Source organism: Parambassis ranga, chromosome 17, assembly GCF_900634625.1.
Source record: "Parambassis ranga chromosome 17, fParRan2.1, whole genome shotgun sequence".
NCBI classification, from domain to species: domain Eukaryota; kingdom Metazoa; phylum Chordata; class Actinopteri; family Ambassidae; genus Parambassis; species Parambassis ranga.
Window position 1 is genome coordinate 1,650,030 of NC_041037.1, and position 144,179 is coordinate 1,794,208.

The 144,179-nt window shown below is 43.2% G+C and overlaps 5 protein-coding genes and 1 non-coding gene across 8 annotated transcripts in view; all 6 read left to right on the plus strand.

Moving 5' to 3' along the window:
* The first annotated feature begins 4,633 nt into the window (after nt 1-4,633).
* Nucleotides 4,634-52,454, plus strand: lig1 (ligase I, DNA, ATP-dependent). The gene is given in 29 exon segments (XM_028426990.1): nt 4,634-4,803; nt 5,419-5,493; nt 6,317-6,497; nt 9,619-9,778; nt 11,206-11,343; nt 13,034-13,432; nt 13,586-13,694; nt 16,309-16,389; nt 18,857-18,913; nt 19,461-19,519; nt 19,994-20,107; nt 20,250-20,416; nt 20,802-20,878; nt 21,098-21,189; nt 22,911-23,010; nt 23,231-23,316; nt 24,229-24,344; nt 26,329-26,424; nt 30,887-30,997; nt 33,710-33,781; nt 36,099-36,243; nt 36,731-36,813; nt 37,072-37,138; nt 37,141-37,223; nt 42,043-42,096; nt 47,375-47,518; nt 48,645-48,737; nt 52,272-52,313; nt 52,315-52,454. Coding segments are annotated over 29 exon segments (3,051 nt in total). The 5' UTR covers nt 4,634-4,786; the 3' UTR covers nt 52,348-52,454.
* Nucleotides 52,455-60,694: 8,240 nt separating this feature from the next.
* On the plus strand, nt 60,695-74,675 carry mpz (myelin protein zero). Its single transcript, XM_028427430.1, is given in 14 exon segments — nt 60,695-60,725; nt 60,967-61,020; nt 62,114-62,159; nt 62,161-62,278; nt 64,666-64,702; nt 64,705-64,745; nt 64,747-64,830; nt 64,833-64,881; nt 65,630-65,661; nt 65,663-65,738; nt 65,741-65,759; nt 66,239-66,281; nt 71,697-71,742; nt 71,745-74,675. Coding segments are annotated over 14 exon segments (714 nt in total). The 3' UTR covers nt 71,783-74,675.
* A 3,075-nt stretch (nt 74,676-77,750) lies between these two features.
* Nucleotides 77,751-114,979, plus strand: atp1a2a (ATPase Na+/K+ transporting subunit alpha 2a). Its single transcript, XM_028426991.1, has 24 exons — nt 77,751-77,762; nt 78,721-78,795; nt 81,406-81,465; nt 82,264-82,467; nt 86,362-86,475; nt 86,925-87,059; nt 88,187-88,304; nt 89,241-89,509; nt 90,527-90,725; nt 91,631-91,740; nt 95,192-95,326; nt 96,910-96,989; nt 98,254-98,363; nt 100,795-100,970; nt 103,955-104,091; nt 105,684-105,834; nt 106,479-106,647; nt 107,380-107,534; nt 109,950-110,073; nt 111,711-111,856; nt 111,953-112,083; nt 112,787-112,888; nt 113,131-113,222; nt 114,604-114,979. The coding sequence occupies exons 1-24, from the start codon at nt 77,751-77,753 to the stop codon at nt 114,630-114,632; spliced, it is 3,033 nt and encodes a 1,010-aa protein (XP_028282792.1). The 3' UTR covers nt 114,633-114,979.
* Nucleotides 114,980-117,295: 2,316 nt separating this feature from the next.
* Nucleotides 117,296-120,814, plus strand: sdhc (succinate dehydrogenase complex, subunit C, integral membrane protein). The gene is made up of 6 exons (XM_028426992.1): nt 117,296-117,312; nt 118,165-118,224; nt 118,360-118,461; nt 119,077-119,138; nt 120,167-120,330; nt 120,559-120,814. Exons 1-6 carry the CDS (start codon nt 117,296-117,298, stop codon nt 120,661-120,663), a joined length of 510 nt encoding a protein of 169 aa, XP_028282793.1. The 3' UTR covers nt 120,664-120,814.
* A 1,564-nt stretch (nt 120,815-122,378) lies between these two features.
* Nucleotides 122,379-122,452, plus strand: trnar-ucu (transfer RNA arginine (anticodon UCU)). The gene has a single exon. It is a non-coding gene; the product is annotated as a tRNA-Arg (tRNA).
* Nucleotides 122,453-124,232: 1,780 nt separating this feature from the next.
* cadm3 (cell adhesion molecule 3) overlaps nt 124,233-144,179 on the plus strand; it is an 80,440-nt gene continuing 60,493 nt past the window's right edge. For all 3 annotated transcript variants that reach the window (XM_028428118.1, XM_028428119.1, XM_028428120.1), the window contains exons 1-2: nt 124,233-124,496; nt 125,946-126,104. In XM_028428118.1, the coding sequence (XP_028283919.1) occupies nt 126,014-126,104 (91 nt within the window). In that variant the 5' untranslated portion in view covers nt 124,233-124,496; nt 125,946-126,013. The remainder of the gene's footprint in view (nt 124,497-125,945; nt 126,105-144,179) is intronic.

Below are 144,179 nucleotides of genomic sequence, written 5' to 3' on the forward strand. Positions count from 1 at the left end.
GTCTGAGAGCTCTTCTGTTTATGTAAGAGTTATTATTATGCATTCATTCTGGTTGCAGCAGCCTGAACTGATAAAAATCACAGGGAGAATAAAAAACAATAAATTGATCAATCAGTGGTTCACTCTGATTTTAGCACTCTCCAATGTGTCAACATTCACTTTAACTTTACAGACTGCTGTCTGTAGTGTCTTGTTGCCTGTATCTAAGGCCCCGTTCACACTGGAGAAAGTGAATCCAGCTAGAGTAGGATTGTATCTGGATAGTCATGGACATTCACACACACGTGTCTGCACTCAATCCGGCTTAATCCGGCTTGTTTGCGGTCCTCCAAACCACTAGGTGGCGCCTTGTAATATATAGAGTCCCTTCAGGCCGCGGTAGGACCGTGTGTGCGCATGCGTTGTGTTCCTTCCTTTTTTTTTGGTTTAAAACACGACCCGCACACTGTCCCTGTGTACCGGAAGTATCATGTCACTAACTGGAAGTATCACGTCGCTAGCCGGATTCGCTAGCTGCATTTGCGTTCAGACCATTTTCAGACACATTTGAGCCAATCTGGCTAGATCCACCTCCGAGAGGTGGATTGAAATCAAGCTGGATATAGCCGGATTCGCGGTGTTCACACTCAGAAAAAAAAGGATCAGGATATATCCAGATACGGCCCGAATCCTGCACCAGCCAGATTGATTTCCCCAGTGTGAATGAAATATTTTTAACACACTGTTTCTCTCCACACCAGCAGGGGGCGATGGTCTGTTTCAAAAAGTGGAAATCAAGCTGACTATAATCTCACTTTTTGATGCTACATTACAAATAATCTGAGAAAAGATGTTAACAAGTCCAACACTGTGATAACAGCAGCGTCAGACAAACCCGATTCTGTTGTTATGGTGGTTGATGTCATTTGTTGCCTTCTTCTTGTCACCACTGAGATGATAGATTAGTAACTAAAAGGGATCCCTGCATGTCCTGGTCATTCTATGTATGTTGTGATACCGCTCAGCCAGACCTCACTGACTCTCCTCCCCTTTCCCCTCTTTCTTCTCCAGCTGTGCTGTTTCCTGACTGGGCCTACAAACCGGCCTGGTCGCCGGGCTCCAGACAGGTCCAGCTTTGGCACTTCCTGCTGGAGCTGTTGGGCCGCGGAGAGGGCGGTGCCATCGGCTGGGGTGGAGAGTGGGGCGAGTTCGTCATCAGGGATCCAGAGAGGCTGGCCAGGCTGTGGGGGGAGAGGAAGGGCAAACCTCACATGAACTACGACAAGCTCAGCCGGGCGCTCAGGTAACGCAGACGGCACAGAGCTGACGTATCCAGGGTGACACGGCTGGTTAGGTCAGCAGGTTACAGTAACAGCACGTGTGAGCAGCGCCTCTCCCTCTGGCTGATGCTTTAAATAAAATGCACTCCTGCGCAGCATGTGTTGTCAGAATTAAAATTTAAAGTGTGAAATGGCCACAGCTGACACACAGCAAGAGGCCGGGGGGAAGATGAGCGCAGCTCCACACGGTGTAGTCTGACACAGCAAACATGTCACTTCCAGATACTACTACAACAAACGCATCCTGCACAAGACCAAGGGGAAAAGGTTCACCTACAAGTTCAACTTCAGCAAACTCATCCTCGTCAACTACCCAGGATACCCACCACCTCTTCCTCCACCACCACCACCAGCACCACCAGCAGCCAGCCATCAGGTCACCACCATGTCCTCACCTCACCTTAAAGGACTACAGCACGTGGAAAACTACATTTATCCAGTTTTCCACGAGTCCTTTAAGAAGAGTTTGATTCCACAACACTTTAGCAGTGCGTTATTTAATATATTTAATATTTAAATTTATCATTTAATAGGCTGCTGAATACGGACACCTTATAGTTTGAATATAACGGACAGACAGATGCTGTATTGTAGCAGCTGAAGTTATTTCACAGGCAGAGTGAGGCTTAGGTTACCCTCCATTCTTTAAAAGGCACCAGACTTTGTTTAATTATGTGATAAATTCTGTAAAAGAAAAGAAATTCTGATGTGGAATGAAACTCTTAATATCACGTGTGTTCATCTGCAGAACCTCCGGAGGAGCAGCGCTGCTTCTCTCATGTTTAACATCAGTCGCCTGCTCTTCCTGAGGTTCTGCATGCACAGTGTCAGATTTTTAATCTTCTCATTGTTGTCATTTCAACCCAATCACACCATCTCCATTCCTCCCATGGTGCAGCTGGTCCAGAGGGGCCCCCTTTCCTTACCCCTCCTCCCCGCTGAGAGCAGCCTTCCTCTGTGTGGAGGGGCGGGGTCGGTGATAGACAGAGGTAAGAACGCAGCATCGTGCAGCATCAGCAGTGTCCAGAGAACAGCGTTCAGACCCAGAGTCTGGTTCAGAGGGGATAAGCAGGTGATCTTAGTGCTGGGCGAACATAGAGCAGCCTCAGAGGAACAACAACATGAAACTTTTATCACTGTGCTTTTATTTATTTAACAAAAATCCAGCCAAAAAGAAAGACAACATGTGGTCAGCAGTACGTGGGCCCTCGCCGCTAAGCCTGCCAAAAAGTTTGCTGATTATGCAACATCAAAGCAGCAAACGGACTTATTTAGCTCTAGAAATATGGATGAATCATTTAAAGATAATAATTTATACACTACACTTGCAGGAAATCTGATGTTTAAATGGTTTTACACAGAAATCAGTCTGCAGGTTGTAATTAGCATCTAATACAGCAGAGAAAGGGCTCTGTTTATTATTTATGTCACAATCTGTTCAGCCATTACTTCAACACTGTACATATGTTAAACCTTTAATACAATTACAAACGCACATTTTATACATCAGTCATTTCCTGTCAGCAGGGCGGCTTTTCATAAACGTGTGAGACCATATAGCTGCAGATGAATAAACATGCAGTGCTATAAGTATAAAAAGCCATTTGTATAAGAGGCTTTGGAGACACAGACATCTTATTATAGAGATGATTTCATTCTTAGTTTCATGGGATTTATTAGGAATTCTTCCTGTGGTTTAGTAATCAATAAAGGCTGTAATTGCTGTATTTAGCTGGACTGACTGGAAATCAGTAGCAAAACCACCACAAACTCACTCACTCTGTCGTCACATCAGTCACTCTTCACTGCAGATCTCTGAACTGCCTGAAGCTGCTTTTATTCAAGTTACAGGGAAACTGCATTTTGATGGTGTCCCGCTTCTATAATTTAATGTATTTCAAGGTGAAACTAGGGAGCTCTGATGGGAAATAATGCAAGGATGGAGGATCCGGCTTGACCTTGAAGAGAGTGAATATGTTTAAGCATCTTTTCTCAGGGACATGGAGTAAATGCTAAAAATACTCGACTGCCATGCAGCTGGAAATGGCTTCATTTCTATCAGATCTATCAGCTGGAATTACTTCAGTTGAGCAGCACAAGTAGGATGTTTTAAAAAATCAATTGAATCCATTGGATTGATTTCACTCTCACTCTGCTTCCTCACAGCACTCCAACCTCTTCCTCATCCGTTCTTACTCCCGTGCTGCTTCCCCAAACCAGTTCCGACTCCTCGGGCTCTCCACGCTGCCTTCCCCTTCCTCGCCGCCCCTGCAGCTGCCGGGGTCAACCGGAGGGAGCTGGGCGTGAGCGCTAACGGCTGGTCGCACAAGAGCCCCGCAGGATGGGATCTGAACCAACACATCAGTCGAAGCCTGTTTGGTGGAGTGAAGCTGACAGAAAGTCAAGGAGAGCAGAAGAGGGGCGGGAGAGAGGAGGACTAAGAACAGATGGACTGTGTTTTTAGCCCTTTGTACAGTAGTTAATTATTCACTCTTTGTGATTTAAAATACACAGCGTGCATATTTATTGACCATGTTGTCCTTTTTTTTTGGAATAGAAAGTGCTTTTGTTCTGTCAGCACCTCACTCTACAGTAGTGGAACTGCACTTGTAAACAATTAATAACATGGCACTTGTGTTTGAGTAAATAAAGCAGTGCACTCAGCTTACATTATTCAGCTGCTCCGCTTGCATTTCACCCCTCTTACTACGGGCTTCATGAAAATAATAACAGCTGCATAAATGATATATTTAAACAGACGCTGTGAAATTTACATGAAAGAGAGCCCTTCATGTTTTCCTCTGCAGCATCAGGACCAGCGGGCAGTGCCTGCGGTTACCACTCCGACACAGCAGGGGGCAGTAGCGACTTTTGGAAAACTACGCAGTTTTCACAGCAGCCTAGTTAGAGCCAGGATATAAAATAAAAAGAAGAGGGAGCACTCCTCGGGTATTTTGGTGCCCATCGTTTAAAAAGATATTTCCCTCCGATATCTATGTGTATAACCACATTGATTCGTGCGTTATACTTCTGTTCTTGTTTAACATAAGTGAAAATACAGTAAACAATGAAACATATTCGTTGTTATACAAAATATTTACAATCTTGCGTTATTTGAAACGTTTTCTCGGTGATAATTTGTGTAGGATTTCGAGTATTAGGCTTTTATTTAGACTTTTTATTTATACTTAGTTAAGGTATAATAAAAACCGGTAATACAGTACGCCATTATGCATTTTAACAATGAAAATGTCAGACCGGAAATGGTTACTTTAGCTTCCAAGTGACTCCTCTTCGTTTTTTACCATCTTTGGCTTAGATGTCATTTTGGCGCCGAATATTCCAAGTTATTTTGTGCTCTGCGCAGCGCGGGAGTTGTTGTCTCACTGTGTGAGTGTTGGAACAGATCTGTAACATAAATATTCACCTTAAAACAGCAGCAGTAGAAGGAAGAGTCTGAAGACAACATGCAGCGGAGCATCGCGTAAGTACGAAACTGGGGGAAGTTAGCTTGCTATAAGCTAGCGTTAGCTAGGAGCTGTGTTGCTTTAGTGCAGCATTACCTCACCAACCTGGTGGGTTAGATAAGTCACGTTTAAAGGGGTTAAAGCGTCTAAAAGAAGGTTCACTCTGCAAAGTGTGGCAGACTTTTGGCGTCAGACGTACAGCATGTAAACTAGCGTTAGCATAAATTAGTCTACGGCGCGTGTTTGGATTGTTTACAGACGCTAAACTCTTCCGGTCAAAAGTTGAGCAAGACAAACGGGCTTTAAAACTTAAAGGAGATTTGTTTTGATGCGATAAGTGATCTTTGAGAACAGCTGTATGACCCGAGCGGCCATACGAAGGGATAAAACTGTAACACAAGCTACACGAGGATCTGGAAGTTAGCAAGATGGTTATCATTATGACTCAGTTACCGTAAACGCTTCTGTACTTTATTAATCAGTAACCTACAGAATAAGCCTACAGTTACCTCGAAATACGCTACATTGGCATAAGAAGTACAGCTTTGTGGACATCATTACATGTTTATACAATGAATTCACACTGGACAAACACATCAGACCTTTAAATGCTGCTTCTGCTCCTCCATCAGATCCTTTTTTCAGCCAAAGAGCAAAGACAAGGACAAGGACGTCCCAAAGAAAGTTACTGATGAGCCAGTAAAAAAGTAAGTAGTCCTTTCATTTTGACAGAATAATATGTTCTTACCTCACCAATCTGAGGTGCTGTGCTAAACTATAACTACAGAAGTGTCTTCAGTTCTTTTTCCTCTTGCATTTGTCTAAAAGTCTGATCCACAGGTCAGCTTTTGTTTCTGCCTTGTGTTCATTTGTTTCCTCTTGGAGAGGAAAGTGTTCATTTGTTTCCTCTTAGACATGTTGTATTGTCTGAGGAACAATTTTAAAGAAACACACCTCAAATTACAGCTGTTACAAGCAGAAGAAGCAAGATGTCGTTGTCTATAAATGATTCAAAATGACTTAAAACAGTAGAACAAACTGAGATTGTTCAATATTATTCTGAAATGGTTTGAAACACCACTCGGTCATATCAGTGCATCAGCCACCGACATGTGGAGTATGTGTGCGGTTATCTTTGAATCTCTGATGTGTGTCTCAGTGAAACTTCTCGTGTCCAGTCGTCGTTATCAAAAGCGATGATAAGTTGTGTTTTTAATCTCTGAGCTGCTTTGATGATAAAGTGTTCATTATCTCCAGACTGAATCATCTTTAAAGTATGTCTTAAAACTCACTTTAATTGACTTGCCTTTCTGTAATGATCTCCTCATCTCTTTGACCTCCTTTTTTTAATCACTCTTGCTTTCATTTTATAGGTTTTCATTTTTTTTATCACATTGTCTGTTGACTTTATTCCTTTTTAAATACCTAATATAGCACCTTGTGGCTATGACTTTTAAACAGTGCCACATAAATTGACCTTATTGCCGGATTTATTTGAGTGTGTGTGTGTGTGTGCTCGCTCTTCTCCAGGCCCATCAAGAGCCCACTGAAGGTGCAGAATGGCGTCCGGGAAGCCGATTCCCCCGTTAAGAAAGTTGTGAAACGCAGCCGTCAAATCCTGGACAGCGATGATGAAGAGGCACCGGCTGTGAAGGAGCAAGCTGCCACTAAGGGCCAAGCAGACAAAGATGTTCCCAGTAAAACAGAAAAGGTAATGGAGACATTTTACTTCCTAACTACAACATCATCAGTCCGTCAGCTGCTGCTTGTCTTTTGTGTAAAAACAGACGGTTTGATGGGCGAGACAGCGAAGCAGTCCTACTCTGTATAATGAACATCTGATGTTATTATTGTTAGAGACACGTTGCCAGTACAGCTTCCGTTTGCCTGCATTCTTAAAAAGTCTCATCCAATGTTCTAAACTTGCATGAACAAGCAGTGTCTAATTAAGACTTGTAGAGCTCCTGTAGGCGTATCAGAGCCTATTGTTTATTTGGTGACGAGAAAAACCCCGTTACACAAAGGCACCTTAATTGTACGGTGAATCACATTGTTGAATGCATTTGTCAATAAGCTACATAATGAAAAGACCTGATTATCGGCTTTGGCTGTTGTTCAACCACCTGTTGTTTGATAAACACTCCTCTTAACCGCTCTGTTTATTTTGTTTGTAATATGTCAGTAATTATGCATCATTTGTTCATTATGATGGATAAATGATGTTTGTCTCCGACTGACACCCCCCCCCCAATATGATTATTATTATTATTAGAAAGTAATGCAGTCTTTGTATCGCTGGCAACAGGGATAAAGGTATGCCAGTATAATCTTTATTAAAGTCCATAGTAATATGTTTGTTTGTTTAATTATTGGTCTGTAAAAAGCCAAACCACATGTTCAAGCACCCCTTATATTTTCAATTATTATGAGACGTAGGGGACCAGATAAAAAGAATCACCGGTTTACAATCTGCTGTCAGTATTATTTTGTTTTTTGCCACCCTGTTGAATTTTCTACATTAACTTGTCTTAACATTTAAAAACAATTAAACAAAAACATTAAAAAAACAACAAGACCTCTTTACCTCCAGAACCTGCTGCTGGCTTTACTGTCTGAAACTATGCCAAAATAACATTGTTCATCATTGCCAGAAACCATCAAAATTAGAGAATTATTGTCAGATTTTCTACCTTTGGATAGTCTTTGAATGCATGCATGTGTGTGCATGTGTGACACAGCTAATATTATTAAATTCCAGCTTGAAATCACTTTGTTCTATATGTCTAAATTAAAAAAAAAAAATAGCAAAAATAAACGATCATTATTCTGTATAAAAACTTTAAAAAACTACTCACAGGGCTCTAGAGTGCTACCTAATTTCTCAATGATGCAACCAAAAAATATCAGAGGTCGCACAGGAGCAACCAGCCGTTACAGGGAGATACATTCTCTGCGACTGTTAAAAGTCTCCCTGTGGTCCAACAACAGACACATATCATATCGTGGTCTGAACCAATCAGAAGGGCGGGACCCCCCTGTGTGTGTACATTTGTGCTCGTAGCATTATAACAGACTGAACAGCAGGTCTGATGGACAGTGTTATCTGACCTGTGTGGTTCCATCCATGAAGGCTGAGTCACTCTGACTGACAGCAGTCAGCTGGTTTTAAGGAGTTATAGAACATGGTTACATGATGAACGCCCATTTAAATGGTTTTTATCCTGCTATAGTGGACCATTGTCTGCCAGTATGATGTCTGCATACAGCTAAAACTGTAACAGACAGAATGAAGAGTCTGTCAGCTGGAGCTCAGCTTTGGAAAGAGAGGAGACGGTGAGGAAGAGAGGTGAGGAAGATGAGAGAAGAGATACTGTAGCTGCATTAAAAACTTGTTGAAGAAAACAAATGTATATCTCAATCACAACTATCAAATAAATAATGGTGTATATGATCATTTTTTAATTTTAATTCACATTGGCAGATAAGTGAGGAGCGACAGAAAATACAGAGAGAAAGCAAACAGGGAACTGAAGAGTGCTGTATGAACTTTGAATTTTCATTATGAATTTCTGACAAGCAACAACTTGTTTGTCCATAATATGAATGAGTACTATCAGTATTAAAATCTTTTTTTATATAGCTGTTCATTATACAAGGTCCAAATTCATTTTAGGATGATATGTGATTATTAAGCCTGTTCATATAAAAATGTAGCCTACTGATGTGTACAGAATTATTTGAACAGTGATTATGAACAAACTGCGGCGTTAAGTGTGCGGGTGGGCGTTAAGATGCGGTGCACCTAAGAAAAAAAGTTAGGCGCACCAGTGCAAAAGGTTAGTCTAGAGCCCTGACTCCATGAAACTAGGAAGCCATGATTGATCCCTGTGAAAAAGGCTTCATCATGTTCTTGAATTTTCTGACACCTTCTTGCGATGTTTTTTCTCAGTGCTAATTGGGGGTTGAGGTCACGTGACTGTGGAAGAAAGTCCATAACAGTCAGCACTGCTTGCTCTTCTCTACATTTTGGAGCTTTGAGTTGCTCATTATCCTGCTGCCGTATGAATCCTTCACCACAAGGATGCAAAACAAAGGGTGCAGCAGGAAGAATGCGGAGTGCCGCTTCTCTTTTGTCAGGATGGCGTTGATTCAAGTGCCAGGTGTCCAACTCTAGAGTAACAAACCCCTACAGACTGGAATATTCCCAACAGTGTGTGTGACTGAGGAGTGTTGTTTTTAATGAATATGTGAGTGACCACACTTGTCTCTTTTGTACATTTGTGCACAGCTTTGTGGCATGTGGGTTGTTCCAAAGATCTTGGAGAACTTTCTGCAGTTCTTCTGTGGATTTAGGCTTCCTCCACGTCTTCTGTCTATTTATATAATCCCAGCCTGACTCCATGATGTTGACACCATCTGTATGATATTTCTCTGTGACTCCATGGCTGAGTGTTTGGGCTCGTTGTCCTCCTGCAGAATGAATTTCAGCCATGCCTCCCTGGGGGCTAAAAACAATCTGATGTGATGAAGTCTGCAGAACATTTTTTGCTGCCTCTCAGACTTGGTTTAGAATTTAGTCATCATCTGCCTGACATTAATCAAATGTTCATTTAACAAATTAAAAACATAATTGCTCTTGTGTTTTTGAATAAATATTGCTGTCATATTCTCCATTTTTATATGAGCTGTAGGTGAAGATGTCTGTCATAAAAAAAGAAATAGCTTCAAAACAAAACCACGCTCAGCAGCAATTTCTTCCAATTAAAGCTGTTGTTTACGCTGCCTCTTGTCAGAATGATCACTGATAGTTCTGCTTGTGTGTGTTTGATCAGAACGATGATGTGTTTAAGGCCGTCCCCACCCCTGTATCTCCAACACCGGCCCTGGCTACGCCTGTAACACCCTCTACCCCAGCTACCACAGCCTCTACTACAGCTTCACCGGGGACTCCCAGCTCCATCTCCCCCACTGGGATTGTCAAACGTAAGACGGGTAAGTGTCGGATAAGATGTTATTATTCTGTTTATTGTTCATCTTAATCTACAGCGTTTTTTGAACTTTGACAGCAGCAGCGGATTGATAGTTTTCCTGCCTTGAGCTATTTTTATTTGATTAGTTGTTAGCAGGAGCTTAATGGTTCTAAATAGTCATTATTTCACAATGAGGGGGAAAAACAAAACATTCATCACAAACTGCTAAGAAGTTTGTTTACCGGAAACAGCTGAACACACGTTCTACTTTTTTTTGTTTCATTTATCTCTTGACTCTCTGGACTGTCAGAGATTGTCAGGACTAGATTGCGTTTGTCATTAATCTCATCTGCTGAACCACGAGTACACCCTCCTCCAGCCTATATCATTATTTTTCTGCATGTATTTGCATTGTGATAATATTATTATTACTGCTGCATTGTCTTGTGATGTGTTGTTTCTGCTGACTGAGCGTTAATGGAAGCAGCAGAGCATGTCATCCTATTATTGTAGCTGATTGTCAGTGTTTATTTGGCTCCTTTTTTTGTGGTTTGCAGCCCTTGGTAACCTTTAAAAAAAACTACACGAACATGTGTCGTGATTATTTTATAGCTCGAACTTTTCTCATGTGCAGGAACTGAGGGAAGGCAGCTGCGCTTCTGCTGCACGCGGTCATTATTTGTGAATTTTTAATCAGACGTGCATAAAGCAGAAAGCACTAGCAATTTTATGAGGATCTTTTTTTCCACCCTTGTCTCATCAGAAATGCAGGATTTTAAAAAAAGAAGAAAGAATTTAAGCTACTTAGAGTTACAGATTTTTCTACTACTGCAGCTTTGTTTTCATTTGGGAGGAACCTCCTTCTTCACTTTGTTTCCTTCATCCTACTTTTTTTGAGGCTGATTCTCTTTCATCATCCCAGTCTCTTTGTTTTTGATGACTGCAGTGGTGCGTTGCCACAATAAGAGTCCTGCTGCTATCACTGAGGGGAAAACATCACATTAAAGAAACACTCTAATTTGACCAGCAATTGCATTCTTAATGTCCCCGGTTAATGCTTTCATTATAATATCTAAAAAAAAAAAACATCAGCAGTGCTACCTGTGCAGGAACCCTAACAAGGACCAAAACAGAGGCGGATGTGAAACCAAAACTAAGATTGCCCTCAAGCACTACTGCTGCATAACATTACAGAGGAAATTATACTGGAACTATAAGCTGCTGTGCTGCGTAATATCTTTCAGGATGGAATTAGTGTTTTCATTAGCAAAGTGTGTGTGTCTCCTGCCCCCCCCCCCCCTCTCTCTTTTGCCCTACATCTGCAGTGAGAGAGAGAGAGAGAGAGCAGACTCGCCCTGTTTTCATCTTCAAACTCTCTCTGTTTGATCATGGCATGATTTCAGCTGGGATCCCTCTCACTTTTTTTTGTGTAATTTAATGTCTGTGCAGCGAGGAAGATGTTCCCTAAGAGGAAGCACAGTGAGAGCACGAGCGGCAGTGAGAGTCAGAAGGAGGAGTCCGAGGCCAAGGAGGAGCAGGGTCAGCAGAATAAGCGACCCCGTGTGGAGACCAGTGTCAGCAGTGCAGGTACGCTCTCACCTTCTGCCAGGAGTCAGATAACGGCTCCTGCACAGGAGCCTGGAAAGTCCTGATGAGAAGGGAAGTCGGAAAAACTCTATGAAAACAGCACAGTTAGGGTCACAGCTAGAGAGAACTCGTTAAGGAAGAGGGGGAAAAAAACTAAAGTTGAGTTTAATTGCATTTAAAAAATGGTGATACAAGTAATACAAAACAAAAACAGTGACCTCCACATGATACAGATGATTAATCTTTTACAGCTTTCAGCTTTTCATCGTACACTTCATAAAAGCTGTAGAAGTTTTACATTTTAATTTATTTCATATCATAAAAAAGCTTCCAGAAATTCATATCGGAACAATAGAATGAGGAGGTTCCTATGAAATATTAAGATTAAGATGAGTTGTGTTCTGAGTCTTTGACAGAACACTGCGACCAGCAGTGATCACATTTGTGTGATGAAAAATCAGATTTTTTTAAAAAGTAAAAATGTATTAGAACCTGTCCCTAGGGTTTGGGATTCAGGGGGTTAAAACAACCTTTCTTTATTTTTGCCAATACTTTCCAGTATGAGCCCCAGCATGAGCTGACTTGATCCATTGATTAAATATTGGCAGATCAGATGTTAATTATCCTTTGTCTCTCCCCGATTTCAGCTTTAGAGGATGTAATTTCTCTCTGATAAGTCGAGCTTTAAATATATTTGGTCAGAACTAAGCTTCTGTTCTGAAGGTGAGGGAAATTATAATTTAATGTATGTGTCCAAATGGCTGCAACAGGAATGCAGGAGCAGGTGTGGAAGCTTTGACTTTCTCTTCCTTTGTGTTCGATGCCTCCAGTTTAAATGAGTCATTCAAGCATCAGGACCTACTTTTTCACACTCTGTGAAACCCAAGATGGAAAATTAACACCAGAGCGTTTTGGGTTCTGCCTTTTTTTGATCGTCTTTGTTCTGACAGCTGTTTGTACACATGAACTCTGGAAATATATCTTTCACAGGTGTTTCACACACCTACTGGAAAGAAGAGGATATCAATACTACATGTTTTGTATCTGCTTGTATCGAGGAGAGCTGAGGGTGATATACAGCCGAGCAGTTCAAAGCAGCTACAACACAGCACCATCAGTGAAGCCGCTGTGGATTCTGCAGAAAAATACCTACCTGTTCTCCTTAGGCTTTAAACGAGGGAGGATTGAGAGGATTATGTCTTTTTTATGTGTTGTCTGACTTATTTGGACATTTGTGTTCTCATTTAGAGAGAAGAGAGAATGTGCATTAAGGCAGGCAGCCGCTTACGTTTTAGCAAAATGATGCTTCTCTGTATGTTTTTATAACATAAATTCTAAATTATGTAGTCAAATACCAGTCTATTAGAGTCATTCCAGCCCTCCTTATTTTAATGTGTGGATGAGGGGATTAAAGTTTCAGCTCTGGCTCCTCTTCCAGCCGGTATCATGACCTCAGCCTGATGAGCTCGGACTCAGAGCTCCAGGATTGTCAATAGTAATTTCTCCTTTCTGACTCTCTTGGGTGAAAAGGATTCCTCAGAAATATGACCTGCGGCATTTATTGAAGAAGGCTGTTATGTTGAAAACTATCTTCAAACGTGGACTCACAAAAACCTGGGTTGCCCTCAGTAAACCTGCTGGCATTTATCTCTTCAATGACTCCACTCCCTTTCTATCTCACCCTGTGTAGGAAACACCGATGAACCCATGGAAGAAGGAGCAAAGGAAGAAAGGGTTGAAAAGGCAGTGACCGAGGCTAACGGCCCAGATGAGGAGGTGGAAAACAAGAAGAAAGATGAAGGAGAGAAGTCTGAAGAGGAGGAGGAGGAGGAGGAGGAGGAGGAGCAGGTGGAGAAAAAGAGCGTTGATGAGAAAGAAAAGAAAGCTGAGGGGGCGGAAAAGAAAAATGAAGCAAAGAAGACGACGGATAATGAGAAAAGGCCTGCCGTTGCCAAGAAGGAGGTGGTTGAAAAGGACACGGAAGACAGAGACGGGAGCCCAAAAAGTCAAACGGCGAAAGAGCAGAAAGAAGCAAAAGAGCAGAAAGATAAGGAGCCGGCCAAGAAAGCTCCCATCAGCAGTTTCTTTGGTGAGGAGCAATTTGCATAGCTCTGTGCTTGCATTAAAAAAACCTGTCTGTAAATGTGCAATGCTTTTATCAGTTGGGGAAGTTGGGCAAAACATTTCTCTGCTCCATCCCCTGCTCCACCTTCACCTCCTTTTTTTTTCTTTCTGTCAATAGCTCCTAGAAAAGCAGCCGTGAAGATGGAGAAACCAGAGAAGAGCGAAGGAGAGAAAAAGGCCAGCGCAGAGAGGAAGAGTTCAGAGGAGGAGAGCAAAGACTCGAAGGGGTAAGGAGTCATAGAGGCGTGTGTTAGCATCTCTTGACCTCTGACCTCTGTGGTAATGTGCACGTAAGCAGCAGGCCTGACTGACTCTGACAGTGAAGTATGAATGCTGTTCTTATTGATTTCCATTTGTTTTTCTTACTCCGTCACTTTATTACATTTGATTGATTGCTTAGACCCATTAACACCATCTGCAGCTTTTAACTCCCTGCTGGCAGCTGATTGTTGGGAGGATGGGCACATTTGTCTTATCCTCAAATTTTGCAGAAATTCATCTTACTTTAACCTAACAATTATTTTTGTTAGCTCTACATAACCAGCTGAAGTTACAGCCTGAGTATAATGTCAGTGGAGATGGGACTTAGGAGACAAAAGGCCTCTTTATTCTTCTTCTGCACTTCTGCATGTGTCCGGTTTATGTCATCTGGGGAGCAAACATTGTCATCAACACAGGAGAACTGTAACCCATGATCTGTTTATTAGTGTTGCATCAAGAATCAGTCTCTCACTCAATCAGAACAGCTACAAGTTGCTGGTTTCTTACTTATTGTTTGTCAATATTTTAATCTGCATCTTTATCAGAAAAACATTCAGGTGTCCAGCACAGACTTTAAACTCACGACGGCTAAAGTTTAGGCTCTCAGTGAGGGGAAGATGGCCGTCTACAATCTTTGGTTAACTTGTGGCTAAACAATACATGGGTGAGGATGAGGAGGAGGAGGAAGATGCCTTTTAATGGTATCTACTGTATTTTCCAGACTATAGGTCGCACTGGAGTATAAGTCGCACTAGCCAAAAAATGCGTGATGAAGAAGAAAAAAACATAGATAAGTCGCACCAGACTATTGGTTGCACCAGCGGGACAGCGTTGTGCAGCGATCTCGTGCACAGGGTCCGGGCAGAACTTTTTCTCTCAAGGCTGTGCGTCAACCATGCTGTGATTGGTCGGAATTTATTGTGGATTTATTGTGGAATTTATTGCGCAATAAATTGTGAATTTATTGCGCAAGAGCTTCTTCAGGTGCAGAACACACAGACAGAAGGAGGAAGCACAGCGACGATGGACAGTTTAGATGAGCAGCTGCAAACAGCTCCTGGAAGGAGAAACACGGTGCACAGAGGAGAGTGTCTGTCCACAAGGTGGCGATAAAAACTAATCCCAGTATTGATCACGGCGTTACAGTGGCTCGCGCACATTAAACACCGACGGGATGTATTATTGCAGACAGTCATCCACACGTTCACAGAATTAAACTCGCACAGACCAGAGGTCTGCTACAGTCAGCTACTGATCTTCTATCTATTGTCATGCTGTGCGCCCTCTTCCCTGAGCATTATCAGCTCGTTTTTTTACTCTTACCACCCATGGAGCGAGTTCTGTTCTCTGTTCTCTGTTCTCGTGGAGTATGGAACAGCCTTAAAAGGCAGACTACTGTCGGCCTATCGGCTCAGCTGCCTCACCTATGCTCGGAAAGTGTGGACAAGCTAGAGGTGGAAGAGAACCGTCAGGAGAGGGACGGAACAGCTGCCATTATATTTGTAACGGGACGTCAGGACACAAGGCTAACTAGTTGTATATTTTTCATAGATAAGTCGCACCTGAGTATAAGTCACACACCCGGCCGAAGGATGAAAAAAAGCTTATAACTAACTTATAAAATATGGTACCCGTCACTCAAAGTGTCTATGGCATTAATTTTGCACAACTGTAATGTTTAACTTGCAACTTTAATGGTTAAGTGATAAAAAGCTGTCACAAACATAATTTAATCAGGGGTGAATGAGTGCTGATCCTTCTGCCCCCAGAGGCCATACAATCTTTAACTCGTTGCAGCATGAGATTTAAACAAAATTGTCCTCTTTATATCATCGTTGTCTAACATTTCATTCATGTGGATGGATACAAAGCAGATCAGATTTGTTGTCTTAGCCATGCAAACTAGGCTCTTTATAGTGCTTAAAGCAAATCCTTTGTGTCCATTATTACCTTCACATTATCTCTGTATGCTGTGCCTAACACAGTGCTTTAATTACATGTAAATAAACCAGCAGCTGCTGCAGCAGTGTGTTACTGCTTTGTCATTTTGAGGTCATGTTAACTATTCCAGCCACAAACTATTTTTAGCTCTGGAAAGGAGGAAATGCATTTTTCATCCTGCTAACGATTTATTTTTTATCGCTGCCTTGTGTGCATGACAGTGAAGGAATGATGGGCACTGCATACAAAAGAAAGTTCACAGCTATAGTTCATCACTCATAAATGGATTCAGACAAAGATATTTTGTCTGAGGGAGGAGAACTTGTGTGTGTGTGTGAGACACTGCAGTAAAAAAATACTCCTTTACAGGCAAGCATGAATTATTATATACTATTTCTGACGGGAGGAACTATTAAAATAACAGCTTTGCAGAAGTTCCAGTTTCTTCCTGTGCGGGGTAAATGGTAAAACTTTCCAGGTACTTTCCCAGATGCTACATTTCAAAGTTTTTTAGATTGTTATGATAAAAGTGTGCATGAGTTTCTCTCTACAAGGGAATCCAAGTCACCATCAATGACATCAGTAACAGCTGTTAGCGCCGTTCACATTGACAGAAATTTACATTTTCCTCTTCCTCAGTGAGTCAGAACAATCGGACTACAATCCATCCAGGCCAAGCTACCATCCTGTGGACCATGCCTGTTGGAAGCAGGGCCAGAAGTAAGTCAAACAACCTTTTCCTCCCATCTCACCCATCCAGAACAAGAAGCCACAAGTCTGAGTGTGAATTTCCTGACTGAAGGGTGTTGGTGGCGGATGCACTCTGGAGATGTCTAAGAATATGTGGGGCACTTTATTGGAATCGTTCAAATGTATTTTTTAACATCTTTCACATTGCTGCTGTCTGTCAAAATGTCTGCAGAATACCTGCGCATATCCCCGCTGAATCTAATCTCCTGCATCAGATTGTATCCAGATAGAATCCAGAGAGTCTGAATGAAATGCTTTATGAATGTATTTGTTTACAAATCACGTCCAGGTTGCAGTTTCTACAGATCAAAATCCAGAAATTGATTGACAGATGATGAACTAAATTGTCAGCTCAAAAATGTGACAAACAGCATGTACATGTTTTCATTAACTCGTACAGCAGGCTGGTTTCTCATGACATTCGTGAGATCATAAACTAACACTAACACAAGCTCACGACTCTTGAGGAAGTCATGGCAGTTACAGGCATGTGTGAGGGAAAAGTGCTTTTCTTCTTTGCTGATCTTTGGTATTTGTAAAAGTGGCTTTTCTGTATAAAGTTTCCAAAAATTGTCTTCTAATGTTTCTAGCTACAAGCCCTACAAAGCACTCGGATGCTTGTGAGCGCCCACCTTTATGCATTAACAAGTCTTATTGTGTCGTTTGCACGCACAAGGCTGACTGCTGCTTGCATGCGTAACTGGTGCCAACCAAATTATACTCAGATGTCATACGTGGTTTAAACGGACTAAATCCTCCACCAAGAAAATGTAAGGCTGAAAAAGTGTTGGTGTTCTGAAATGGAATGGAAAATGTGCGCGATTCCTGGATGTGACCCATCACCTGGCGCCGTGACATTTCTCACTGCGTTAGAAAAAGCTGTGTAGCTATGTTATTGTTACTGATGGCTGTGTGGTTACCACAGCAACCAGTGCAGATAGGTTGTAGATGTCTGCAGTCTGATCAAAGCATCAGACATTGAAAGAAAAAACAATATAAGGATGTGATCAGCTGTTTGTCAGCATTGGGTGGCAGTTATGAGAATGTTGTAATCTAGTTGTAGGTTGCCAGTTAGTGGAACCCTTAGACGAGTATGTAATTTTCTCAATTTAGATTCAAATCAGTATTTTTGTTATTCAAAGGTAATTCTTGTAAGAACAAGCTTTCTGAGGTAATTGCATATTGCAGTCAATGTGATAAATACAGAAATCACAGCCTGTCTCTGCCGTACTGCAACAAGATGTCCTGTGATTGATTATCATGGATTATGCCAAGATGGATAATTGCAAAGCTTGGGATTTCAATGTGGACACGAGCAATAGTCGAATGTCAACCTGTCTACTCTTTCTGCTTATATTTGCCTTCGCTCTCCACTTCTGGCTGTCGAATAAAGACAAAAATAATCTACCCACTAAACATGGAATTTTACATCAAGGCCACAGTGAAGACTTCTTGTGAATCTTGCAAATCGTGTGACCAGAGGTTATCTCGCGCTCTCTGAGGAGGCTCAGAAACATTCATTGACACAGCACGGTTGAACAGAACAGAGATACAAGCGAGTGCACGTGCTGCTGTCACCAGTTCTCACAGAGCATCCCAGCAGGGCACACTTCTACTATACTTAGTTGCTTGCTAAGAAGAAGATGTTGGATTTTCTCCTCTAAAGATGTATCAACATGAGTAAACTGTGAGGAACCTTTGTGATCTTATCCTGAAGATGGAAGGAAATCAAATTCTTTTATGCTGTACAAGGTTTAGTGATTAGTGAGTGGTCGGTCACATGGCTTTCAGATTTCCTCTGAACTCCATCTGAAGGTTACCTTTTTATTGCTGTGGCATTACCGTCTGTTTGTGTAGCTCTTCATGTACGCAGGTTGTAGGAATTTACCTGACTCTGAGGGTTTGGACACACACTAATATGCCAACAGTGTGAAGTTCCCATGTAATAGTTGTAGGTTGAATGGTGATTGGTTCAAAAGACAGCAGCCAACTCTAATATATTATGCACACAAACACACAGGGTATCATGACGGGCGGAAGCTAAATCTAAAGAGCAGTTGTCTATAGTTCTTGCCCCATGTGACGACAAATATCCAAAGCAGGTAGATGCAGTGTTAATTGGGTGCCATGCTTGGGTGCTAAGAAACTATAGAGCATAATATTTGACTAAATTTAAGGATATATGGAGCCGTTTATAATTCCTTTCATGTCAAATTGCTTATAAGAAGGACTCCCAACATGGCAGGTCTAACCTTAGTCCTCCTCTCTGTCACTTTCATGCAGTTTTGATAGCCTCCTATCAAAGCTCATTCTGCTGTGGCACTAATTCTTCGCTGCTCCGAACAGCCGATTCAGCTAAACACTGTGAATGTAAAAAAAAAAAAAAACTGCCAGTGTTGATGCCTCACCTGCTAACTACATTCTCATCACTCTCCAGAGTGCCGTACTTGGCAGTGGCTCGCACCTTTGAGAAGATTGAAGAGGACTCTGGCAGGTAAGAGCTCCATATGGAGGAAAGGGTTTGGGAGAAAAGTGATAGCGAGTCTTTAAAAAGGATTTACACATAGCTAAGTGTTTGTACAAAATTACATCTGCTGGGAATTTCCAGAATATAATTAGACAGAAGTTTGTACCAGCCAGAGATGGAAAGAAAATGGGTTTAATTTTCAAGGTGGCTCAGGGAATATAAAGAGATTTTTACAAATAGAACACCTTCTAGGAATGCTAGGAATCCTACTAAAAATATGTCACTCTGGTGGAAGCCAGGCCTCTCACTGCCAAATTGAAAATATCTTAACAGATTTCCTTCTCTATCTTTTAAGGATATTGAATGACAAATGTCTCTGCAATGACCTGTTATCATTTGAAACTGATGTATAGTGTTTCATAAATGAACTCTTCATCTGCCTCCCTGGCTCCCATTTCCGATTAAAACCTGCCGACAAATCTCATTTCCCACCTCTGGGAGTTTTCAGGAAGGCTTTAAAATCAGTTTAGCTCGTCTTCCTCGTCTCAGCGCCTGTGTTGTTGTCTTTTTCTAGACTGAGAAACATCGAGACGCTGTCGAACCTGTTTCGCTCCGTGCTGCTGCTCTCTCCAGGTAAATGCTATTTTAGCTTTCCCATAATGCATGCTGATGTAGCTACACAGGCAGCTGGCTGCCAGCCACTCTATCAAGGAGATGATGATGAAGCCAGGTTGCACATAAAAGTCAGTACACACTGTGTGTGTCGGTGCGCGTCTCTTGTGGGATTCCGAGGGTGTTGATGTGTGTTTGTTTATCTGCCTGTGTGGCTGTGTGTCTGAATGTTTTTGTGACTGTGTGTGTGTGTCTAAGTCTTTGTTATGTGTTGTTGTGTCCTTTTCTGTGTTGTTGAGTGTGTCTTTCTGTCTGTATGCCTGAGTCTGTGTATAAGAGTGTGTTTATCTATGTTTTTGTGGAAGTCTGTGAGGTGCATGGTCTTTGTGTGTCTGTGCTTCTCTTTGTGGGCCTGTCTGTTTGGATCTGTGTGTGTGTGTGTGTGTGTTTTCTGAGAAATAAAAAGCCAGTGTGTGTGTTTGTTCTTTTTCCTAGATGACCTGCTGTGCTGTGTGTACCTGTGTTTGAACCAGCTGGGCCCTGCCTACCTGGGGATGGAGCTTGGCGTTGGAGAGACGGTGCTGATGAAAGCTGTTGCTCAAGCAACTGGTAACGGACACGCACGCGTCTGAGCTGCCGTGCTGCACCCAAACACTTGCTTGTGAATTCCTGCCTCACCGCTAATGCCACCCTTTCTCTACTCATCAGCCGGTTAGGTGGCTGCTATTTACCATCTCGCTCTTGTTTCCAGGGCGACAATTGGACAAAATCAAAGCGGAGGCGCAGGAGAAAGGAGATTTGGGCCTAGTGGCCGAGAGTTCCCGTAGCAACCAGCGCATGATGTTCCAGCCTGCCAGTCTGACAGCAGGGGGCGTGTTCAGGAAATTGAAGGAAATTGCCAGCATGAGTGGGAACTCGGTAAGCCACAGAATATTTGCCACAGAATTTTCATTAGAGGAGAGCAGTCTATGGGAAAATGTTGTTTTCTGTCTGTTTGGCTCTCACTGGTGTGATGGAGAGAAAAGAAAGAAAGATGTTTAACGTGGTTGTGTATCAAACAAGAACTTATTAGCTTATTTATCAGAGGGAAGAGGTTAATTTCTTTGAATAAGTTGTTACTATTCTGGAGTCTCTCAGGCAATTAGTTCCTTTTTCCTCCTTGTTGCTGCTGGGTGTTTTCTTTTTTTTTTACATTCTGGATTGAACATGGAGTTTGTACTCGCTGGTGACCTTAGTCTTTTTTGCATTCTGTCTCTTCTCGCTCCTCTTTCTGTGAATCTCAATTTCCTCCTGCCTGCCTCAGGCCATGAATAAGAAAATCGACATCATCAAAGGCCTCTTTGTGGCATGCCGCTTTTCAGAGGCCCGCTACATAGTCAGGTAAAATAAGACTCACACACACACACACATGCACAGACGGGCTTGGGAGCTTGTGTGACCACAGGCATCTGCACATTCACACACACACACACATGCATTTCAATGACCTAGCAACACTGTATATTTGAGCTCGTAGCTCTTGCCATGGGTAGCAGGTACATCAACACCTTAGTGGGCGTCAACACTGACTGCTGTTGATGTTGTGGTTTTGATGGACAGGTCCCTGGCTGGTAAGCTGAGGATCGGCCTCGCTGAGCAGAGTGTCCTCTCAGCCCTGAGCCAAGCTGTCTGCCTGACCCCTCCAGGACAAGGTAATTTTAATAAATACATCCCCAACCTTAAAACAGCGGTCCATATGTATACGTGCTGCCAGTGTCTGTTTGCTGTAATTATTCCTGCTCTTCACAGCGCTCTTTAAAGTATCTCTCCCTGATGTGACATCAGTGTTTGAAAATGTGCGGTTGGGAATTGCAAAATTGCCTTGTGCTGTCTGTTCTGATTGGTTGTTTGGTTGGCGAGTAGATTTTTTTTTTTAGCAGCAATCAATTGCAAAATTACCGTGTTTGGTCTTCAAACATTAACTCTCTTGACCTGAAGCAGTTTCTGAATGTTTTTGCACTCCCTGTGGGCTAATTATGAATTCCTGTGCCTTGAAGGAAACGGCACAATCATGGCTGCACAAACACGTCTTTTGGGCAGTTAAAGATCCATGAATCATAAAAAAAACATTAAAGTCATAGAAAATAATAAGCCCTTTTTAATCTATTTGCTAGAAAGCACAAACAGTTTATTTGTTGTAAGGGTAAGCTTTTATTGGATCACTTAATGCATCAATGAAAATATTTTCTGTGTTCCATTTCTTCCATTTCAGCCTACAGTGAATGTGTCTTTGTGTCATCCAAGACAATTTTTCACAATGTTGTTCAGCGGAGAGTGTCTGAAGTGTAAAGATGGAGCTCTTTTCAAAACCTCAGATTGACTTTATAAAAAAAAAACACGTGAATTTAGGATGTGTTTCTTTGGTGAATCTGGATTTTGTCCCAGGTTTTTGGAAGAACTGGCTCCTCACTGAGATGAGTTGTGAGATATCTTATCATACACATATGTTCATGGTGTAATTCAGTATGTGGGGAAGTGATTCAGTGATTCCTTATAGAATTTTAATAAAGATTCTAGTTGCAGGATTGCCCTAAAGCTGAGGGAGGTAGGGTGTTAAGAGCAAGGAATAATACATTGTATTTATAGACCTCTTCTTAAACCAGTGTTAAATATTCTTTGCATACATTTGAGCCGTCATAGATCACATCATTTAAAGTGAAAAACATCATTATAATAATTTTCACATACGGAATGAGGGGAAGAAAACTGTCTTCGCTGCATTTGTTGTTGAATCTATCAAAGCTTTTTTTTTTGCAGGAAGTTTTGACGTCCTGTCTCTCAATAGCTGCTCTTTATCCATCCTGCTCTTTCTGACACCACAGACACCAATTTAAATTCAATCCTGACTTATTAATATGCGCTGCTTAGTCACGACTGGAGGTGTGCTTTAATAAGAGTCAATTAGACCAGGGGCTCGGTGGGGAAATTTGCATTGATCTGTGGGGTCTGTGGTCTGGAAATGTTTTTCTTTAACATTTTTATTTATTTATTTAACCATTATTTAATCAAGGCAGGTCAACTAAGAGCATATTCTTTGTGGGACTGAAGTGGATCATTACAATGAATTATTTATTAGTCAGGCATATTTTAGATGTATCATAATTAGTGCCGTTAAATTGGGAAATAAAATAATTCATTTGGACTCAATATTAACCTTTTCAAACACAATGGGACTGAAATTACATCTTCACCCTGAGTAAAGGCGCTGGAGTCGTGCACCTGTACACAACTTAATTGCTCTGCTGTTGGTCTTGAACATTTCTTGGCCTTTGAAGTGTGTCTGAACTTTCATCCAACAAATGTTTGGTCGTACAAATGTTCAAGCATAGACCGGTTTGAAATGCATATTTTTCTTTTTCCTCCCTTCGTATAGGTTCTCCCCCTGCTGTGATCGACGCAGGGAAGGGGATGAGTGCTGAGAGCAGGCGGGCCTGGATCGAAGAGAAGAGTCTCATTCTCAAGCAGACTTACTGGTAACTGAAACCTAAACAAACCTCTCTTTCGATTCACTTTTCAGCCTTTTCTTTGTGCCTCTACAATGCTTCATCCCCCCCTTAAGTCCTGTCCCTCATTCTGCCTCACTTATTCTGCTCACTTTCGCTGTGGAACATATTGATTTTCTTTGTTCTTTTTTTTGTTTGTTTTCTCCCCAAACACCCCGTCTCGTCTCTCACTCAATCTCTCCGTGTCCAGCGAGATGCCCAATTACGACGTCCTCATCCCTGTTCTGCTCAAAGAGGGCATAGACCAGTTACCCAATCACTGCAAGCTCACTCCAGGTAAACAACCAATCAAGAGGCAGAAAGGTTATAAGCTCCAGAAACGGTTACTGGTGTGTGTTCATTGATCCATTCGGTGGGGGTGAGTCAGTTATTTTAGTTGAGTCATTTATCACAGAAAGATAAAAGATACCTCTCAACTAAGGATTAGCTCCCCATTATACTGTTGTCGTGCTATTTGTGATAAGGATTCTTGGCAAAGGTAGAGAATTTACAGCAGGCACCATCTGAATGTTTCTAAATTGGGAAACTAAATTGGCTGGTGCTGGTCAGTTAGACAAATCTAACGGCTATTTTAGCAAACAGTAGTCGTACAGAGAGCTCCTTTGTTCAGTTCTGAAATGTGAGATAGTTAAACAAGCAGGTGGTTTCTTTTTTTTAGATAGCAGCGGCCAAATTGGACAAAAATGGCCGAGTCCTGTCTTATCCTTTTTTTGTCCCTCTGTAAGCTGCAATTAAAGGAATATGTTTGGTGTATTTCACTACATCACTCCTCTGCTGCTGCTTCTGAAGCTCAACTCAGCAGCGCAGCCCAAGGGGATGTGAGTCAGTCAGAGAACTTTAATATTAGGGCCAAATGAGAATACAAACAAACTAATTTCAAGTGTGGTTTTGTCACAGAAACAGTTGTGGGTGTGATGCTGATGTGTCATGTGGAATGTGATCATTTCACAGCGCCTGTGTGTGTGAGTTTGTTTTTAGATGGATCATGCCTCTCTTCTAACCTTAGAGGCCTGTTAGCTCCTACAATGCTCCCACATGTGGAGTGTTAAATGAAAAAAACCTTCTCCTGGGCTTACTCACAATCACTTTCTTGACTATTTATAATTCATGAGAATGTGTGACTGAATGTTTTGTGTTTACTTTCTTCAGTTCTTATTCCACTTCCAACACTTTTTTTTCTTCTTCCAGGTGTGCCGCTTAGACCCATGTTGGCCCACCCCACCAAAGGTGTCGGTGAGGTGATGAAGAGGTTTGACGAGGCAGCGTTCACATGCGAGTACAAATACGATGGAGAGCGAGCACAGGTGTGTGTTTGTGTGTAGACGGCAGTGACACAGTGCAACTGTTTGTTTTTCTTGCATTTGGCCTAGAACATATGCCTGCTGAATTTTATATGCAAATACCCCTCGGCTGTGTTCTTTGAGTATGAGGTATAGCTGCTCTGTGACTCGTGCTATGTATTCACTTGACTGTGTGTGTGTGTGTGTGTGTGCCTATTATTTTTAAGATAAACAGTAGTGTTACTTTTTCACCATGGGCCTTTGGGCAGAGCAAGCTCCTTGTGCCACTGTGGACAGCACAGACAGAGGAGAGAGGGTGGGAGATAGATAGAGAGAGAGGTGAGGAAAGAGTCTAGAGACCAAGGGAAAGACACATCAGAGACACAGAGAGGCACAACAGTGGCGAGGATGAGAAAAGTTCTAGAGCGACGTAAAGAGGGAGAGATTGTAATGTAAACCCCTTCGGCTGTATTGTTAATTTTGGACAGTCATGCTAATAAAGTGCCTTTGAACTGAGTTGAATTGAGAAAAAGAGAGATGAGGAGAGAGAGAGAGAGAGAGAGGATGGAGGCAGTGTGAGCGAGCCTATGACGTCCTCCCTTTCTGTCTCTCTGGCATCACTGCAGTGGACTCTACCTCTAACAGCCAGCAGGGGGACTCACGATACACAAAACACTCCCCCTGTGTGTGTGTGTGTGTGTTCAGGTTTTGTGAATAGAAGCCAGAAGAAATTCAGTATCTGCCTCTGTGGCAGGCAGCTGATCATTTGGAGTCGTTTGTGTGTTTGTTTCTATTTATTTATCATCAGATGCTCATTGGTGAACAGAATATAGGAGACTGTAGATGAGCAATAATTGGTTAAAACTAAGCAAAAGCGACACATGACAGTCAGATCCAATCCACATGAACACAAATCGAATGACAAGACAATAAAGTAGAGTTATGAAGACAAAAACAGGAAAGAAGAACACAGTTCTCCTAAGTTTACACACCCTGGCAGAATTTATGATTTCTTGGCCATTTTTCAAAGAATATGAATGATAACTATGATAAAACTTTTCTTTCACTCATGGTTAGTGTTTGGCTGAAGCCATTCCTTATCAATGAACAGTGTTTACTTGTTTTAATGGCAACAGAAACTACCCAAATGACCTCGATCAAATGTTTACATACCACGGGTGAAAGAAAAGTCTCTGAAAAATGGCCACATTTATGAGCACAACTGTGTATAAAATCCTGCAGGTGGTTAAAGTGATAGACACCATTCAGTCACATATACAGTACTTTTCCAGAGTGGTAACTAATAATATAAAGATGTGTGAATAGATGAGGCACTATGGGCATATTCTTCTTTCTCTCTGAGCTTTTGTTGACCCAGTAATTAATCAGTTAATCTAGAAAATAATTGATGGTTTAATTGTTAGCTGCAGAGTCGGTGTGCCGAGCACACACACGCTTCAGTTTCCTTCAGTAAGCAGCATTAAGACACAGAAACAGCTGCTGCTGGTGTGGCACGTCATTATTACCATTATATAGATCTTGAAAGGAGGCCAGATGTTGGCTGCTTCTTTTCTCAGCCATGTCATATTAAGAAATGTGTGGTTGCATAATTTGACACAATATCCACCTCAAAGTACTCAATGATTGTGTAATTTGATTGTTTTTGAGACACCCTGCTAAATGACAGAAGTTAATTGCCTGATTAATTTTCAGCAGTTGGACTCATGGTCAATTTAAATACAAAAACAAAAAAAGGTGCGTCGTCTCTGCTGATATTATGTGAGCTGGTAATGAATTCCGCCTCCACATACATTATATTTTCTGTTGTCAATAACAATAGCAGTTCTGTCCTCGATACTGATGCATTCTTCACACATCCGTCTGTCAAAACCCCAGTGTTCAGCTGTAATATTAACATTTAGACCGGCTTAAACAGGTTTGCAAATCACACCTTTTGTTTTTTTATTTATTGTGTTGTGAGTTTTTTTTCTTGTGTTTTTCCCCACAGATTCACATTCTGGAGAGTGGCGAAGTTAGAATATTCAGCCGCAACCAGGAAGACAACACCAGCAAATACCCCGATATCATCTCTCGCATTCCCAAGGTAAAACACTTCAACGCAGAGTGCTGCAGCTCAGCCCTCTGGGAGAGAGGAGAGCGGGTCTGAGCTGTGATTGTCAAATAAGGGCTTTTACAGCGGTGCGGATAACAACTGAGCACATTTATCCTGCTCACTCTGTCTTTCATTTTGCTGCTTTCCCTCAACCTATCTTTCATCAGTCTTGTTTCCATGTGCACGCACCTCCTCCTCCCCCCCCTCTGATTCTGTCTGCCACAGTTTGAAACCTCTTTTCAAAGTTATGTTCTTTTGCCTGTCCTTCCTGCCGTTATCAGCACCTAACACTACCCATTAATTTGTTGTAAACCCACAGAGATGTTCAGTAAGACTGAGAAAGTTAAACCAGCTTGTCATAAAACTTCATCTTTAATAGATGTCAAAAACACCACTTGTTAAACTTTAAATTAGTGAGGATCTGCCTGTGTGGTGGGCGAGAAAGAGATCACCGCTACCTGGAGGTTTGGCACTTGGCCTGAGGTTATTTGAGCGTGCTCACTGCCTCCAAGCCTGCTGAGTTTTTTTTTTTTTTTCTGCTATAGTCAGGACCGGCAGTGTGAAGCACCAAATAAATCTCCATCAGTTTGCTCTCTCCCCCTTTTTTTTTTCTCATTTTGTTTTCAAGACTTTGTCGGGCACACAACAATTATTGAAACATCAATAACATTAAAGTAAATTCCCATCTGCTCTTTACAAATGAGGGCAGGTTATTGAATCAAATAAATTCTTAGAATAGTCAGGGAATATTACTAATGTGTTCCCTTTACTGGAGTTTATTAAGACATAATTTATAACTGGAGCTTGTTAGAGGGAAAGTGGTTGGGTTGGTGTTCTGCTTCAGGAAAGAAAAGACCTGCTATGTGTTTGTCGGAAAAAGAGAGAAAGGATTAACCTCGTCTCATCCTTCAGGTGGAACCTAGTTTGGACCAATGCACTGACAAGACTGCTGAGGTTCGAAGCAAAGTGTTTTGCATAGTAATTAGTTTTTAGTAAATAGGTTTAACCTGACAATTAAGAAAAAACCCATCTTTAGTGGAAGGTGTTTGTGGTGCTGCGCTTGGCATTAACTCATGCAAACTTAAGGGTCACAACTGCAGGTCAAACACACTGACATGTTGACATGAAGACCCCGTTCAGACTGGGGAAAGTCAATCCTGCTAGAATGGGATCGAATCCGGATTCCTTTTAAGCCGGATGTGTTCAGACCTATTTTCAAATCCGGCTATTAATCTGGCGTCATTAGACCAGGGTAGGACGGGGTGCACGCTGTGACGTTGCTAGCTGGATTCACAAGCCATATTTGCTTTCAGACTTTAGCCAGATTTCAGCAAAAGAGGTGGATCTAGCCAGATTTTATAAATCCGTTTAGATTACGACCCGAATCCCGCTCTAGCCGGATTGATTACTGCTGCCCACCATCCTCCATTAGGCTAGAAGCATGGGTACATGACTGCAGGCAGCCAGCTTTGGAAGGTCTCCCCCTTTAGGCCAGTCGGTGTCATGTCTCAAACTGACAAGGAACCAACAGGTCGTTTTAGTCGTTTAGTTCCCACAGTTTTTTTTTGAAGAAGAAGAAAAAGAAGCACCTATTTCTAAGGCATCCATGATAAACTGCAGGAGGCAACGCTTAATAAACACGGTGGTAAATAAAAGACAGGGAACAAACGGCGAGGAAGATATCGATAGGAAAGCGTGAGTAATTCCTGCCATGGAAGAAAAACCTGTTGACTCCACGTGAGTGGCTGTGCTCATGTTTATTTTGTTGATTTTTGTTAAGCCATCAGTGCATGTGTGCTTTTCATCAGCCCCCTTAACACTGCCTCTTTAAGGCGGTACACTGCCGAACAGTGGGGCATCTTTAAGCCACCAGAGAAGGTAGTCACAGTGCTTAATCAACTGCAGCGTGAAAGGATGATGATTACACAATGTCATAATGTCTGGGACAGCATTAAAGCAGCCTCATGTGTTATTGGTGCAAAAGCAGCAGAAAGAGAGAGAGAGAGAGAGTCTAGTGGTAAACTGATGAGGTGTTTTTCTTCTCTAGCAGTTAGACTGGTCATTTTAGGACTGCCTCTGTTGGGGCTCTTTCTGTGGAGTAGGTGCTTCTGGAAAAATGCATGGTGCGACACTGATTGGTTGAACTCAATGTTGTGCTTCCCTTCTGAGCTAAAGTCTTTGGCCCTTGTTTGAAGCTAGCAGGGAGACTTTGTTGCTCATTACCTTATATCTCCCTTCTGGCCCGTCCTCTAATAGACCCCTTTTTCACAGCGGCAGATCGTATCATAGCAGGAAACTCTTTAAGTGAAACTTGTAACATTAGCGATGGTGACCAGGAAGAGAACTAGACATCAGAGCAGTTCTATGGAGAACAGCCATCATTAACCTTTAAATAATAACACCTCTGCTTTGGGAAAAGGGGTTAAAAAAGGTAAGTGTCAGTAAAATGTTACAGATGGAGGTTGGTCCTTTTGTCTTATGGTAGCTTTGTTAGTCGACCCGTTGTTTTCGCCGCTCTCCTCCTGTCCTCTGTCATAACTTGCCGCCTCACACCGACTTTCATCTTCCTGCTTTTTCATAACTTTACAAGCTACACGGATCTTTGTCTCCCGCGCTCACCTTATTGCTCTCTCCGTCCACTCGTCTCTGTCTAATCATTCCCCTTCTTTCTTCTTTATTACTCCTTGATGATACCTCTTTTCACCTCTTTCTCCTCTCTCTTGTCTTATTCATCCTCGTCTCATCTTTTTTTCAGCTTTGATTCTACCTGTCTGCGATTTCACCTTTTTGGGTCTGTCTCTCTTATGCACTTCTCCCTTTGCACTTCATACATATTCTTGCTCTTTTTCTCCATTGCCTGTCGATGTTCCTGACTGCTATCTCACCTTTTTTTTTTTTTTATTCCAGTCACCTTTCTCACCATTTTGTCGTTCGCACTCTTTTCTCCACAAGCTTCCTCTCTTTTGTGTTCTTCCTCCTCTCTGCCTTCTCCTTGTTCTCTCAGTGCACCTTTACATACATTTCTTGTTATTTTTTAACCTTTCTGTTTGGCTGTCTCTCGCCTTTTCTTTCTCCCTCACAGCTGCCTAAGTTATAAGGTTTTAAAAGGAGAAAAACTGAGTGAAAAGTTGCTGCTCAATTTGCATAATGTGGAAAAAGATGCAGTACTTTTAAATGATGCCATCATTTAACTTTATTTCACTTGTACTTCTAATATTTTGTAATTTATGACTCCTAATTATGCCAATTAATTTGTTTTAGCTGCGTAAATATCCATGTCTTTTATCCCAGAAATCGATTACTGGTCGTTACTGTGGCAGCAGTTGATTTAAAAAAAAAAAAAAAAAAAAAAAAGTAACTCCTAATTTGCATCTCCTGCTCAGTCATCATGTTGTCATGGCAGCATGTCTCAACACACTTTCACATCACAACAGATGAACAAAGCCCGAGTGAAACTTCACACTACAACAGGTTGCCTGCACAGAGATGGTCTGATTAGATTTTACAGCACCTTGCTGCATTATTTTGCATATTAATGAGGGGAAACCAATTTTCCTGCAGCTACCACAGCAGCTTAATGCTTTAAATTTTGAATTAATATTAAGTCATTAATATTAATGTTGGTGGAATAATTAGTAATTAATGTGTTGCTTAGCCTGGTGACCTTATGAGGATAACTGGTTGTGTTTGACTGTTTCCAAACATCCTGTTACCTCTAATGTGTCTCTTAACTGTGATTAGCGTTCTCTGATTACCTTTGAAATGTCACTCACTGATCGACTCCTCGTCTGAGTCGGGCTGTAAATTTAAACATTTAAATTATCTCGATGGCCCCATGTAAGAGATTAGACCCCACACACACACATGGTTTGGTGGCTCAGATATTTAGCAGCGATTCAATTTGATCTTGAGAATCTGCTTTGATGGGTCAGCATAATCTGCTCATAAGCTACACCGTGTATCCTCAGCTTAAACCCCCTTATCAGTGTTTTCCTGCACAGGGAAATGGTTATCAGCTGCCCATCTTTACTTAATGCAGATAAACAAAAATGTTTCTGGTTAAGCTTTTGGAGCAACGTGGGCATCCGACAAAAAAGGGAGACTGTGTGCTAAACGGTTTGTTCAAAGACTCCAACCACAGGCACAACTGCTGAAGAGAAGCAATAAATGCACAGGAGGAAAAAAAAATGCTAACGTGTTGACTTCCAAAGCATTTGGCAACAAATTGAGGGCAGCTGCAGGTCCTGAAACAGCCTGAACATGTCTTCGGTTTGATTGCCTGCATTCAGCTGAGCTCCAACTGAGTTTGGATCTCTAAGTTTGTTGGGTTTACTTCAATGAGACTTCTGACAGTTTCCTACCTTTTTTTTAATATATATAAAGGATTTTCTCATCTGCGAACACTGTGCAATCTCTTTCAGTCTCTCCTCATCTTTTTTTTTTCCTTCCACAGGTAAAGAAGGACTCAGTGGTGTCCTGCGTTCTTGACTCGGAGGCGGTGGCTTGGGATCGTGAAAAGAAACAGATCCAGCCCTTCCAGGTTCTCACCACTCGTAAGAGAAAGGTAAGGATTGGAAATAAAATGTCTGTGGTGTCACAAAGGTAGAGAGGGGGGATAATGAGAGAAGAAAGAAGGTGGTGTGAAAAGGTTGAAGGGAGAAAACAAGACAGAGATAAAGACCTGAAGGTAGAGGAGAGCTAGATAATGGAGTGAAATGATCCGGCAGACTGAGGGGAGATGGACAGAGAAAGAGCAGACAGAGAGGGAAGAGGAGACTGATAAGGCAGAGGAGTCAAATGGATTGAAGAGAGGAGGAGGGAGGTTGAGATTGTACATGTCAGGAAGATGTTTATACAGGTTTGATCAGAATAACGACCTCTTTCCACCACACCAATCACATTATGAGGAAAAGGCTCCCTTCACCATGTCTGTCTGAATGCAGGATGACTCCCTGTTAGATGAGAAAAGGAGAAATGAGAATCCATATTTGCAGAATGTGATGATGAAAATAGCTGAAAATGATTATCTTGATGATTTTTGATACCATTACTCCCACTATGAAATTGTGATTATTTGTAATGATGGTTTGATGCACAAACTGATTGTACTGCCCTCCTGGCATTTTGCGACAACGTCTCTACTGTTTCACTGCCACAAGCACGTATGCTGTAATGGAACATTTCAGGATGAGGAGATGAAACTCGATATGCACTAATTAAACGTCATTAATGAGCGGAGAGAGAAGTAATAAGGCAGTGGAAAGGAGAATGAACAAGAAGGATGCAACAGGAGAGAAATCGTTCATGTTTAAAGACTGCAGAGGTTTTAATGTAGATGGTGCCTTTTAATTTTCTGTTATAATCAGACCTCTTAGTTTTGGAATATTTAGGAGCACTGCACCAGGTTTTTGTGACATCTTTAGTGCTGTGAAAGATACAGATGATGCCTCACAAAGTAGTGTGTAGAAATGAGCAGGCGAGGGTTAAGCCCTTTTCAAGTAGTTAAGTCAGTGGTCCATGAATGCACAGTGGATACGAGGTCATGTAGTCCACGCTGACACACAGATTCATCCTGTCTCCATGCCTGGGCGTTTTACCCGGCACATTTATTTATCTGTAAATGTACGATAATAACAGACCCCATTGTTAAGCCTCCTTAAGCACTAACTCGCAGATTTATTCTTGTCTCCTTGTTAAATGTCCGACTTCATGTGTTAAGATGAGGACTCTATTGGAGGCCAGATTCTGTGGTACAACCACTGGTGGTTTTGACTTTGGCTGTTTGGATGTTTAGTCTTGTGCAACACTTAGCCTACGAATTGTACATAAAAGAAAACAAAAGAGTGATGCCTGTATTTAGAAACTGTTGGTAGTTTTGTTAGGACTTCTGTAAATTTGAACATGGTTTACTTGCTGCATATCTGTGGACGCTCTCATTCATCCAGGTCATTGTCATTTCCAAGAGTTTACATCGAGGCAAATGGACTCGAAGATCTTCAAACTAAATCCTTGAGTCCAGTTGCCTCGATTTAAACTCTTGGAAATTTACTTGCTGCAGTGCATTTTAATAAATGTATGGTTGGTAATCTGTGGAGCTAGTACTGGGCGAAGCCTGTTGAGGTAGCAGATCTACAGACACAGTATAGAGGTCTGGTGCTTTGTTCACCAATCAAAGCCCAACAGCTGCAGCTTTCTTTGCTGCTAATTTAATGCAGTTGGTTCCTGGTCCTTGGTCCCATTCTGCTTTAAAGCCATAGTGCACTGCTTGCTTCTGTGATTGTTATTATAAATACTCAGAATGGACAAAGCAGTGTGAAAGAGTGCAGTGTGCAGCCCAGCGAGTGGCTTGCCTTTGACATATTCAAGTGCTTTTGCAGTGTTCCCACTACCATGTTCATTATAAATTTAGGTCTGGCTGGCTAGTAGCATGTGGAGGTTTTTTTGTTGTAAACCAAGTTTGGTTTTCTGTGTCCTCGGGGTTTGAGAAACATTTTATTCTGTACCACACATTTGTTGAGATGGTTGCCACTTTTTTCCAGCCGCTGTCGCTGCATGGTCTTCAGGGCAGCCTGTGTAAGATTTGGAATTAGTATGACTCGTCAGTGGGAGCGTGCTTTGCTGTGTCTGTAAACACACAAATGCTGGGACCAACTCCAAAAAACATTGTTTCATCATAGAACTAGTCAAAGCTCTGCAGGGTATCTTTTTAAATTTTAATGGAACATCCTGATTTAGTAAACAACTAGTTTGAAAGAAGCTGGAAGCAAAAAACGGAATGATTTCACAAATGAAGTAATGGGTTTACAAATGGCTGCCTGGTGCAGGCAGGAAGTCAGTGTTAGTGTAGCAGGGCTGCAGTGGAGACCCCATAATAAGGCGGTGGAGTGGAGAGTGTGGAGACCAGCAGGGGTAAACAAAGATGGAATAAACAGGATGAGGTCTGAGTAAGGGGGAAAGGAGAGGGCGGAGAAGTAGAAGAGGTGAGTGAGGTGAGCGAAGTGAGCTGAGGAGCAGGAAGTTGTGTGGTGGGAGGAGGAGTGATGGGGGGGGATGAGCGAGGCAAAGAGGTGCAGTGCTGTTAAAAGATGGAGGAAAGATGGGAAGGCTGGGTTTTTAACTTTCAAGATAAACGGGAGAGAAATCAAAGAGCTCTTTGTAACAAGTCCCAAGGTTGAATGTAGCGATTTGTGAATAAGATGCGTCTATTTGCATATTTTTGTCAAGGGAAAAATATTAAAATGTGTGTGTTTGCGTGTGTGTTGTTGCTTCCCGGCAGGATGTGGATGCCTCGGAGATCAAAGTCCAAGTGTGCGTGTATGCTTTTGACCTCCTCTATCTCAACGGCGAGGTAAGGCCTAGTGATGATGATGAAAAATGACTCCAAACGCTCCTGTCTTCATTTTAAAAAACCAACGTGTGTGCGCGCGCGTGCGTGCGTTTATTGTTTGCAAGCACACCCGCATGCTCGTAGCCCCGCTGAGATGCCAGCGTCGTCCCTGAATGCCAATGATGGTGCTACTGGAGGCCGTAACTAGATAATGATTGTAACACTCATTGTAATTCCAGCTGAGTGTATGTGTGTGTTTGTGTGTGTGTGTGTGTCTGGGACCCTCTGAGAGTCTCTGCCTTTTTTGAGACTGTCAGACTGTGTGAGTGTGTGCAGTGGGTGGTAACTTGTGATTGAGAGTGCATGTTTTGTTGCAAATAATGCACAATTTTGAACAAAACACTAATTAGTGAGCTCTTCCATCAGCCTGTGCTATGTGAATTATCCCCAGTGTATGGAAAGAGAATTACATAATTAAAACTGCACCAGAGACTCTTAAGTTGTGCCATTTCATTGCTACTTCCCACCTAATATGGCATTTATGTAAATGTTTGAATTAATGTTTGTCTGTATGCGCATGCTTTGTCTTTTTATGTTTGTATTATCCCTCCATTCTCTGTTGCCTGCAGTCTTCTATTGTTACTGGGAGGGTCTGTTCATGTTCACTACATACCCCCAGCTAAGACCCAACTAACCGACAGGAGCTGTAAATCAGTGGTGGACATCAAGGTCATGTCCTCACAGCATTTTAATGACCAGATGAGACACACATGCTGTATTTAAAGGGTCATTTTGGCATCACTTAGACTAGATAAATTCATATTTGTAGAGAAAAACACTTGTAAACAGCATGACCATTAAGGGCAACATGTCTGTGTGACAATGCCCTTTATGCAAGAACGCACATCGGCTTTTGTCTTGATGTCTTGATTGTCTCAAAGTCTCAAGAAAAGCAACAGTGGTATGACATTGACTCTGGGGACAGTGTGTATGCATTTATTTGGCACCTTCAGCAGACATCTGATGACACGTGTCAAAAGATAATCTCAGACCCTGAAAAAGTATGCTTCACGTCTGGTGGGGAAAATGGACAAAATTCTACCAGATGAGACCAACATGAGGGTAAAAATCTTAAATAAAATGGACCCCTTTCTCCTCCTCAACTCATTCTGAAGCTTCTGTTTCCTAATAGGAAGCATAATTAACATAACTTGAGGTTCCATTTAGGAGAAACATCACTGTTTTTCTTCTCACCTCAAACATGGATGCAGTACAAGATCTGAAAATAATGTTACAAAATCCCAGGGGATATTAAACCTTTCTCACCAGAGGGACGCCTCGTATGATTCAAGGGAAACGGATGTAAACAAAACAAAGGCCGTAGTGTTTCATTAGGAATCATTTGCAAGAAAACCTGCAAGATAAATGTAACTATAAGCAACAGTGTGTTTGGTAACGTTAGCCTGAAGATTTAAAGCTACTCCGCTGTCCCTAAAGAGTCTGCAGGCACTTAGGCGTTTAAAGTCAGATCTGTGTAGTCATCGTTGGAGGGCTGTTTTTACTGCTACAGCCTGTCCTGTTTTTCCCACATCTACTGTTACACAGATGTAGTCAAAGGTGCACACATAAGTTGTTTCACAAGTTAACTAAAACTGGAGCATTCAGTTTGTGTGGATAAGTCCCCAGATCAATGAGGGTATAGTTAATCAAACAATGATATGACCGTGCACAGACCTCCTACACACAAACATGGCCGACAGGTTAATCACTTCTTTGTCTCTCGAGAGGACCAGAAACAGCAGCAATGTGTCGGCGCCTCTGCTAAGCTGAATGAAATTAAAAAGTAGAAAGCCTTGCAGTATCACCATTTATTTTGCATTTGTTGAATTTCAGTGTATTGTCATGTAAATGTTTTCTTCTGCTTTAGCTGAGCATCAACAGACCTGGGATGTTCAAAATTCTTCACCCATTTCATTCTTGTTTTTTTTTTCCAAATTGCCCCTACAGCTACAGTAGGTGGTGGGAAACATGTTCACAGAGATTGTGCGCATCTAAGACTGTGTATTCTGCCGTGTTGAGGCTGTTTGTGCACGTATATATGTGTGTGTTTGTGTGTGTTTGTGTGGGTGTTTGTATGTGTGCCCAAAGATACCGTGACTGTGTATCTGTGAGTATACTCTGAGACTGTGTATTTGTGTGTGTGGGTAGATAGTTGAGATGGCATTTCATCCTTGTCATTGCAAGGCTCCAAGCTATAAAGAGGAAATGGTTGTAATGATACAGTTTTGCCATTTGTAATGATGTGTGTGTTTCCGTGTGTATGTTTGTGTTTGTTCAGTCTCTGGTGCGACAGCCGTTGTGTCGGCGTCGGGCTCTGCTGAAAGAAAGCTTCTCAGAGGTGGAGGGAGAGTTTGTGTTCGCCCGATCCATCGACTCTGACAACACCGACACCATTGCAGAGTTCCTGGAGCAGTCTGTCCGAGGTGTGTGTGAGACGGTTGCACTTGTTTTACCTCCTGTTGTCTCTTTACCTTTACTAACTGTGCCTTTTGTGTGTGTGTGTTGCATGAGTTTCAGTTGTGCCTTTGTCTGCTTTACCTTTATATGTATATTGATGTGTGTAGTCGTTGTGTACTTGTTTCCCTGCATAGTTTCTCTTTGTTTGGCCTGTTTGTTGCTGTGTGTTTGCACAAGTGTACAAGCAACAGAAACAGAACCTGTGAGTTGTGTAATTGCATTTCCTTCTGTCTGTCTGGCTTGTTTGTGAGAGAGAATACAGAACTGTGTGTCTGACTTATACGCCTGTGTCCTTGTCCACTGTGTCTCTTTGTGTTTGATTTTTTTCTGTGTGTGTGTGTGTCTGAAAAAGGAAACAAAGACCTTTCATGTATCTGAAAGATAATCTCTTCATTTCCTTTCTGCACAGCATGAATCGTGTTTTGGTGCATTGATGTTTATGTGTGTGTGTAGACTCCTGTGAAGGCCTCATGGTGAAGACTCTGGAGAAGGATGCCACCTATGAAATTGCCAAACGTTCACATAATTGGCTCAAGGTGCGTGTGTGTGTGTTTGTTATTGTGGGGGGGTCAGCATTGTGATAGAACACTTATTCACATACATGTCACACACACAGCACACAAATGTGGACCTTAAACTAATTTCAGATTCCTGGAGGACAGGTGCAAATCATTTAAGGACTGTTGGCTCATCAACATGTTTAGGCAGCAGTTTAAACTGCTGACCGTTATAAAAATGACATGTGATTGTACCCTTTGGCATTTTGTATTTAGTTAACTTTGTTGTTCCTCTAGTTGAAGAAGGACTACCTGGAGGGGGTGGGCGACACAGTGGACCTGTGTGTGATCGGAGCCTACCTGGGGAAGGAAAAAGGACGGGCACGTACGGAGGCTTCCTGCTCGCCTGCTACGACGACGAAAACGAGGAGTTCCAGTCCGTCTGCAAGGTGTGTGTGTGCAGTTCATGTTTCATAAAGGGGCAGGCAGATGCAGGCAGTGTACACATCATTTAGACCTCATGGTTGGTTTCACTGATGAGTCTGACAGCATGAGAATCCACAGCACAGAATGTGGGAATAGGCTAGACAGACTATCAGGGGGATAATCACACACACACACTGTGGAACACATTAAACGGATCCAAAGAAGCGATTCTATTTCTGGCTTTTATGTGTGACAGTTGCAACCAGTGGTCAAATCCCTGGGTTAAAAATGTCATCATGTAATGCATGGAAGGCAAACGTAGTAACGGATTGCTAATAGGGTGCAACCAATTTGCAGCTCAAACATTGTGACAGGGTTTTTTTGTATGTTGCAAACTGTATCTGATCCTGGTATTAATAAGCTCTGGAGTGTTAATTGAGTGTGAAAATTTAAGTCTCCTTTTTTAAGGATGTGTGCTTTCGGACTGTCACTTTTCCCCTCAACTGTGAGGTGGAGCGACGTCTGTGTTTACAAGTGTGGAGGTGTGCCTGGGTGCTTTTGTAGTAGAGCATGCATGACCCATTCTGTGTGTGTTTGAACAAGTCAAAGTATCTACTGTGTCCTACAAAACCCTCACATCTACATTTTTACCCCCGCTTCTCTAACTTTTATGTCTTTATCCATGGAAGAGGGATTTAGTGAGCAGCGAGCACACACTTTCTCCTACACTGGCTCTTACACATTCACACCTGGGAGCTCATTGCTACAACCACAGCCTTGTGCGTCTGGCTACTGAGCTGCTTCAGTGGAGCTGACGGAGGTTAAAAAGCGCCAGTTAGATAACCACTTTTCACACAGACTATTTCATGTGTAAATAACATCTCATGAGATACACACAGTTCCTCCTTATGAGATTATGGGTGTGTGACAAGTTTAATTTTCTTCTCTGCCTGCAGTACCGTTGGCCACAGTGTTTGAGAATCTTTCAGTTTGCAGGTATTGAAGCTTTATTGCTGTGAAGCATTTGGTCACAACTGTCTTCAAAGATGCCTGGTGAATTCAAGTACACCCTCAGCTCCTCACTGCTCCGATTGAAGATGATATTTCTAACTCTTGAGGTGTCCCAGCTTCCGTTTATTTGATTTATGTGAAAATAATTTTCACTCAGTGAGCTGCAGTTTTTTGATTTGCTGAGCATTGAAACATTGTGGATTTTGCTAATGATACATACACAGGAAAGAAACGGGCAAGAATTGTTTTGCCAACAGTCCAAAATATTCTGCTTTATGTCTTCATATTAAGGACACACATGCAGATTACTAAACCAGAACCAGCAGGTCTACATGCCCACCCCCACTTGTTTTCATGAGGTTTGGGTAAAAATAATTAAAAGAAAGGAGATTTTACAGCAGCAGTGATTAAAGGCTTCTCCACAGGGGTTTAGAGTCGCTTCCATCATGATGAGATGAGCCAGTTCAGGTTTTCTCAACGCCAGGTTAGGATGCCCCCCTGAGCACCTAGATGGCCACGCCTAGGTATACTAGGTATGGTCATCTGGATGGTGACCATGAAGGGAGACCAAGGGCACGCTGGAGGGATCGAAACTCTCTCAGCTGGCCTGGGTACTGCAGATGATTCCCCTGGAGGAGCTGGAGGAAGTTGCTGGAGGCAAGAAGGTTTGGGTGACTCTGCTCCCTCTGTTGCTATGGTTACCCTGACAGGTTAAGCAGTGTGGAGAATAGATGGATGAATGTAAAATACATCCACCTCTCCACCACCAATGTGGGGGTACCTAAAAACAGATGCCGGGTTCTTGTACCTTGGCACAAATTGAGGTGAACTGGTGGAGCTGAACAGCTGGATTTTGTTACTAAGCACTCTGCAAAAACAACAATGGCAACAGCCTCGAAAATCATCCTCGAGCAGACATCAGTTTATTTCTAGCCCAGCACTGACTCCTGGCCTCTTCCTGCACTTCCTTTGCACTCCGCTTATGACCGTCCCCTGGGTAGGGATGAGGTCAGGAGACCTGGTTCCTGCAGCAACCTGAGATTGAGAAGCATATCCAGGCATACATGTTGGATGACTTCCACACCGCACACAAACATCAGCTGCACTGATATATATTTAAAGCCTGCATTAGAATATGCTCTTTTCGAGCGGCGCCTCTTCCTCCTCCTCTGATGCTGGAATGACAGCAGGCTAGTTTCTATACTAGCTAGCCTGGTTTCTATGAATGGCATCACTTATGTCCACACAGCAGCTGAAGGTCACGTTTTATGTCCTATATGTATATATATTTCAAAGAAACATCGGCTGAATATCTTTTTAAACTTTTATAAAATTCCTTGTGGTGCACAGTGTGGTAAAGTGTCCCATGTAGTCTTTTCATCAGACCTGCATGAGCTGTATGACTGACAGACTCCTGACTGCAGCATCCACTGCTCCTCTGTGCTGCATTTCTACTTCCTCTCACTCTCTCAATGTCAGCTATAAGAGAGAGGCTGGAATCCATAAAAACATAATCTTGCTCTTCTTGACATGGTAAACTTCAGGAACCCTCAGCGCGAGCACCTCTGCTGTCGCTGGAAGCAGAATTTAACCCACATATCCATCTCCCAAATGTAATTTTAAACTATACATCCTGGTGAAATGTCCTTCAGCAAGAGAGAGGCCCCAGCAGACAGAGACAGCTCGGATACTGAGAATAAAATTTCCACACATCAACACTATTGGCTCGCCTTTCCTCTGCAAGGTCCTGGTTAAAAATCCCTCGGAATTGTCTTTCCAGTTTGCTGCCTTGGTCCTAGCTGTATATCAGGCAGGCAGGCTGGAATGACTCAGGGCAACAAGCTTGTTTGAGTGGTTTGTGTCAAAAAAAAAAAATCAAGAATCCTATTCAAAGAGAAGAAGTGCAGAAGTGAGAGCTGCCAAATAAATACAACTTGAACCGCACAGCCTTTTCTCCCACATCAAGAAATGGAACAAGGGCAGAACGCTGCACAGACAAACAGGGAAATTCAAGCACACACAGGAAAAAGGACACAAACACTCAGAGGGAGAGAGAGACGGCCGTCAGAGAATGAACGCTGGCACTGAACCTTACCTGTATGTTTAAAGTTTTTAATGTTACAACACAGATTGCTTATTGTCATTGTTAAGTGAGGGTTGTAGATCTTATTAGGACTGTTATAAAATTTAATTTAAATGACTCATCATATTGTGTTAAAGAAACCCAAACTAATCAAGAAGGATAATAAATTAAGTTATTTGATTTTTGTCCTGCAGTGATATGATTGAAGTCAAATACAAATACAGCCAGATTTTAAAAATATTGGACCAATGATAAGATTGAATTTGAATTAAACTCTCAAGATGTGAGCACAGTTGAGACTTTCTGCCTTAATTCAAAGGTTTTGACAGAAATGTGGCGATAACTCAGGAATTAGAGCCATTTTCATACACAAACATTTGTAGTGGCTCATCTATAATAGATCAAGCTAACATGGGGATGATCTCAGACCAACAAAGCATGCTGTTTAATACTTGGATGAAAATCCTTTGCTGTCAATGACTGCCTGAAGTCTGGAACCCACAGAACAAATGCTGTGAGATGCTCTTCAGGCCTTTACTGCATCTGCCTTCAGCTGCTGCTTGATTGTGGCTCTTTCTGACTTCAGAGTCTTGTTGTTAGAAAGTGAACAGGAGCGCTGTTGGGCTGAGATCAGGTGGCTGACCAGTCCACCACCAGCCTTGAGACACTCTTGGGTAGCTGTTGCTGTATGTTTTGGGTCATTATCCATCCGCAATATAAAAGCAGTGGCCTGTAAGTTTTGCAGCATTTGGCTGAAGACTATAGATTTATATACCCTGTAGAATTCATCCTGCTATCAGCAGTCACATCATCAATAGACAGCAGTGACCCTGGCCAGACATACACATGCCTGTGTATCCACCATGTTTGACTGTAGATGTGCTGCTTTCCTCTCCATACTTTCCATTTGCCATCTTCTCTGATTTTAAAAGATGCCACCACAGTGAATTGTTGGCAGTACATTAAAGCAGCAGACTGTGAGCACAAACCCTGGATTCAAACATAAACGCCGTCTTCTTGAGGACCATGGATGTCACTGGTTTTACTATTAAAAAAAAAAAAAAATTAACATGCCTCAAATAAAGCGACTGAAAACTGCATCCTCTTCCTGTTTTGGCACTGGTATCCAAAATGCTAATGTTGGGCTGCTGCTTCGCTCTATAACTCACACACAGCCACCTGTATTGATCACATTAAGCTGCTGGAGGCGTCTGATTATTGGTCCACAAAACAAACAACTTGTAATTGGCCTTAACAGTGTTTTTGGTGTGAAATAGGTGTTGCTTGTAACAAAAAGCACCACTGTTGGCTTAGCAGAGGACTTGGCTTGCGCACGCTAGATAATACATAAAGGTCTCACAGATGAATGAACACCTCTAAGCCCTCTTGAATACTACCTTGGAACCATACTGTGCAGAGCTTCTCACGGACACCTGCAGAATACATCTGTGAGCTAAAAAAAAAAAAGAAGCTATATTTGCATGACAGACCCGCCTTTCTTCTTCCCCTCTCTGTGTATGTCAGCCCGTTAGGTGATTCTTGTGTCTCAGCGGGTTTGGGTCTTTTGAGAGGTGACATGACGCTTCAGGCGAAGCAGGCAGACAAGGCGCTTGTGCTGTAGTGGAGGGATTTGCTTGCTGTTTCTGCCGCTCGCTGCCAAATGTCTGCTGTCTCACCATGAGGGAATATATATGTGTGTGTATATCTGAGTGTGTGTGTGTTTCTTATCTTCCTTTCGTCTCTTGCAGATCGGGACAGGCTTCAAGGATGAAGATCTGGAGCAGCATTACAAGTTCTTAAAGGTAAAGTGGCGCCGGCACACTTTCTAGCTTGGAAGGAAAAACACAACTCAACACATGTTTCCTCCACTTTGTTTTTTTTTTTTTTTTTTTTTTGAAAATCATAACCTGAGCTGTTAACACTGCAGCGACAGGCACAGTTGGAGCCCACTTTCAAAGAGCCAGAATGAGCGTGGCTCAGGCCTTTAAGGTCCTTTCTATTCTACAATATAATTTATTCTCACTTAATACTTGATTCATTCCACATTTTCAGATATAAATGGAGATTTTGATATTGAAAAGAGAGACGGCCCAGTGTGCTGAGACTCAACTCGGCGTACCTTAACTCAGCCGAAATGAGAGAAGTCACAGAAATAATTGGTAGCACAGGAAATGTTTTCTACCCTCCAGCTTGTAAACCATCCAACAGAAATGACAGAAATATCAATAAATTGGGTCTAAACTGCAGATGTTGGTTTGCAAATGTGGGAATTTATTCTCTGTTTGGAAAACATTAGGTCCAAACCACAGACTCTGTCTGTTTTAAAGATAAAACTTGCATTTACAGTGGAACTGTGCGGGCGTGCTTCGACGCTGCGTAATGAATTGCTTTTTCAATTTACATTTGAAGAGGTTTGTTCCAGAGCAACAGAGCAGCAGCATTTGAAGAAAGATACAACAGCTCTCTGAAAATGATAGCTGTGGTGAGAGACAGAATTCACTGGAGCACTCTGTTGACTTTATCTGCCAAATATAGACCTGCTTCAACACAAATAAGAACAGAGAGGTGTTTGAAAGTGCCGTCATGTGAAACATCAGTAATTGTTCAATAAAACTAACGTGTGTTTTTTTTATTTATTTGTAATAAAGTCGTATTTTAAAGATTAAAGGTTTACAGTCAGTGGAACAAACTGCTGCACAGTGCAGAATCACTACAGTGCAGCGGTGATTGAGAAGGTGGTGTAACCTCCCCCTCAGACCAATACATGCTGTACTGTAGTGCTTTGTAATGAAAGTGATGGATGGTGAATTAAGGCGAGCTGGTGGTGAGGCTGTGTTGCTTTGGCTGCAGTAGAGCTGCAGGCCGATGGGACTCCCGACAGGGAGACGATTGGCCCTGCTCTCAGTCCTCTGGGTGGTGAGGTGCTGTGCTGTAACGAGAGCCTCACTGACAACTCCCCCCCCACCCCGCCCTTGTTCTAAAGCCTGGGAAGGATTTTGAAGAGTGCAGCAGAAACAATCGGTCAGATAAAGGCAGGAAATCAATCTGCAACTATGTTCTCGTTGGATTAAGGACCATGCAGCCGTTTGTGTTGTTGTTCTGACGGTGTTAGTTTTCTATACAAATCTCATCAGCGTTAAAACATCAACACAAAACACTGAGCATTTTTCAGAAGGTAGCGAGCTCATCGGTTTCTCTTCTCTTTTAACAACCAATGAAATAACTGCAGTTCCTCAAGTAGCCACTTGAGGGTGCTTCCAAACGTGAGTCATTCCCCCTAGTCCTATGTTAGAATGTCCAACATGAAACCATTCAGAACAAGGTCTAAAGAATCAAATCTCTACACTCTGACACAAAAAACGTTTTGGTTTCTTTAGATGATTTCCTTTTTTGAGTGCTGTTTAAGGTCACACCATCGCCCTCCCACCTCAGCCACACAGGTTTGAGTAAGCTGGGAGTTAGTCAGGGGTGAAGTCAGGCTTTGGCAAGTCTTTCAGTTCATCATTTCTAAGAGTATAGTTAACCTTTTCTCGAGTAAGCTGTAGAGACTTTAACTGTAGATCGATGGGTAAGTGTTGGAGGGATGGATTTGGTTGCCTAGCAACACTACAAGCTTGTGAAAAGCATCAAGGTAATTATCAATTGATCTAAATATTGACAAAGACATTATATAGTCTCACATTTTACTGCCACCAGCCTCTCTGATGTACATATGTGCTCATATATTTTTAGCGATTGGTTTATTTTGTTGTTTGTGCTACTTTTAACAACGTCTGTACACGACTGGAGGAAGCAGGTTTAATAACATCCAATTAGGTTGAAGTAGGAACATAATGGTGTCAAAAACTGGAACATAATTATTTCAGGTTTAATCACATTTCAACCAGAAAGCCTGTTTTAAATAATCAGTCTCTGTGATCATTGTGTTTTTTTTTTTCTTTCAAATTATTGTCGGTATACCTGCCAGGGCTGTTGTCAGTAGGTTTAGCATTGTAGAAATGATGTTATTCATGGTCTCCTGTGTCTTACTCAGCGCAGCTTTTCTTCTAACATGAATCCCACTCTCACATTCTTAGTTTTCATTTTTACGACTTCTGTTCTGTGCATCAATCAGATAAACTCGTCTCACTTTTTGCCTTAAAAGCCTTGATGGAAACGTTTGCAGTCTGACTCTGAACCATGAATTAATTCTAATAGACCACATACTGTATATTTCAGGTCAAGATGATTATACAGGGGTCCCATTAATGCAGATTTCAAAGGCTGGGAACTTTGTTCCTTCACATTAAAAGCCCGTCACAAACAGGGTGTCCTTGTAGCTGGTGGTCAAATTTAAAAATGATTTCTGCTTTTATTCTCACAGCGACCCTTTAACCTTTCAGTTCTGTCTAAAGGCAGGATTCTTTGCTCTGTGTCGTAGCTATGCAGACTGTTGAATCTTTCATCTCGGTCGAACCAAAGTGGGCAAGAACTCTGTACGTCTCCCATAACAACTGTACCTGATTATAATTGCACCTCACCTTAAAGTCGCTTCATGTTTGTTCCTAAGATGAATTCCTCGCTGAATGCTGGGAGGAATAAACATTCAAATCAACATAAATACCCACATGTGGGTGAAACAGCTCTTTTTATGATCTGAGGTGTGATTATAACACGTTCACATCTCTACCTTATACCTATTTATGCATTCTTAAAAATACAGTCTAACTCAAAATCTAAGATTTTCCTGGGTGGCCTGCAGTGCTTCTGACCCACCTCGAAGTGAGCTGCTGACTTTTGGAGACCTTGTTCTGAACAGTTTCATGTATTTTCTACCAAACCACACCTAGCATGTCACTGTGCAGAAAGAATGAAAGGCAGAAGTGCAGTTCCTCCAATGGCCACTTGAGGCTGACTACTAGAATTCAGGTGTTTCAAACACTTCCATGTGTATAACATCAGGCACCTGGGCATGCAGGCTGCTTCTACAAACATTTGTGAAAGAATAGGCCGCTGTCAGAGCTCCGTGAATTCCATTGCTGAATATTTATGTAGTTTTGACCGTGTCATTTAAGTCAGTCCTCCTCTACCATGTCGGAGACATCTGCAGTGTTAATATTCCTCAACAGGTTTTGTGCTGGTATCACTAGATGAGGGTATATGTTTCGGAAATCCAGAGCTGTGATATTGCACAGATGCACGTGAGTGTGTAATTAATTTCAGCTCAAAATAATCAGGTCAAAACGATGTAATAACAAGCAAATAAATGAGTAGTCTTTGTAGTCTTTGTGTTACTTATAATTTGTTAAACTTTCCTGCTTCAACCTCCCCACCGTAGTCAGGAAGCACAGAGGAGCGACACAGCTCCAGGGACGAGCAGCTTTCTTCTCTTATTCTTTGCTCTGTTCATAAATAACCAAGACTTTCTTTGGTTGATTACAGCCCTACAACTCTCAGTGGTATTGAAACAAAGTGAAAACGATGGCAACTCAGCCACGAAAAATGAGTCAGGTCAGCGGATGCTGACGAATCACGCTTCTCCATCTGGCTATCTGATGGACGAGTCTTTTGGCGGTAACAGTACTTGTCTGTCTGCATTGTGCCAAGTGGGAGGTTTGGTGGAGGGGGCATTATGGTGTGGGGTTGGTTTTTAGGAGCCAGGCTTGGCCCCTTAGTTCCAGTGAACGGAACTCTGAATGCAAAAATTCCCATAAACACACTCCTAAACCTTGTGGAGAGCCTTCCTAGAAGAGTTGAGGATGGACTGGCGTCATATTAAACCCTGTGGATTAAGACTGCGATGTCTCTTCAGTTCATATGTGTGTGAAGGCAGATGAGGGAATGCTTTTGGAAGTATATTGTAGTATAGTGTGTTCAGATGCTATCAAGAAGGCAAAAGCCAGAGATTCTGTCCTTCTCAGCTGAGCTGTCATGTTGGTCAGAGGTGGATACACCCTGCATTCTGCACAATGATACCATTGCTAGTGTGTAATTTTAGTCCCTACTTGAAGATGCTCTCTCAGACCTTTAGATTTTCCTCAAAAAATGGATCATGACATTTCTATTGTATGTTTTTTGGCACCACAAGCTGAGCACCATCTATGCCTGTTATTATAGAGACACGGCACAGATCTCACACCAAAACAACCCAGACTTGAGGGATAACACTGCAGGTCACTGGAAAAATCTGAATATTTAATATCTAGGATGAACTGTCCCTTTAAGTGTAACTGAGGATCCACGAGTTTGATGGCTGACAGAACCCATGACCATCAGCAGCAATATTTTATGAGTCTCCACACGCCTACAAGCTCACTCATTGTAATTCTCTCCATATAAGAGTGTCACTGGAAAGCCTACTGTATAAATAATGTGTGTGTGAAAACAGCACCAGTACTGCTGGAGCCTTCTTTTCCTCATTCCTCATTACTTAACTATGACCCACTTCTGTGGACGCTGCGGCAGTCTAGTTAACATCACATTCTTTCAGAGGCACGTTTACTGAAAGGGTTGATTTTAAGGCAAACACAAGATGGGTTTCATTTGGGAAGAGTGACACCTACGCCTGACGGAGTGATTGCTGGTGTCAGAGTTAAAATGGCACCATTAAACACTGCAGAGGGTGACGGTGTTTCTGGTGTCGGCCCGCTCTTAGTTGTCAGGTTTTATGATTTATATGGTTTTAAGCCCGAGAGGTGGGAAAAAAACAAAAACGTGTGTATCAAGCTGTTTCTGAACGAAACCGTTCATGTAGGTGTATGATAATGTGGTTTTGAATTCGCCCTCTCATGTTGCACACCCCAAGGCGAGTAGGTATCATTTTAATATGGGAGTGCTGAAACTCCTGTGCTGTCTCTGGGGAGGTGATTGTGAGGCAGCAGGGCAACCAAAGCCTCTCTGTCACTGTCTCTTTATCAGGTTCTCTGCGAATGCCCTGTTTTTACACTGTTTGTATGTATCTGCACTGTGTGTTTATGTTCTTTGTATCTCTGTAAACACCTTTGAGTTTGAGCTCTGTAACCTTCTCGCACTTTTCTTCTTTCACTGACTTTAAACTTTAAGTTAAATAAGCACTAATTTGATCCATGCTGTGTTCTCCAGGAACACATCCTGCCGAAACCCCGTGCCTACTACCGCTTCGACCAATCAGCCGAGCCCGACGTGTGGCTGGACGCTGTGCAGGTTTGGGAGGTGAAGTGCGCCGACCTCTCGCTGTCGCCCGTCTACAAGGCAGCAATGGGAATGGTCAGTTCATCCTTTCAACCCCCCCCCCCCCCCCCTCCTCGCTACCACCACCATGTGTTTCCGCTGATAAACTCGGCCTGCTATGCTCTGCTGCCTACAGTGAAAAGTCATAATTAGCGCCTCATAATTGAGTTATTAAAACTGTTGTAGAAGGAGAAGCAGGATTTAATAGAATAGATACTTGCCTGTTTGGCTGCATGTTGGAAACACGCTGTGTAACATCCGCAGAACACACTTGTCTTAAAGTTTGGGCAGTCAGGGTGTGACTGTCGACTTTATTTTTAAATATTTAAACATTAGATGGGTGTAAACAAAGCAGGATTAGCAGTATAAACTCTAACTGTGCCGAGCATCCAGGAAGTTTTGACAGGTAATTTGTAAAATGACTTCACAGCTTGAAACAGATGTAGCTCCAGCTCCTTCACTCATGAGTTCCCTTAAAAGAAGATTACTTCAGTGCTATTATGAAAAGTAAAATATACACACTAACAGTAGCACCTGTGTATCAGATATATGGTACCTTACATAATTAATAAATTCACCTTCAACATTTAGATTCTTTATCATGCTGCATTGTAACAAAAGGAAATAAGATAATTCACATTAAGTCTAGTGATGGAGAGATTTTCATTTTCATTCATCTTTACCTTGGAGTCGGCTGAGCTGAACCTCTTGGCTCTTCCTGCCAGCTTTGATGCTGCCTAACTGATAACCAGAGGAGAGAGATCAGGTCCAACACCACGATCGCTCGGCTCTATCACAACACCAATGTGACATTTTCATGCTGTTTCAGTTAGCACCTTGTTTTCACTTTATGGTGCATGGCAGCCAGTGTGAGGAGAAACAAAAAAGATATTACTTAATATTATCTGCACTAGAGCTGCAATAATTGTTTTTTGACTGTTAAAAGTTCTAAAATAAATAGATTGTATTAATCATAGACTATCGATCAATAATAGAAAACATCATGACACCAGATCCAGTGGACTGTTGCATTATGATTTCCTTTACAGCCAGCATCGCAGCAGGATGCTGTAGCTGCACATGTGTCCGTTTACTTTTGGTCACATTGTGTAACAAAGCACTGATACTGTTGCTAACTGTCCGCCTGCCTGTGTGTCCTCAGGCGGATCCAGAGAAGGGCATCTCGCTGAGGTTCCCCCGCTTTCTTCGCATCAGAGACGACAAGAAGCCCGAAGACGCCACGACCGGAGCTCAGGTTTGTCACGTGAACATGTTCAGTGCGGAGACCCGGCGGTGTGGAAGCAGCAGCAGCAGAAGCTCAGAGAAATGTCAGATGCAGTAACTAGGCTGTGTGGAGGTCAAGCGGTGCAGCTCGCTGCAATCTCATAACGTCTGTAACCAAGTAAAAAAAAAAAAAAAAAAAAACTGGATCATATGTTTGTTTGGCCGCGTTACTCAAAGTGTCGTATAGAGATCATCATCATCATTACTGTGGTCACTACACAAGAGCTGTCCTGTAAAATTTCAAGGGTGAGCGGCGCTGCAAGGACGATCTTTTTTTATGTAGTCGCCTCCCGCTGCACGTCCAACAAAGCCATAACAGTCAGGTGAAGCAGCTCCTCTGGGGTTTAGTGGTGCGGGCGGGACAATTTACTGTGAGGCAGCGAGCGGTGAATTATATCGTACAGTAGAGCTGTGTGCAGGGCGGCTGCACCTTCACCAGAGCATACACAGATCCACATCTACAACGCCTTTCATTCTGATACTTCAGATTATCAGAGGACGCACGCTGAGGGTAACGACCATCAGTTAAAAAACATGCATCAAGTTTCAGCAATTAGTTTGTATTCTTTCTAAATTGATGTTTACTGGCTTGTGTGCGACCTGCCCGCTGACCCACATCATTTTTTTATGACTGAACCAGACTGACCCACATCACAGTCAGCCCACGTATCACAGTGCTGCTGTATGAGAAAGATCACCTCACACAAACAAGCCTTTTCTTCCCAGAATGCTGAGAACTCCCAATTTAGATTCAATTATATGGACCAAAACAACACTGTTCAAACTTTGTTAGTGCTGAAAGTATTTTTTAATTGATTATTTGTCCTCCACCTCCTTGAACCTGAAATAAAACACTCAAGACTTTCTGCTTTAATTCACGGGTTTTGGGAACAGTGTGGCTTTAAGCATGCAGGAGTCTTTAACACAGACACATTCTAGTGGCACAAATGTGATGGAACAAACTAAACATCATTACAAACAAGGTTTGCTGCTAATAGTTGGATTGAAAATCATTTGGGTCAGTGACTGCATGCAGTCTATGACCAGATGCTGACTTTGCTCTCTTGAGATGCTCAGCCAGGCTTCCCTGAAGCTGCCTCAGCTGCTGCCCGATGGCAAAGTCTAGTCTGGACTCTGTGTTCCTGAGTGTGAGCAGGGGTTTGCACCTTGTCCTGAAGCCTTGTTGTGACAGTGGCTGGCCGTCCTGGCTCCTGCTTCACCATCAGTAGTCTGATGGGTCCACTTGAGTTCTCTCTGTGGTCTTACAGGTGCTTTACTGTTGCTGAGCTACTTCATTCCTGCCTTTAAATATGTTCCAGGCTCTTGTATTGTCCCAGTGTTTCTATCTCTCTGCTGGGTTTATTTGGTCGTTTTAGCCTCCTTCACTTACACAGTGCAGGACAAAGCAGGTTCAGATCCCACACTGTAGTCAGAACCCTTGAATTAGAGGTCGGGTAGGAGATTTCGCTCTGATGCACTTTTTGTTAAATTAGTTTAACTTCTCTTTACAATCCGACAGCAACCGATTAGATCGGCAGTTTAGCATTAAAGCGAAAAATATGAATCATCTGTGGAAGCTATAAAACACTAAAAACATCAGCCAATCCTCCGGGTGGACCCTGTAGGAGTATTGGCTGGTTGTCACTCTCTTCCTGCTCTGCGCACCAGAGAGGTACGTGCATGATGGCCGAAGTCACAGACCGCAGCTCGTCTTCAGGTGATGCGTGTCCATGTGATTGGGAGTTGGTTCAGATTTTGAATGTTTTATTTCATATGTAAGTGTAGAGACCAAAACACCAATTATTGTATTGATAAGATTGACCAACAAGCCTCAAACCTTACACTGCAAATAACCAAACTGTCCTGAGGTCATCCATATGTTGAAGACCTAACCTTACACCCAATATATAGAAAAAAGGGTCGAGTTGTAGATTGTAGGCAGATCTGAGGCAGCGAACTTTAATTACACATACTTTCAAGCCATTATATTTATATAATGGGCGATCTTCACAGACCAAACCTGTTTATCGTGCAGGTCTGTGGGGTCAGCCTGACTGCATGATGAGATGAGTTTCGGTTAGATGTTACGTATTTTATTTTGTTGTTCCAACCTACTACATTAGTCATGAATAAATATGTGAAAACATGTAAAGCATGCATGTCCTTCTCGACACAAGGCTTAAGAGCTGTGTGTGTGTGTGCATATCTGAGTAATGTCGGGCTGTAAACTGGCTTGGGCTTTTAAAAAAATCTGTCAATCACAACGCACTCGCTGGCCGGGCCGGGCCTATAGCCATCCACTGAATAATTGAAGCCCTGAGAACAAATACACAGTGCTGAGAAAGCATGAAGTTTAATCAGAGTATGACAGCTGCTCATCCTTCTAGAACAGTCATTAAACCATCACACAGGGATAAAAGGTTGCTTGTTTTATATCAAGAGATCTGTTGAGCGGCAGCATGCTAAAGATGAGAAACCAGTGCTAAAACATTCAAAGTGGAACATGAATTGCAGCAAACAGACGGCGCCGAGGAAGCTTCGGCAGTTCGCGATGTTTGGTTCAGGATGAAAACTTCTACCCCCTTTTATATGTGTCAAAGCTGAAATATCATGGCTGTCAGGTGCTTATCTCAGAGGACACTTTTCTGACTGAAAACCCACCTCTGCCAGGGAGCCTGGCTCTGATCCATAAACACACTCACTGTTAAGTACTTTGTCACACAACAAGTTGTCACTTTGAAGTTTTCATTTTAATCTTGTTAGGACACGCTGCATCCACCCAACACACAGATGTCCTCAAAGAGAGGGAACTCCACCTGAGCGCCGAGCTATGTAGCATTTTCTAACGTCTGAGCTCTGTTATAACGTGTGTTTCCACTGATTGGAATTAGGAACCATCTGTTACCCGTACAGTCCAGATATGTGCTCTTTACATCGGGGGAATGGACTCGGAGCGTTCGCTGCATATCAATGATTCTTCTGTCGGTTATTATCTGCGAGGATGCGCACACACTCATTAGCGCTGCACATCGGTTCACGTTGCGTGATGCTGCACACGATTTAGATCAGTGCCAGAAGGAATGAAGGAAACACGATCACCAGGCAGAGTCAGAGTTTCAGCCAGAGAATCAAAGGGCTTTATTTTTCGATCCGGTGTAGGAGAAATAATGTGACATTTCATTGTTTTCCCTCCTCGCTGTGTGCCACCCTGCTGCACTGGTACTGATACTGCTGATTCTGGGTGGCCCTGCTGTTCACACACATTATTCACTGTCCCGCCCCTCCACCCACTCACAGAGCTCACCACCAAGAGCCTGATGAGCTCAAGTGAACATAACCTCCGTCTCCCAGTCAGCAGCTGGGAGTCACCGACTTCAAAGCCCAGGATATGAATAATCAACTGTTATTTTAGCTTTTTCTCTTCATGTTACTGACCTGACTTCATGATCTTCTCCCCCTCGTTATGCTCCCCCCCTTCCCTCCCATCCCTCCTCCATCACTGCAGATCGCTGATTTGTACAAGAAGCAGCAGCAGATCCAGAATCAGGGGGGAAAAAGCCGAGCCAGAGGACTACTACTGATCATCTGTAGCTATCAGCCGAGGAATAATAAATAAGGAAATTCAATTGTAAATAGCTTCTTCTTTGTGTACTGTTGAATGGAAATAAAGATGCTCGCCAGTTTTAAACACCCTGGTATTGATTTTATGGAAGCCGCTCTGATTTCCTTTTCAGTGCAGTAAACATCTCGCCTGCACATAAATTCTTAAAACCAGCATCGACTCAGCTGTTACAGCTTTACCTGCTGGTAATAGATCCTAATCAGAAATTCACTCTGCAAAACCACCCAGCAAAATGTCAAACATATGGGTGGCATACCAATACTTTTAACTGGCCTGATTTCTGCTGGAGCACTCAGAAAGGCAGCAGGCAGCAGCAGAGTGCATATGGTACAAAGTGTGTGTGTTTGTGTGTTTTGTGTGTTTGTGTGTTATAATAAGAGGACAAGCCAAGGAGATTGCCGACTGGCTGAAATGTTATTAGAAGTAGAAAAAGATGCCGGAGCTGACAGTTGCTCAAACAGCAGGACAAAAGAGAAGCACTCACAGCCCACATTAGATGATGGAAATCCACTAACTGTCCAGCCTGAATCAATCAAAAGATGTGTGGAAGCACCCGGACGGGGGTGGGTGGGGGGAGCAAACAGTTTGAGAGCCAAGGACGGGTTATTATAACGCAGAGAGAAGAGGATTGAGAGACTTTTCTGCATATGATTCCATGTGAGAGGAAGCAAGCGTGCGACAGATTGAACCACTTAGTGTTTTGTCTGAGCTGTAAGCACCCCAGACTCATTTAATCCTAAGAAGAGAGAATGTGCAGGGAATACTTTGTTCACACCGAGTTCTGCTGTGCCTGCAGGTATGCCTCAGAAAGGGAAGACGGAGAAGAATTAAAAGGCCCAAAATGTAAGCAGTAATGAGGACACCTGTGGACATTAGGAGAACCGCAGTCAAATATCAGGTTTCCAGCCATTTTGGTGCCCTAGGTGAGACTTGGTGCGCTACTCTGACGAAGGTTCTATTAGTTCTTTATGGACAGAATTTCTAGGCGAGGGACCGGAGGGGGTCTGGTTCGGGAACCACAGGATTTCATCTCTGTGTTTTGCAGATGATGTTGTCCTGTTGGCTTCATCGAGCCGGGACCTCCAGTGTGCACTGGGGCGGTTTGCACCCGAGTGTGAAGCGGCTGGGATGCGAATCAGCACCTCCAAATCTGAGGCCATGGTTCTGGACCGGAAAAAGGTGGCTTGTCCTCTCTGGGCGGGAGGAGAGCTCCTCCCCCAAGAAGTGTCTGGTGAGAGGGAAGTCTGGGTGTCCCTGCTTAGACTGCTGCCCCCGCGACCCGGCACCTGGATAAGCGGTAGATGGATGGATGGATGGATGGATGGATGGATGGTCTATTAGTTGATTAGTCCGGCCATTTGTGCGAGATTCGTGTCATGACCTGTGGGAATTCCTGCAGCTACTCCTCCAGCACGTGGCGACCCCCTATGCCACGAGCCGGCTCTGCTTACAGGTGCAGCCATGTTGGAAAAAGATGCCGTCTTGTCACCGGTCTGCACAGTAGAGGTCGAGAGGTGAAGCCTCATCATCGTCATTCATGCCTCTGTGTCGAGCTCAGCTGCTGCATTTTACCCAACAAAACTAATTAAATACCAACAAGTGCTCCGTGCTCGCAGTGCTGACTCTAAGCAGCAGTATCAGCTCAGTGAGTGGTTTGATCCAGACTGATCCTTTTAGCCTTAACTTGAATTTGAGCGTTCATGGTGCCAAGAGGACGAGTGTTTTGAGTAAATGCAGTTTATTGATCGGTGCTCCTGTTGGGATGAATTGTTATCTAACTGTTGAGTTTTCATGCAGCATCTGGTGCAAAGTCTGAATATTTATGAGCAAACCTGCAGAACTAATGGCACCCAATCATCCCGAGTCCAACTTCTGTTTAGAGCTAATTAGCAAATGTTTTGGCCTGTACTGATGAGCACACTGATGTTTAGCTAAGAGCACCACCGTGCTCGAGTGCAGCCTCACAGCTGCTGGTCCTGGTTTTAGCGCCGGGGTTCGATGTGCACCCGGTGATCGGTAATGCGTCGCTCCGCTGCAACAGCAGGAACTTCTCACTCAACACAATGAGATGTGGCAGAAATAAATTCTATTTGGTGGCGCTACTCATGTGGCTACAAAGCGGGGCCTTCATTTTTTTTTACAGTTCTGTCTCGTCTTCTGGATATTTGCATGTAAAATTCCAGCCAGGCCTGCAGCGCCCGGCGCAGTGTGCGCCGTTAACAATCGTCACTGTTTCCACATGCAGAGTGGTTTATTTTCCTCTACTTGAAAGCTTGTGAGATCACTGTTTGTTATGCTTCCTCTGTATGCATGTATGCAGACTGCACGGCTGGTGGTTTGCCTATTATTTGTGTGTGTGGGCTGTGTCCTGTGTCTGCTGAAAAGCAGTGAGAAGGACACTATTGTTGGTAGAATAATCATGGAAAACTCTGAATCCAGAACTTGTGCTGGCGCCTGCTGTTCATCTGAATCTTTATGGTTGTTATTCACTTTGTCTTTGTTTCCACCTGTTGGCACTTTAAATGCATCTCACATCTCTTCATCATATCTCATGTATAAATATATATATATATTTTTATCAGAAACAAAGAGCCTGTTGGTGGTGTTGCAGAAATTTGAATTTCAAACGGCAGTTGTCAGTTGTTCTGTTGCTTTAGAAGCTGCAAATGTGAGGGAAGGAAAAGGCGCTAATGGGAATCAAGCAGGCAGCAGACTATGAAATATTGAAAGAAAATATGTAATTAATTCAATTCCATATTGTATGTGTTGTATGACATCATCTCTTGCTGAAGGTCGACCGAGGCAGGTGTCTCTGCCTCCATCTAAGGCCCCGTTCACACTGGCGAAAGTCATTCCAGCTAGAATAGGATTGAGCCCAGACAGCCTTTAAGCTGGATGCGTTCAGACCTATTTTCAAATCTGGCTAGCACACACTTGTGTCCACACTCAATCCGGCTTCATCCAGCGTGTTTTCTGTCCTCCAAACCACTAGGTGGCGCCTCATAATATACAGAGTCCGTTCAGGCTGTGTGCACATGCGTCGTGTGGTTTTATGTCCCGTGTCGCGCCCCGCTAACCGGAAGTAGCATGTCACTAGCTGGATTCGCTAGCCACATTTGCGTTCACACTTGAGCCACATTTGAGCCAATTTGATTTCAATCCGGCTAGATCCACCCACGAGAGGTGGATCTAGCCGGATTGAAATCAAACTGGATACAGCTGGTATCCAGGTGTTCACACTCAAAAAAAAACATCTGGATACATCTGGATAGGCCCGAATCCCGCTTTAGCCAGATTGAACGGGGTATAAGTGGAGAGGAAGCGTCAGAGTTCATGCACACTTTGCGTACTTATTTCCTCTTTGTGTGTGTGTGTGTGTGTGTGCGCTCGCCTGGTGAACTGCCTGTATATATGTGTCACTGATGTTTACCGAGGGGATGGGGGGGGGCAGCTGGTGTACATCACACGCCTGCAGGGCATCTCTGCACAGCGGCCTTGGTCTCAAACAGCTGTGCTGCTGGTTCACATAAAGTAACCCGTTGAGACGCACGGGGGGAGAAGGTGCCGCAGACTCACCTGCTCGCCGCCGCCGCCGCCTTGTGTTGATGTCGTCGTCTGGTTGTTGCTGCAGATGAAGGAATGAAGATGGTGCTGAAAGCGTCTCCCTCTGTTTTTCCAGGATGCATCCTCTGAAGCGGGGTCATGGATCACCTCCGACTGTCAAACACAAAAAAAGAAAAAAGGAGGGCAGCTAAAAAAAAAATATGCCAGGTTTCACCTTTCTCTGTCCTTTTGTGTCCCACCCCCACCCCATTCTCCCACATAAGCTATCTGTCTTGCTCACAATACCCCTTTCTCCACCCTGAGAACAATGCGTTTGTTCTCCTCCACCTCCTCCCCATCCCTCCATCCCTTTCTATCCCTCCATCCATTTGTTCGGTGCTCTCTGTGACATCTCTGCCATGCCAGGCCAGGAGAGAGGGAGGGACAGGCCCTGCCATTGTCCCCGGGCGAACCCACGGAATATCAATAGTGTTTTTCTTGAGCAGGAGCGCCGAGCGTTGGCCAGTAACCTTTCAGATTTGATGATGTCAGGCCTCCAGTTTTTTTTTTCGGACCCTTGAAACCCCCCCTCGTCCTCCAGTCTCCACACTGTCGGTGTGTATGAGGTCCTTCAGCACCAGAGACAGTGCAGGACTGTGTGCGCTGTGTGACTCATCAGGACACTTCATCAGCTCAGTTTAACCAATGCAAGAGGAGTTAAACTGTGCCAACATGTCCCCCAGATTAAAGCGTGAATTATATCATTTATTGTCACTTTATGGGAGCATTTCTGTTCAAAATACTGGTTTTAAACAGTTTACTGAAGCCAGGAGTGGTGTCCTCAATGTCGGACATGTTGTCCTCTCCTTCCTCTGTGGACTTCTTTATGGCTCTGTAACCGCCTCACACTCATTTACAGTCATTCTTTTCTTTCTTCCTGGTGGACAGCAGTAATCATTCCTGTGGCTGCTGGAGCTGTGTGGATGTAAACGTGTTGTATGTGGTTTTATAGGAAAGTGGAGCTGTTATTTTTCCATCATGTCCTCACACATAAATGACAGAATGGACCCCGAGGCTCCTCCGCCGCGTACACTTTAAACTGTCTTGTGACATTTTTCTATCAGCAGCAGCATGAACTTTGTCAGCAGTTTGAAGTGCAGTGGCTCGTCTGTTTGCCTTCACTCCCTGTGTGCTGCCGGTTCACCACGTCTGGAGCACTTCTGAGAGGCACTGAGCGCTGCAGAGCTGGAGGTGCTCTGTCCCCGCTGCCTGGACATGGCAGTGCTGTCCTCATCAAAGCTGAACAAATCCTTCTGCTTGCCCATTTTTTCTGCTTCTAACGTTAACTTTGAGGAACAATACATCCCACACAAGAGGTGATGTGATAACTCCATAGTGTTTTTCACCTCACCTACCTGTTATGTCTGGTTCATATATATCTATATACACTATATATGGTGATTGGGGTGAAGTATCGTAGGCTGGAAATACTGAGGAAGTAAAGTAAAACAGATCCTGTCCTCATGGTACAAGGTGCACCTCTCCTCTCTGCAACAAGCTCCTCTTCTATTTTTAATCATTTGGTGGCGTCCAAACACAAACTAAACAACCAGAGGAGGGTTAAACTAAAGCCGCACAACCATGTTTCAGGCTGGATTATTTCTAAGAAAGTGTCACCTGACTGTAACTCAGTCGATGTTTGAAGATGACAGATGCTTTTAAATGAATATTTAGCAGGTGAGTAGATGAACCATCTGTCACAGCTGATCCCAACCAATCAGGTTAACCAATACTTGTAGTGAAAATGTGTATAATAAAATACAGACTAAAACACAGCCATAACTGCCAGTACTTGCTGTCAGGACCCTGAATGATCTGGATAATCTGTGGGTTAGCTACAATGAAATAAATCTGTTAAGATGGATTTGTGACACGTGATCCAGCTGTTTGGCTGAGAAGTGATGGAGTGTCGCAAGACTCTGCAATGAGCAGACCAGTGAGATGAGTTTGGACCAACGAGTGAAGGAAAAACCGAGAAAACCAAAACGGTGAAAAGTTTTCTCATGTGTTCACGGCTGGTTAGAAACGACTTGATGAATTTATTCAGTCTCCTGTTTTTCAGCGGCCTGTTAACCTGTTAACCCTTGCTGTCACAACACTCCTGTATCTATCTCTGATCCCTGTAGCCTTAACTTTTGACAGTTTTCTGGCCATTTGCTCGCCACGGCTCATTGCCTTATTTGGTTATGGAAATGTCTCCCTTGATTATTCAACCCCTGCAGCGAGACTGAGAGCTGACCTGTGTCGTGTCATGAGGTCCCACTCTACGATGGCTTTATGATGGCAGTGGATGTTGTTTCCCACTCCTGAGAGCGCCGCACTCCATTGGCTCATCGCTGGCGGTCATCAGTCTTATGACCTTGGTGTGAACCAGCTCTCTCCATTCAGAGAAGTCCCCTCTCCACATTAAGGAAAAAAAACACCCCCCCACCCTTTCTGCACATCTGCCAGCCTGTCTTGTGATCAGTGCAGCACTCAGCTGTAACAAACACACTCAACATTGCAGAAAAATTCGACATGGATAGCGCTGACAAGAGCCACTCTAACATCTACAGCTCGGGACGCTTTCCCAGTCTATGATTACATGCCTGCTCTTTTGAACGTGTGCTTGGTATGTTCTAGTTTTTTTTTTTGATCCCTTTGGAAATAATTCTATGTCAAAGAAAATTACAAAGTGCAAAGAAAATATGCTGTGTAAATTAGTACGGGTGTCGAATGACATGCCCTCACCAAACGCAACTGAGGCCGCTGTCTCAGCCCGTGTAAACAAGCTTGATGGGTTACACAGACAGACAGTTGAGATGCTTTCATTTGCACAGTGGCTGAAGCCTGAGGTACTCTGCCTATTCAGTCATCCCTGATAACACCAATTGATATGAAGCCCTGTCCACCTCGATATGACTAAAGTGCAGCTGAGGACTCATGTATAATTCTCTCTAAAAGGAAAAATTCAAAATGGCTCCACAGATCGGGGGTTGTCTGTCTGCTTCTCGCTGGTACCCCTCACTTCCACCTCTCCTCCCTGTGTAATTCAGTAGCAGATAAGCTCTGCCTCTCCTGCATCAGTGTGCTATATCACTGCCAGCTAAAGGAGCGGGGGCCTCCGCTCTCTATATGTGATACAGTTTCTGCCTGCCAAGCTCAGCTGCTGCCACCATCACTTGGTGCTGACGAGTTTGGGCTCTTGCCACATTCTGCACCTGCCAGACTCATAAAGAATCCCCCTGTTTCTCCAGGGGCCCAAAGGCAGGATCTGCCATAATTGTTAAGGATGTCGCGATTTAGACGTTCAAGCCAAAGCTCAGACAGTTGATGGCGCCAACAAGTTGGCAGATGGTCCGTTTTGTTCAGCTGATCCGTCAGCAGGGGTATTTGAGGTGTTGAGATGAATGAGTGGTTGTGATTGTCACAAGTGGCAAAAAAAATAAAATAAATTAATGCCGCAGTCTCAAACGTGAGCACGAGGCGATCTGTCGCTTAACGCTCTGCTGCTGCTGCTGCCGCCTTTGGCAAAGAGCTACCATTCAATGGAGAATCTTGGACATGTAAGATCGATAAGTGTGTTGAAGTGACTCCACAATCTCTCTCTCTCATCCTACATGTATTCCTAAGAGAGAGAGGAAGGAGAGGAGGAGGAGGAGGCAGAGCATAATTGATACGATTTACACTTCATGTTGAGTGTATCCAGTCTGTGTGTTTGCTGCAGACCTTTAATTTGTGCATGTATTCACTATTACTATCCTAGCGGCTAAATGAATGCATATTTATGACGTGTGACAAAATGATGGAATCAGGCCTCCAGAAATGAGGCTTTTGCAGAAATCTGACTCCAGCATGTCCGCTCATTCAAGCCGCTGCTCCTTCTCTCATTTTTGTGTCTGCCTGATGCTGCTTTACTGTGAGTTCTCGGCGTCTCGTCCTGTCCTCATATCAACCCATCTATATATAGCAAGTCTCTTCTTCCCCCCCTACACACTGTCTGTGTTACTGGAAAACTAAGGAGTGGGCGCTTTGCTTTGAATACACAGCTTTGTCTGCGCAGGAGGAGAAAATGAGGCAGAGAGAGGAAGAAAGCGCCATTGACAAACACCAGTCAGCCCCTGTCCCCCTCTCTCTCCATTGTCTCCAAGTGCTAGACGTCAGCAAAGGCAGGAATCTGGAGAGAGGGAGGACAGAGAGAGGAAAGACAGATCGAAGAGTCGGGGCTTTGTTTGTGGCCGCTGGCCTCAAGGCCGGTGAAAGTGCAAAGTGAGGAGAAAGGGGGGGGGGGCGTTGGGGATGGAGGAGAGAGCACTGGATTGACCTCGCTGCAGGTTCCCTCCTCCCTCACTGTAACAGGAACCAGCCTCCCACCGGTCCCCATGTAATATTTACATACGCAGCAGTGATCACATACAGAGCAGATGCAGACGGTCATAGCTCTGCCTCACACAACACACACCTCATCTGCACCTAAGTGCTAATAGCATTCCCTCTCAATCATGTCATGGCGAGGGTTAAATCTAACACATTCATCATGCAGGTTTTTATGGATTCACCCCAAGTTGCCTTTTGTTTACACACTTAATTCACCTGTTACTGTACGCCCCCCCCCCCCCCCCCACATAATGTGTGTTTATTTGTTTCAGTGAAGGGGGGGGGGGGGTCACAGAGACAAGTGGCAGGAGGAGTTGAGGTGGTAGTGGAGGAGGGGAGAGGGTGGAATGGGCCGGGCCCGGGCCGGGCTGGGCCAGGGTTGAGGGGTGTGGTTGGGTATAAACCAGGGTACAGTGGGTTTTCTGTTGTTGTCCTGTGTTGAAGCCCTCTGTCCTGCCACCCCACCACTCGTCTTGTTTTCTTTCTTTCTTCCTCCTCCTTCTGCTCCACACTCCCTCCAGAGAGAGAGAGACTCGTCCTCGACAGACAGCTCCTGCCAGGTCTGCGGCTGTCCGTCTTCCTTTTTTGTGTGTGTGTGTGAGGAGCGCTCCGTAAGAAGCCAGACACCATGCTGACGTTTTGGCGCTGGCGTCGGTTGTCCTCCTGGGAATAGGTAAAAAAAAAAAAAAAAAAAAAAAAAAAAAAAAAAACGATATAAAACTCTTTGTTAATTTCATGTTGATGAAAGAATCCCTCTGTGAATCACATCTATGAAGATGTAGAAATCTCTGCACTGATGTGGGGTTAAAGGTTAAATATTCTCTCTTCTGTTTGTTCTTGATTGCTTACCTGTATAATCTTAATGACAATAAGAAGGGTTAATAGCCTCCATTTAATCTAGATGAATACAACGTGTTTTAATTGATATCTTGGCATTTGCTGCATTGATTTCATCTAAAAGGCCGATCGAACACCTGTTGTGGACACTTACAGTAGAGGTAATGGCCCGGCACTGTCCATCTGTGCTGCTCTCATAAAGCAGGTGTCGCCAGGCTTGCACAGTCAAAGAGCACTAATATTGTGACTGTTTTTAAACTGAAAGGTCGGCATGCTCTCCTGCAGGCTGCCTCCTCTCCTCCCTTCCTATCAGATATTGCAGATTTTTGTCCGAATCTTAATGAAAATGTCGGCCGTGATTTCATTGACAAGTCTGTGTGTGGGCCGGCCTCGCTCAAGGATGCTTTGCAGGGAAAGCTGTTACTCTCCGGGTGCTGAAAAAAAAAAACAAAGGGCGGAAAGCTCCAGAACACTTGGTGCTGACAGAGCTGAGAGGATGCTGCGGGTGATGGTGGCCTGAGAACAATATTCATCCTGTTGGGAGGCAGGGTTCCTTCGGTGGTAGCTCGGCGTGCTGAGTGCATTTTCCAGGGAAGTTCAAACATTGATTTTTTTGCAGCCAAAAAAATCAAATTAACATTGATCATTAAATATTATTCAAGCAATAAACAGAGCGCATGATTAAGGGGAATTTATATTAAATGCAGAAAATGGATGATCCTCTGACTGTTAAATCCATCCACCAATACTCCGCCAAATATTTGCTGTGTGTCTGAATCGATGGCAGGTTTCACTGCACTAAATGTGCAGTTTATTTGGATTTAGTTTAAAGATTACAGGGAGATGTTTCAGTTTATAAAACTGTTTGAGAATAGATCGCTTTCTGATGTATTTCTGTCACACTCACATCTGCTTTGTGTGCCTCCCAGTGCCCGAGCAGTCCCAGGCCATAGTGATTTACACTGGCTGGAGAGCCATGCATGGTGGGCTCTGACATCCGGCTGTCCTGCTCCTTCTTCTCCTGGCGCTGGACCTCGGAGGACGTCACCTTCTCCTGGACGTACAGGCCTGACGGCTCGCGGGACAGCATTTCTGTAATTCACACACACACACACCTTAGATGAACGCTGCTCTTGATAGGACAACAAAGATATTGTAAGCGATAGAAAACACATCTTTAAACATGCTTTAGAACTCATAACGCTGCTGGTTTCATTCACTTTTACCACCTGCAACAGCTGCAGCCGGCAGCTGTTTGGCAGAGCCCCACTGTAATCTATCTGTCCGGTATCAGGCAGCAGATACTGGGAGGTAAAGAGCTTCCTCTCCTCCAGTCTTTTTTTCTGTCTTCATTTGCTGAATCACATTCTTATGTTGTTTACTCCCACTTCAAGTTAACCTTTTGTCCCATTCAAGAAGCTGTTAATAAATATTTATGAAGAAGCACAAACGTCCTGTTTGCTCCAGATTTCCCAACAAAACCTAAAAAACTCTTTTTGTTTTTATCTCTGCTGCCGCCACCGAGCACAGAGCAACATTCAGGAGAGCAGGTGTGGTTGTCTGGACACAAAAACAATTAAAAGATCAGCACAGACAAATAATAGTTAACTGTAACATAAGTGAAAGAAACTTTCTCCCCTAATCTCCTCACCCTTCCTGCTCTTTAATTTCACTCTCCCAGCTCTTATCGTCCTGCCATCGTCCTAATCTCTCTATCTGCCCGTCCTGGCTGTGCCTCCCTCTGTCCACCTCCCTTTAATCTCCTCCTCTTCAGCTCTCCCTTCTTTGTCCCTCCCCTCCTCTGTCATTATGTCCCCCTCCTCACCTCCTTCGCCTTCATCTGTCTCCTGCAGCGCCCTCACTTTGAAACTAGATTTCTCTTATCTTCTGTCGCTCATTTCATTCCCTGCCTGGGCAGATTTACAGTTTCATACGTCTATCTGTTTTCATGGAGCATCTGTCCTTTCAAAATGCCATGTTTGATTCCCGACATGTTGGTATGGTATGAAAGGTCGTCTGTAATTCATAAGTGACTGGCTTGTAGCGATCACAGGGCTGAAATCTTCATTTAAAGATGTGTGGTGAGACGGTTAAAACTGAGTTTGACCTTGTGCTTGTCTGGGACAAAGCAGTGATCGCACCTCTCACTTCATTTAAGCTTCTACCAAATCAATAAGCATCATGTTTAAAAATCAATTTACTGTGACGGCACTTTCATAAGCTGTCAGAAGCCACATCAGAAGGCCTGGGGTTATTTATACGTGTTTAATACAATATCTCATTTTGGTACAATACAAAACACCTTTTCTATATTTTACTTCTAATAATTTCACTAAAATACAGCAAATTGTCCCCGGTCAGTGTCGATCAAAAGTCATTTCTGTCCAGATCCTTTTTTTTTTTTATATTCCAACTTCCTTTAGTTTCTGCAACAGCTGGATCTTAGTGTTTGTGTCGCAGCTACCGCATGGTACCCATCCAATGACAAACACTAGGAAAACACTGGAACAAGGACAATGACATGTGACGAAAGAGCCACAAGTAAACCTGAGAGCAACAAGAAAGAGGAAACATGAACCAAACCAGGAAACAAACTAAATAAGCTTCTTTAAATCCACAGAAAACCAAAGATCTGCTCGGAAAACAGTTCAGGACACCATCAGTTCAGGACACCATCAGTTCAGGACACCATCAGTTCAGGACACCATCAGTTCAGGACACCATCATTGCTTTCACTGTTTCATTCATTTTCAATTAACATGAATGAAAGGAGAACTCACGGCATTTTACCATCAGAAATCAGATACAGTGACGACATGAAACTTTAAATTAGCATGTTTGTTTCAGAGCAATCCAAACAGGCTCTTTCATTATTATTAATAATAATAATAATACAGTGAACTTATATAGCTTTTTTACGATGCATTATTCATTCACATCACATTCACACAGAGTGGCAGTGGTAAACTACAGATGTAGCCACAGCTCCCCAGGGGGAGACTGACGGAGACGTGGCTGCCAAGGTGCCTCTCCGACCTCTCCGACCACCGCCCATTCATTCGTACACATTCATACAAGGACACACAACAATGACTAGGGAGGAGCTGGGATCGAACCTCCAACCTTCCAGTTATTGGACAACCCTGCTCTACCACTGAGCCCCTGCTGCTGCTCTCAGAAGGCCCAAAGAAACAGTTTAAATCAGAAACTTTCTGAAAACAAGCAAAGTTAGCAGGATTAGGAATATGGTCAGTTTTCATTTCTTTTCAATCCTCCATGCTTCAGTGGACACGTTTCCTTTAGTGCTACAAATATTGATTTCTAAGCTGTACTGTTGATGCGTTTATTGACTAGACTCCATTTGTTATGATCCAATACATGAAGATGATAAAATATACATGGATCTTTAGCTGCAGCAGTGAACATCATCAGTGTCAGTACGCATATTACGGTACACTGTCCACTCTGCCCTCCTCCACAGATCTTCCATTACACCGGTGGTGCGGCCTATGTTGACAACAGGGTCCATTTAGGGACAGACTGGACTTGTGGGGAACCCCGCGGCCGCCGTGACGGCTCCATCCTGATCAAGAACCTGGATTTCAGCGACAACGGCACCTTCACCTGCGACGCCAAGAACCCCCCCTGACATAGTTGGGCCGGCCCTCCAGCGTCCGCCTGCTGGTGTTCGAGAAAGGTGAGGTGGGAGGGGGGGGGAGGGAGGGAGCGCTGTGGGTCCTGAAGGGATTTGACAGCAACATCTAATTCCCAGTATGTAGTAAGTCTAACGCCCGTGTTGCTTACATCTGCGCCTGCTCATTAGCTTTCCACTGAGCCCATATGGCATATTTTGGTGAATTTTTTTAATCAGATGCCAACTGTTCTCAATTGTTATTATAATCATTCTAAACTCGGAAATTAATCTCAATTTCACCGTGCATCAGACGAGAGCGAGAACTGTGTTCAGACCAGTTGTCACGCTGCCTCATTTAGAATTCTTCACACCTCCTGTTAAATGAAATCAATTACAATTTTATCTCTTTCTCTATTTGAGATTGCTATCACTGCCTCCCTCTCACTTCTTCTTCTCCTCCATTTCTCTCTTCTTTTCCATTTTGTATCATCTTTCCACCTTCTCCCTCCCTCGTCTCACCTTTATTCTACCTTATCTCACAGTCTCTTCATCTACTCCTGAGCCTTTCCTGCGCCTGTATCTGTTACTTTAATACAACCTTTATTTTACCTTTTTGCGTTCCCTTTCTGGTCTACTTTCATCTCCTATTCTCCATCCTCCACCTCCCCCCTGACAGCATCGTGTGTCTCTCTTCCTTTTATTTCTCCCAACCTCCACCTGTCACTTCCTTCCCACTTCTTCCACCTCGGATTCTCTGTACCTGCCTTCTTAACCACCCCTCGTCTTCTCTCTCTCTCTCTTCCACCTCCAGTGCCCATCCAAGCTGGCGTGATCACAGGAGCCCATCATCGGGGTGGTGCTGGGTCTGCTGGTGCTCATCGTGGTCATCTACTACCTGATGAGGTTCCTGGTGGCGCGCCGCGTTTCAGCCTCAGCGTCAGGTCAGTGCCCGGCCTGTGGCCAGCGGCTCTCTGCCAGTCCTGTCTCTGCCAGGGCTGGAGCTGAAGCCGGAAGCCCATCCCTGGCACGGACACCTGCGTGGCCAAGCTGGCGTAGGTGCTGCGCCACGATTTGATTAAGTTAGCTGTGCGAGATTTAGATTTGAAGTTAGTCAGCTGGAAAGAGACGGATAATGATCACTTAAATAGCTTTGATCTAGAACAGTAGGTCCAAATCAAGATGATAAAAGCGGGGTGGAGGCGAAGGTTGATCATGAAGACAGTGGATCCATCATCGCACTGTTACTTTTCCAATCTTGTATGATCTGAACACATCTTGCACCTGGGGGCAGTGTACAGACAGGGCCAGTAGATTAAGTTGATGTTCTCTTTATGATAGCTGCCAGGCAATGCTGCCCTGTGACCACTGGAGGGAGAGATGGAATCGACATCCTGACATTGTCTTTCTTTGTCCCCTCCAGCAAACATGGCAAGAAAAAGAAAGAGGGATCACAGCAGAGACAGGCAAGTTCCTGCTCTCCTTCCTCCTCACCCCTTCTTCTTCTTCCTGTCCTCCATCACATTCACACAATCCTCACACATGCAACAGATTGCTCTGGCGTCATATTCAGACGTTGACAGTGGAATGATGTCCTTTTTGGAGGAATTGCAAAAGCATTCATTGTTTGTTTGGGCTCAGGAAACGTGTTGTCAGAAGGAATATTCATCTATTCTGTGGCAGCGCTGCCGCACAATAGCACACATCCGACATGACAGTGCATAACGGCAACAGCTTCATAATCGCATTCCCTCCCAATGGCGGTCCAGGCAGCAGCTCCAGTATGCCCTCACACTTAGCCGACTCCTCCTCACAGCACCACATCAACAACAAAATAACATGTCATTCAAACTCTGTCTCTAATAACAGTGTTCAAGCTGTTGAAATTCTTGTGCTGCCTCAGCGTTCGAGGTGCGTTAAAGTAAGTACCGTCCCACCTCTCGCTCTCCATCTCTCTCTCTCTTCTTCTCTTGTGGCCCTCACCCCCTACTTCAGTTCCCTGAGGGGGGCCAAACAGTGTAACCACGGTAAACAGCCAAAGGGGAAAAAGAGAAAAAAAAAAATCAAACCAGCCACTGTGAAATGGCCGAGACCAGGTTACGGCACTAATGCTATTGCTGCATTGAATGGGACCGTGATTTGCTCACAGTAGGGAAATGGACGGTAGCTGCTGATTTCGCTCACTGGGAGTCAAATGAAAATCGCTGGGCCTATTATGGTCTGGGCTGTTATCAGTGGGTTTACACTGCTGCGCGCCAAGGATTTGGGGTATTTTTTCTTTTTTTTTTCTTTTACCCAATCCTTTCCTCACGGGAGTGTGATCGCCTCAAGTGGTGGATTAATCAGACATTTGTTGGCTTGTATTCTTTTGTGAATACAAGGAACCGGGGCGAGTTCTGTTTGATTACGCTGTGGTAATGTGGGGGCTGGATGGCTGCAAGGGGGGGTGTTTTGTAATCAGCTGTATGCCTTGTGTGCTGATAATGGAAAAAAAAAGGCAAGTCAAGGTAGATGAGAGGTGACATTATTGTGACAGGGAGTCATTTATACCCCGTTCACACTAGGAGTGTGAACACCTTAAATCCGGCAGTATCCAGTTTGATTTCAATCCGGATTGGCTCAAATGTGGCTCAGGTGTGAACGCAAATGTGGTTAGCGAATCCGGCTAGCGACATGCTACTTCCGGTTAGGGACATGCTACTTCCGGTTCACACGGCGCGACCAAGCAGCAACCTTCGGGGCTCAAAGTTGAAGCCCATGCGGAAGTGTCAAAACTTGTAATTCACGCCGCAACAGCTGGGGGTTGGCTCCAAAAGCGAGTAATTTCCCATAGACTCCCATGTTAAAATGGCCGACTTCACAGCAGAAAAGAACATGTTTACAGCCTGGTACAAAAAAAAACCACTCTGGTCTCAGATGATAGGTTCTCTTCTGGTGTCAATGTACGGGGGGTGAATTTTTTTTACAACTCACTTGTTTCAATTGTATTCGGACTTAAATTACGCATAATTATGGGCGTTGCCGCTTGAGTGGGGGGGGGCTAACGTAAAGACGAGGAAGAGGTGTGTGTTTTGTTGCCCCCATGGTGTTAACCTAGGGGGCGACATAGCTCCAACCAACCTCAAACAAATGCACTGGTCTCCCTGGAGCCCCTCTTCCTTCCTCCCTCTGTCTTCTCCCTTCCTTTCTACTGTCGTATGATTGTCAGGTTATTCTTGAGCTGCAGTCAGTTGCTCTCAAGTGCCTGCGGCGGGTGACAGTGCATATATGAATAAATAACTCGCCGCCAAAAAGGACACTGAAATATTTGACAACGTTGTCATTTACAGTTACTCTCCTGCAAGTCTCTGCATGGAGGAGGAAAAAAAAATACACAGCAAAAAAAAACAGCTATTCCATCTGAGCTCACACTCCCTTATTATTTTGATTTTTTTTTTTCCCCACCCTCTGAGTGGATTCCTTTTCTTGTAGCTATGCCGCACACAGAGCACTTGTGGGATTTTACAGCATGCTCATAAGTGGTTGTTTGATCAAATAGCCCTTATTAGGAGGCTCTGCTGACACAACACAATTTTGTATCAGCCTCGCCATCTTGGTTACTTTCTGTTTGCTGGGCTTGCACTACAATCTCCAGAAGGCTCTGGGATGAGGAGCCAGAGAGGGAGTGAGTGAGACAGAGAGACAAAGGAACCCTGCGGTGTGTGCTACTCCCCATTAGGTGGAGTTGTGGAGGAGGACTTTACCCAGCAGGAACACACATCAAGAGAGGAATGAACGCACTACCACACACACACACACACACACACACACACACACACACTGTACTGGAATGATAATTGAGTTCACTCGGTATCGATCTGGGCTCACACACACACACACACACACACAACCCACCCATTCTTCTTTCCATCCCCCACTTGCCTCCCCCTCCCTCACCTCACATCACTTCCTCCCTCCCTCTGTCCCTCATTCTGATTCCTTTTATCCGGTCCCCTGTCTCCCTCTCTCTTCAGTCGCATTCTCCTCTTCTTCTTCGTCTTCTTCTTCGCCACCTCCTTGCCTCTCCATGCCTTTGACTTCCTTGCTGACCATAAGAAGCATCTGTCTGTATTTTCCTCACTCTCTCCTCATCCTACTTCCACCATCTCACTCCCTTTCCAGGTTTCTCTCCTCTCCCCTGTTCAGGTATTCTGGGTTCTGATCAGCTTTGGTTCCAGACAGAAAATCACTACCTCTCGCTCTTCATCTACCACTCAATCTCCCTCCTCACCTGTCACCTTCTCTCCTTAGTATGCAGCAGGGGACGTGGCCACTTACCTACCTCTCTGCCTCCACCACCAGCCCTTCCTATTTTTTCGCCACTGTACCCACATTTCCTTTGAAGTGTGTTTGCAACCCCTGTAACAAGGGTGATACTGCATTCTGCTTAAGCAGGCTGGAGCGTGTTGCTCATGAAGCGGGGCCTGTCATTAGCGTGGGAGATCTGCAGCACGAACTTGAGCCTATCATGGGATGCATAATAGTAAACAATACAGTGATGTATGCCAGAATGTAAGTATGATGGAAGGTAATGACACCAGGATGGCCCGTGCTGCTTCCACCCTGTCAGGCTGGGTGTTCAGCTCTGCTGTCTGCGTATGAGCTGCTTTAGCACAGTGCATAATTAAAGATGATACATTTTCTAATGCAATCAGTGGGGTATTATTAGTCAAAGCTTCAGTGGGTAGAAACAGCCTCTGGTGTACGTTCTGCTGCTGACTAACCTGATGTATTGCAGCAGAAACATTTCAGTCTTCAGCCTGCTTCTCTGTCTGTTCTCCTTATTGCTACATCAGTGTACTGACCTGTGAGTTCAACCTGTGGAACATGCACAAGAGTAAGGATTCATTAAGCTCCATCACAGCTTTATCGTGTGCTTTTTGATAGGTTAACTCGCAGGTTAATACAGTATATTGTGAAGTGTTGCCCTGACCTTTCATTGGTCCAGTCCTTCCTGTTGGATTTGTTTAAAAACTCAACTGAAGCCTCACTTCTTCTGTCCTCCTCTTCCTTTTTATGGATTTCTTCTTGTGGATGTTTTTAGACTTTGCACAGACAATATTCAGAATGAGTGGGAGTGAATGGTTGGGTTATATAAGTAGAATTGAAATGAATATTTTAAGTCAATGCTGACCTTTTTGTTAGAAATATTTATACATAAACACTTGTCTAAGCAGGGCTGTCCATGACCATAGCTTCAGCAAAATTGTCTTAAAATGGTTTGTCCCCTGCTTACTTAAATTATTTATCAATAGCTCAGTTATAAACTTCACAAATATTTAATTTCTTCTTGGCTCTGCTGTCATTCACTCCTAATGCAGTGGGACATTTGTATCTCAAAGAGGAGCCATGCACAGTATTCAGTTAAAGTGTGACGTGTGGGTCAAATGATGTGTGCACAGAATCCGAAAAGTTTTAAAATATTCAATCATCATTGCACAATTTAGCACAAAAGACAGGAAGTTCAGTCTGCCCCACACAAAAGAACACTATCAGCAATTGTCACAGCATTGAAATTGATTCATATTCATCCAGGTTTAGGTCTTATATTACGTGCATGTGTGCAGTTCAGATCTTAGACTGATTAGGCAGAAAGTCCAAAATCAGTAAGTCACTTCTATCTGAGCAGAACATCAACATATTTATTCCAGGTGAAGCTTAAATATGGTGCAGTTCCTTCAATGGCCACTAGAGGCTGGTTAAAAAAAATCCACATTAGCATGGCCATCTTAGAGGTAGGGTAGGAGATTTCATTCTGATGCACTTTTTGTTAAATTAGTGTAACGTCTCTTTACAATCCGATAGCAACCGATTAGTTCGGCAGTTTCGCTTTAAAACGAAGAATATGAATCATCTGTAGAAGCTATAAAACGCTAATAACATCAGCCAATGCTACGAGGCACACCTGCCCGGAGTTTTGGCTGGTTGTCACTCTCTTCCTGCTCTGTGCACCAGAGAGGTACGTGCATGATGGCCGAAGTCACAGACTGGTTGGGAGGCGTGACCTCGGGGTGAGCTCCGAGAAAAAGGGGCGTGTGTTTACTTTCAAAATCTGGCTGACTCTCACTGAGTTTTAAAAAATTCTCCTACTCTACCTTAACAGATGCAGACATATCCACCGCCTAGGTACAAAATTTGGATTTTGTCTCTCTTAAAATCATTTTTCCTTTTTTGTTTTAATATGAAGTACCCTTTAAAATTGCATTAAGGGTTAAACTTCACACATGATGTCATGGAGGGTTTGTACTCGACCTTAATGGGGGATCAAACTTTGACACCAAGGTAGCACAGAACTTTTATTTTTAAACATGGCCTCATTTAAACATGCTGGATCCCATCCAGAAATGTCTAAATTTCAATGCCAGAAATATTTAACCCAACGTGTGCATGTGTGTGTATGAATGTGTGTGTTTTTATTGATCAACTGTCACCCAGTTGTCACAGGTATGGAGCCTTCCTGCCACTGTGTCCCATCCTAACGCACGGTTACCTGTTTTGTCCCCCCCTTACAGCTCTGGACACCGCCCCCTCTCACTTGCTACCCCCTCCCCTAAAAAGGACTCTCTTGATACCTCCCCCCCCACCTCTGTATGTCTGCCTGTCTCCTCTTCTCAGCCTCCTAAATGTGTTTTTCTCTCCTCTTCACACAGCTCCACCCATCCTGCTAACCCCATACCTCATCCTCTCACGTCTAACACACCTGAGTCACCCGTTCCTTTCCCTCTGCATTACCACCACCTCGCTCTCTGTCTCTCACACTCTTTCCCTCACGCTCCTTTCCTCCTGAAGTGACTCTCCTCCCCTGTTCTCCCCCCCGCCCCCTTCTCCCTCCTCCCCCACAGGGCCCCGTGGCTCCCGCCGACCCCTCCAAGGTGAAGGCGGCCGCCTCGGAAAGAAGAAGCAGGAGTCACGCAAGGATAAGAAATAGGATACGGGGAAGGGCTGGGGCGAGCTTGCCAGTCGGCTGCTCCAGCCCGTGCACCAGGCGGTGGCGAAGGCCCAGCCCAAGCAGCCGCAGCCTCAGCGAACCGTAGTCAGAAAGACAGAGAGGGTGGGGGGAGGAGGGAGGAAGGCCCGAGCCGGGTGCTGATGACCATCGAGCTGGAGCTGACTCGCAAGAATGGGGAGGAGGAGCCCAGCGGTGAGGGAGGGACGGGGACGTCCAAACCGCTTGACCTCCTCTCCCGCCTCGCCAATCAGCTCACCTTCAAATAACAGACCCATAGGGAGGCGGGGGGAAGCCAGAGGGGGAGAGGAGGGAGTCTTCCAAGATAAGAGAGTGGGAGATAGCAAGAGAGTTAAACCATAACCTACTTTATACTTACACACAACGCCAACCCGAGTCCCCGAATAAATGAGTCAAATCATATCTGCTGTTGTCACAGGCTGATGACTGTAGACGCAGCTATATGAGCAGAGATCTAAGATGTCGTGATAATCTCTTACACCAGCCGGCATCCCCAACACTTTTGTCAGGTCATAAGATATGCCATTTGAAGCGAGACCCTGAGACGGCTGGGTTTGATAACAGCATCTAAAAAAGCTTCTCCCCGGGTTTTGCCTTTCTGGTTCCTTTTATTGTGATCCTATCCACCTTAAAAAGCTTCCTCCAAGTGCGTCCGATACGCATCACCAATCCTCAGCTGCGGGGACAAGCCAATTTGCTTTTCTTTTTTTTTTTCTTTTCTTTTCAGTGGCGACGTGTCAAACCTCCAACTTTCTCTGCTCACACTGATCTTCATTCTCTTTCCTCTCCGATCCCATTTCTTTCTCCTTTCACTGTGAATTTTCTGACTTTCTTGTTAATTCAAATTACAGAAGTGATTTATATGCTAACTGCTCTATCCTGTTTCTCTTCTTCTCTCACTTCCTTTCCCTCTTTTCTTCCTCCTGTAGATAAAGGTCTGACTTCTCCATGACTGCCTCCACTCCTCTAGTCTGCTCCCTCCTTTTCTGCCCAGCCTGATGCACCCCCCATTATTTCCTATTATCTCTACTCTTTCAAGACAGCACTGGCTGTAAGAATAGTCCTACTATATCAGTGGAAACACTGTCAAATAATTTTTACAACGCCTCATCAGAGACCCCATATGCGCTCATTGGGCAAACTGTAAAACTGTTTAAGGCCTAACTACGCACATAACTTCCTTAAGAGGAACCCAAAAGACATCCCTGTGTGTTTAGAGTCCCCTGAATCTCCCCCTGCCCTTAATGTTTACGACTCTATCGCACACCGAGCGGAGCTGTGAGTGCACTCTGGACTTCAGATAGAGAAAAAGAGAGGAGAGTGAGAGAGAGAGGGAGAAATATGATTCCTGCTCTCGGCCGGCACAGATAGAGGTTCAAGCCCTCGAGCTCGGGGTGATTCAATCCTCTCACATTTGAGCTAATGGAGGTTGTCGCTGTGTCCCTGCCCTGGCTAAAGGGGGCTATTTCTGGCCCTATAAGAGCGTGCAGGCTTACTGTAACAGCTGCACATTTTTCAGCCAGCAGAGGAGTGGTGGTGGTGGTGGTGGTGGTGGTGGTGGGGGAATGCGAGCGGAGCGGGTGCTGATGGTTGTGATGGTGTAGGGGGGGGGGGGGTGCCTGCTGCTGTGCTGTTTGTGAGGCTGTCTGCTGTTGACTCGACGGCCGGTGACTGACATCCTGGAATGACGTCACGGCCTCCCGCCCCCCCTGAGGGCAGGCGGACACTCTCAGGAGTCTTGACAACAGGGCTTTACCAGAGAGAGGTGCAGCTCTAAGAGTTATTTTAGGTCCAGTTAATCCGCCTGCACGTTTCTCCTCGCCAACCCAGGGCTAATTATTTTAGCGTGTGCTGGTAACAGGATATCTCTCTCTACATCTCCCTCCCTGCCTCCTCTGCTGTCTTCACTCCGCTGTTATTCTCTCTTCATCTCTGCACCCATCTTGGGAATCATCTCCTCCCTCCATACCGCCCGTTTCGTTCTCTCTGTCCTTATGTCTTTGGCTTTCTTTATCTCTTCCTCTTTCTGCCATCTAGTGAGTCTGCACTGCATTATTCCCCTACAGAAAAGGCCTATACACAATCCACTCTACACTTTAAGCCCCTCCTTATCTGACTCCCAGGCCTGCAGCTCAATGCTGTGCTCCTCTCTGTTCTGTCCTTCCTCCTCTTCCCCTAAACTCGATGATGGGCATCTCTCCCTCTGTCTTCACCATCAACAAACGTCCTCTCGCTTGCCCTTCAAACCACAGCTCCCCTCTGAAGGCTGGTCCCATTGACAGCCTCCCTCCCATCCTTCTCCAGGCCTTTACTGTCTTTTTTTTTTCTGCTGGTTCGAATGCCTGAACCCTCTCCTCTGCCCCCTACTTGTCAGAGGAAGGAAACAAACGGGCAGAAATTTGCCTTGAAGACGCCAAGCAGAAACTTATAATCTAGCTAGCTCTCTTCGGATCGCAAATCCAGTGCGTGTTTTATGTATATTTGTGTCACAAAACCCTCTAAGTAAAGCCAATAATGTTTTCTGAGACATGTTTTCCATGTGCAAGAAAGCACGTGGAGAACATGTTTACTGAAGCAGGGAGGAAATGTAATTGTGTTCTGTAGAATATGCTATTACGCTTCCGACCTGGTGTGTTATGGAAGGTGCTGTGTGGCTTCTGTCCCTTCTGTTCGTCTCATTCAGGGACGAAGGGGAAATTGAGGTTAGTGTCGAGGAGAAGATGAGGGTTGGATAAGGGTTCAGTTAGCCTTAGATTCAGCACGATGTGACTGGGGAATTAAAAAAAAAAAAAAAAAAAAAACAGGGAGGAAGGTGCTTGCTGTGGGAGAAAGCTTTGGAGGAACAGACTTATCTGGTGTGTTAAGTCCTGCCAAAAATCCATATGTATCACTACAGATAGAGGCTGCTCTTCCCCCCAGAGCTTTCTTTTAAAGGTGCTCCTTCCCTGAGCCAAAGATGGATTGCGATCTGCGAGCTTGATATGCAGGGTGGATAGTGTAGACTTGAATGTTCCTTGTAAAATTCATAACCGGAATGGAGGTGCTAAAAAAATCCACATCTTTATAACTGGAGATCTGTGTCACTAGTCGCTGTTTAACTATCCAGTCAAATGGATCAGTTGGAATGTTTTCTTCTTGTTTTCAGCAAAGCCACACAGACACCTGACATAAGCATTACAGTGCTTTTTAAAAAAAACGTTTTGTTTGTATGTATTTCGGTCTGTATTGTTGCACAGTAACATTCCTTCATTTGAAATGACTGGAAACCCTTACTTTTTTTATATTTATTTTAATGCTTGTGGAGAACTAACATTTGATGTCTGTGTATAATGTGTTGTAAAAAAAAAAAAAAAAAAAAGACGTAAATAAAAGCCCCAAGCGCAGCTGTTGTCAACAGAGGACAAAGTAAACCCAGTTAAACATGTCTGCGATTTCTTTCTTTCTTTCAAGTCCAAGTCTTCAGCATTGTGTAAATCTGACACAAATCTGCCAAGACCTACTTTTCAAAATAAGGAAGTGCTTCCAAAATGATATTGTGACGACTTCAATGATTTGAATATGCTGATTCCTGTGAACAGCACCAACCTTATAGTTATCTGAAGGTTTTCGAATACACAATACGAGCTAAAAATGTTCTGTATCTACGTATGCAATGCTGTTTTACACTGTGAGTATAGCAGTAGTAGCAGTGTGTATATAGACGTGTGTGGGTTAATCCAGATTTTAGCCCCAGATTAGTAAAACCAGCCTATTTATATAGGACCTGGAGCAAATGTTTGTCTGAACAGTTACACAATTTGAGAGTCACAATAGCTGATTACTCACCTGACTATTTACTGATAATAGTCCACTTCTAGCATGGCAGAACCACTCGCCAGCTGTCTTCTTGGCTCACACAGTTGTATGGTGTGACTTCCTTATGGGATGGTGTCAAATAACATAAAGTCTAGTGAGCATTTGTTTGACAAATATAAAATGACTAAACTGAACAAATATTCAGTAATCCTCATTCATACAATTTCCATCCAACATTCATATAGACAATTTCCATATGTATATATGTTGTATATTATTATTAATAATTCCAATGAAGTATACTCACAGTTAATCACAGATAAACACCATGTTGTATTGTTGTTTCTCTGCTTATTAAATGTTTGCTGTTAGCTACATGCTAGTGAAAGTATTGAAAGTATTTGTGATTATCTTAATTTAGGCGCTCCTCTGTGAACATTGTAGGTCCGTAAAGACCCTTTTAAATACGACCAGGGTGCTCGTTCAGATTAAAAAAATAAGTCAATAAATAAATAAAAATTAAAAATGTGCAAATACGGAGCTAAGGAGGTCGTTAGCTTAGCTTAACCTAGATAGAATAGGCTACCGGAAGCACCGGTGACTACGCTACGTTAATTAGCCATAGCGCCTGTTCGTTTTTCACACTATTCAGTGTATAACACGCTTTAGAAGTACTATCAGATTTATATATTCTATTCTAAGAAACAGTTTTGACTCCTTCCCTAACTGTATAATATTATGCTAGGCTATGCTAACTTTCTCCAATGAATCTGAACAGACGTGAGAGGCTAACTGTCCAACCATTCGGTGTCTAAGATTCTCCGGAGGAGAAAGGTAATTATTTTGCAATATAACTAATTAAATCTTTTAATATGTGTTTTAACAGTGACACAAGTACAGTGAAGTAAAATCTGCAAACTGTTTTAGTGATGAATTTTAACACATTGCTTTCATTAGCTTAAGCTAGCTATAGCTTAGCTACCTTCGTAGCTGAACGGCGCGTTCATGAAAAATTGGAAACTACAACACCGGTCAACTTCCAGCTGTAGCTGTCAGTAGCATTTTGTCTATTTGTGTCTCTGTAAACCAGTCACACACACACACACACACACAGTCATCACAACAACTCAACAACATTAAGGTTTATTGTATTAGAATGCTGTCACATTGTTTGTTATGTAAATGCAGCAAAGATACAGACATCAAATTATCTTTTTCCTTTGATCAGCTGTGTTTTCTCTTTCTTAAGTTGCCCTTTAGAGAATTCAAAGAACTCCTCTCATGAATTTCCCCAAATAATTTACATGTTTGATCACTTCTGTCTTACCCCAAAATCTAAATCTTACTAAAGTCATATGTTAAATGTATAATATAAACAAGCTTCTACATATAAAAACAGAGAGGAGCATACTACAGGCAAAGTACTATAGAATTAGAAGCCCAAGTGTGAAAGTAATTGGCAACATGTGAGGAGACATTTGGTACTTATTTGACACGGGATCATTTGCTGCATCTGTTGTGTGGGAGCAGTGGTTATGACCTGCCTTATGTTCCCAATATGACAAACTTCACGCTAATCTCAGTGTTGTGTTGGCTGAGAGACACTTTGAAGTCAGGAGACAGAAAAAAGGTTTCAGCAGTTATGCAACAGTTTATCAGTATTTGTGTAAAGAATAGGCACGAGGAGACAGTAGACAGAGTCCAAACAACATTATAAATCTTCAGGATAAGCTCCTCATTATCATGTTTGTTTATGTACTGTATCCAATATAGAGAGCAAGGTTTAATTTGTAGTGTTGACAGGAGTGATTGATGGGCTTGTGTTCTTCAGGGGGCTGTGTGTGTGTGTGTATTATGTTAGGGGGTGGAGGACAGATTAAACAGATGCAGGTACAGAAACCCTGGGGTAGGAGTGGATGGTGGTGGGAAAGGAGAAGGAGGTGGTGGGGGCGGTGGTGTGGCTCAGGTTACCCTCACAGGAGGGAGGAAGGGAATAGGGTGTTTGTTGCGGGGGTGCCAGGCCCAAAAAAAGCCACCAGTGTCTTCCACACGTGGGGGCGGGAGGTCTCAGCTGTGGCGTGGCCCCTGAGTGCTGTCCTTCACATTATAACTTGCCGACGTCTGGACGTCCAGCATGGGGAGAGGGGTGAGTTTACTTTACTTTATTATGAAAAGAAAACACTCAGACATCGTTTATTTTAAAAATGCGAGCTTTATTAGCCTGAAACCTTTTTTTTTTTGACCTGAACACACGGACATTACATAACTTCAGGGTTCTTACTGTAACTGCATGTATAGTAGGAGCATTTGGTGTAGGTATGCATGTAGAACTACAGTGTTTTTTTTCCTCAGGGTGTGATATCTGTGTGTCAGGATGCAGACATCTCAAGATGACTGCTATCCTCCTCAATGACTTTTGTTACCATCCTGCTGTTTATTTGGGAAATTATGTAATTTAGTTCAGATTCTCTCCATCAGGGCCATTCCATTTAGCTTTATGGGAGGACAGGCTGGTAATCTTCCTCACACACAGTGGGGGGAATTGCTATGCCAGACACATTTCAGAGCACTCCACCGGCTCTGTGCTCCCTCTTTGGTTCTTTTTGATTACTTTTTCACTGTGTCACTTGCTCACGCTCTCCTCTCATTCTCTCGGTGTATCCTCGCTGCCCTCGCCGGGCCGCCCCACCCCCCACTCCCCCTCCAACTTCGCTGACATGCACACGTGCTGCTAAGAGTAGAGTGACAGCGACAGATGATTTCCATGATACACTGTTTTTCCAACTGTCCATGACACACACACACACTCTCACACTCACTCACTCACTCTCGCTCACAAATGAGGAACTCGCGCTATGAGAAAAAAATATTTCCTCCTCCATATTCAGTGGCTTGCCAACAGTGCCAGGAGATTGAAATGAACCAGCATACACAAAGTCCATTGTGCTCACACTGATACTTGTAATATGCAGCTATGAATTTAAATTACTAAACACAATGCCACTATCAAACATGTGACTTTCCCCACTTATTGTAGGTTTAGGGTGCTCGCCTGATGTGTAGTAATCTCTCTCTCTCTCTCTTTTTCCCCCCTTCTGTCTCAGTACGGTGCAGAAAATGGAGGGAAGAGGAGGAAGAAGGACAGGGATTTGGATGAGCTGAAGAAGGAGGTGGCCTTGGTAAGAAAAACAAGCTGTCACTGCTCCCATCCCACAATCATTCTACACAGTGATTGATTCCATTGCTGCTACTCCCAGATGATCCCAAACAGCCTCACGCCGAAGACACCGTGTTATTTAACAAGGCTATAAATGAAAACAGTGGCCCGTAAACAAAATGGCAATCTAACCCGTTTAGTGTAGTCAGTTTTTCGACCATTTCTAAGCCAGCCTGTCTCCTCCTATCTGTTCAGCCACCCTCTGGCTGCTCTTCTTTGTACTCGGAGAGACACTGAATAATTTGTGGGCCACCAGCAGTGTAGCGCACAGTTTTTTTGGCTTGTGCAGAGCTGTAGTTCTTTGAGGTGCTGTCAGAGCTCAGCCAAGCGATGTCCATGAAAACTGGGCTAAGTTTCGCTGCTCGCACTTTAACTGATAAAGTAGCTCTCGTCACTTTATCAAGTTGGGCTGTGACTGATTAAAGGGAGAGGAATCCCTTTGATTCTGTCAACACTTAAGAGAAGTTTTGTGATTAAGTGTTTCAGTTTTCTTTCATCTGCCTCTTGTAGTCCTTCACTTAGTGATACAGGACAGTTTCCCCTCCGAGAAATCCTTTTAAACTATCACCAGACAATGGCTGATCAATACAGAGGGGGTAGAGGGGCATGTAAATAAAACCTAACTGCTTGACCGGGGCATGTTGCTGATTGTGGCCAAATTACTTGCTGACATCTGGGGCTGCTGTTCGTGAGGAAACTGATGGGTTTCTCCTTGTTATTGCTGAATTGAATGAAGACGCCGTCCTGACAGCTGATGGCTTAAATTCTTGTTGCTATAGCGCCAAACTCCTTCTTACCTACAGTGGAAATCTCGACATTCGGCCCAGTTATGCACAGAAAAAGTCAAAAATGTTCCCCCCAAAAAACACAACATACAGTATACATCATCTCAGGGCGCTTCTCTCCAGTTTGCAGCAGCAAGACAACAGTTTTTATTGGATCAATTTTTCACTACTGAGGAAAACTCATCTCTAGTTCAGCGCTATGAATTGCAGTGGCAGTGGACATTACTCTCTTTTCTCCTCTTTGATCTGTCCCAAAGAATGACTCATACTCTGTATAAATCCGATGGATCTGTGTATAAAGTACTTTCAGGCTGATACTTCAGAGCTTTCATGATCTACTTGACTTTTACCCTGGTCACTTATTACTGCCATAGAGCTTACATTAAATATACTGCTGTAGAATTCCTAATTCAGAATATCTGGGGCACTTGGGAAAAAAATGTAAATAAAACCAAAATGCAGTGAAAATCACATATTTAATTAAAAACAGTACCAAGGCAGCAGAGCAGGGTCTGCAGCTGAGAAGTTCAATATCTTGAAATTGATAACAGCAACACACTTCAGACATTTAAAGAGGGGAAATACAAATAATATCTCTTAACTATTGTCACAGGTCTGTAACATGACAGACAGACAGAGGGGGTTCACCACTGTTCACCAGTGCGTGACTGGGCAAACAGTTCAACAGTTTAAGATGAAGTTTCACAACATGGTGTATCGTATATAATTCAAAAGTTAAGCGAATCTTAGAAATCTTTTGAACACCAGGGACACGAGGCTGAAAGCCAATACTGAATGGCTGTGATCTTCAGGCCCTCAGACGGCGCTGCATTAAAAAACAGACGCCACTCTGTTGAAGTGTGTGACCTCAGGAACATTTCTGAGTACAATTGCCACTGAACACATTTCATTGCTGAAGTTCAAACTCTACTATACAAAAAAAAAGCTTTTAATATAAGAGTTTAATAAGATCCAGAGACACCGCCAACTTCTCTGTACCTGAGCCGGAGTGTAAAGCTGGTCTGACCGATCAAAATGTGGAGTTATTATTGATAACATGGACACTGCGTCCCCTGGAATAGAAGAGGACTGGGACCATCCGGCTTGTTATTGTCACAGAGTTCAATAGGTAGTATCTGTGAGGAGACTGATCAGGCAAGGATACCTGTAAGTCTGTGAAAGGTGCCATTACTGCTGAATGTCAAAGAGTTTATATCGAGCTAACTGGACTCAAGGACCTCTGTGGGTGGACTCTGTGTTTTTATGTGCTCAGGACCTCTGTGGGTGGACTCTACTGAGACTCAGACCCCTCTTGTTGGTTTCACCCCCATTCAAACCCTAACAATGGGCCGTTAACCAGTCCTTCACGGGGCCCCGGCACAGTTTCTGGCTGTTACCCACCCACAGAGGTCCTCACCAGAACAGCAGCAGAACTGAAGAAGCCACCCGAGGCAGTGGTGAAACTTCTTGCGTCCAGTTGCCTCGATTTAAACTCTTGGACATGACTATGACCTGGATGAATGAGAGCATCTATAGACATATTACTGCTGTATACAGGTTTTAGAACAACATGCTGCCATCCAGATGACGTCCTTTTCAGGGAAAGCTTTGCCACTTATTACACTGACGTCCTGTAAGGACGGGATAATATTTCACTTTCTCAGTAACAGTAACAGTGTGTTCCTAAAATAAGAGGTGATGCAACATTTTACACACCTTCCCAACTGTTTTAGAACTGGGTTCGTATTTCTCTTTGAAATGACAAAATAACATGTTTATCTCCACAGGATGACCACAAAATAAGTCTGGATGAATTGGGAAAGCGCTATGGATTGGACTTTGAACGGGTATTTTCACATTACGCATGTACACTCGCACCCAAACACACAACAAAGAGTTGCTTTAATATCCCGTATAGAGATGTAATCTGTACTCGCCTGTGCTGGAACGAGACATCCAAGCCGAGACCGAGCATTACTTTGGTCAACTTAGACCCACTGCAGCTTCCTCGGTTCACCTTGGGTCTTCTTCATCTTTAATCCCTTACTCACAAACACACACAGACATGCTGACTTTGATGCAAAAAAGACTCTTCCACCCACATACACTGGCAGATACACACACATCATGAAAGTCTTTTTGCTTGTAACCACATTTGCTGCTTGCCTTAAATTTGACATTGCAGGATTACAGGTGAAGTGAAGCAGATTTTATCCTTTTAATATTATTAGCATAGAAAAATAGAGGCTGGAGAGGAGCTGTAAAAACATCCAGTCTCTGCTAAAGCTCGAGAGAAAGTCAATTTGTGTGGTTATCCAATCTGATGAAATGACAGTAGTCTGTTTCATGGAGTTCTTTCTGTAAATTAGACTAGGACACTACTAGGCATAAAACCAGGGAAAATGTTCAATAAAGTTAAATCCAACAGTTTTACAGCTGAGCACCTTCGATGAGAAGAGTCACCCAGTTTATTATACGTGTGGTGTTAAATAGGCCAGGCAGGAATACTTGATGTTCTGCAACTGTAGCAGTAAAATTGCTTTTTAAGCCATGTTGAAAATTGGGCCGTTGTGTTGTAATAAGATTCCCTGCGCAGGCAGAAAGATATTCATTCCTAAAAAATTGCTCTCCCCCCACCCCCCCAGGGCCAGACCAATGCCAGAGCTACGGAGATTCTGGCCAGGGACGGTCCGAACGCCCTGACTCCTCCCCCCACCACCCCGGAGTGGGTCAAGTTCTGCCGTCAGCTGTTCGGTGGCTTCTCCATCCTGCTCTGGATCGGTGCCATCCTCTGCTTCCTGGCCTACAGCATCCAGGTGGCCATGGAGGACGAGCCGGTCAATGACAACGTGAGAAACTGCATGTAAAACATGCATGCACATGTAGAAGCACTCTCCTCACATATTAATCACACACAGACACACACGCTCGTGGGGAGAGCAGAGACAGGCAGGCAGAATCAGACACTTCCTCTCTATGTGTCTTATACTGTACACCTGTCAACATGCGTCTTTACATGCACAGACACATGATAAGAAACACAGTCAGCCAGTATTCACACATTCTCACTGCCAACTAGAGACATGTTGGTTGTGCAACAACCTGCCAGGTGAGGTCGACAAAGCAAGAAGGTGTACAGGAGTCTTTTACTGCTGGTTTGTTTTCTGTGTTTGGGTTCAAAACATTATAACGATAGCACACATCTCCCATCAACAAATATCTCCTCCATTTATTCAGTTATGGAAGCAACAAGCCCAGCCCCTGTATGACATGTGATTTTAACTAGAAAAGGCAAAAGCAGGGTTTTGGATTTAGAGATGCTCCGAGGCTTCTATCAGGTTGGAATTTAAACTGAAATTATTGTCATTGTTCAACAAAATTCTGTTTGGTGTTCACTTCTCTGTTGTAAAGCTCTTCCTTCCTCAGTCTTTTTATTGAGTCAGACCAGACGGGCTCCTGCTGTGACTGGTTGATGTTTATCTTCGTTCACAGGCATTGTCATGTAGAGTAAAGTGCAGACACTACTACACTTTGCCAAAGAATATATTTAATTTGTTCTGCAGAGTGTTTTCAAAGACACACAGAATCTCTTTAAACAGAATCAGAATCAGCTTTATTGGCCATGTATGCAGCACATAGAACAAGTTTGCTTTGGCAGTTGTTGACAGTCTGTTACTGGACTTTTAACAAAGGTACAATGAAGGTTTACAAGAACATACTGTTTGGGTAGGAGCTGTAAGTACTGTATTATAATGATAGTTACAGGTCAGGTAATACATTAGTAGTGCATGAAATGTACTCAGTAAAGAAGAAGCTGTTGCGGGGCCGGTTAGTCTGAATGTGGTTCGAAATCTCCTGCCTGAGGGCAGCAGTTCCAGCGGTCCATGTCCGGAGTGAGTGGGGGTCCCTGATGATGCTGCCTCTTCTGGGTTCTGGAGGTGTACAATTCTTGGAGAGACATATGATCCGCCCCGCTGTTCTTAAAGTCCACTGAAGTGTGGTCTGGTCATGCTTGGTGGCAGCTCCATACCACACTGGGATGGATGTGCACAGTAGGGACTCAATAAGTGCAGTGTAGACCTGGATCAGCGGTTCTTGTGGCAGACCGGTGCCTTCTCAGCTGACTGGGCCTTCTTGAGGATGGAGGTGATGTTTGCCTCCCACTTCAGGTCCTGAGAGATGATGGCTCCCAGGAATCTGAAGGTCTCCACAGCTGCAAACTGTAGGAGCTTCACTTCTGGGTCCAGCAAGGTGCAGTAATTTGTGTACAGGGAGAGGAGTAGTGGAGAGGGCACGTCCCTGTCCTTGAGGCAGATGTGACCTATCAGTCAGGAAGCTGTTAATCCACTGGCATTTGGCAGGAGATGCACTGAGCTGGGGCCGCTCGGTGCACAGGAGGTCAGGGATGATTGTGTTTGTGAACATGGAGCTGAAGTCCACAAACAAGATCCTGCGTAGATCACCCAGTGATCTACTGGATGTAATCAAGTCCAGTGCTGACTGACTGCATCATCCACAGATGGACAGGTAAACCTGTTGATAGAGGGTCCAGCAGGTGTGCTGTGACCTTCTTCAAGTGGGCCAGCACATGCGTTCAGACCTATTTTCAAATCTGGCTAGCACACACTTGTGTCCGCACTCAATCCGGCTTCATCCAGCGTGTTTGCTGTCCTCCAAACCACTAGGTGGCGCCTCGTAATATACAGAGTCCGGTAGGACCGCGTGTGCGCATGCGTCGTGCTTTTTTTTTTCCCGTGTCGTGCCCCGTGAACCGGAAGTAGCATGTCGCTAGCCGGATTCACTAGCCACATTTGCGTTCACACCTGAGCCACATTTGAGCCAATCCGGCTAGATCCACCCACGAGTGGTGGATCTAGCCGGATTAAAATCAAACTGGATACTGCCGGATTCGAGGTGTTCACACTCAGAAAAAACACATCTGGATAGGCCCGAATCCCGCTTTAGCCAGATTTTTTCCCCCAGTGTGAACGGGGTATTAGTCCTGTGATGCTGGGTTTCTTGGGGTGAGGCGTTGTCCTCAAGTAACCAGGGACCAAATATGTTACAGCACTTACATTTGGTGAATTTTCTTACTTTTCTTTTCATTTTAGAGATATTTTATGACCTTTATTTGACAGGTATGGTGTCTTGAATCCTTAATCTACTTTCTGAAACTCCTGGCCAAGATGGCAGCACAACAGACACACACATACCGACAGTATTCATGAAAGGAAAAGAAAGTTTAAGTAAACTTACAAATAATTTTTAAACACAAAAGTGTGTAGAATCACAAGCACACACTGTCACAGAATCCCTTCCTCCCCTCAGAGAGCGTGACGTAAAAACAAACCGCTGACACGGCTGGCAGCCGTCCTGGCATTAGCATGGATAAATACTCAGACCAACCACTGAGCAAACAGAGCCACCCATACCGCACACGAGCGCTCTGACTCATTATGCAATCATCAGCACGCTTCAAACTTCAGTCAGCGCTTAAGCCTCTGCTTAATATACAGTAACATACAGTAGAGAGACACGCACACACGTGATAACTCTAATCTCCTCACGATTTAATCTCTGCATTCAGCGCTGAGTACGTACAGCTGGATGCTCTGCTGAGCTACTTCAAAGCCCAGACTGCCTGCAGCTTTGGCACTTTGCAAAAATTTACAAGCACTTATTTAAGATGAAAATCCACCCTAACAGTACTGCAGACATGGCTGTTGACAGTTGAAAACTTAATTTCATTATTGTGATGTATTTGTTGAGATTATAGTCGGTTTGAGGGAACCGCGTGAGCATCCTCAGGCGTCTTCAGGGTGCTGCTGAAATCGTGTCATTTATTGCACAATTTTATTTGCAGTCACGAAAATGAGGCATTTATTCTCCGTTTTTTTTTAATAATCATCTGCTTGGACAGATGTTGCTCCTGTAATTCTGTACAGCTGGTAAATACTAACAAGTGTCTCCCGAGAGAGAACCGGCAAAAAAGAGCAAAAACCAGGTGGAGTCACATCTTGGAGCTGCAAGCAAAGCCTATAAAACACTGACAAGCCATTTTTGTTGGGATATAGATGTATTTCATGACTCAGAAGGTTTTTGCACAGCTACAGTACAAAAGTCATTCAAATGTAAAAGAGCAAAACATTCCGTTGTTGTTGCTGTCAAATAGAAACAGCATCCTCCATGAAAGAAATTCCGAATTTTTATTTTCCTCAAGTCCGGGACACACGAGAACACCAGCTGGCAGATGCTTTCATGCAAAGTGCCTGGCTGTCTTGTTTGCAAAGAGAGAGAGAGAGAGAGAGAGAGAGGGCTGTAACAGCCTTTTCACTGCAGGACAGAAAGTCGACACCAAAAATAAAATAAATATAACCAGAATAAATGTTTCGCATATATAAATCCCAGGCTTGAGTTCAGAAAGCATCTCTTGGTGGCCTTCCTGATCAGATTCTCAGTTCTCAGTTTTCTGGGTTTGGGAGACAGATGCTCACTTGGACTAAAATCGACTGAACCATCCAAGATGACAAGAATAGTACAGGAGAATTTAGCTCTGTGACTCCCTCTAAGACTGAAAGCTTCCCCAGGTTTCCTGCTCTTAACTCTTTCCTTGCACTGTGCGTTTAAGGTTTTACCGTTTCAAAGCCAGTTGAAGTTGTTAAATCCCCATTTTCTACACTTTAAACATGCCTTACATGGAGCAGCTAAGTCGATAACGGCGCTGTCTGCCCCTGTTGTTTCAGCTCTACCTGGGTGTGGTGCTGGCAGCTGTGGTGATCATCACCGGTTGTTTCTCCTACTTCCAAGAAGCCAAGAGCTCTCGAATCATGGACTCCTTCAAGAAAATGGTGCCACAGGTAAGTTGATGCATGTGGTGTTAGTCTCAGAGCTTTCTGAATCAATAAGCCATCCCTCAAGTAGGGCTTACACACTCACTTGAGTGGAAACCTAATAAGCTTGCACAAAGGAAGAATAAATGTTTGAGCCAACTTTGGATTGTGAGTGTGTTTGCATAAAAACTCCCTGTGTGTTTTCCACCTCTGGCACTTCGATTGCCTAATTCTTTAATCTATTTAGGTTCTCCCCTCTTGTGCCTGTTTTCCCTACCTGTCGCTCTATCTCTGCCTTTCACACACCTCTCTACCCCCCTGGCTCCTCTTTTTTTTTTTTTTTTTTAAATATCTCTCTCCTCTTCTCATCTGACTAAATCCTCTCTCTGTTCCCAAACTGTCTGTCTCTCTCTCCCTCTCTTCCTCACACTCCCTCTCCCTTCTCATGCCTCTCTCCCCTTTTTTGTCCATGCCAGCAAGCGTTGGTGATCCGGGAGGGGGAGAAGATGCATATCAATGCAGAGCTTGTGGTGCAGGGAGATCTGGTAGAGATCAAAGGAGGAGACCGCATCCCAGCTGACCTTCGAGTGATCTCCTCCAGCGGATGCAAGGTAAGGGGAGGGATGCCGGGCCCAGCCCTGGGGAGCCTGGATGAGCCAGTTGGATTACAGTAGACAGCTGACTTTTACTTTTCCTTCTTTCCTTCTCTCCTTCCTTCCTTCCTTCCTTTCCTTTTGCATGTTAGCATATGAAGATTAGTGGGTAAACAAATGAGATGTTCATAAACCAAATGATTAATTGCAAATTTCCCCTGATGAAAAATTAAATAATCTCCAAAGTCTCATTGTTAGCTGTCAGTCCTCAACTTGAGGTAAGAAATTAAACACTATAGTTTGAAACTTGAGGCTGTGGTTTGTGCTACAAGGTGAGAAAGTAATAGTTTTTATGAATGTTTCATTTTTGGGGTGCAGTCTCATTATGTCGGGGCTTCCTTCAGCACTAAGAGTGGGAGTTGTACCCTTCAGGAGTTTTTCCAAGGTTTTTTGTGGAAGTGCCACTCACACACAGTCCTGTTGAGGAGTCTCACTCCCAGTTATGTCATGTTTAAATCATCTACTTGTTTTTGGCGGTTTTTTTTGTTATGTAATGACTTTCTTAGTTTTCGTCAAAACTTTGTCAGTTTCCTTCTGCCAACAAGACACATTTTCTCCCCCCTACAGAGTCATTGTTTGTATAGCATATCCCAAAATGCCTCATGGCTGCATAATCCCAGAAATACTTTCTACAGTTTTGTGCTGGTTTGCCTTCAAGCCACCACACATTTCCATTCATTTTTGAGTCTGCTTTCAGTTTGGAGTTGAATGAAAAACTTTCTCCTCGAACTGATGTGCAAAGGAAGGACTTTGTGTTATGCGAGTTTAATCTTTAGTTCTCTTTTTCTGTGCACACACTTTCTGTAAATTGTCACATTTCTAGCTTTACCAGCCCTCATTTTCCAGTTGATCCTGCTGTGGGTCCTGGTGCAGTTTGATAGGACAGTGGTGGTTAGTGGTACACAAGCATTTTCACACATCACATGAAGACAAATCTCTTTGACCAGGAACCAGAAATGACCTGACAGGAGTGTTATATCCCAGAACTTGTTGCTATAATAAGTGCTGCTTCTTTCATTTCCACTCTGTCTCCTCTTTGCTCTCTAACACTGCTCTCCTCTTCCTCTTTCTCTCTCACTGTGAAGGTGGACAACTCCTCTCTGACTGGAGAATCGGAGCCTCAGACCCGCTCCCCGGAGTGCACACACGACAATCCTCTGGAGACCCGCAACATCTGTTTCTTTTCCACCAACTGTGTCGAGGGTCAGTAGGCCACATCTGGCCAGAGATTGTCTCTTATCGGTACTAAATGTCTTTTTTTTTTTAAGCCATCTGGAGGTCAGCGTCGTTTTGCTTTACCACTGTGAATGTGAGATTAATCAGACCTTCAGTGCTTCATCCTATAACACAGTCAGTGTAAATGTTGTCAATGCACAGGCATTATTGATACGTGCTTTCATTTTAAATTGAAACACTGGTAGTATAGTGATGCTGCACTCAAATGAATTAAAATCATTTTGTCCTGTACGTTTATTAAAATGCAACCAGCGTCATATTTTGAAGGTTGCCGTGCATAGAAGAGTTATTGATGTGTCCATATTCTGCCGCATGATTACAGTACGTTCACTTCAGTTGCTGTTGGGAATTTTTAGAACAGATTCAGTTACATCTTTGTCATCAGCCCATTGTTATAAGGCTGATATAATTTGAAATCTATTCTCTCTGTTGAGTATTTAGGCCTCAGTGTGGAGCTGTTATTAAGGGTTATTCAGGTTTTGAACACACTAACATGTAATATAAATCCTTGTATAAGTGTACATGGCAGTTTTTAGTCCAATAACTCTCTTGAATACTGCAGATGATCCAGTTTCTGTTGGCAGTAATAAAGTATAGTCACTATAGAGATGCTTATTATTACTTAGGTGGTTCAGATCCGTCCCTCTCAGCCTGCCATCTGCCCTGTCCGCCTGGCCATCAATCACAGGCCAACACCTGTAATTGACCTCCCATCTATCACTACTCTAAATCCAGCCATCATCTCCCCATCATGCCTCTTTCCTGTTAAATACAGAATACAGTGCTCACTTTCTGCACTATGCTCCACGCTGTTACCAGGCAGGCCATTTGACCCTTGTGAAATCAAAATGCACCTTTATACTTTAAAGATATACCCATGCAGTGTATCGTCCCTCCCTGCAGGTACAGCTCGCGGCATCGTGATTGCTACCGGGGACCGGACGGTGATGGGCCGCATCGCCACTCTGGCGTCTGAGCTTGAGGTCCGGCAAACACCCATCAGCATTGAGATTGAGCATTTTATCCACCTTATCACGGGCGTGGCCGTTTTCTTGGGCGTGTCCTTCTTCGTCTTGTCACTCATCCTGGGCTACACCTGGCTGGAGGCCGTCATCTTCCTCATCGGCATCATTGTGGCCAACGTGCCTGAGGGCCTGCTGGCTACCGTCACCGTGAGTTTGTTAAAGGAGCCACACTCAATAGAGAAACACTGCATGACTACCTGGGACAGTTTGCTCTGTGCTTGCTTTGTGTCAGCTGCGGTTGAGCGATCAGGTACAAAGACTTCAAAACCAAAAGGCAGAGTCAGGTGTTAATTCTCCATTGGCTTTTCATCTCGAGCCACGGCTTTCACATTATGCTCGGCCATTTGATCCATTGTTGACATAAATATATTGATTAGTGCAGCTTTAAGCGTGCCAGATCCAGAGCCCTGGTATTGTGCCTGCTGGCTGACTGTCATGGCTTACTGGCACATCCACATGGAACTGAGCCATCATCAATGTTATTAGTTACACCTGTGCTTTTTCTAAAACTCATTTAGCTTCAGTGAGAAGCGAGGTGAGGTGTACGTAGCTCTAATGATGCAACGGAACAGAGCAAAGTGATTTATTACCGAGTGTTGAAGTTGTTCAAATGTTGAAGTGTAGCCGTTTCTGCAACAATACACCAAGTGCGGGTCGGGGTGGTTGCCAGCTGGCATTTGAAATGCCATCAGTCGACATTTCACTGGTCACAGAAAATGAATTAACTTCCAGTGACTGGTTTCTTTAGTTGCTTTCACTTTAAATATATACAGTGAGTTGTGTGGTGTAATGTGTGTGAGTGTTTGTTGCTGTCTGTGAAGTCAGCTTGAATTAATGTGTGTTGATGCGTCTCCCACAACATATGGAATATGTCTATTCATCGTATTTTTATGTCTCTGTTCACCTGCTGTTAACCAGCCAACCAAATACACACACACACACACACACACACACACACACACTCTCACAAGGCACCTGGTCCACGCATGGTTTCACATGCAGACACTTGAACGCACCGCTGCGTACACATGCTTTCTCCCATCGTCGACTAACAATCATCTGTCCTTGCTTCTCTCCGTCCTATCTCTTCTTCCTCCCTCTTCCTCTCACTCCCTCCCTCTTCCTCTCCCTCCTCACCCCCCTCACCTCCCACTGTCCTTTTAGGTGTGTCTGACTCTTACTGCCAAGCGAATGGCCAAGAAGAACTGTCTGGTGAAGAACCTGGAGGCCGTAGAGACTCTCGGCTCCACCTCCACCATCTGTTCAGACAAGACGGGCACGCTGACCCAGAACCGCATGACCGTGGCCCACATGTGGTTCGACAACCAGATCCACGAGGCGGACACCACCGAGGGCCAAACTGGTAAGAAGGAAATGAAAAGAAAGTGAGGAGGAGGAGGAGGAGGAAGCAAAAGAAAAAGGAGGAGAGAGTGAGAGAGATAAGAGTGTGGAAACGCAAAGGGGCGGAGGGAGTGTAACCACCTGCTGAAATTCATCTGTCCAACGTTCACACCGCCAACCAATGTGGCTTGTCACTCTACTGCTTGGATTAATTGAGCAGTGGTGAGCAGTGGGCGGCACAACCCCCAGCGACAAACAGGATTTTTTTTTTCCCCAGAATTGCAGCAAAACTGCTGCTGCAGAACCAATCAGATTCATGTTTCCCACCAGTTGGTGAAAAAAAACAGCCAAATTTCAAGAAAAGCAGGTGTTCCATGCATACTAATTAATACTGAGTCAGTTGTAGCCAGCGGTGGCTGCACAACTGAAACTGAAGCACAGAGGCTATTTTTTGCAGTGTGTTGCAGGTTTTTTGGCCTTTTGCACTTCACTGTTTCCAGCTCAACATCCACAGTTTTCTGTGTGTAGTATGACACTATCATATTCTGTTTCCACAATAACAGTGACAGAGGCCATTCTAGAGGGTGTAGGGAAATATGAAAAATGAATGCAGGTGCCAGCAGCAGAGTTAAAGGTCATTTCAGTTTGATTCGGTGGGAGGGATAAGAATTTTATACAAGTGATTTCCAGGCAACTTTTATTTTTTTAAAGCAATCTGGTAAAATATGAATGCCCCCCCCCCCCCCCCCCCCCCCATGGGGAATTAAAAAAAGTGATTGCTCAACTTAACTAACCCTGATTTTGTTATTTAGCAATAATGTCCAGTGCTACTCTGTGAACTTAGAGTTAAGTCAGTATCATTAATACTGCATGAGATCCACTTCTTTAAAAAAAAGTCTAACACTGCTCCTTCTGCTCTCCTCTCAGGTTCGGGTTTTGACAGGAGCTCCAATACTTGGGCTGCTCTGTCTCGCGTGGCCGGCCTGTGCAACAGAGCTGTTTTCAAAGCCGATCAGGAGCACCTTCCCATCCCGATGGTACTAACCTCCTCCGCTACAGCTGCATCTCTCTAAAACTTTTGCATTGATGCTTCAGTCTCATGAATGATCCTCCACAGCAGCGCAGTAAAAAATACATTTAGTCTAATCCAAGGACGTTAACAGCAGGCTGTTTGTGGACCCAGATCAAATAATACATGCACATTATTCATAAGACATGATTTCGCCTACATGGTTTGCCAGTAGGGTGAAGTTAACAACATCAGCTGTCACTCAAGTATAAAAAGCAAGTGTGCAGGTCCCTCACTTACAGTAAAGCAGCGATACATAAAAATAAAAATAGGCTAATAAAAAAAAGAGCAGCCAAAATGTTTTTATTTTTATCATGACAAAGCTGAACATTCAACTAGCCATACAGTGATGTTGTTAATATTATTATGTCTGATAGACTTCATTGTGCAGACGACAGTATGAAACTATTATAATAACATGAGCCAGTTAAATTATGGAAAAATGCAAAGACCTAGAAGCAGTTTGACTTGTTAGAGCTGCTGACAGACACTGACATGTTCTGTTGTGTTTCCGCTGCTAAATTCTTTCATTCTTTATCTGTGCTGTTCCTTATTAGCAACTTAAAACTAACAGGAACAAGTGTGTGAATGGAGGTGGAAATTCACAGGGACTAGTCTTGTTGTTTGTTATATAATATATATAATTATAAACATATAGAAAACTTTCTCAGTTCCATTTGAATGGGATTATAAAAATACACATATGGTGTTTGTCAGTTTCAAAGATTATTTTGTGAGTGAAGAAATTCACTGTTGAGCTCACTCTCACACAGCCGCAGCTTTCAACGTGACAAGACATGATTTTCACCTTTTTTAATGGTTTTTCTGGAGTTGGAGGTGAAATGTGTGGAGGTGACAGCCATGGTGGTGTTGGTGCCGTACAGCGTGCCAACACCAGTGATGAAGAATCTTACCTTCATGACATGCTGCTTTCTTAATTTGCACAATAATCTTTGAAATAATGTAATCTGTTTCTTTCATGGATTCATTCAAAGAAGTTTAAACACTTATTTATCTCCTACAAGTAAAGATCATATCACAAAGCAACAGTGGTGGAGGAAGCACTGAAGCTTGGTACTTAAGTAAAAGTACAATTACCCAGCAAAATATATACTCAAGTAAAAGTAGAAGTGCTACATCAACAATCCTACTTAAGTAAAAGTCTTAAGTACTTTTAAATGTACTTAAAGTATTCAAAGTAAAAGTGCTCATGCACCACATATATATGATTGATTTCCATTGCAAAGGATCTGAACAGGTTAAAATAATCAAAGTAAAATGGAGCATGTGTAGTTAATGTCCATGTTCAGTCCAGAAGCAGCTGTGGACAGGTCTGTGTGTCATGAGGCAGGCTGTGGGCATCAAGTGAACAGAGAGGCTGCTGATAACAAACAGGCATTCAGCATGTTTACTGTGTCAGTGTTCCTGCTGTAGATTCATGTGATGATTCATGTTCATCAGACATTCATGGATGGACCTGTGTTAGCAGACAGCAGCTAACTAGTTAGCTCACTGAGCCAGAGCACCGGCATCATGACTGAGGCTCATTATAGAAACACAACTGGCAGCGTGACACCAGCTCCATGCAGAGTCTGACCTCACATCAGTCCACACTGTGTTCATCACATGGAACAAGGAACTACAGACACTGGAGACATGTAGTGGAGGAGAAAGTATAAAGTATGCACTATTATTTCTACTTAAGTATAGTAGAAATACATAAAAATGTACTTAAGTACAGTAACGAAGTACAAATACTTAGTTACTTTCCACCACTGCAAAGCAACAAAACAGTAAAAGACCTTAATTTAAATTCTTTCCACAATAAAATAAACATGTAGGCGGCGTCTTAATGTGTACAGTAAAGAAACGTTGCCTGAGGAATTCATTGAACCAGTGTGATGGTTCAATAATGAATGAAAATGAATGCAGTGAGGTAAAAAGGACAGTATTCCCTGCAGAAGGGATAAAACATATAAAACATAACATGGATTTGCTGAAGCAATGTTTGGAACTGAGCAGTACTCCAGCAGATGTAGTTTTTATTCTCTTCTGTGGTGAGCTCATCTTACATGGCAGCCACAGGGGGGAAACACACACACACACACCAAAATAATTTGTCAGTACTGCTTGACACAAGTGCACTGCACACACACTGGCTCACATGCTTAGCCTCCTTCTCTGATAATCCCATGCACCCCTAGAAATAACCCCCCTGCACTGAAACACAAACATGCCCTGCAGGTTGGGTAAGTCAATAATATCCAAGTGCTGTACCCTCCTCCCACCTGTGCTACATTGACCTGAAGACATTCTCAGCGTGGCTCTCAGTGGCAGGGATTACGGCTTCTTGACTCCGAGGGGAGCAGACCCCGGCGCTGCAGCCTGTCTCTGCCCCTGGAGGTGCCCGGGCTTCCTCCTCCTCCTCATCCTCCCTGCATTAAGCAGCAGACGTGTCTCCCGACAGCACTCTAACGCAGCAGCAGTCAAGGCTCCTTTACCATTACAGGAGCGAGTCCCCATCTGCACTCGGAAAAACAGAGAAATGGAATTTTCTTGATCTATTTATTCATTCATGAAAAGGCACAAACAAGGACAAATCTTGTGGAGCGTGTGTCCTTGTTTTCCCGTGGTTGTTCATGAATGAATAAACAGAAACAAAGAGAAATTCCTTGTCTTGGTTTGACTCCCACCGGAGTATCGGGCGTCGGGTCAGCCGGCAGAGCATCGATTTTAATAAATTGGCTGAGAGAGTGGGTCGACTCGTCGGTATCATTATGGAATTTTTATGAAGGTGGATTTTAAAAAAGAGAATAATGTTTAAGTTAATATTTAAAATATGTCTGACTGCAACATCTGCACATATTTAGCCGCAATACATGTTTTTATTTTATTGTTTGTTGGTTCAGATATTTCAAACTGCACATTCAACAGGGATCAATTTTCACCTCTTAACCCGAGTCTGTTTAAAAAAAAATACCATACGGAAAAAAATTATGAATTTCCTTCAGGCATTAATTTATTTGTTTGCAGCCACTTGCTATTGATTATTGCCAAAAGGCAATGGTCTCATGCATCCCTCTAACTTTAACTCTAACAACATTTATTTATACATCCTGTATTCTCTTCATTTCCATCCATCCATGGCCAGCGTCCAGTTTCTTTATTGTCCCATAACTTTAAGAACAGCAGTGATGATGCAGATGCTTCTCCTCCACCTGCATAATGTATGGGAGCCATAATGGAAGTAAAGGCAGAACTCTCAGGTGTCACAGGCACTGTTTTAATCAATTAAACAACACATTATCCCAAGCTCCCTCCACTGCAGTGTGATAAACGCAGAGACAGACAAACACTCCTTAATATGCATTATATGTGAGTGACTGTGCTAATGTGTTCTTGTGCGTGTTTCCCCCTAGAGAGAGACTGCGGGGGACGCATCAGAGTCAGCTCTGTTGAAATGCATCGAGGTGTGCTGTGGGAGTGTTTGTGACATGAGAGCCAGAAACCCCAAAGTGGCAGAGATCCCCTTTAACTCCACCAACAAGTACCAGGTATGGCTGCAGGGGCTGAGGTCACGTCACAGCTTTGTGCAGTGAAATCCAGAGCCTGTTTTTTTTAGTGTGCGTGTGTGATGAGTGTGTGTTTTTGTTTTCCAGTCCGGTTGTTGTTGTTGTTTTTTCAATTAATTTTTTTGGCAAAATGTGAAATGACGACAAGCCCGAGGTGACGCTCATTTCTCATTTTTCACTTCCAAACCCCAAAACGTTGAAAGATATGTGTTAGCAAACATAATATATAATATATATATATTGTAATAATTATATATATTATTTATATATATATATATATATATGTATATATATATATATATATATATTATTTCCATTTATTTAAAATGGAATTTATGATAGTTTAATAATAATAGTTTTATTTTAAAGTATTTTTTTATTTCCTCGCTGCTCTGAGAACATTTTTTTTTTTTACCACCCCTGCATATTCATTTTTTTAACCTTTTCCGTTTCCATGATTGCTCTTTTACAGCGACTCCCTACTTTACATTCATGCTGTTGCACATGTTGGTACTTGGAAGCGTCCCAGCTCGCCACAAACCCAGCATTGTTGGTTGCAGAAATATATATTTAAAAAAAGCTGCTGCAGCATTAAAGCTCTGCACAATGTGTTTTATTTATGTCGGAGAGATACATCTGTATTGTGAACTGGTTGGCTTTGGCTGCTCTGTCGCTGCCTTTCAGTGCATTGTTTGAAGCAGTCGCAGTAAAAAAAGAATTAAGACTTCCTGTTTACATAACAGAACTGTTGCTGGTGAAACAAGGTTTGGTAGGATAATATGAACAAATCTATCAACATGTTACCTATACAGTGTTAGAGGTTCCACAGTGAGTTCTTATGAGATTAACCAGGAAACAGAAACATAATAACACCATTATTTTCCTGATAAAACAGGATGATAAACAAACATCACATCCCGTGCTGTAACTCTTGTCTTCTGCAGCTCTAAATGTCTCATATAAGAATATTAATAAGTAATAATAATAAAGTCGTCACTGAAAAGCTTCAGCACTTTGCTCAAGGGCGCTGCGTCACTTCCCACACCCAGCCTGTTGGGAGATTTGCACCATAGTATGTATAACACAGCAGAGATGTTGAAGCAAACAAAGGAGTTCCTGCATGTGTTAGTGCACCTGTTCCCGGACTTAAAATAGGAAGCTATGTGTAGAAGGGAGGGGAAAGCAATTTTGCTCTGGTTTTCTGAGATTAGATATGCTGTGACTCAGGTACAAATTACCTGGGGGAGTGTGTGTGTGTGTGTGTGTGTGTGCTTCTATGGTGGAGGGGAGAAGCTAGTGTAAGGTGTAACAGCACAGGAATAGATGTGAATGAATGCTCCTTCAACTGAGGGATGACTTTCAGCTCACACTCAGTCAAGTCAGCTGCGATAAGACTTTTATTTTTGAACCACCTGGAAAAAATATGACAGCAACTTCCCACAATGATGGCTGGCACAAACGTGAGCCTTTAAACTATATTTTATGACCATCGAGAAACAACCGGCCATGTTGTTTCAAAACAAATCCTCATGATGTTGACTTTGCCCCTCCTCCTTTCCTTCAAGCTCTCGGTCCACGAAGCGGATGACAATCCCTCTGGTCATATTCTGGTCATGAAGGGAGCGCCAGAGAGAATCCTGGACAGGTTAGTTAATCAATAATCAATCGATTATGTGTCCTTTGACCTTTTGAGCTGTTTTTGTCTTTTTCAAAGCTGTGAAAAGACGATAAAAAACTCGCTTCATACTCTTTGTTTCCAAACGCAGTTTAATTTGACTCTACTACCACGTCTGACTGTTATTGGTGGTGTAAATTCGTGTAGTCTTTAAGCACAGTGTTCCTTATTTTATGCAACTTTTGCCTTTTGAGAGGTTTTCTTGCACAATGCCTTTAACAGTGGTTTCCAACCTTTTTTTGGGGCTTTTTACAAAAAGCAGTCAGGAGCCTGGGGCACATTTCAGATTTGTATGAGCTGTTAAAAGCTCCACCAAGTAGGATTTCTTTCTTTCCACTGAGTCTTTCACAGGGTCTCATTTTAATAAATGTTGAAATGATTCAATATTTCAGCCAGAATCTGTCTTTTTTTAATAAATAAAGGTAAGATGAATGCAGGATTGAAGTGCTTTTATATTGTTTTTACTTAATCTGAAGTGTCTGATCTGTGATCTGAAACCTCTGGCTGTTTTTTTTAATTAGTGAGAGTACAAAAACCAAATAAAAACAAAAAATAAATGTTTTTTTGTTGCACTTAAGTTAGCATAAGGACTGTGAAGTGGCCAATTACAATCTTTCCCTGACCTCAGCCGAGTGCTGTCAGCAGAACTAGTAAAAAAATGTTGTTCTTACTGAATATTGCATGTTTCCTTTTTTATGGGAAATAATATTAGCAGTTCATTGTGTGTCAAACATAAAATATAAATGTTTCTAAAGAAAAACATGGTTTCTAAAGAGGCTTTTTTTAGTGTAACACATAAACACATGGCTGGATTTACTGAAAATAAGAAGAAATCTAAAGTATCACAAATCATAACTTATCAATGATTTTATTCTCTGACAGGTGACTTCATTTACTGCAGTAGGTTTTTAAATTACTTACTGCTGTCAGATGAATGCAGTAAACAGTAATGTTTTTTTTTCTGTGACACAAAGGTAGCATGAAATGAACACACTCCAGTAAAGGAGTCTTATACCAGGTGTTCCACAGTTTTTCATCTTTTGCTTGATTAAGTGCTGATTCCTGATTAGCGGCTCCTCCAGTGTGCCCTCAGAAACACTCAGTTAACACTCAGTTAAAACTGGCAGTGAGTTTTCAAAGGTGTATTTCTGTTGTGCTCTTGTGTAATCTGATTACTACGCATATGTACAGTATATATATATATATACAGTAAGTTTGTTAAATATTTTTACAGATGCAGCACCATTATGATCAATGGCCAGGAGCTGCCACTCGATGAAATGTGGAGGGAGGCCTTCCAGAATGCCTACCTGGAGCTGGGTGGACTGGGAGAGAGAGTGCTCGGTATGTAACAATGTAACAGATTCTCATTGGGTGGAGGAAGGGTTAAAGTTCATTCTTTTCTGACATTCTACCAATAGATGTCCTCCTATGGTTAGTCCCACCCAAAGCCCTCGTTATTCTGATTCTGATAGTGTTATACCAAAGGGCTCTGGTCCTACTGTAACACATAGAGCCATGTGATTGGCTGTGCCTTTCCCTGCTGTGTGTAGTTACGTGGGTTGGCAGCACCGAAACACATGCAAGACAGTTGTTGGACTCTGGTCCCCACCAGTGGTGGAATGTAACTAAGTATTTGTACTTTGTTACTGTACTTAAGTAAATTTTTATGTATTTCTACTTTACTTAAGTAGAAATAATAGTGCATACTTTATACTTTCTCCTCCACTACATGTCTCCAGTGTCTGTAGTTCCTTGTTCCATGTGATGAACATAGTGCTGGACTGATGTGAGGTCAGACTCTGCATGGAGCTGGTGTCACGCTGCCAGCTGTGTTTCTATAATGAGCCTCAGTCATGATGCCGGTGCTCTGGCTCAGTGAGCTAACTAGTTAGCTGCTGTCTGCTAACACAGGTCCATCCATGAATGTCTGATGAACATGAATCATAACATGAATCTACAGCAGGAACACTGACACAGTAAACATGCTGAATGCCTGTTTGTTATCAGCAGCCTCTCTGTTCACTTGATGCCCACAGCCTGCCTCATGACACACAGACCTGTCCACAGCTGCTTCTGGACTGAGCATGGACATTAACTACACATGCTCCATTTTACTTTGATTATTTTAACCTGTTCAGATCCTTTGCAATGGAAATCAATCATATATATGTGGTGCATGAGTACTTTTACTTTTAATACTTTAAGTACATTTAAAAGTACTTAAGACTTTTACTTAAGTAGGATTGTTGATGTAGCACTTCCACTTTTACTTAAGTATATATTTTGCTGGGTATTGGTACTTTTACTTAAGTACCAAGCTGCAGTACTTCCTCCACCACTGGTCCCCACCAATGTCAAAATCAAATCTACGCCCTTGCCAGATGGATGGATAGATAATCTGAAAGCTCCATCCATCCGTGTGAAAAGTTTCTTGTTATAACAAGAAGTTTTGTTTATGTAATAACAAGATTTTTACATTATTATAATGTATGAACTCATAATGTTATTACAATAAGCTTTTCTCATTATAACAATATACCATTTATCACATTATAATCTGAAATGTTTTTTTTTGTTATAACATAATTTATTATGACAACAAAACATTACCCCTCACCCCCCAAGATGACCTTATCAATATCACTACTTATCTCAGTACAATGTTAAATGTTCTATATTATGAATGCTGATGCAGATCTAATGCCCTGCAGCGTTAAGCTCCACCTTTATAACTAACACATATGAGAGGCTGTATGACACAGTGTAGGTCACATACTACATCTTGTCTGAGAATATGTGGAGGAGAAAACCTCATTCTGCAGGAGACACTGAGGCAAAACTCATGTTATGATATGATGAATATTAAAAGTGTTGCTTTTCCGGTGGGTTTTCTATAAGGAATCATTACCTGGCTCTGGACTGGCAATTAAATTCAGCTCAGATTCTGCACATAATTTAATGAAATATCATCTTTTCTTGTAAAATGCCAACAACACATTTGGGTAAAAAAAAAAAAAAAATCATTAGCAGAAGTTGATATTTGCACTTCTGCGTCCCGTCTCTGTAAATGTCATCATTTTGACAACATTTTGAGGGAAAAACGTACCTGGCATCTCTTAAAAAGTGCCATAGGTAATAATTATGAGCTATCATCATTTCCTTGGAGTAGGTGTCACAACAGTGGAATGTGGAATAGTGTAATTTTTGGAATGAGACCGCTCAAATCATGTAAATTATTAAGTCTGGCTTTAGCCTTAGGTGATGGTGGTAATGGGCTGAGTTTTGCACGACAAAAAAAAAAAAACAATCCACTTTTAGACTGAATGTGGGTTTTTATCAGAAGCGTTTTATTTTGCTTTGCTCTGTAGGGATTGGAGAGACACATATCTGAGGGGATGTGGATCATGAATTAATAAAAAGTGGCTGTTCCGATTTGTGTGTCAGACCTGTAACCTCCGAATATACATCTAAAATTAAAAATGATTTGTATGCATACTGTGAAAGGCGAAGGATCGCTGCAGCCAGCGGACCATGTGTTTTCTGAACGGGTCTTTGAAAGCCTTCATACATTTTTAATATTTACATTTCTTTGTAGTGTGTCTTACTGTAAATAGAAGAATTTCTCTTCTTTTTAAAGTTCTGTAGAAATTGTCAGTTGATATCAGAGGACGAAAACGTCAAGACTGTTCTTACCCCCGCTAGAAGCTGCACTTTGAGAAGTCATTTGAGTCAGTTATGAACCATCACCTCACTGATCCCTCTGCTCCTGCAGGCTTCTGCCACTCGAATATGTCTTCATCCCAGTTCCCTCGAGGATTCGCCTTCGACTGCGACGACCAAAACTTCCCCATAGAGCAGCTCTGCTTCCTGGGTCTCATCTCCATGATTGATCCGCCGCGTGCAGCTGTGCCTGACGCGGTTGGTAAATGCCGCTCTGCTGGTATCAAGGTAATTGGTTCCACACATTCAACCTTCATTGGAGGTCCTGAAAATCCTTTTCCTGAGGCCACATTTATCGGGTTTTTTTTGTCTTTTTAAATTAGTCCAAATGACAAGTGATAATGTGGGTATGGAATTTAATAGGAATGATCTGAGATGCTGAGCTTTGCCCACTGCCTGATATGATTACATTATTCCTTCTAAAGCTCAGAAATTAAGTTTGTGTGATGACACTGTCCGTTTGTTTATTTCCAATCACTCGATGCTACAAGAGTAACGTAACCTAACAAAGTACAAACAAAAGGTTCAAAACAAACACAAATCAAAACAACCCAGAGTGGATCAGAGTGGAGGGGAAAACAAAGGAAGCAAGAGACACACAAAGAAATTCAATTCTCACATTGAAGCAGGATTTTCAGTAAGTCAACAAACCAAACTAAACCATGAATAAACCAACACCAGCAAAACAACTTCAAAAACAACAGACAACAACACCAGGTTAGAGGTCACGACTGTAACACAACAGCCTGAGTGTTGGTGCTGAGGGACAATTGAGTGACAGCTTCAGAAATGAATCATAGTGTGCAGATAGGAAATCGATCTGGTTGCATAAGTCAAAAAAATGACTAAAAATAGCAAAAAAATAAAGGATTTTAAAAAAGTAGATTTACTACAAAATGTGATTATATGTTAATCAAACACACACGGAGCACAGGTTGTGTGTTTGAAGCGTAATAAGCCGCAGGAAGGTTCAACAACTTCCAACAGGGATAAAAACGGATAATGAGCAGGATGAGGGGGAACCACTAAATATGGTGTAATTTCAGGTACAGTAGTTATCATTCTTACCTTGATAATAGATTTTTGAACGACACACTGTAATTGGCTTAAGAAAAGGGACCAGAGGCGGAAGTGAGTGCAGATGTTAGGAGCTGCTTTTAAAGTGAGGAAATTGGAGCTGATGCTAAAAATGGGGACGTCATAACGTTTTCTGCAGGAGGAACTTTCTGTGTTTCTTTCATTTCTTTTTCTACACTAACAGATTGTCTGTTTACATTAAATTACAGTGTGGAGTATGGCATGATGATGAGTATTTATTCTGTCCATTAAATAACCTTGGACCTCCATGTTTTGTATAATGTTGATCCTGTGACCTTTGGTGCACATGGGAAATTATACACTACAATGCAATTTACTGGTGATGTGTGCAGCTTGGAATATTTAGAATAAATATCAGCTGAACACAAACATCAGTTCTAATATAAATCCACAGTAAGGTTTGACTGAAGTGACTGACACATAAAAAAAAGTTAATTTTATCACCGAAACATGCGTCAACATGCTTTATAGTTATATACAATAGACAGAAAGGGAATCATGCTGTGTTCATGAGACGAATAAATAAAATGAATAAAAGATATTCTGGTCCTCACTGCTCAGAAAATAGAAGCTGGGCTAAAAATGTGAGATGCTTTGTTATTTAAGGGCTTTTCCTTGACTGACAGTTGTACCCAAACTGTGACTTTCACTCTGGAGTCCAGGGTTCAGCACACCCTAACTCCATACTGGTTAAGGTTAGGCATAAAAACAGTAAGACATTAGTTAAAAAGCAAGAAAATGGCTCCCATCGGCTGCACCTCATCTAAAACATCAACGTCCAAAAATGTTAAGTCTGGAGGGGGCTACAGGTTAGAGGACCCAAACACAGATGGCCCTAAACTCAGTGAACAAAGGTGAGTTTCATTCATAAAAATCCACAGACCAAAAAATTCAAACCAACAAGAGGCCCACGAAATAAAGTAACTAAGTACAAGTACAAGAGACTAAGGATTACCAAGGATTACAGGAACATAACACAGACAAACTGACGGAGCGTGCGCTCATACAAGAGGAAGTAAAAAACAAACAGACACACACAATGAAACATGATTTTTGATGAACGAACTACATGAAGAACAAACCCAACCAGGGAAAACTGAACATTAGCCCTAAGAAAGGAAGGGAGACTGTGACGACCTGTGAGTCAAGGTCTGACTGGTGAAAGAACATAAGTATCTGGTGTGTTTTCTCAGCTGAACTCTGAGGAAGCTAAAGCGAATATCTGGCTTTAATTATCTTTAATGTGTGTTCAGTCCATGTTCTGCTGGAAATTATAGCAGTAAGGGGGATTTTCATAATGGCACCATATGTATTATATATAGAAAATGGTCTGGGGTATATCCTGGAAACAAGCTGAAATTAGTGCTATATGCACTGAAGGTGTGATTAAGAGTCTTTGTTTATTTTTAGACTTAACCTTTCCCCACTGACAGAAAAGCACACTGAGTCTGAATATATTCCAGCACACAGTGCTATAAGTTCAGATCCTGGTAGTGGTAGATTACAAAGAAGTGGGGGGATGCTTAGTTGGAAGGGAAATAATGCCACACACTCATATGACTTATTGTTACCTGCCGCAGGTGCACCAGGGGTTGATGAATGAGGATGTGCGAGTATTTTGGGAAGTACTAGCTGGCCTGTGGAGAGTACAGTGACCGAGTGCGGCTCCTGTTTTTGCTCACTAACGTGATATTTTTTATAGATAGCTAGATAGATAGATATACTTTATTGATCCCGCAGGGGGAAATTGTTATGTTACAGCAGCAGCAGCAAGAATACAACAGAAGAGAATTACTCAAAATATAACCAGTCAAAAATAAAGAGAGTCAAAGCCGAGTTAATATACAAGAAAAGAATAAAAAATGTTGTGTTCATTTTGTGTAAACACAGCAGCTAAGTGTTTTCTTTGGAGTATGCTGTCAGCTTTGAACCTTTAACCTCTAATAGCACCGATGCTTTCTGATGTAACTACACGGCACATTCGGATGACTTAGTGGCCCTGGAGGCCCATGCTGTACGGTAGCTCAGGCATGCTGTGACACATGACACACAGACGAGGGCTTTAATGTGATAACGCTTTGGGATTTATGGGACCTTCTGTCTGTTCCTGTCAGGTGATCATGGTGACTGGGGACCACCCAATCACGGCCAAGGCCATCGCCAAAGGTGTGGGCATCATCTCTGAGGGCAACGAGACGGTTGAAGACATAGCTGAGAGGCTGAACATCCCCCTGAGCCAAGTCGACCCCAGGTGTGTGTCTGTGTGTGTGTCTGTGTGTGTCAGGGGAGGTTTTGGCTGTGTGGTCAGGCATTAAAGGGAAAACTTTCTGTGTGATGGTGTGAGCAGTTGAGTATGTCGGCAGTGATGTGTCTGCTACCTGTGTGTGTATGTGGTAAATATCATGAATGGATAGAAGTATATGCAAAAATAGATACCACTCAAATAGATGAACACAAAGCTCCTGGTAAGAACTTAAACCGGGCACATACGTTCGGCGTTTAAGCCTGTGTGGGACCATGCCACTGTGGGATAGCTTTTCCCTCTCTTCATCTGGGTCAGGATAGTGTTCAGGGCCCACTTCAGAGTCTGCATTTTTCCATCCATCCATCCATTTGTTTTAACCCATTGTGTCCCATTGGAGCTTACCCCAGCTTTTACTGAGCCAGAGGTGAAGTACATCCTGGACAGAACGCCGGTTCTGTCACTGCCATCTCTTGCTACAGTCTTAAATGAACAAGGCCATTATTGTACCTAGGCGTGGCCCAGTGGTGCAGCGGTTAGCACTGTGCCCTTACTCCCTGCTGTTCTTCTGTGTGGGGTTTGATTGGAGGTTGATTTTCTCTGTCTACCTGTCATCATATTAGGTTAACTGGACATTCTAATTTAGCTGTAGGTGTGAGTGTGAACATGAAAGGTTGTGCGTCTCTCTCTGTGTTAGGCCTGCGAAAGACTGCGAAACCTAGCCTACCTCTAAGCCACTGGCAGCTGGGATAGGCACCTGTCCCCCCAATGACCCTGTAACTCAGGACAAAGTGGGTAAAGACAATCGCCAACCTTTCCCCTGAAAAGGATATAACTCTCCATACAATCTGTATTTGTCTTTCAAAAAGGGAATCCAGAAGGACTGCAGATAATCAACATGGAAACACCATTTTCACACCAGTCCTGCTTTACCACTGACTGGACTTTGTTGTACTCACTTCCTTTCTCTTCTTCTTTACTGGCTTGTCAATCTTTATAGCCATGTCTTCTCAGCAGGCTCCACTTCTGATTCAATCTGCTCAACAGGGAAAAAAATCTGCCAACATGGGTCCAACTCAGGGCCTGAGGTACAAGACACACTGCGCAAACCTGGGACAGCTAGTTTGCTCAGTGTGTCACGGCCCTTTAAATCAGACTCCTTGACAGGAGACAACAAGAGAGAAATCTGCAACAAGTGTTCCAAAGATCCCCGTCTGAAGATGCACTGGGGGGTACAGAGAGCACAATAGATAGAAACAACAATAGTTATTGGTTATAATGGAAAATTACAATGAAAATGAAAAAGGAGATGAGTGATTGTGAGTCTCCAGGGGGACAAATTGCTTTGCTAAGAAATACTCTTGCACACACAATGTACAGATTAAACATTGTCAGTGTTAGGCTCATTTTGTTTCCTCCAAACTTATTTCCAAAATAACTCTTCTGTTAGACATGGAGACTAACAGGAAGTGTTTCCTGCTCTTAGATTGTTTGTATGAGACAAACTTGGGTGGAAAGGAAAATGTCAATGCACCTCTTTGCGTAATCGCCCCTGCTCTTCACTGAATCCAGACTGTGTGTGTGTGTGTGTGTTTTCCCAGAGATGCAAAGGCCTGCGTGGTGCACGGCTCGGACCTAAAGGACATGAGCTCCGAGTACCTGGACGACCTGCTGAGGAACCACACTGAGATAGTGTTCGCTCGCACCTCTCCACAACAGAAGCTCATCATCGTGGAGGGCTGCCAGAGACAGGTCAATGGTCAGAAGTGTGTGTGTGTGTGTGGGAAGGATTGGGCCTTTTTTATTGAGAGCTGAATTGCAATGAGTGTGTTCATGTGCTTGAATGCGAGCATTTGTGTGTTTCTGATAAAGTCTGGATGAATGCTTGAATGTGTCTGTTTATGTCTGGAGGAATGGTTGAATGCAGGTGTGTGTGCAGAAGCAACTGTGTGTGTCCCCTGCCATTTAAGGCTGAATACAGTTTTTGTGTGTATGTGTGTGTGTGCTCGAGCTATTTGTTAGTGCAGGTGGTTGAATGAATGAATGTGTGTATGTGCCTGTTTGTGAGTGTATGTCTTCAAGTTATATTTTAAACATACGTGACTTAAAGACATTTTTTAGCTTTCATGTGCAAAATGCACTCACACACGTCCCCATATATTGAGGTCATGCTACAGTTCACCGGCTCTCTCACTCTCACTCTGTGTGACCGAGTGATCTGTGAACTCAGTTCCATTTTTCATTTAATCTCCCCAGAGCTGCTTTGAAAAGACATTATTAAGACAGAAAGGGAGGGAAAAACAGAGGGAAGTGGAAGAGAGAGAACAGCTTAAATCATGGTACTTATCTTTCTCCTCTTGACACTTTTCGTTGGCCGGTCTCCTTGTGGGTAACAGGGCGCGATCGTGGCTGTGACGGGCGATGGCGTGAACGACTCCCCGGCGCTGAAGAAAGCCGACATCGGTGTTGCCATGGGGATCACCGGCTCTGACGTGTCCAAGCAGGCGGCTGACATGATCCTGCTGGATGACAACTTCGCCTCCATCGTCACGGGAGTGGAGGAGGGTGAGTGGGGAGTGGGGTGGGTGAGTGGGGTGGAGTTGTCGTGCAGATTGTGTTCTCATAAATACTCCAGAATAAACAGATTACATGGTTATACTTGATGACTGATTTCAAACTGAGACTGTGACCAAAGTTTAAAAAAAAATATGAAATCACCTAATTAGGTCTTGACATACTTGAGACTCGGCTTCCCGCTGGCTTGAAAGGAAAAGCAGTCATGTCTGAAGTTTTAAACTGGTATTATCCAGAAGAATAATGCGACGTGAGATAGCACTAAGCAGGCCTGGCACTCAAGGGACTGAGAGCAGAGGAAAAAAGGCATTTTACCACAGATTTAAATGAAAAATGTACAATTCTAACAGTCAGCTTTCAGACATCTGAAGACCTACACTGACCCACAATGTGCTTATGAAGACATATGATTTGACACGGCCCTGCCCCGAGGATTTGATTTGGGAGTTACTATGACAGACTTTGCCTCCAGAGACTGCTATTTAATTTAACTAGGGTTAGCTAATATGGTCTGAGAAAAACCATTTGTAATGTGGATATGCTGATGAAGCTGGCGGGTCTCCACTCAACAAGTCTGGAAAATTCATGAACCAGGAAGGAGACAGAGTTCAAGCTGCATTACGTATTCATTATATGTACATAGTATCACATCATTACGCACTCATATTTCACAGAAACGTTCCCCCTCTCTCTTCTCTGTGTATCTATGATCCATCGCCGCAGGTCGTCTCATCTTCGACAACCTGAAGAAGTCCATCGCGTACACGTTAACCAGCAACATCCCGGAGATCTCACCCTTCCTCCTCTTCATCATTGCCAGCATTCCTCTTCCTCTGGGAACGGTCACCATCCTCTGTATTGACCTTGGCACTGACATGGTAAGCAGCAGAAAATAAATAAAGTCTAGCATCCTGCATGGTGAGGCCAGAGGACGAGTCGGACTTTGGCCCAAGAGACTTTTGTTGACTGTCTCCTCCAGTTGCAGCTCGGTTAGATTTAGGAGCCGAAGCTTCTTAGACCTTTCAGCAAAGTGAACCTTTATCTTTCTTTCGGCTGTTCTAGTCAGGGGTGACCACAGAAAACTTCTACCTTCAGTTTAGAGGATAAACTCTCCTCCATGCACCCTGACCGTGTTTTCACCTGCACAGTTTCACTTGTGCTCTCTGTATCAGACAAGCCTGCATGTTGAAAAAAACATGCTAAAGGGATGTCCTGCTCTTTATTGGCTTATCATCCTTATGTGATCTTTCCAAATTCAGGTTTAACAAGCCCGTATCGTGTTTAATTATTATTATTTACTCTTGCATGCTATTTCTCTGCATTAAAATGTTTAGTTTTTATTCGACTTCTGCCACTTATTTATATATATATATATATATAAATAACAGCTCACAAATACAACCTAATGTGTTAGATTTCCCTTTATTCACTGATGTATAATGTAGAGGCTGCATGGGTGCATTGTTGGCTAATTTCAGTGATGCTTCTGATTGTAATTCCTAGCATTCCTTGCTCAGCTACAGGGAGGCTAAAAGTGACAGTAAGGACAATGGTGTTAATACTGGTGTCACATATGCGCACCAGAAGGTAAAAAAAAAAGAACAAATGTTTGGTTTCATTTGTTCTTTTCTGTCGGAGAATTTTTCTTTTGGCTCACAGCCGACGTCCATTTGTTCAAGCAGAACAAAGACCGGGTGACACTCACATTCAGATTTACATTTCACAGCTTTGCCATTTCCAGATGCCAGTCTCTCCATTGTATTTCCAGCAAAAAAAAAAAATTGTTGCTGGCACGCTGCTTGCCTGAGGGGCGTAATCCATCATTACAAAAGAAAGGAATCACAGAATGAATACATTCAGAAGGACTTGTTCAATTGTGTTCATTACTTTAATTTTGCTCGCTCTCGGCCTCCAGACATTAGCGTGGCACCTGAAAACGGATCTTATGCAAGCCAACGAGCCGAAAGCAAAAGTTTTACAGCTAATGAGGTGCACATACTAAATGGTTTCATGTGACACTGCGAAGAAGTGTGCAAGGTCTCCACGGGTTTGAGATGACGAACAGCTGGCGCACATTGTTTATAAAGGAGTTACACTTATTTTACTAAGATGACATCAAAAAGGAACTTTCTTTGGTGTCTTTGTAGCTGAACAGATTTGCTCATGTTGACAAATGTTTACCTAACTGTCTGCGATCAGAAGGGTAGTGCGCTCTTTATTGGCTGGAAATCTCTTCAAAGATGCGATGATTGAAGTTTAAAAGGACCTAATTTGTGCACCTGTTTTGCATATAAAAACCCGGCCCTTCAAAGTGAGGTGTCTGCGTGTGTTTAATAACTGCTGGTGGTGTGAACAGCTGGGTGTTGTCTTTGAAGAGTAGAAGGGCGAAAATGAAAATATTTAAAAAAATTTTTTTAAAGTACCCAAAAAGTGCTCAAAGTACAGCACATGAGTGAAATTATAAATTTCCCCATGTCTGCTGGTGGGGCTGTTAACAGCTTGTTAACAGCTTAGTTTAACTCCAGGCTACAGGCTTGAGGGCTCTGCTGAGATTTAGCAGTGACAACCAGCACTTGGAGTGTGCTCCGATTATTTTTAGCAAGCACCGCCATGTGGAAAAAAAAAAAAAAAAAGATGGCTGCAGAAGATGTTTATCAAAGCGAGATGTGGCACACTTAAGAATGCTCCAAGTCTCGGCTGCTGCACACTATCACACATATCACACGTACGTTCAGAGAGGTGTAAAAACAAAAAAAAAAAACAGTGCCAGACACACTGTATTCACATCCTCATCTCCCTCTGCTGCTGCTGTGGGTCAGAGGAGTGTAACGCCAAAACAAACTGGATTTGTAGACCACAGAGCATGTGCTCAGTTTCTCAGTGTGCCAAGTCCCCACCTCAAATCCCTGCTAAGTCCCAGAGATTTCCGGCCCTAAGTCACACATATTGCTCTGTTGCTTACCTGGTAAAACCTGCCAATATAAGATCTTTATTACAGGGACCTTCCTACCCTCCTATTTTATGAATGTCTTGAGATTCACTATCTGTCTCTCTGCTCGTCGCCTCGTTCCACCTCGCTCTCTGTCACCGTCTTTGCCCTTTTTAGTCCCTTTTCTCTCTCCAACGTGTGATTGAATGATTGCATTAACAGTGATACGTCTCCCCTGTGTGTGTGGCACTGCCATTGTGCCTTTGTGCTGATGCCACAAAGACAAATCCCTGCACATTTATCCCAAAAGGTGCTTAAAGTGAGCTAATTCTGTTCCCCTTTCCTCCTCTCTCACTCCCTCCAGGTTCCGGCTATCTCGCTGGCTTATGAGACAGCAGAGAGCGACATCATGAAGCGACAGCCAAGAAATCCCAAAATGGACAAGCTGGTCAATGAGCGTCTCATCAGCATGGCATACGGACAGATAGGTTTGGCCTCTCGTGTCTCATAACCTCTTTGTGTTGCCGCTCTTTAATCTGAGTCACAGTGACAGTCCTCCTCTAGTAGAGTTATAGTGATAATAAACATGACACATGCCATATTGAAAAGTTCTGGCATTCCTCACCACCCTTTGTAAATGTTTAGCTACAAGCAGTTAAAGAAAGTAGCTCCAGAGGTGAGCAGACAGCCCTGCTATTTTCGTCTAATTGTCGTGACATTTGCAGCAAATTGAGAGCAGAGAGTGCAACTATTTCCTGCTTGATCTTGGTCATGTTTCAGCTGCTGGAGTCTCGCTTGAATGCATGCTTTTTATCTCTTGCTTTTACACGGTTTGGGAATAGTAAAAAATCAAAAGCCTGGCCCGATTTGATAGGCTGGTAAATGGGTCAAAATATGACAGGGCTTCATTGGATGACATACAATTTAAGAAAAGCTCAAAAAACAGCCTGTAAGTCCCACAGTTCCTCTAAAAAGAAGAAGAAGAAGAAGAAGAAGAAGCACTGCAGTGACAACATCAGTGAAAACATCCAGAAAGCTATAGTGCAGCTCCTAACACTGACCCGGTGTCTCACTTTAACAACATAATGAACACCATGATTAATAACCATCCTCTCAGTCAGTAGCGTAGTGGAGGTTTGGTGTACGTGAAGACTCTGAAATAAGATGTCCATCATGCTGAAAGCGCTACGCCCACTCTGACAAAACAAATTTGCCAACATGAAATTAAAACTCACTATTGGCTGTTATTGGAGTCCTCGGCTGTCTGTCGGGGGTGAAAGGGAGGGTTGGGGGGGCGGGGGCGACTCCAAATCACAGCCGATTTGGAGTCCCCAATTAAGCTAAGATGCACGTCTTTAGTACATGAGAGGACGCCAGAGAACTGGTAAAAAGACCCACTTTTTCAGATCATGTGAAAATCCACACATCAAAGGCCCCAACCACACCCGTCTTCTTTGCTTTGAGGTGGTGTTGCACCTCAAAGCAAATCAATTAAATAATAATATGGACCTATCAAACTAACTTATCTTACTGACAGATAAAACTGTATTAGAGTGATTGAGAAATTCGTAGCCTGGGGGCTGAGGGTTGGACTGTTGTCCTGTCTTCAGCTCCTCCTCTGAATGTTCTGACTGTCTCACAGATCGGTGCAGTCTGCCCCTGTAGCTGGCCTCCTTTTTTTCTTATAGTCCGCCAGCAGCACTCACTTTGAATCCTTGCAAATGTCACAATCATCAGCTTGATCCAGACCTTCATGGATTTGGCTTCTTCATGGAGACACTGGGTGGACCTAAGTCTCACAAATTGCTGGAAACGTCTCTCAGGATCTGCCTGAAAAGTGGCAGATTGTCTCTTGCATGTTGTGCCAAATCCACCTCCCATTAGGAGTTTGAGGACCTAGCGAGCTGCCACCGTGGTTATTAGAATTTCCTGTGGATAACTGCATGGGCATGTTCCTGAGAGAATCAGCTCTGTGAAAATGTATGTTAGTTATCCATCTGTCCAGATCGAGTCGTGGATCTTGCCCACAGTCTTAGAAACTGGCAGAAAGTTTAAATCCAAAAATGAACCAGGTGCTAATATGCTTTACTTTGTTTACGTATTAATGGCCGTTTGTATTTTCTAGGTATGATTCAGGCTCTGGCCGGCTTTTTCACCTACTTAGTGATTTTGGCGGAGAACGGCTTCCTCCCGGGAACCTTAGTAGGCATCCGCATCCTGTGGGATGACCGCGAGGTCAATGACCTGGAGGACACCTATGGCCAGCAGTGGGTAAGGAGCACCGCTATGGCATACGCTAACGCACGCCCTGTGAATACATCCATACTACAGCAGCAGTGAATACAACATGTGCTTCAACCCCTGCAGACATATGAGCAGAGGAAGATCATTGAATTCACCTGCCACACAGCCTTCTTCTCCAGCATCGTGGTGGTCCAATGGGCCGATGTTATCATCTGCAAGACCCGGAGGAACTCCCTCTTCCAGCAGGGCATGAAGTAAGTGGGCCAACTCGTCTATGGAAACAGTACAATCATGGCTACATAAGTCATAACTCACACAGAAATAAGAAAGCAAAAGTAAATGGACACCATGATCAACTTTAGTGTGCTGCTGGTCTGCTTTTAGGTCTAGATCATTGTTTACATCATTGATTGATTGATGTATTTTGATGTTTTATGGACAAATCAGTGGAAAATGGCCTAAAAATCTTCCATTCATTGACTAGTTCTTGCAGCTTCAGAGCTTATAATGAGGAGTGAGCTGTATGTTGAGGAGTGGGTGTTTGTCGGCCTCCTGTTTCAACATGGCACAAAAATCTGAAAGAAATGAGCTTCTGAGTGTGCTGCACAGTTCACCAGAGAAATAAAGGCTAGCAGACACACACAGCACCTGGGTGTTCACATGTACAGTGTGTTTCTGCACATCATCTGTAGAAAGCCAGCAGATTGGCCACATGCTGAAGCCTTGTCATGTGATAGCTAATTTCAAATGAGTTAATCATGGATTCCTACTTGTGTAGAGGAGCGCAGAATATTTAGTTTTATTTAATTATTTAGCTGAGACATGCTCGGGTTTAATTAAGGATGTAGACAGAAGAACTTTATTTCATCATGGCTTGTAACTATAGTGATATCTCCCTGATATCTCACTCTGAACTTCTTCTTTTCTCTGATTGCGCTCTTGATTCTTGCTCAACAGGAACAGGATCCTGATCTTCGGCCTGTTTGTGGAGACCGCTCTGGCTGCCTTCCTTTCCTACTGCCCTGGAATGGACGTCGCTTTGCGCATGTACCCCCTGAAGTACGCTCTGCATATGCATCTCCACTGAACCGAAAAATAACCTCTTAAAGCCCTAATAGGCTGCCATTAGCCTGTCTCTCTTCTCTTTAAATGAAGTCTGTGATCTTCTTAAATGCCACATTGTTATCCTTAATATTAAAAAATGGCTGCAATGAATTCAATGATTTGCACTTTGTCCGAGACTGACTACATTTCAAACCACCGCCTCCTCCAAGTCTAACTCTCATTCCTCTTCTTCTCAGGTTCTTTTGGTGGTTCTGTGCCGTCCCATACAGTCTTCTCATCTTCATTTATGATGAAGTCCGTAAATTAATTCTGCGGAGGAGACCAGGAGGTAAGTGCTTATTAACAGAACCCAAGATTAAACGCTTATTATTGGTCTCTTTAATAATAAGTACAGTGTATGTAGATGACACCCATATCTCCACAACCACATGTGCCATCCGGTCCTCAGCCCGGTAAAAAAAAATATATATATATATATAAACATCCTTAAAAGGGAGACCGTCCACTCCTTTAAGCACAGATCTGCTCTGCTGATTTGACCCGAAGCATCTCAGCAAGCAGTTGACAGACGGTGACACGCTGTAGAAGAAGAAGCTCAATGTCGTTCTAAAAGAACACATGTTTAAAAAAAAGCAGCTTGAAATGCTGTGATCTGACACCAACAAAGAAAAGTCCAGGTGCCAAACTGACACTAGATTGTTGATTGCAATTATGAGTGATTACTGTTACTGCAGCTGTCTTTTTGTATACGCTAGATTTTGTCTTTGTCTTTTTTTTCTGCCAAATGGGTGGTTGGGAAAAAAAAGATCATTTTTATTTAAAAAAAAAAAAAAAAAAAAAGTTATTACCTCAAGCATTAGACACAAAGGAGAGCTAAGACCTTACCCTGAGCACGGCAGCTGAAAACCATCAGGCATCAGGCAGAACATAAGCCATTCAGTGCTGAACAATCCTCCAGCTTTCAAAGCTGCAACACTTGACTGATTACTGTTTGTCTTCCAGGTTTGATTTCTGTGTGGCAGTTGGGGAATTCCTTGTATTAAGTGGAGCATAAAAGCACAGCTTATAAACAAGAAAATATCCAATAGTGAAAATACAATGCAAGCATACGCCACTGAAATCTCATTCTGTCCCATGCTTAAGCCAAAAGTCTGCACCAGACTGGAGTTTGTGCAACTTTGATGGAAGCACTGTTGCTGTTGTCTGTGTGAAATAAACAATATGCAGTAAGCAGTGTTTACGTTCTCAGACAACTAGCAAACACATGTAAAAACTTCAACTAGGAAACAACAATCTACCTGTCTGACATCAATAGAGCCAGCAGCAAATGATTAGAAAGGAAATTAAAGCAGGCTGCCGAAGACTCTTGAGATTACGCCCCAAAGATCACACAGATGATACGGACGCCCTACAATAGACTCAAAACATGTACCCGCTGCCGCAGCGTTCGGGCGGATGAGGGGTGACACGGGGAGACAAATACAATTTATCATGACAGTTAATCATTTCTGTTAATCTGTGTGTCACGGGCTGCTGATCGGAGTCGTAGAGTTATAAGGGGATTCATTTGGAAATGTACAGAGACAAAGGCAACGGGATGAATACAAATAGAGTGATACAAAAGGATATTATGAAAACTGCTCGCCTGTCATTTCGCTCGCTGACACTCTCTCTCTCTCTCTCTCTCTCTCTCTCTTCATCTGTTCCAGGTTGGGTGGAGCTGGAGACTTATTATTAACATTCAAAAAATGTCAGCTTGAATTGTGTGTGTGTGTGTGTGTGTATGCATACGTGTGTGTGTGTTTGTGAGAGTGCATTTGTGTCTGTCAGTTGTAATATTGCATGGATCAGTTCACAAATCTGATTATCATAAGAACACTGCTGAAAATAGGCTTTTGATTTTTGAGTTTTTCTTTTTTCTTCTTTGTCAGAAAACATTTCCAGCAGAACAATCGTAACACACACCTTACAGTACGTGCCTTATGTTACCACAGTGATGTATTGAAGGCCACTGTTTGGCCATAAATTAATACCAAATGTTCCTCATCATGTCAATTTACCAAATAAAATTAATTCCAAACTGTTTGTTTTGATTATTGTGCATTGATTACATTGTCAGCATCATGTTTTTCACTGTGAAAATACACAGATAGGCTCCACATGAACCAAAGAGTGTGCTAATTTCCAAATAGAATACACATTAGAGTTACAAATTAGGAATCTCTTCCTAATCTTGACCTGTTTAACCACTGTTACAGTTTCAGTAGCTTAAATGTTTGATTATTATTTCCTCTTATCTTTTATTTTTTTTACTTCACTATTTCCTCTTATCTTATATTTTCTTTTATTTTTTTTATTGTATTTTTTTTAATTTTCTTTAATTTTTAATTTTTTTAATTTTTTAATTTTTTTTTAATTTTTTTTTAACTGCACTATATTCTATTTTATTCTATTTAACTCTCGCTCTGACTGTTGGTGTTGTATTGCTGCTGGTACCCAAATTTCCCCGAGGGACCTTCCCAAAGGGATTAATAAAGTATATTCTATTCTATTCTATTCTGTTAACTTTAAACAGTGGTAGAGGAAGTATTGAAGCTAGGTACTTAAGTAAAAGTAGAAGTCCTACATCAACAATCTACTTAAGTAAAAGTCTTAAGTACTTAGTTTTAAATATAAAATTAAAAGTAAAAGTACTCACACACTGAATTTATATTAGTTTGTTTTTCCATTGCAAAGGATCCGAACAGGTTAAATAATCAAAGAAATCATCTCAAATGAAAATGGAGCATGTGTAGTTAATGTCCATGCTCAGTCCAGAAGCAGCTGTGGACAGGTCTGTGTGTCATGAGGCAGGCTGTGGGCATCAAGTGAACAGAGAGGCAGCTGATAACAAACAGGCATTCAGCATGTTTACTGTGTCAGTGTTCCTGCTGTAGATTCATGTTATGATTCATGTTCATCAGACATTCATGGATGGATCTGTGTTAGCAGACAGCAGCTAACTAGTTAGCTCACTGAGCCAGAGCACCGGCATCATGACTGAGGCTCATTATAGAAACACGGCTGGCAGCGTGACACCAGCTCCATGCAGAGTCTGACCTCACATCAGTCCAGCACTGTGTTCATCACATGGAACAAGGAACTACAGACACTGGAGACATGTAGTGGAGGAGAAAGTATAAAATATAAAGTATGCACTGTTATTTTTACTTAAGTAAAGTAAATACATAAAAATGTACTTAAGTACAGTAACGAAGTACAGTAACATTAGCATAATAGCTAACAATGTGCAACATACTGTTGATCCAGTAATATACATAAACGTCTGGAAACTTTTAATCACTGGAGAACTGCAGCCTTTTTGAGCCTCCCTGCTGTTTAAGTTTTATCTCTTATCTGTCTCGACACTGCAGTGACACACATAAAGTCACAGTCATCGTTTTCACCAAACAAAGCGTCTTCATCTGAGTGACTCCTGAGTTCAGTCTACTTTAGGTAGGACTGCTAAGTGAATACCACATTCACTCACTTTGTTACATGCAGTAATGATGAGTCATCTACTTGAAAATGCCCTTTTCTATTCGCTGGGCAGTCATTATCCTAATGTCATGAAATAAGGCTCCTTGTACAAACAACCCATCCAGACATCTTCCAGTGTAAACTGAAGGGCAAAGTGAAGACCATTCTGAAAAATTAATTGGAGTTATAACCAACGCTCATATAACAAACCATAAGCCTTGTCTTCTTTGAAGTCTACATGTTCTTTTCTAAAATATTAAAAGAAAAAGCAATTGAGAAGGTAGTCTGGGGCTGCTCCTGGGTATCATTAACCTTGCTACCACTTTTCTGTCTGGATAAATGTCTATGTAGGCGCATGATTTCTCTCTCTCTCTCTCTCTCTTCCTCTCCTTGTGTGTGTGTGTGTGTGTGTGTAACTGTCTTGTCTTCCAGTAATATTTTGTTCACTGAATATCTTTGAGCATTTATTTGACCATTTCCTTGTTTCTTAAAATGTCAACGTGACCTTTTGTGATGTCTGACCTCAACATAAAGTTGTTTATTGTCACATCTGACATTGAAAGTCACATAAATGACCTGAAAAAGGCTGTATCGATGTTTTTTGTTGAAAAGTGTTTCATCTCTGTATAGCTATTATTAACACACCTTTGTATAACAAATAATGTATTTATTATATTTATCTAAACGACATATGTTATATATAAAAAATACTAAATATATTAAACATATTAAACACATTAAATAAGTGTGATGCGGAAGAAAAACTACATATTTAGAGATTTGTAAAGCGTCCACTTTAGTTTGACCTTCTAAAAACATGCTCCAAACACCCTTCTGGACAACAACATCCGGTTACGTCACTTCCTACACTGTCTGTCAAACATGGCGCTGCTCCTAAGGTCAGTATGTTTGTGCTACATAACTTTCGGGCTCACAGAAAGCTTTTCTGTCTTGTTTATTGGTTTACCGGGGCACAAAGACGCGCTAATTTAAAAGGGAGTTCCATATTATGACAGCATGACCAGGTGTAACTCGTAACTTTGTTTTATTATCCTTGTTTAGGGTAAATGTGGTGCGACACAGCGCTAGCTAGTGGGCTAGCAAACTAACGCTAAATGTTCTCGGTGAAAGCTATCAGAGTGGACTTTGGCTCTAGTTTATATTAATGAGGGACATAAAACATTATGTTTGCTGCCGATTGCCTTCTTATATACGTGTTTCGTATTTCAAGACGTTGTCATATTGTGTTGGTTTTATAACGGTTAGCAACTTAGCATAGTGTAACGGACCACTGAACTACACTGACACATTCTTATGCCCGTACCGCAGAGACTGTCCTTAGTGGGCACTTTGCCCGCTTGACCTTAATTAATCCTTTATCAGATTGCCTTTGCTCAAAGCTGCAGTTAGGACTGCTGTAGTCTAGACTTGAGTTGTTATTGCTATATTCGGTAACAAGTAGTAACAGTCCTGATGATTTTGCCATCCATAGCTGTTTCATAGTACAATTTAAAAAATACTAAATATGATCCTGCAGTGTAAGTGTGAACACAAGTTACATCATATTTAAGATTTAAATAGGAAGAGCTTCATGTGCACAGTCACATCTGTTTTTTATGTTTGTGACATTTCTGCTTTTCAGTCATATTAATAAAATAATCTGTGAACTCCACATGTACAGCTTAATATTTCATTTGGCATTTTTACTATAGACTATGACATAATCTTACTCTTATCTTTCTGCCATGCAGGACGTTGGCCCGTCAGGGCGTCTGTCTCTCCAAACCACAGTACAGCATCTTTTACAGACAGTGAGTTGTTTGTGTGTCTGTCTAACAGATTAAGTGCACATCATTGTAATAATACATGTAAATATCACTGCAGATAAATAAATGTTGTAAATTATGCTACTTCACATTTTTCTATTGCAATCGTATCTTCTTCAGTGCTGTTCCAATGGGAACCACAGCTAAGGACGAGATGAACAAGTTTTGGGACAAAAATGCCAGATTAAACCGACCGATGTCGCCTCATCTCACCATCTACAAGTATGTATTAAGAAAAGCTGCTTAATGTCTGCCTGGTGTACAGGTCAGTAAATATGAAGTAAGATGAAATGAAATAATGTTCTTCATTTAGATTTTAGAATTTAAGTTTGTATTTTCAAAGACACAACAAATTTACAGCAGCTCCACGCTAAAAAAATCATATCATACTGCTAAAGGCAGTTCTCAGATCCTGCTGGCTTTTCATGCTAATAAAAACAGCAGGACAAGCCATCATTGTGTGAGATTTAGTGCAATAAGCACCTTGATGTACTGTCAGGCAGTTATTAGAATCATAAAACCTGCAGTAAAGGAAATCATTTTATTCCGTGTGTGTCTTGTAATTTCTCGGCTTAGCTCCGGGCTCATTTTTTAACGTAGTATTTTCCTGTCATGTGGGATCATTTTCATGACACTAACACTCCCTCAAGTGTTGGTTGTTTCTACCATCACTGATCGAGAGATGTGATTTGTTTCAACATAATCTCTGTAAGCACATCAGCTTTATTGCTGCCCTTATATAAGTATATGTAAGCTGTCACTCACTTTAATGTGAAATAAAAAATAAATATAAAAATATTGTGGCAGTTTTGAGTCTCATCCACGTTTTATTTTCAGGTGGTCTGTTCCCATGATGATGTCCATCACACACAGAGGAACTGGAGTGGGGCTCAGCGGAGGTAACACATCTATTTTTAAATCATCTCATGCAGACAAATAGATGCTCCTTCATACCTGCATTAGCTTTTTTTTGGTTACTTTTCCATCAAAGTGAAGGTAAACTAGTGCCAGTGTCAGCTTTTGATTGACCCTGAAAATCTCTTCAGGGCATTTTAGTCCATCACTATTGATTTCTGCTAAGAGCATTTACTGGAATTACAAAACAGTCGTTCAATACATTTCAACCCTTGGATGTGAAAACGAGGTCCAATGTTGGACGGCTAACAGCTTTTAGTTGTTCGTCTGGTGTAAAGGGTTGAAACTGTGTCGCTGTGATGCTTTACTTAAAGTACTGTTGACCTTGATGAAACGTGCTGCGAAAGCTGAGTTTTGTTTACGTGATAACGAGTTGAATTAAGGTCGGCGCTCTGAGCTGCCATCCTAACTCGCAGACTTTATATGTCAACTTTCTATCAAACTATCACATGTCTGAACTGGACTTTTCCTTTGCACCGTGCTTGTGAGACCAGACCGGCTGTTTGCATTTACATCCAATACTTTGTAGGACATCTCTTCACATATGAAGTGGATTTTTTTTTTGGCAACTCCACCTTTTGTTTTTGCATGTGTTCATATGTGGGATTAATTATAAAATTAATGTAACTGCCATGGGGAAATTGCAGCAAATTATTTCAGCACTAGGCTTTTTAATCATCCAATCAATACAAAAATAAAAGCACAGAGCGGAGCATTGTGTTCAGTACATTTTAACAGGCAGCCAGCTAGGTGCCTGTTTGATGCGGAGCCATTGTTTGTCCTTCATTTAATTTAGTCAGCAGGGAGAAAAACATATTTACATAACTGAGACATTCAGATGTTTAAAAATGACCAGTGAGGTCTGGTGCTGCAGAGACTCATAGAGAGTAATTCAGCAAAGACAAATGGTGCTAGCATGTGTTAATTCATCACTTACTGCTTTCTTTCTAACAAGGTGTGCATGCACAACAATGTGCAGTCTTTGGTCTCAGTACTTCTGTCTGTGTCTTAGCTATCTCAGCCTTTGCTGTGGCAGCACTGGTATTACCGGGAAGCTACCCCTACTACCTGGACTTGATCCACTCGCTGTCGGTCGGTCCCTATCTCATTGGGCTGGCCAAGTTCGGCATTGCATTCCCCGTATCTTACCACACCTATAACGGCATTCGCCACTTGGTAAGACTTTACTGTTGGATTTATTTTCTTTGTCAATTTCTGCCCAGGATATAATAAACAATCTGTTAGCATTGTGTCACCTTTAGCTTGCTATGTGTAGTGCGTGGGCTTTTAAAAGAAGACCGAGACACTTCATGTTCATGCATTTGTGTCAAAAAAAGAAAAGATTACATCTGTTAAATTGTCTTCTCTTCACTCTCTTTTATTTTTGTTGTTTTATTTAATCAGTGCTGGGATATCGGCAAAGGCTTCAAAATTCCTGAGGTCTACCGCACCGGCTACACAGTTATCGCTCTGTCCGTTGTCACCTCCATAGCCTTGGCTATGCTCTGAGCACAGGAGTGGATAAACAGCAGTGGGAGATGAAGGGATTTGTGGACTGAATACATTGTGGGAGTTTTGTGTATATGTTCTGTTCTGGCCTCCTGCAGGCCCCATTTCATCAAAGATATTAAATAAAGGATTATATTATGCTGCACACAGACATCATGTTGGGATTTTCTTTTTTTTTTTTTTGGTCCTATCGAAGTAATTAAATTCCCGAAAGCTTTGGGGGTCATCACGTACAGCAGAGTGCAAAGTGCATGCAAATGTGACCCAGTTTATTTAAACACTTGTTCTCGCCGTGAACAACAACCAGTATCCAAAATTAGACGTGTCCTACATGTTCTGTCCTTATGTAATTTGTTTAATCGTGCTGTGACGTCAAATTCATTAATCACTTTCCTTTGCCCCGAGTGCTCAGTCACTGTCAGTTCAAACGGCGTGCCTCTGTCTGTGTTTGTGTCTGCGGAGCGGCTGTTTACTGTAGGCTGTCATTCATATTTTACCTTCTCCAGGCCGCAGATGCTCAGATGCATTTTTAACGTCGGGCAAAGAGAGGGGCTGAAATGTGGAGAGGCAGCCATGGTGGTGGAAGCTTGTGTATGTGAACAGGCTCCTCACCAGCAGCCTGCCTCAGGCCTTATACCTCCCACTGAGCCGCAGCAGAGCCACACACCACACCTGAACAGCTTTTGTCCTGCAGTGTGAATAAAAGTGAACCGCGAGGAAGTGTCAGATCCAACTCCCATTTATGCAGGATACGAGTACACAGGAAAAAAAAACAACAGTAACTGTTCTGGAGAGGAACGATCCTGCTGGTTTGAAAACGTGTCTGTTTAGATCAACGAAAATTGCACTGAGAGAAACAACAGGAGCACTTAGCCTAGTTAGCTTCAACAGAATTGGTTTATCAATTTGTTACCAGTGGCTCGAAGGGAGAACGCCTGTCAACTTGAATGTCTTTGCAGTTCGCTATCCGTGGGCTACACGCATTATCAAGTGGTTTCTACAATAACTGCCAATGTCTGTTAAACATCAAATAGTTAATTTAATGCTTTTGATGGTGCTGCCTTCCCCTCAGTCATACCAGCACTGTTACTGCACAAACATCACTGTGTTGATGTGGCTCTCAGTGTGGCTCTCAGTGTGTGGGTTTAATGTTGATTGTCGTGCATTTGGCATGTAAATCTTTCCCTTACGGTCTAATCCACACTACAGGCACATTTCCACCTGAACTGCAGATACCTCTGACTACAATATTCTTATATGATGGACAGGAAAATTGCTCAAGCTCCACAGGGCTTAAGGCTGGATTTGCTTACAGTCTGTTCACCCCAAACCCTGCAGAAATATTCCATCTTTCTTGGAATACAAGAGAAACTGAAGTAATAATAATATGAGCTGTTTATTCCCTGCAGGCGATGAGCACCTAATGGCTGTGGATGCATTTACAATGCGAGATGTTCCATCTTCTAGTTGTGAGCTGATAATATCCCCCGTGTAATATTTTTGACGAGATAACCTGCGTGGCAGCAGTGGGGGATGGAGAGATTCTCTATGAGGCATTAAGAGGCTAATGGTTAAGCGGCGGCAGCACCCCCTACCGGCCGGTTTATTATTATCCACAGGGCTGCGGTCCTGATGCTGAGGGATGGAGAGGATGCTGCGCAGGGCTGGGAGGGGGGAGCATAAACCCGGTTTTGATGGGAAAAAAATGTGCCTCAGTCTCTGTGGCGCAATGGAATAGCGCGCTGGACTTCTAATCCAGAGGCTCCGGGTTCGAGTCCCGGCAGAGATGTGGATCATCGGTACCGGCTTTTTGAATGATGATCGAGAATTGTATGAATTTTACATGGCCGCTGAGCTGGTGGAGGGGATGAGAGCTGAGTGATGAGTAAATGGATAAACACTCTGCTGCTGATGCGCTTGTTTTGCTGAGACACCAACAATAGTGCACGTGGCATGGAAATTTCACACGCACGCGCCTATTCAACGCTCAAAGGTCATTGCTTTAATATGCAGATTTCAAATCCATCATCCAGCCTCATCACCAGCCCCGTTTACTGTCCGGGCTGCACGCTGTGGCTCACTGCCCCCCCCCACCCCCCTATACCCCACCTTCCCCACTCCCCACCCCCGGGGAAAGTCGCTGGACACGCGCGCACGCTCACGGTTTCCGCACCTGGGGCTGTCCACTCATTTAAATCCGTCTTTTTTTTGTTTCTAATGCAGCACCAGCTACAGAACATTTAAAGCCTCTCCGTCCTCATCACAAGTGTTTAATGATGCCAGATGCTTCCATTCGCCTTTTTCTGGTTTGAAGACAGAGGCAGAGATAAAGACTCCGCTTTACTTTGAACAGAAATGACTCAGAAAATGGTTCTTTTCAAGATGTTTGTGCGCAGATTCATTCTGTATTGAATTCAATTCTGTAGCATCAATGGTGCGCTGCTGAATAAAACCAGGATGTGGACCGTCCTGGAACTTTTGGAGGTGGACTTCGGTTTAAAGCAGCAATGTTGATTTTGTTTTTGTTGTATGTCCAGTGTGCAGAGCAGCTGCTCGTTTGAGGATCTCTCCAACAACACCTCTCTCTCTCTCTCTGTCTGTTTTTATTATTATTATTATTATTATTTTGAATTTTCTCCCAACCCGCCTCCACGGCTTCACGCCGCCGCCACCGCTGATTGGGCTGCCGTGCGAGCTGCCACCATCCATGTTTAACCCCATCATGCCTCCCCACACACAGGCCTAATCCGCCAGTAAAACTAATCCTTAATCCTCTCTGGCAAGTTGAACAACCCCCCCTCTTCTCCTCCTCCTCCTCCCCCTCCTCCCTCTCCTCCCCCTCCCCTCAGACGGGCCTGACGCACGGAGCGTCAGAATAAGGACTTCCCTCTTATAAAGTTTATAAGCTGTGTTATGATGTATGGACATTATGGGGCTATTATACAAATTTTGAAGCGATAAAAAGTCCTAATAAAGTCGCCGTTAAAGGCGCAGGCGCACATGTTCCGAGGCTGGAACAGACTCCACCACGCCATGGACTCAGTAACATCATTACATTACTGCAAATTATGAAGCCTACGGGACGTAGCAGCGGGCCTGTCGGTGAGATAGGGGTAATAGCTCCACGATAAGACTGTGACACAGCTTCAGATGACCTCCTCCTCCTCCTCCTCCTCCTCCTCCTCTTCCTCCTCTTCTCAGGAGATGTGCAGACCCAAATAAGAGCGAGTGAGCCAACCCTACAGCATTGTTCTACAGGGGATAATAAAATTTCCATGAAGCCCGATAAGGTCAGAGGAGTCTCACTGTGGAGTGTTATATGAACATTATGGTGATTTTTCGGTGTGGTGAGATCACACTTCTTCTATCTGCTCCATCTCCTTCATGCTGCTCTCAGCCAGTAGGCCCCATGCTCTGGCCCTGTTATCCCTGTGGTACGGGCCAAATCGTATTAAAATCCCCTCCCTGCCTCCCTCTCTCCCTCCCTCCTTCTCTACATCCCTCCCTCCCTCCCCTTGTCCCCTCCCCTCCCTCTCGTCTTTCAGACAGTCTGTTTTTGCTGCAGTGAACGGTAGCCGTGGAGAGAGAGCGAGGGAGAGATAGAGATACAAACAGTGAGTGTGTGTGAGAGAGAGAAAGAAAGAGCGGAGGACAAAAAAAGCCAGAAAAACAAGGAGTCAGGAGAAGGAACGAGGAGATAAAAAAGTCGATAAAAGCAGATTGAGAGGAGGCTCCGGACAAGCGACTGCTGCGCATCAAAGGAGGGACCTTGCTGGGGACCTTATTGGGAGACCAGCGCCAGCAAAACCCGACTCCGGAGGCGGAATATAACGGTGTGTGTGCGCGTGTGTGTGTGTGTGTGTGGTTATTACCATGCGATGCTTTACAGTTCTGTATTATTGTTCAGGGTTAGGCTTGTAGCCTGTAGGGCGGACAGGAGACACCTGTCACCGCTGACGCTTTTCCGTCTCCAGGAATGTGTGTGTGTGTGTGTGCGCACTCCGAGCGTGTGTGTGTGTGTGTGTGTGTTTGTGTGTAATCCGTTATGCTTGCCCAGGAAGAAAAAGCCGTATAATCCCGGCGTGTTTTTATAATTTACTCTAAATATGTGCTTTGTTGTTGCGCTCTCCGCTTCTTCTGGCTCAGTCTCCACATCTCATCCCATCAGCGCCACATCATTTGTGCAAGTGTAGCAGAAGGTGTTAAGGAGAACACTGGTCCGTCGCAGCGATGCAGGCAGCCCCTCAAATGTGTCCTTATTATAGTCATCACGTTCATTTTTTCGCCACAGAGAGAGAGAGTAAGAAGAAAGAACTTGTGCTGACATCACGCGTGGAGTGTCCGGTGTATTTCCCGCGGATGCACTTGCTCCAGTTTTGTTTTCGTTTATCGCCATCACTCAACAGGAAGAAGAAGAAGGGCTGGAGCGACAATAAACATGCCCACCCCTCCTATTCCCCACATCCCATCCCATGCCATGCCCCTCAGCACCCCACCCCACCCCACCGCCTCTGTCCCCGCCCAGCCGCCCGCCCGTCCCGCAGGCAGCGCACTGTACAGAGCCGCTGCTCTCTCTCTCTCAGCGGTGACAATGAGGGAGCGCGTTCCGCAGATGGACCGAGAGCTCATCTCTGTGCGTGCTATTTTAAGGAATGTGCGTGAAAGAAAAAAGAAGGTGTGTGCGAGAGAGAGAGAGAGAGAGAGAGAGAGAGTGGAAAAGCTATTACGCACATCTGTCCGTCTCTATCTTGTGCAAAGCGCACCGTGTATTCTCAGCGGGCGGCAGGTGCATCTCTCCGCTGCTGCTTCATTCTCCTTCTCTTTCTTCTTCTCTGTTGTTGTTGTTTTTTTTACCCCACAACCAACTGGATAACGTTGCTGTGCGTTATTTTTTAATTAGCGTGAGTTAGTTGCAGCTCAGTTATGGGCTGTCCAAAACGCTCCTTCATTCCACATGCGCACAGTCTATGAATAAATTCAGAAGCATCTCCTCCTCTCCCTCATTACCACCTATACACCATCCTTCTTCTTCCATCTTCTCACCACCTTCACCTCCACCACCACCAGCAACACCCCCTCACCCCACCCCCCCAGCCCTCAATCGCCTCTCTGTATGGTATGACACACACAGATCGATGAATACCCATGGAGCAACGCGTGAGTAACGGGTGGGCCAAGCGTTTATTCAGAGGCAGCCAACCAACCAATGGCAGGGGATGCAATTAGTGGCCAGTTGGCCTTCCCTGCTTGTTTACTTTCTCTCTCCATTGGTCTCCCTGCAGGTGACACTCCAGAGCTCCTCTGGCCCTCCTGAGGATTCAGTGAGACAGGCGGATCTGTGCGCCCGACCATGGCCTTCCCATCAGCCCCCTCCGCGTTATGGAGTGTCAGCTTATTGACAGTACTATTCACAGCTGCGGTTCACAGCAACGTTTTCTTCGGTAAGCACATCTCCGCCTCTTTATCTAGCTGCCTCCTATTCTCTCTATCTCACTGTGCCCCCCCCCCCCCCCCCCCCTGGGGCCCCTGACCCCCCCTGACCCTCTCTTTCTGTCTCCGGCGGTGCCCCTTATCTGTTGACTTGAGGATTTTTTGTTGTTTCCTGTATTATGACAAGGGAATCAGAGAGCCGTTAATAAGCACATGGGACACTCCCACCTCCCCGGACCCCAGTGGAATTTCTGCTGCCGTTGTTTTTGAGGAATGTGTGTGACTTGCACGTGGGCGCAGGGCTCAGCACACACATGCATCACAGGTCCCTTATAGTGTAACACAGACACTTGCCCTGCGGCTTGCTCTTCTTCTTCTTCTTCCCCTTTGTCTGTCCCTGACATCTCTAGTCACTTGCATAAGAAAACAAAAGCAGACACAATCACTCACTTATCCTTTCATCTTCACTTGCCCTGCTCAGCATCCCTGTGCGTCTCACATGAGTGTACACTTATGCGGCTCATGCCACCTGGAGATAAAGAGTGATCATCTTGTACTTTCTCACATCACAACAAAAGAGTAACACACATATAGTACACATGTCATGGCTGATGCTCAAGCCGGGTGCGGCTAAAACCGGATGGTAAGAGAGGATTTGATGAGAGAGGCACTTTGTAATGATATCATCCCCACCGCGAGCACAGAGTGAACAGGAGTATACTGTCCAATGTGCTTTCACTCAAGTGACTATCTGCCGGTAATACAACCTTTAGAGGGCAAATTGTGCCAGCAGCAAAATGGTGCATCATGATTGGCCCTCAATCCATAGAAAATTGATTGACACAGGTAGAATCCTGTTGGCATTTTCTCATTACAGTTGGGATTTAATTGCACAGAGTGCTTGGCAAAGAACTGTAAGATGATACAGCAGGCAGGACGAGTTTCTACTAGAAGAACCCCGATTTGCATTTGCAATATATATTTTCATAGGCCCTTTGCATCCACATGTCCACACCCACACAATTTCACACCTCTGACTCCATGAATGCGCAGTAGATACATATGCATGGACGTATGTACGGTGTTGATGTGTAGGTACACAGATATATGGGAGCACAGCCCCCCCTACATTAACTTTGAATGTATTGTGTTACTACATTGGCTGTTTTTTTAAACTTTCTGTGCATTTATGTATGAAATATAGAGCAGAGAAGGATTTTCAGTGTGCTCACAGTGGTCAGTGCTGTGAAAAACAGTGAGAAACAATCTTGCTCTGCCAAGAAAGTGGGATGAGGTCACTGCTAAACAAATGTAAATGGAGGCCTGTCAGGACCCTGAAAGCTGTTGAAGATGAGAAATGCACAAACAATCTCCAGATTGAGGTGCTGATGATGAAATATCAATCTCTCGTCAGAGCGCTGACCCCGGCCGTGCAGCTCGTCATTGAAACCCAGGCAGGGAGGGTTTCGTTATTTGGGTCTAAAAACTGATTTTGGCTCGCGTTCAGACGCACGTCACATTTGATTAAGGTGTGCCCAGAGGGAGGCCTGACCATGCATGACCAATTCTTGCTTTGGTTTCACCTAAGCGCTGTTTTACATTATCATGTCAGTCAAGGAGAGTAATTAAGCCTGGGACGTCTGACAGCATTTAGAAGATGAGAAAACACGTCAAAGAGTGCAATTGAGAAAAGGAGGAAGGAGGGGGAGGGAGTGCTGACTTAACAAAGTTACAGTGTGCGAGCTGTAGTCTAAAGTTGTAAAGCTTTTTGTCATTAATTTCTGCCATCGAAGCATGATTGAATTCTAGTTTTAGTTTCACTGAAACCAAATTAATAACACTGCTGCAGTGAAGTCAGAAACATGTGTCGTGGCTGCAAGAAATAATGACGACGTAAACAGGAAGAACTCAGAGAAGTTGTACAAAAAGTTGAATTGAACAATCTCAAAAACATCAAGAGGCAGGAAACTGTTTGGATGTTGTGTTCGCTGTTCTCCTGGAAAACAGTGGTGTTGCAGTTTAAGAGGGAAATGTTGTGTGTAAGCCGCAGAGCTCTGGTCCATCACTCACATCTGTTGCGTGCTGTCTGATTGGTGTTGTTGTTGAAACAGCAGCAGAGCTGTTAAAGCAGAAGATGGAGTAAGGGTGGGGCAGGGGGGGGGGGGGGGGGGGGGTCAGATAATGCCGTCATAATGGAGATCTCCATGCTAAGAGGCCCTGAAACAGAAGGGCCTACTTAGCATAAATAATTCAATGTTATGTAACAGAGAGGGGGAAAAAAAACGATTAGCTCAGCAAATCAATGTGAGAGCAGATGAGCCATCAGAGAGCACGGCTGCCCATTACTGCTATCCTCAGAGTCCACAGTGAATTAAAAATATGTAGAGTGTTTGTCTCTTTTCATCATTCAACAAGAGAAACAGAGAGAGAGAGAAAAAAGATTCCCTCATGAGTTCTGGGGTTGATTTTTACACAGCAACCTGCAGACTGAACGTCAAGACTGTTTTAACTCCTGACCAAACCTGCGCTCCCAGGGCCTCCACCTCCACGTCCAAGTCAGGAAACTGGGTTTTTTTCCCTGAATTTATCTGTGACCAGGCTTCCTTAGAGCGAGTGAACGAATCAGGGAGACACTAATTGCTCGCCATTTGACATATCCATTTCCACAGCTGGATGTGCAGCCATGCGCTGCGGATGGAAAGTGCCTCTCAGAAGGGCACAGATTAGGCATGCAATTGGCCGGCTGTGCCCTGGTTCTGTACTGCTGACCCAGTTACCTCAGGGCTGTTGTGGAGTGTGGAGGGTCCGTCTGCTGGAGCACTCAGTTGACAGCAAATAAGAGCAGCGTCCCGTGGCCTCCCATCAGCCACCTGGCCCTCACACTCGGCGGCAGCCTGATCTCAGACCCCAACAGAATGTTTGCATTCGTGACAAGAAACATGCCTAATAGTTTATTTACCTCAGCCAGCTCTGCTCGGAACCACTGAATGAATCCCGATGCCTCCAGCTGAGGCCAGTAATGAATAAGGATTAAAGGAAGGGAGCGGTGCGATCCAGTTGTTAGTGTGCTAAGATTTACAGGCGGGAATGCTCTGCATGTGTGTATCTCTGCCAGTGGTTCGCTTTATCCCACCACAAAATGGGCTCTTTCCCCCTCTGGACCAGCTCTTTCTCACTGGCTCAAAGCCCACTTCCTGTGTGTGCCGCTGTTGTTTACTGTTGACTTCCTGTGTGCCGAGATGGGGGGAAACATTTGGCTAATACACAGTACGGCTAGCACACAATAGCAGTAGGCGGTTTGGATGGGAGGCCTCTGCCTGTTAACAAGGCTGACTGATAAGCAGTGACTCATTAACAAGCCGAGGTACACAGAGCCTGGGGGAATTACCGCCTAGCCACTGTGACATTAATAAGAGGCCTAAGCTATTTTTCCATTTGGCTCCACTGGCAGAGGGTTTAAACCACTGGTTTCCAATCTCCGTGCAGGCTATTTATCGGCTCCACTGCTCTTCCATTTGTTTCAGCCGCTGGTTACCTGGTCTGATTGGACTCTGGGCTGATCAGTGTTGTCAATATGGGCTGCGGTTAATGATATGACGCTTCAGTGGAAAACCAGACACCCCTCATTAGTTTTTCTGCACATTCATACAGAAACATCTGAGGAGGAGCCCAATTAATTTATCCCATACTGATTATACCAATTAATTAGCAATATGTTTGTTTTTTTTAAGAGAAATAAGGCCGACATATTCTAAGACTTATGATGTTTCTGACACTCTATAGATCCGATTAAGGCTGTAAATTACACTGTACAGGCCTCCTATCAGAATCTTAAATCCAAACTCATAATGCTGCCATCGTCTTGTGTGTTTATTCAGCTCTGATCCTTTAAGTGTTTTGTTGTCCAGATCAGTTTTATGATTATAAATTGGATCCTGATTGGCTGGCATTAGTTTGCAACAGATTCACATCTGGCAGAAAACCAATTATTTCTCCTGTTCATCATGCCGATTAATTAAGGCGCTGTGGCTGATTGATTAAACACCCAACAAAGCTCTAACTATGAGAACTAGAGCCCCGGGGATGATTTGCATCACACATTATGCACATTCGTGTGTCTTCATGTTATCTTCATACATCTCCAGACATGCTGAAAACATTACACATGCGTAAGTAGCAGAAAGAGAAACTCGCAGCTCAACAAGGCACAAGTGTTGATAAGTAATTTGCGGCTAAATTAAGCAGAATTAAAATGCAGTGGTGTGCCAGTATCGTCGGGATCTTAGAGGCATCAGAAGCACCCAAACAAGACTCCATTATACCTCATCAATCTGAGGCAGATCTCATCCACCCAGGCCCACTCAGACAATGTGAGATTACATCAGAGCAGATCAATCTTGCCTGCTACCGTCATAATAACAGCAAATGCCATTAAGAGACTGAAAGAGAAGGGCTCTTGAGATTTTGCAAAGCAGCAGCAAAAGCCGGCTTCCTTCTGAGGTACTCTTAGAAGACACGTTGCAGCTCGGGGTCGAGAAAATGATGGGTCCTGCATTTACAGAGCTGTCAGCTTTAAAACATCACTTCTCAAAGACATTACCGATTAAGTAAACCCAACAACAACAACAACAACAACAGCCATGGAATAAATTAACTCACATCATTTCCAACAACATGAGCCCTTATTATTGTGCTCTGCACTCAACTGGCTTTGCCTTTGATCAGGCACCCCCCCCCCTCTTTTTTTCCTCATGTTATTTACTGAAATTCTCCATTCACTGTTTTAATTGATTGCTGCGGGGGTGGAAATCACCCATCCTGTCATTGACACATGGCTGGTCAGACCAAGGGCTTCCTGGAAAGGTGAATCTGTTTGTTGTGACGCTCATCATCATCACTGTGCGAGGTAAAAAAAAAAAAAAAGTCAGACCATTGCGGGGTTCAGGAGGACGTGACTGTCTGTAAAACGCAGAGTGCCTGAGTGCTGTGAGGGTTCCCCCGGAGCGCACAGTGCCACCATTTGAAACAGTGGAAGTTGCTCTGGTTTATTGCCTCCTTTTGATGATGCCATCACTTCAGCTTGTGGGGGGAGGGGATCTTATCACTGACACCATAACCATGAAGCTATTTTAATTCACCTGTGTGGTGTCTGGGGAAGTCTCCCCTGTCTGGTTTCTGCTGAGGATATCACTGTCCATTCACTGGATGGTGAGTCTTATCGAGCCTCTAATACAACCGTCACATGTGGAGGCAGTGTCAGGAAAGTAGTGAAGCACTTCTCTCCAAATTGGCATTGGGTGTAGTATAAACTCTCACTGGCATATTTCCCAGGAGAAAAACATCTTAGTGGTTACATATGATTGCCTTCTGACTTAAAATATGCCAGCGCATGCTGGTTTAAATGCAGCTTCTGACTCATTCCATCGCTCTACTTCCGACTTCCAGAACATATCCATTGAAATGACTGGTGATAGATTTTCTAGTTTAGCTCCGAATTGACTGCGATCTGAAGCAAAGGAGTCTGACACTCCAATGACAGAGCCAATCTGCAGCCTTGACTGACAGGGTCCTTGAGGCTGTGTCCCGTCTTGGCACATGCGGCAAAGTTTTTGATGGTTTTTAGCAGTGACTGGATGCGATTAGGCTGTGCGCCAGCTGTAGCTAAAAAAAACAGAAACAAAAATATATCCTAAAAGTGTATTATTGCACTGAAGCAGAGCTACATACTTTTAGATTAATTTCGTTCATTGTGTAGCGGAGGAGTTTTCAGCATTCAAACTGTTGGTATCATTAAAGTTTTTGTGTTGCTGCACAGCTACCGCTCAGTGGAATTCATTTACGGTTCCACCGCTGCACTCACAATCACATTCTGCCACACTGCTTGAATGCTCATAGCTCCCATATACATTTGCCATTAATATGCAGTAAGTATTACTTAAATGCCCTTTGCATTAATACAGCACCTAGTGGCATTTAGTGTATGTGTTTTTATCATCATTTATAGCCGCATTGTAATTGGATCAAATTGTTTATGACGCCAATGTGAAGCGAGGGAGTAGATTGGGAGGTTGCATTGTCAACAAGAGCAACCATGACGGCTGTAGGATCATTAGACTTGATACGACAGAGCCTGGATTTACTTTCCATTGAAGCGGAAAAGGTCGTCTTTTATGAGTCTTTCCTGGAAGGCAACAAAAATGATGACGTGGAGTTTTTTTTTTTGCTGCAGTTTGCAGCTACTGCTGGAGGCAGTGGGGGGAAAAAGAGGATGGGAGTGAAGAACTGATGGGAACAGAGTGTGGTTCTGTAGGTGTCTTTGGAGAGTGGATAGCAAACTTTACAGGGAGTTTAGACTTTTCTGCAATGTTTGCAAGATGTGGGAACACACAGTGTTCGGCTGAGGTTTGATCAGGAGGTCTAAAGGGCTCAAAAACTGTACAGCCATATGTTGTTTTTAAATTTAACCTTTACACATATAATTACATTTTAATTCAATGTGAGTGAATGATAAGAGTGTGGCTCAAGGAGAAACATGGTGGAAACCTCAGGGCTGCTTGGTTCATATGGAAGCCAGATCCTGTAAGGCCCCGTTCACACTGGAGAAAGTCATTCCAGCTAGAGTAGGATTGAGCCCAGACAGCCTTTAAGCTGGATGCGTTCAGACCTATTTTCAAATCTGGCTAGCAGACAGTTGTGTCCGCACTCAATCCGGCTTCATCCAGCGTGTTTGTTGTTCTCCAAACCACTAGGTGGCGCCTCGTAATATGGCTAATAATGTGGCTAGCCGGATTCGCTAGCCACATTTGCGTTCACACCTGAGCCACATTTGAGCCAATCCTTGAAATCCTTGGCTTGAAATCAAACTGGATTCAGCCGGATTGGAGGTGTTCACACTCGGAAAAAAACACATCTGGATTGATCTGGATGTGGCCAAATCCTGCTTAAGCCACATTTTTTTCCCCAGTGTGAACGGGGCCTAAGATGATCATGGAAGGGTGGTCACTGTTACTAGTCCCAACAATTTAAGCACAAGTTGTCAGGAGACTTATACCCCGTTCACACTGGGGAAAAAAAATGTGGCTTAAGCAGGATTCGGCCACATCCAGATCAATCCAGATGTGTTTTTTTCCGAGTGTGAACACCTCGAATCCGGCTGTATCCAGTTTGATTTCAATCCAGCTAGATCCCCCCACGAGAGGTGGATCTAGCCGGATTGGCTCAAATGTGGCTCAGGTGTGAACGCAAATGTGGCTAGCGAATCCGGCAAGCGACATGCTACTTCCGGTTCACGGGGCGCGACACAAGACAAAAAACCGCATGCGCACACGTGGCCCTACCGCGGCGTGAATGGACTCTGTATATTACAAGGCGCCACCTAGTGGTTTGGAGGACAGCAAACATGCTGGATGAAACCGGATTGGGTGCGGACACAAGTGTGTGCTAGCCAGATTTAAAAATAGGTCTGAACGCATCCAGCTTAAAGGCTGTCTGGACTCAAGCCTACTCTAGCTGGAATGACTTTCTCCAGTGTGAACGGGGCCAAACTGCTGGATCATTGAACTGTTGATGAGACTTGGGTTGAGCATCTCATGCAGCCAAAGGGAGTCTCCAAATCAGAGAGGTTTGCATCAAGGTGATGTCCTGCTGGTGGATGACCTGGAAATGTGCCTCTGTTACAGGCACCTACGATGCTAATCTCTAGATCAAGAAGACTTAGCAATGGAAAGTGAGGAGTCCACAGTGGTGGTGGCTGCTGCCCAGGAGTTCAAAAAAACCTGCTCCGTTGACCTGATTTAGCAACCTCAGACTTAAAGCTTTCCTTAAAGTGAAGAAGGAGTTCACTTGGTTTTGTTTTGAAGCTGCTGTGGTCTAAATTCTGTTGGTCCAAGATGCTCATTTCTACATAGATGGCAGCCATAGGCTCGACGTTTGCAGGGGGTATTCTCCTTCTACCATAGACTACCATAACGTATCAATCGTCTCGTAAATTATGTCAGACTGCTGCTTATGCAGAATGCGGAGTAAATAGTTTATTTTTTTGTTTTCACTGTATCCTTGCACAGCATTTTTCTCCCGCACTATTGTGTCTAGTCTCTCCATGAATGAATATCTTTATTGTGACCTACAGTATGCATCTCTTCCCTTTCATCATATCTCCGTCTATCATCTCTTCTTGTCTTAAGTGGAGAAATTGAAGTCATTGCTCCATAACAGCAGTCTGTTGATGAAAAGGGAAAATAAATCCTATTTACTTCATTCTGTTATTCTTGAGTTTTTCCTGAGTTGAATTAATCAGTCATTGTGATGCAAGTGGAAGCTTCGAACTCACAAACTGCCAAGTGTAGATTCACAGGCTTGGCTTTTATTTTTAGGAACTGACCCCCATGACACTGATCAAGGTTTGATGAGCACAGTGATGAGTGGATGTGGCTTTTGACGATGGGACCATCGTCACACGGTGTAGCTCAGCGCTACTGTGCCGGTTGAAGACAAAGGCACCAAATAGGCATCTCTAATCTCCCTGCTGAATGAATCCGAAACAAAGAGAGGAGGAACGCAGACATAGAGGCTTGGACACACATAGGATAAGCTGATTACCCAGGAAAGAAGGGAGGGCGAGGGCGACGGAGGGAGAAAGACAGAGGCACTCACGTGAACAAGAGAAAAAAAAACCATACAGTAAGGGTGCACGAGGGCAGAGCCATGGAGGAGGAGGGGTTGGGAAGTGAGCACAGTCTAATGATGGGGTGCAGAGACTGGAGAGAAAATGAAAAGAAACAGCGTGGGGAGCGAGGGCGGAAGACAGAACTCAGAGAAGGTGAACGTTTAGAAAGGACGAGCCATGGCGCGCTACATAGAGCGTGCGATAGGAAAATAAAGGGGAAGCATATTTGCCGCTGATATCCTCCTTAGGCACGCGACACAATCAAAAACAGGACATTATGCAAATGAGAAAACAGCGACGGCAATATAATCGCTACCTGAGTCATTTCACCTGTTCTGCTCACTAGTCACTATATATATATATATCTATATATATAGATATATATATATATAAATGGAATTACACTCAATCCAGGTGTACAGGCTAAATATACAGCTAATTAAAATTAATGAGATTTACTTAGAAAAGAATATGCTCCTTCCCTAAGCTGCTTATCCCTGCATGAGAATCTACTACACACACACACACACACACACACACACACACCTTTGCCTGAGTGCTCAGAAATACACACACATCGTTTTGATTCAGTCTCCTTCACTTCGTTTTCTCACACCCTGCTAGGCAGACTATTAAGAATCCTCTGTGGGCTTACACACACACACACACACACACACACACACACACACACACACACACACACACACACACACACACAGTATCTGTCTGTCTTTCAGCTGGCTTCCCTCTCACACAGACTTAAACATGCTCCTTGTTCAGTGAACATGCAAGTTATTGACTGGCACGTACACATGCATGTATTCAGAGACTCCCAGAGATACGCACACATACATGTGTAAACACACTCGCAGAAACTGTTTCACAAAACACACACACACACACATATATATATATATATATATTATGTATGAGGATGTGTACAACCCACACATGCACACATACTCAAACATGTATTTAAATGTAGCTTTGAAGACCCTCTAGTCTTTATTTAAACAAAAATACCCCTGTGAGCCAGGCAGTTGACTGCCAGGCGAGAAATTGTGTTGATCAGGCCAGCTGCTGCATATCCTCCCCACACAGTGTGTGTGTGTGTGTGTGTGTGTATATATACACACAGTGTAGGCATTAGACATGTAAGATTTTTCCCCAAATTGCTTATGGATATATTTTCTTCCCCATAAGGTGGTGTCCAACCAGCAGCGCTCCACTTCCCAGTGAGCAAAGTGCTGAGTAATTAAATGGCTCTTCAGGCCCTCTCTGAAGGAGTGGTGGAGGGGATGGTGGGTGTGGTGGGGGGTGGGGGGGGGTTGCTCTGGGAAAATGACATAGCGCAAATTAATCACACACTTTATTAACAGAATTGGGTTTCAGAGGAACGTTGCTGTCTCCACCTCAGCTAGCTGCACTACTTGGCACCCCACCAGCTCCACCCGACCCCGTGCACATCCACGTACAGTAGCTTACACGTGCACTCACATGAGTATTATGCAAACACACACTCTTCTCCTCTTTTTTTTTTCTGCTTGCTCTCTCTCCTTCTGTTGCTGCTTCATTTCTCAGCCTGGTGAGTACTTGAATGTCATTATGACTTTTGCTATCAAAAGCAAACAGCGGGGCTTGCAGGAGGAGCGCCTCGCCAGACCTCCCGTCTTCCTCGCTGAGAGTACCGCAGCATGTCGAGTGCTATTTTGATTGTCCCTCTGCTTGTTTCTGACAAAGGCTTGGTCTTTTTTTTAAAGGACAGATTTATTGACAGAGCTCCCACTGCGAGGCTTCACAGGCCCATGTTGGTGTCGTTTCTGAATGGAGTAGCCCCCCTCTCGTTATATTTACAGAACAATCACTCAACCTTGGCCTGTGTGTCAACGAGGACGACTTCATATCTACCGGCAAATTTGATCCCATTTATGTAAGACGGCAGAAATGAACAATATAATTGAGCTAATGAGCTACACGCCCTTATCTGCTGTTCATTCATACGGGCCGCCCGAGGTGTGACGACTATCAGCTTCTTACACAGGCTACTGTATGTTTGATGAGTCCCTTGAAGGGAGAATTTGATAATGCAGTCAAACTTCCTGAAGGCAAGCCGTTTTGATGTGTGAGGCAAAGAAGAAGGAGTTTATCCTCTGCCTTTCTGGGTTTTTTTTCTTGTTCTCTTATTCTACAATGAATATTTAAATATTATAGTGATTTATTTATCGCAGCTCGGTGTTCAGCTTCACAGAGCTATTTTCAGGTTGATATCTTCACCGGCAGGAAGGAGGGGAGCTTTAGAGACGTCTACATGGGAGGTGTCATGCTTAACTTTGTGACAGCGAGCTGCGGCGTGCCGGGGAGAGCAGCTTTTTGTTGTTGTTTGAAGAGTTTGGTGACATTTTCTGGTTCTTTCCCCTCAGGGGCAAAAGATTCAGGGCTGGGCCTGGTTTCATCAGCTTCCTGGTACAATTTGCAGAGATTCTGTTTGAAAGGAAGTCATAGGGTCAGTCGCCTGTGGGAAGATGGCTGTGAGCTGACATTTCCTCGTACTGTTGTTGTTACTTCTCTACGGACTAAACATGAAAAACCATGGCGACCTGACCTGACCCATCTCAAAATGTGGAATGTTAAAGGGGTTCTCAATTTAAGAGCGGACCATGTAAAAAAAGCCTGTCTTGTCCAGAATTAGTCCTACTTCTAATACTTTAGAAATACAAATCCAAATTTTAGTTCAATATAATACTAAAAAACTAACACAAGGTCTCCTGGAGAAGACACTTGGAATAGAAAGGAGCACTGTGATTCTCCACCAGACCTCAACCTTTACTTCAATTTTCAGTCACTGCTTTATCAGGCAAACTTCTCTCATTTACCAGAAGCCTCTCTGCCATTTTTAAGCAAACACCAGATGAAAATAATAACAACTCACGCTGCATTGCATGATGTGTACCCCCCCCAAACCTACCTTCTTACTCGTTACTCTGACTTTTTCATGTTCGGAGGACATATGTTCTGTTATTGTAAACCTGGCATAATGTCGTATGTTGGCCAATACTTCCGTACATTCTATTAGCATAAATGTAACCATGTGTCATATCTGGCCGATTGTTTTTCCGATATTTTTCTGTGAGGACATATTCAACTGTAATAAACCAGAAATTATAAAGATGGAAGAAAAAATGTAGATTGAAGTTCACTGCCATCATGCTAGCTCTTCCTATAAATATTTAGTTTTCGCAAAAAGTATCTATAAGCACGTTTATTGTGGTTGTAAATTTGCACATTTTAGCATGTGAGTTCGAAAAATTCCAAAATCACTCTGATGGAACATTTTCTCATAATACCTTGAATGACACCTGTGTATCGCCCGCACTGGCACTAGGATACTTTGGAGTTCTGGTAGGAACCCGTACCTACAAAAGACTACAAAATGTTCCTACTTTACGGCATACGTCACATCCGCCTCCAGCAGTTATCAAAGCGCGAGACGAACAGAGTTTGATGCGACACTGAGAGGCAGCAACGAGCCTGCAGGCAAATTCAGAAGTAGAAGAAGAAGAAGGAGCAGGAAGTAAAGTTCAAAGTCATGACTGAAGCAGCAAACAAACTGAAGAAAGTAAAGGAGATGAAAAAAAAAGGAAGAGCGATAAAGGAGCTCAAACAAGGATTAATATCAGCGAGCTGAAACTAGCGACGCAGGTCGGGGATGATGGCAGCGTCTGTAAACAGGAGTTGGTTCCGGTTGGATACAGGTCCATTAGCGACAGTAATCATCTCTGTGGTGCGCACAGGACTCGTAATTGGACTGTGTAGCTGAACTGCTTCGGACAGACGACGACAACGAACCCGCGGTTCTTTTGAAAGGAAGCCGGCTAAAGCAAAGGTAATATTGTCATTAAACTGCTTAAATACACGTTTAAACGGATGGATGTTTACCTGGTTTCGCGCTAAATGTTCTTCAAAGCGACAGTTTACAGAGTTTACGTTGATATGACGTTTGTTCGCCGTGTGGGGAAACGGTAATATTGGACGTATTTTAGGCTCAGGGATGTTGTTAATGTTCGTATTGTGACGGTGTGAGAGAACAGTTGTGTTGTTGAGATGTGTAGTTTCGCAATGTGTTATTGAGGTCGGACTTTGATGGCGGTGATTGGCAGCAGTTAAGCAGGTAGCGGCTCTCTTCCGGGTTCTGTGTGTAGATGAGAGTGCGCGCATGCGCAGACTGTGTCTCAATCAGCTGATGGAGTTTGTTGTTGTGTTTCGGGCTATAAATATATGATAAAACTAAGAAAACAAGCGAACTGAAGTAATATTCTTCTGTGAGACACACAGCTCCAGCTTTGAAGGAGGTGATCTTGGCTGCTAGTCAATGAATGTGCGTGTAAAAAAAATAAATAAAATAAAATACGTTGACAGCCGTAGCAGACAATAGCGTTCATCAGACTGTAGGGGGACCCCCCGAGCATTTTTTTTGGAAAAACTCCCATTATTTGGCTTTTACTCCCAAGTCAAGTTTCAAACCACTTTTTCAGCTCTTAAATATGACTTCAAATCAGTATTTCCCCATTGTGGGACAAATAAAAAGGTTTTCTTTTCCTCATAATAATAAACCTCTGAGTGAGAGCACATGAACGCCACATTTCTCTGTCCTTTGAATGTGGCCTTAGTCAGAGCACTTCAGTAGCTACTCAGTCATTGTATTTGGCTCTGACTTACCGTAGAACATCCGCTAAATGGCAGACATGTCTAGATGTGCAGTCATTCAAAAGTCCAATCATTTTTTTTTCTGGCAGTTTCTGATTAGCCCTAGCCAGCGTGTCATAAATTGACTGGCACATATTCCCCAAACAATAGACGTCTGTCACAGCATATGTAGATGCAACCAGCAGTGCTTACAGGGAACATGGTAGCACGGTGAAGGGGTGCGAAATGAGAGAAAGAAGAGGTGATGGCGGTCTCCTGCTTAATTGCCACTCTTCCAAATTGGTCCATCTTCTGTAAACTATTGCTGTCAAATATACTGTCGAATAGTTAAATCACTTAACTCCAATCCAATCAAGTGGTGTTGCGCCTTTTGAAATGAAAAGCTTCACCCAAAACACGCTTGACATCTCCAATTTCAATCAAGAAATACCTGATAAAGGAAAATCTGCCGTATTAATATGAGCAGTTTACTGTGCCTGACTTCACTTGATTACATGTAAACATGTAATGCCGACAAAACAAGCCTCTCTTTAACTATTCATAAATAGTCCATTGAAAAATTCCCAGCTTCTTATTGTATGTAGAACCACATGCTGAAATATGCATGCGCTCACACACAAATATTTGCTTAATAAAGCCAGAGTGGCTTGTGTATTTGAAAAAACACCTCTCTGTAGGGAGGAGTGGGGAAAAAACACACATTCATTTGACAAACATCATCATGCATATTATTCTTTCTGTTTTGGAAAAGGACCTTTAAAGCTCCACTTGGATACTACCCAGACAAACATTAATAATTCAGAGGGCCAGACGTGATAGACAGTCTGATTAGAGGAAAAAAAAAACTATTTATACAGCTGTTTCAAAGTGAAGTCACAAACATCCCCACTGTCAGAAATGTAAATCCATTAAAAACAAGAAAAGAGAACAGTGATGCAACACCTGCCATTTGTCAGATGATTTTTTTTTTCCTCCCTAAACTTGATGCTGCTGCTGCTATGACTGCATACATTCCTGAGCGCCGTTAGCCCGAGGGGGAATCCCTATCCATGACAGTGTTAGTGCAGAGATTTATCCACAAAGAGATATAGCAATGCAGCAGATTTTATGCAAGATTTAAGTTGTAAAGGCCAGCAGAGGATGACAGGCTTCTGGGAAATGATCTTCGTTGCTCACCGGAATGTCAGTAATTTATATCTAAAAGTAGATTGTCCATGGTGTTGGAGATGTTCCACCTGCCATCTTTCAGCTCAGACCCAACAGGAAGTCTGGTTATTTTTCATTTTAAAGTGCTGCGATGTGGAGACGGAGACAGTGATTTTTCAAAACCGATGTCTGTGATCATTTTTTCTGACGTTATGACCGTCTGGATTTGATGGAGAATTTCATTAACGAGTAGTTATCTATGAGGCTTTTGACTTTTTCCACAGCGGACACTGACATGTAAATGTGCATGATGCACAATGTGTGCCAGGGTTGTGTCATGTCAAACTGTCTGAAATGATGATGGCAACATGTAGCAGCTAACTATATGCATTAATAGAATGCATAATGCACTATTTATGTAGCATTCCATCTGCATCAGCTGGAGCTTTCTGATGCCATGTTCATACATTTTAAAAACTGGTTAATGGTGCTTCCTCCTCTGCTACCTGAATGTGAAGTGTCCATGGTTTCATTCAGAGGAGAGCATGAACACCTTTGTTGCTAAAGGAATCCATCATTAGGGTTTATTCTCTTTTACACATGAACTTGTATAAAATGATCCCATCTGTCCATTGGTTCACATTGTCAGCCCTGCAGCAGAGAAACAAAAGCAGCTAAATGTAAGTTTAATCTCTTTAAAGAATTACCAGCAATAACTTCAAAAAATTAAATTCAAAAAATAAAAATGGCCAAATATTGAAATCATCAACAGCAACATGTCAGCCTCTCCTCTATCCCCACTTCTACCCCTCAGCTGTGTTGTAGTCGGAGTGTCAATCACAGGAGCCCCTGCACCCAAGCCAATAGACAGTCGACAAATTACCATTTGGAGCGGAACCCGGCTATAAATGCGATTGGGTTGGATTTGAGTCTGCTCTCCCGGCTTTGGATTTGAATAGAATAGAGTCTGTCCTCGTCCCCCTCCACCACCACCACCCCACCCCTTCCATGGCTTCAGAGAGCAAGATTAGATAGAGGTAGGGAGGGAAAGAGACACACAGAGAGGGAGAGAAGAAGAGTCAAAGGAGACAGGAGGGAAATAAGAAATACAGAGCAAGCGGGACCATCCACGGGTCTTTAAAATTGCAAAAGCCTTAAAATAAATCCAAATTTGTGGCCTTGAAAAGTGTGGAAAAGCGTGAAACGTCTGTATTAGAGGTCTTATTTTTCCGCCACTCTGTGATAAGTTTCTTTGTCCTGCATGTCTCCTCTTAGATTATTTCAGAGCAGGCCCACGGTTAGCAGTACAATAGGAGGTGTAATGTTTTATTCATCATTCCTGCTTTAGTAAACAAAATTGGACTTCATGTTCTTTTACAAATAATTTCATGTTGCCCCTTTTTATTACACTGTCCATTCATAATTTTTGGAATTTTGTTTTATGTACTGAATCATAAATGAGTTGCTTTTGGCACTTTTCTATCGTCCTATTTGTTGCACTGTAAGATCTGTAAACCCTGGCCACATTTTGACAATAAAGTAATTATTCTAAACAAATGACACTATTAGCAGGGAGATTGTCAGCCTCTGAGGGATTCTCTGCTGCATTTTACACCGGATCCCATTAAGTCACATTTTAGAGGAAATCTTGCAAATGGTCGCTAACAAGAATTTGCATTAGGGTAATAAAACAGATGCCTGATTATGTCTGTATGTTTTTAAACTATAATGCTGATAAATATGACTTTATTTGTTTGAGAACCCACCTTACATCATGTGGTATATTTACATATTTTCTTTTTTTTCAGTTTTTATGTGTCTCATTTTCTTTTCCTTTTCTTTATTGGAGCTTCTGAAACTTCTCATATCATGCACCTGTGTTTGATGAGATTTTGTCCCAGATATTTCACAACATATTTGTTTGTAGATGCGATGTATGTCTGAAGTAATGGGGCATAACTAATCATTCTTTCCATCCCGCCCTGACCCGGAGAATGTAAAGAGAGACAGATATTTTCAAGCCTTTGAAGTGAGCAGGTGGTGCCCACCTTTGGTCAGACTTGTGGTGTAGTTAGTTGTTTGCGGTGGGACTTTTTGATAGTTGAATATGGCAGAGACAGATGGGGCAATTTTGCCTCATAAAATGTGGTAAAACTTATAAAAGGACCTGTTAAACTCAAACCATGATCTTTGACATGACTGTAAGTAAAAACAACGTGCAATGAGACCCTTAAACCAAAGAGAACAATGATCCGAACAGGTATCATGGATCTCTCTGTGGACCTTTGGAGGCTTTTAAACACATGCATATCAGTCCCTTGGCCAGATGTGTTGCCATGGTGGTGATGATGTAGCTGAAAATTGAATCATTCTCTCATTGGGGAGCCACTGGAAGCCCTGCCCTTAAAGCAGTATGCCAATCATGTTATTTGCACATGCAGCAGTTATGGATAACATTAGCATTCAGTTGGAGTGTTTCTGGCCATCTGGTTAGATTCCAATATTTTCTCCCTTTTAGCTCAGTTTTTGGCCTCTACTCACTCCTGAGGGAAATAATGTGGCTCTTTAGCTGCTAAATGTTCCGCTATATGTTTGTATTGTGGCTTCTGCAGCCATAAAAATGACAACAGGCTGGACAGCAAAACAAACATGAGCTGATACTCGCTGTAAAGTCTGTGAAGCCAAGGAAAGCTGCAGCTTTAGGTGGTATTTCTCAGTCGTTTCATCACTATCACAAGAGACTCATTGTTCATTAGATAGGTCTGCTTCAATGAGTTTTCTAGTGAGATCCAAGAAAGGTGCAACTGGTTAAGGGAGATGTCTTTTAGAGTAAGCGCCACAACTCTTAAGCTCCATGAATATGTGTGTGTGTAGTATGTTCAGGACCCAAGGCTTCTCAGCTGAATTTTGCCCAGAGCATCACACTGCCTCTGGCAACCTGCCTTATTCCCACAGTGCATCCTGCTGCCGTCTTAGGTAAACAAAGCACACGCACCCCATTGTTCATTTGTGACGCAGAAGAAAATGTGATTCATGCCATCAGGCCACCTTCTTCTACTGCTGTCACATCTCAGTTCTATTCTCCAATGCCAGCATGGACGATCAGGCCGGTCTAATGTACTGTGCACGTTTTTCCTGCTTCAGACACACCATTGACAGGTGCCATTGTAATGTGACGATCAACAATCTTCTCTTATGAATCTTTGCTTTGTCATTTAAGTGATTCTAAAGGACCCTTTATGTTGTTGAGACATTGACGTTCATGTTCATGTTTGATGTGTTATGTCTTACACGGGCGATCAATTAACACCAAAAATGAAAGATGAATTAATAAGGAAGCAAACGGTGTCACATTTTAAAATGCACAAGGTAGCATTACACTCACTGGCAGGGAGAGATTCATTAGCTCATTAGGAGGGAGGCTCATTAGCCAGAAGTCATGTGATGTTATAATCTTTGGTGATGTAAGTGCTGTAGTGTCAGTGATCGGTGCCCTCCTCTGACCTGCATCTCTGCCTCGTGTGAGTGACTGGACACTCATCTCGCTGGTGTTTCCTGATGAATGTGCAGC

What these genes read in the sequence shown, in the direction of transcription:
- atp1a2a (XM_028426991.1), top strand. An exon ending in GCCGCTCTGCTGGTATCAAG is followed by an intron (nt 100,971 to 103,954) that starts GTAATTGGTTCC and finishes TGTTCCTGTCAG; the next exon opens with GTGATCATGGTGACTGGGGA. An exon ending in CTCTTCCAGCAGGGCATGAA is followed by an intron (nt 112,084 to 112,786) that starts GTAAGTGGGCCA and finishes CTTGCTCAACAG; the next exon opens with GAACAGGATCCTGATCTTCG.
- sdhc (XM_028426992.1), top strand. An exon ending in CCTCATCTCACCATCTACAA is followed by an intron (nt 118,462 to 119,076) that starts GTATGTATTAAG and finishes TTTTATTTTCAG; the next exon opens with GTGGTCTGTTCCCATGATGA. An exon ending in ATAACGGCATTCGCCACTTG is followed by an intron (nt 120,331 to 120,558) that starts GTAAGACTTTAC and finishes TTATTTAATCAG; the next exon opens with TGCTGGGATATCGGCAAAGG.